This window comes from Ovis aries, chromosome 1 (assembly GCF_016772045.2).
Source record: "Ovis aries strain OAR_USU_Benz2616 breed Rambouillet chromosome 1, ARS-UI_Ramb_v3.0, whole genome shotgun sequence".
NCBI lineage: Eukaryota > Metazoa > Chordata > Mammalia > Artiodactyla > Bovidae > Ovis > Ovis aries.
Genome location: NC_056054.1, coordinates 73,477,018 through 73,621,196, shown reverse-complemented (window position 1 = coordinate 73,621,196; position 144,179 = coordinate 73,477,018). Strand labels below are relative to the sequence as shown.

The following is a 144,179-nucleotide window of genomic DNA, read 5'->3' as shown; positions in this document are numbered from 1 at the left end:
CCTGTAGCTTACTTATCCAAGAGGCTCGGCCCAACCACCTTAGGTTGGACTGCCTGCCTTCGAAATCTTGCAGCTATTGGGATCCTGATAGAAGATGCTTTAAAACTCTCTTTTGGGGGCAAACTAACTATTTTCACCAGCCACCAAGTGAAATAACTCCTAAATGGGAGAGGCCATTTATGGATGTCTGATCAAAGAATCTTCAGATATCAAGTAGTGCTGATGGAAAATCCAGGCCTCACTATATCTCCTTGTGAGGTTCTTAACCCAGCCACCCTCCTGCCTACCCCCAAGGGCTCTCTCCTCTTTCACTCTTGCCTAGAAACTTTGGACCACTGGACAAAACCCTAAGAAGGATTGTCAGAAGATCCTCTGACCAATCCTGAGGAAATCTGGTACACTGATGGAAGCAGCTTTGTCTTGGATGGAAAAAGAAGAGCTGGATATGCAGTAGTCTCCAATTTTGAGACCATAGAGGCTAAACCTTTGCCCCCAGGTACTTCAGCCCAATTAGCTGAGCTTACAGCCCTGACTCAAGCTTTAGAGCTGGGAAAAGGAAAAAGAGTAGCCATTTACACTGACTCCAAGTATGCCTTTCTGGTGCTACATATACATGCGGCTATTTGGAAAGAAAGAGGCCACTTGACTACCCGAGGGTCCCCAGTCAAACATGGTGATCAAAGCCTTAGGTTCTTGGAGGCACTTCATCTGCCCACTGAGATTTTAGTCTCCCATTGTAAAGGACACAAAAAGGGAGCACGGAAGTGGCACAAGGGAACCAAACAGCCCATCAGGCAGCTAAGAGATAGCATTACAGTACAATGATCTAATAGGGGTTGCCATAGACTAATTTGCCAGAAACTCCTTCATATACTGAAGGTGAGACTCTTAAACCTAAGAGTGAGGGCTTTCAAGATCATATGGGGTGGTTCCATGAGAGGGACTCCTTTTTCGCCTGGGAATCTCCAATGGAAGTTGGTTAACTCCTTACATGCCACCACTCATTTAAGGGGAAAGGCCCTCCAAAGATTACTAGAAAGATCCTTCAGAGGAACAGGTCTTCAAACGACTATAAGGCAAGTGGTCACCTCTTGTCCCACTTGCCAATTAAACAACCCCTAAGGACCTCGAAGACCTGAGCTGGCCCAGCCTGTCCAATGATGTGGGACCTACCCAGGAGAGGACTGGCAGATGAACTTCACCCAGATGTCAGTTTCTCAAGGGTATAAATACCTATTAGTCATGATAGATACAGTCACAGGATGGATTGAAGGTTTTCCCACCTGGACTGAGAAGGCTGAGGAGGTGGTAAAAAACAAACAAACAAACAAAAAAAACCAAACTGTTCCATGAAATCATTCCAAGATTTGGTCTGCCCAGGTCAAAGTGACAATGGAACATCATTTACTTCTAATGGCACCCAAGGGGTCTCTAAAGCATTGGTCATTACTTATTATCTCCATTGTGCCTGGAGGTCTTAGTCTTCAGGAAAAGTAGAAAGTGCCAACCAATTCTTAAAATCAACAATAACAAAGATAACCCAGGAGATCTCCCTGGGATGGAAGGAGGCTTTACCAATATCCCTCCTCTGCACCCATATTGCCCCTAAGGAACAGGTTGGTCTTAGTCCTTATGAGATGCTATGGGAGACCTTTGTTTTTTTTTTTTAATGCCAATGACCTCTTCCTAGAACCAGAGGCTCAGACCCTCCAGTCTTATACCATGGCCATTGGGCAATTCCAACAGGATATACACTTGTGGAGTGTCAGCCAGGACCCAAAAGATTCTAAAGTCATCACTATTTGCTCCAGGGGCACAAGTCCTAATTAAAGTCTGGAAAGATGGGTCCCCAAAGGCTTAACTCCATCCCACATGGAAGGTCCCCTGCCCTGTAATACTTTCTACCCTCACAGGAGTCAGTGTACCAGGACATGACTCCTGGATTCACTACTCATGAGTCAAGCCTTGGAAGAAAACAGAAGAGGACACTCAATACACCTGTGAGCCCCTGGGAGCTCTCAGATACCTATTCAGGACTACAAATGAGTGCCATTCTAATGAACACCCCCAAAATTAAGTTTCTGTGGGTAAGATTTTCCAGGACAGCTCTAAAGAGCCAACACAGCTTGGCAGGGTTTGTACTCCAAAACAGACAAGAGGTAGATCTCCTGATCCCTGAACAAGGAGGGACTTGAGCCATCTTGAGTGAGACATGTTGTTTCTGGGTAAATACATCTAGCTAAGTTAAAGAAAATCTCACAGTCCTAAAGAAAAACATTCAGACCCCACAGGCTCTCAAAGAACAAGCTGGAGAGTTCTCCAGGTGGCTACAATCTCTCTTTGGGGGATCCTCCTGGTGATGGGAAATTTGGAGTTGGCTAATGCCCCTACTAGTCCTTGTCGTCACCATATTGATGCTGCTTGTGATTGCTCCATGTATTATCAATTGTCTAATACATTTTGTCTCTGCCCAGGTCAGCAAGCTACAACATGTAGTGCCAGTTGAACAAGGATATATAAAACTACAGCTGACCACAGAAAAAAAAAATCACTCACCCTTAGCTGGACACTGCTACAAGGACTCTGAGGCTTGAGACTAGCCAGAGGGGGATGCCCAAAGCCCCTTGCCATCCCAGTTCAGCAGGAAGTAGCCAGAGAGACCTCGATGTCCCTATTCCCAAAGATTGGGCCTCCCATCTCTTGAAGAAGTAGGAAAAAGGAGTCCAAAATGGCAGTGGCTAAAATAAAAAGAAGGGAAAATCCACAGAAATAGAACAAAGTAAGGTCTGAGGACCGGAGTGAGGACCTCAGGTAAAACAAACAGCACTCCTGACCAACCTAATTTACATAGGGCAGCCCCGGGGGAGGAGAAAAAACATATAAAAAGAGGAGCCACAATTAGGCTGGGGGCCTCTCTTCTCTTTGCGTCTTTTGGGATGGCATTCCGCCATGCCTCGAGGAAGTATTTTCCTTTACTTTCTAAATAAAATTGAGTTAAAACACGGAGCTGTGGCACTGGTCCATCTGAGAGCTATAACACTGGTCGTCCAAGGGCTGTAACGTTGGTTTGTCCCTCGCTTCAAATTTTTTTGTGATGAGACAGAACCGAGGAAATTACAAACTCCCCTGACAGTATTTCTAATTTTCTTGAAGAGATCTCTAGTCTTCCCAATTCTATTGTTTTCCTCTACTTCTTTGCATTTATCGCTGAGAAAAAGCTTTCTTACCTCTCTTTGCTATTCTTTGGAACTCTACATTCAAATGGGTATATCTTTCCTTTTCTCCTTTTGCTTCCGTTCTTTTCTTAACTATCTGCAAGGCCTCCTCAGACAACCATTTTGCCTCTTGGCATTTCTTTCTCTTGGGGACGGTCTCGATCACTGCCTGCTGTACAATGTCAGGAACTTCCATCCATAGTTCTTCAGGCACTCAGATGAGATCTAATCCCTTGAATCTATTTGTCACTTCCACTGTATAATCATAAGGGATTTGATTAGGTCATACCTGAATGGTCTAGTGGTTTTCCCTACTTTCTTCAATTTAAGCCTGAATTTGGCAATAAGGAGTTCATGATCTGAGCCACAGTCAGCTCCCAGTCTTGTTTTTGCTGACTTTCTAGAGCTTAAAAGAGAGTCAATTTCTAGGTAGTTTGATAAGAAGTCTGGGGTCCCCAAGGAGGAGAGTGGGGTCTGGGGCTTTTCAAGATTAGATAGGGGTCTGGAGTCCTCAAGGAGGAGAAAAGAACAAACTTTTTATTCTACATTTCTTAGTCTTAGTCACATAAAACATTTTTTTTTTCTTTAAGCCCAGAGCTGATGATTACACAACAAAACAGCTCAGCTTAAACTCTGTAGTAAGGATTTCCTGGTGACTCAGATGGTAAAACGTCTGCCTATAATGCTGGAGACCCAGGTTCAATCCCTTGGTCGGGAAGATCTCCTGGAGAAGGAAATGGCAACACACTCCAGTATTCTTGCCTGGAAAACCCTATGGCTGGAGAAGTGGGGTTAGAGTCTACAGACCCCAGTCCATGGGGTCGCAAAGAGTTGGACACGACTGAGTGACTTCACTTTCTTTCAAGGATTATATAACAACAATGTATCCTGCTTGAGGACTATTTCTCCTTGAAAACCTTCTGACTAATTCTGTTATCTTCAAATGTATATTATGAGAGTGGGTCTGGTAAGATCTTTCTATTGTTAGTTATAATCCTGTCATCTTAAAAAGTACATTGTAGGAGTGGATCTGGTAAGATCTTTACAACCCTGAGGCATTCTTTTGTTTTATTGTAATAACCAATTTAAAAAGTATATAGCTCCTTTGCTAAAACTATCGAAGGGGGCACTCTCTGTCCTCCTTCTGATGTCTGTGTTAGGAGCTCTCTCTGTCCCTTTTCATACTTCAATAAAACTCTAATACACATAAACTCTTGAGTGATCAAGCCTGGTCCCTGGTCCTGAAGCTAAATCTTCGTCTGAGATCACAAATCCCACACCATTCACTGTAAGCTATCACTTCTCCATCTTTGGCTGCAAAGAATATAATCAATCTGATTTTGGTATTGACCATCAGGTGATGTCCATGGGTAGGGTCTTCTCTTGTGTTGTTGAAAGAGGGCATTAGCTATGACCAGTGTGCTCTCTTGGGAAAACTCTGTTAGCCTTTGCCCTGCTTCATTTTGCACTCCAAGGCCAAATTTGCCTGTTACTTCAGGTATCCTCTTGACTTCCTGCTTTTGCATTCCAGTCCCGTGTGATGTAAAGGGCATCTTTTTTGGGTGTTAGCCATCTTTTCTGGGTGAGGCTGATTAGCCAGATGGTGATTGCAGCCTTGTGAAAAGATGCTTACTCCTTGGAAAGAAAGTTATGACCAACCTAGATAGCATATTCAAAAGAAGAGATATTACTTTGCCAACAAAGGTCCGTCTAGTCAAGGCTATGGTTTTTCCAGTAGTCATGTATGGATGTGAGAGTTGGACTGTGAAGAAAGCTGAGCACTGAAGAATTGATGTTTTTGAACTGTGGTGTTAGAGAAGACTCTTGAGAGTCCCTTGGACTGCAAGGAGATCCAACCAGTCCATTCTAACGGAGATCAGTCCTGGGTTTTCTTTGGAAGGAATGATGCTGAAATTCCAGTACTTTGGCCATTTCATGCGAGGAGTTGACTCATTGGAAAAGACTCTGATGCTGGGAGGGATTGGGGGCAGGAGGAGAAGGGGAGGACAGAGGATGAGATGGCTGGATGGCATCACTGACTCAATGGACGTGAGTCTGAGTGAACTCCAGGAGATGGTGATGGACAGGGAGGCCTGGTGTGCTGCAGTTCATGGGTTCTCAAAGAGTTGGACACGACTGAGCGACTGAACTGAACTGAACTGAACTGAATTAGCCAGTATGGTCTAAAATATTGACAAACTGACTTTTATGGATAAAGTTTGCTGATGCCTACTGTACAGGAAAGGCTTACCAAAGTAGAAATGAGCAGACTTTCTGAAAGGCTTTTAAATTGCTTCAAGTCACCTTGATTTTTATTTTTTGAGGAAATAAAAATTATAAAGACATTGGACCTCTCCAGTTTACATAACAGAAGTGTTATGTTTTGTTGTTGTTGTTTGATCATATCTTTAACTGGAAGATAATTGCTTTACAATATTGGTTTCTGCCATGCATCACCATGAATCAGTCATAGGTGTAACTATGTCTCCTCCCTTTTGAACCTCCCTCACACCCCCCAACCCATTCACACCCCTCTAGGCTGTCACAGAGCACTGGGTTTGAACTCCATGTCATATAGCAAATTCCCACTGGCTATCTACTTTATGGATGGTAGTGTATATATTTCAATGCTAAAAGCTATTTTCTTAAAAAGCAAAGACATAATTGTGAGCTATCTTCTATGGGGTAGTGCTGAGTAACAGTGAATTGCTCATTTACCAGTGGACCTTAAAGCTATTTAAGCAGGTAATATATGCCTAAACCCAGTGAAAATCATTGACAAGTCTAGAGCAGACAGATTTGGGACTTGAGTAGGTATGTAGGAATGATGAAAGTAGTGGTCAACAGACACGAACTTGGTTCTGGAGAATCTGGGAATGAACTGGGAACTTCCAAACACTAAATGAATGGGGAAATAAAGATGTCTGCACCAGAAACAGCTTAAGAAGCTCCTGAATGGGGCATTACAGTTATCAATTTTTTGTTACTTATAGGGTTAAACCCCATCCTTCTACAATGTGAGATATGACTGTCAGAAAAAGTTGTGGGAGCTTTTTTTTTTTTAGAGTATCCTTGAGGAGTGCTATGGGCTAAGTTGCTTCAGTTGTGTCCCACTCTTTGGGACCCTATGGACTGTAGCCTTCCAGGATCCTCTGTCCAGGGCACTCTCCAAGCAAGAACTAGAGTGGGTTGCCATCCCCTTCTTCAGGGAATCTCCCTGACTCGGGGATTGAACTCATGTCTCTTACGTCTCCTGCATTGTCAGGGGGGTTCCTTAACATTAGCACCACCTTGGAAGCCCCACCTGAGCAGACCATTTTGTCTCACTATAAGAGAAAACAATAGTATCTATACAGGGACATAGTATTATTCACATCTGTAAATACAATAACAAGACAACAGGCCAAAATGAAATCACTTACATTAAGCACAAGATCACCAGACTGAGACTTATTTACAGTTTCAGCTCTCCCCAAAATGGAACCTTAAAATAGTCATTATCAATAAGGAATCACATAATAAGCAATAGTTAGGTAATCTACTTGAGATCCTTGTCATCCCCTAAAGGAAAATGACCTTGTAATAACTCACGTTTTTTTTGGTCTAGAATAACTTCCTTGTTCCTGCTCTCTTCTGTCTATAAAAGTCTTTCATTTTGTACAGCTCCTCAGAACTCCTTTCTATTTGTTAAATTGGATGCTGCCCAATTCATGACTCTTTGAATAAAGCCAGAAATGCGTTTAAAATGTACTCAGTTGAATTTTGTTTTTTAACAACCTCAAATGCTCTGGATGGTTTCAAACCAGATATAAAGATTCTTCACGTAACATCTGAAAAAGAGGATTAAAAACCATAGATAAGTATGTTCCAACATGAGAGGGGAGAAGAGTGGTGGAAATTTGCTTTAGAGAGGAGGGAACAAGTTCCCAAAAGGGAACTTTTGAGGATCCAGGTAAAGTGGGAGAATTGCTATAATGGCAAATTATACTGATATAAAGAGCAAAGACAAAATTACAGTCCAGAGAGAAGAGAGGGTAGGAAAACAAGAAGGACTAGTGAAGTGAGAAAAGGGTTAAAATATGAAAGCTAGAGGATAAAGAGAATGGAATGAGGAGTGAAGAACAGATAAGATGGTGTTACCTCATATGATAGAGCACTGCCTCCACTTTTAAAGACCTGATTTGCCAGGGTTACAAAGGGACATGATAGATTACAATATACAGTGCTTTTCTTTCAAGGAACTGGCAATCTGGGATTGGGGGTGGTGGAAGAGAAAACATGTACACATAATATTAACTAATACTCCAAGACGGTATAAAGAATGCAATCCACAGAATCATAGCAGGTGGTTTAGCCCACGCAGATGTGAACTGTAAAACATATTTCTTTTTCATTCCTGAATTCCTTTTTAAAAACCTGATTTCAGTTTAAAAACTGATCACTGATTTCAGTTAACATCAAAAAAAAAAGGTACCTAGGGCAGTAGTTTCCACTAAGGTTATCCTGAGGTTCAAATCCAGGTGGCATAGATAACCAAAAAGACCATGTATATATTTGCATTTAAAGTTGCATGATTTACAAGTTTTTGCATTTCCACACATATTATGCATATAATTATGTTGACTGTAAGATCTGCCCTTACACATGATATTAAACTTTCAGTAGGCCGGGGGGAATCAGTTCTTACTTTTTCTTGCCCTCTTTCTTCTTATCATCCTCTGTCATTGATCTAGCCATCTCGTGGGAGAGGACAGCTAAGGCGCATAGTGACTGGGTGGCTGAGGGCTAAGGGGTGATAGGGATTTCAACCAGACCCTAGGTGGGAGAGCACTGGATCCAGGTGATGAGGGCACCATGTTCTCACAAAATCATAGGAGACTATGTATTTGGCATCAGAGAAAGGCTCAATCAACACCTGTGAAAAAAAACGTGTGAAATAATATTAGTAAAATTAATGATTATTCACATCTATTTTCTTTTTCTGACCTATCTGAAAGACATAATCCCTGAGCCGCAAACATGAATACAAATGGTTACCATTTATTGAAAACTTGTTAGGTACCCAGCATCATGTTACTTTATACACAGCTTTTCATTCTATTTTTAAAAAATAATTATTTACTTTTTTAAGTAGCTACTGCTATTTGTACAGTTGAAACAAAGGAGACTTAGACAGGTAAATGACTTGCCCAAAGTCACACAACTAGTAAATGTCAGCACAGGGATTCACTGATCGATTCAAATAATGCTTACCGAGTGCCTCACGTGCGCCAGACACTGGTGAGGCACTATCAGTTGTATTTTAGAGTCATGCTAAGTACTATACATAATTAGGATAAATATTTTCTGCCTTAAAACTGCTTATTCTTTGGGTGTCTCTCTGGAAAACAGTAGTAGAACCATTCACCCATTCACTGAAGTCATAAATCCAAAGATCCATCTTAGATTATACCTACTGCACCAATTTTCATATTTTCTCATATTATCTTACAGCTTTGTCCTTGGTCTCCAGGCCCTTAGAAAATGAGAGGTAGCCAGACATGGTAGGAATGGCATTCAGTTCAGTTCAGTCGCTCAGTCGTGTCCGACTCTTTGCGACCCCATGGACTGCAGCACGCCAGGCCTCCCTGACCATCACCAACTCCCAGAGTTCACTCAAATTCATGTCCATTGAGCCGATGATGCCGTTCAACCATCTCATAGTCTGTTGGCCGCTTCTCCTCCCGCCTTCAGTCTTTCCCAGCTGAGTGTTTTTCGCATCAGGTGGCCAAAGGTTGACATTAGGAATCTTCATTTCCTAGTGCTTAACACTGAGCTCAGAACAATCAGGATGTAATGTTTGTTGAAGAAATCCTTGAATAAGGTTGTTACAAGTGAAATTTTGAAAACAAATCTGTCCATGAGATAAGAACTTATTTAAATATACATATACCCTGAGAAAGTTTTCCTAGGCATAGACCATACGTATTGACATAGCCACATATGGTATTTGTAGATCTGGACAATTTCAAATGAAGTGCCTTTAGTCAGAAATAGATCTGTACTGTAAAGAGCCAATAGATATAGCTTGCTCTATCATATACGGTAATAATTCTGTATGGATGTGGGGGAGTAACTGTCATGTTCAAATAATCCTAGAAATCAGGCTGAGTCTTCAGACTTGCTAAGAAATGCAGATCTTAGATAGTCCAATAAACCAAATGTTGATTTTTTTTGCAATGAGTTATCATTTTGTCAACCACTTCCTCCTCCAATCCCAATGCAAAATGTACCAGCCATGGTGACCTCCATTCATTTTAATAAACAATTATTTTAGACTGTGTGTCACGTGTGCTCACTCAGTCCTGTCCGACTCTTCACAGCCCCATGGACTGTAGCCTGCCAGACTCCTCTGTCCATGGGATTCTCAAGGCAAGAATTCTGGAGTGGGTTGCCATTTCCTCCTCCAGGGGATCCTCTTGATCCAGGGATCGAACCTGCATCTCCTACGTCTCCTGCACTGGCAGGCGGATTCTTTATCTGAGCCACCTGGGAAGCCCATTAGACTGTGTGTCAGGAGTTTAAATAAAAAATTAGTAATACATAAACAGTGAGGATCAGAAATTACTGAGTAGTGCATAAGTCGAATTTCTGCCTTCAAGGAGATAAATGAACATATCAGTCCTTTAAAGCTTATAATGTGATTTCATATAAACTATCTCTCATGACCTGATTTTCATAAGTATTGTCTCCATTTTACTGAGGAGAAAACTGAAACTCAAAAGTCAATGAATTGCTCAGGATCATACGACTGATGAGGGTTAATATCTAGGACTTCTGATGCCAAATCTTTGCTCCCACATCATGCTGCCAAGTTGCTGTGGAAATTCATTAATTAAGTTTTCAGTAACTCATTAATTAAGAAAATACTTATTGAACATGTAGGCTGTTCTAAACATTTGGGATATGTCACTGAACACAATGAACAAAGATGTCTGCGCTCAAGGTGCTTATTCTCTCAGCTTTCCCTTCATGAGCGGAAAATCTGCCTTTGGATGGGAAGACTCTGTCTGCTGCACACTAGGCTTTCAGATTCTTTCCCCTTAAGAACGGTAGCTTACTCTGTGGCTTCTTGGACTGCAAGCATTTGGGTTAGCTAGTTTTCATTACATGCTATCAATTTGGCTGCTGCACATATCAGTCACCACAAAGTTATTCAAGAACACAAGACTGTTTGCCTTTAATTAATTTAAATATAAACACACAATCTGAGGAAAATTAAGTAGACAAAAACATTTTCATGCATCATCGGCATTTTGCAAACATATACAGTGTAACCTGTTAATTACATTTTCTTTCACAAACCGTTTATCTTTTCAAAGCCTTGCCTAATAACTTGATGCTTCTCACTTACATTTTTAACTGCCTGTGATTCATTTTTCCAGGCTGTTTTCGGAGGGATTGCTATGTCCCAGATGAAAAGGAATATTAGAATAATGCGGTGCAAATAGCATATAGTGTCTCATTTTAGCCCAAAGACCATGTGGGATTGTTAGACTAGGCATAGGACTTAGATAAAATGATGCAATGAATTCTTTCCTAATCAGTGCTCTTTCTTTAGTTTGAAAGAATTAAGAGATCTATAGTAGAAATTTCTGAATTTGATATATACCCCTTATATGTATCAAATGGAATCACCATTCATGCAACTAGTGAGATGATAGAAAATACATATATTGCTTTTTGTCTCTGGCACCTGGCACAGAGTTCCTAAAACCCTTGTAAATTCTTAAGTGATAAGAGAGCACTAGGAGCAATTTTTGTTCTAATGAGATGATTCTGGGTGTGCTCCTGGATGGGGGCTGTCACCACAAAGACCATGCCGTGGTTGGAAGCTTGGAATTTACAGCTTCTACCCACCCCATACTCTAGAGAGGAGCTGGAAATGGAGTTGATAATTATGTGCACATGAAGATATCTGCATTAAAATCCCAATAATATGGGGTTTGGGGAGATTCCAGGTAGGTGAACACACTCACGAACTAGGAAGGTGACTCATCCCAACTCACCAGGGACAGAAGTTCTTGTGCTCGAGCCCCATCCCAGACCTTGGACTATTTGGCTGCTCACCTTTGTCCTTTATCATATCCTTTAATATCTGCTAAACATAAGCAAATGTTCCTTTGAGTTCTGTGAGCCACTCTAGCAAATAATCAAATTTAAGGGGAAGAGGTCATGGGAAACTCCAATTTGTAGCCAAGTTGGACAAAAGCTGTGGGTAACCCATAGGTCTAATACTTGTGGTTGGCATCTGAAGCAAGGGGCAGCCTTGTGAGACTTCACTTGTGGGATCTGACACTATCTCTGGGTAGTTAGTGTCATAACTGAGTTAAATTGTAGGATATCCAGCCACATCAGAGAAAGGCTTGGTGGTGGAAAATCTCCCACACATTTGGTAGAAATGGCAGAAGTGAAGTGTTCAAGAAGAGAAATGTAGGATTTTTCAATACACACCCCAAAACTGTATCCAGGAATCGCTGTCACTGTGTCTTTTTCCCTCACCCCCAGTACCATCAGTGACGAACAGTGGCTCAGTTCTGGTCATTAGTCATTTAAATGTACTGCCATCTCTCCATTCCATTCAAACTTTCATCTTCTGTTTCAATGATTACATTAGAGTGCAAGCTCTAAGATCCACCACAGAAAATAGGTGTGTAGTAAGGAGTTCACCCAAAGCTCCAGGCATATCAAGTTAATTGCAGTTTCCTATGGGTCCCATTTCTTCAGATCTACATGGCTTTGCTTATCCTGCTTTCTCTTTCCATAAAGCTCTTTCCTTTTAATCTTCTTAAAATTCTTTGTTTTTCACACTCTGATCAGACTTCCTTTCTCTGCCAAAAGAACATTTCTCCTTCTCACATTCTCCTTTCTCTCTTCACTTGGTTTAGGTAGAAATGGCTTCTCTCCTTTGTCCCCTCTGTACCCAGTGCAGCAACTAATGCTCTAATAGTCATCTTTCCCTGCAGGCCTGTCTCTCTCCTACACTGTTTGTGCTCTGATAGTAGGCCCGAGGCATGTGTTTCTCTAGCCCCTAGTAGAGTGACAGTCTATGAACTCAGGGAATCCTACTCGATGAATAAATAGACATCTTCAAACTTCATGCTCACCTGTGGTGTAGCCCTGAAGCAGCACCCTTAAAAGAGTTTGTAGGGTTCTGTTCCTGGAAAGTGGTTAGATGGGCTAACTTTTTTTGCTTATTCTTTTCCATTATATTGCTCTCCTTCCTCCCCAAATAGGTATAAAATTTCTATCCAAATAACGTTTGTCATGCATGCATGCTATGTTGCTTCAGTCCTGTCTGACTCTTTGTGACCCCATGGACTGTAGCCCACCAGGCTCCTCTGTCCATGGGATTCTCTGGGCAAGAATACTGGAGTGGGTTGTCATGCCTTCCTCCAGGGGATCTTCCCGACCCAGGGTGTCTCAAATATCTCCTGCTTTGGCAGACAGGTTCTTTGCTACTAGTGCCACCTGGGAAGCCTGACATTTGCTATATCTTAGCCAAATAAGTACTCTAGAACTTTCAGCAGTGGGAGTGCTTCTGCTACTCCTGGATGTTTTCTTGCAACTAGTTACACTGGTATCAGCTAGTGGTAAATGTCTTGGTCACAGTGTCAAAACCATAAGCCATATGCTGTGCCTGCAAACCACATGGGGTTGCTTAATCACTTCTCTTGTATACTTTCAAGAATAAAGTTTCTTAAATGATTTTGTGTGTGTGCATTATTTACGCTCTCATGTATCCCATAAAAAGTCAGAGGACTTGAACTTGCTAGCATTACTGATATGTACAGTAAGTTCACTTTTGTTGTGTCATGTATGTTGGTCTAAGGCACATTGTAAAGTTTTGAAACATAAAATATAAATCTGATCAGAATGGGTGAATCTGATAATTCTTAACAGGCAAAGTCCACTTGTTCACCCAGCAGAGCCCCTGAAAACTATGATGTTTGGCAATAACATGGAAATTGATTTATATTAATTCTTTAATAGAAAAAAATCTAGGGATAATTTTACTATTCAAATCTATGACTCAAACCAGGCACAAACATCTGCTTTTAGATATTTCTAAATAGCTGACAAAAGCAGTTACCAACAGGTTGAAGAAAAAAGTATAAGAAAAATCAAATGTATAATGGAGAGATTCTGTCATTTTTATATAAGAGCCGTCTTCTTTGGGAGCATCCTTTGAGAAGGATGAAAATTAACCACCCTTTTGGTGCAAACACTTAAATATCAAAAAATTTGATATACCGTACTACAACCTGAGAAAAATGAAGATTAGGTTGTGTCTCTCTCGGCTCTTCCGGTTTTCTCTGCCCGGTTGCTCTCCAGCACCAATCCCTTCCCATGAATGCTCTGACTGTTGTCTTTTCTTCATTACTTCATCCTACTCCTTTATAACCACAGCGGCTTTTACATTCTATTAGAGTCATATTTTTATAAATGATTCCCCAACTAGACTATGAGCTCACTGTGGACAGTACTCACAATGAGTACATTTGCACCTAGCACAGGATCTGAGCTAGATCTGGTATTTTAGAAAAAATGGTAGTGACAAGCCTATTTGCAGGGCAGAAATAGAGATGCAGACATAGAGAAAGGACTTTTGGACACAGTGAGGGGAAGAGAGGGTGGGATGAACTGAGAGGGTAGCATTGATGTGTATTTATAAAGTATCAGGTGTAAAGTAGATGGCTAGTGGGAATTTGCTATATAACACAGAGAGCCCAGCTTGACTGGTCTGTGATGACTTAGAGGGGTAGAATGGTGGGGGTGGTTGGGAGGGAGGCTCGAAAGGAAGGGGATATATATACACACACACACACACTTATGGCTGATTTGCACCGTTGTATGGTAGAAACCAACACAACATTCTAAAGCAATTATCCTCCAGTTAAAAATAAAAATTTAAAAAAAGACTTCATCAATAAATAAATAAATCCTAACATCCTTGTCATTAATTATAGAAAATCTGTGGTCCCTGTTTATGAACTTGATTAATGTTCTCTCTTATTACAGTTTTTATCATAGAATTTAGCACATTGAGTTACTTCAATTTTAGAGAGCTGCCTTTTCTCTACAGCTGCTACCTTACCTGGGAAGGGAGCACTTTCCGCTTGCTGGCCTCTGAAATTTCTTTGCCCTTCAGTCTCTTGGACCGCTGCCTTTGCTCTCTATGAGATGAGCACAGGCAGATATGTAGCTTCATAGTTAGGCATGCATACTGTGATGTCAGGTAGGATTGCATCCCAGCTCTGCCTCTTCCTAACTGAGTGATCCCAGTGACCTACCAGATCTTTGGGGTAGATCCTGCCATTGACCAGAGACTTAAAGGTGTTAATTTTGCTCTCATGCTTGCTTGTGTTTTCTCATCTTCAAAACAGTATAATGATTGGATTTTCCTTATAGGACTGTTGGAAACACTAGATGATAGGATGTGTAGGTTTTGTAGAATAGGATCTGACTTATGGCAAGTGTTTCCTAAATATTATTGCTGTGATTCCATATTTAAATGGTAGAAAGGGTTTTATAAGCCAGGTCTTGCTGATAGGAAGAACATCTTACAAATTAGGGAGTGAGATGAAAGCAGTTCTCTAATTAAATAAACATAAATTCTCTGAAACTTCCTATAATGCTGTTAAAGATACCTCTAGCTGCTGCAGCTTAAGGTCTTTCTGTTTTATCATTTCATATCATTTCGCCATGTTATATAGACCCTTCCTACTTTAATTATGTTCCCTGGACTAGCAGTACCAATATCACCCAGGGGCTTGTTAGACATGTAGAATTTCAGGATCCACAGAAATCCTACTAAATTAGAATCTGAATTTTAATAAAAACCCTATATGATTTTTATGCATAATAAAGCTTGAGAAGGACTGACATAGACTATACTGCAGTCTCCTTATTTAAAAAAATGAGAATAATCAAAGTACCTATCTCATAGGTTTGCTGTGAGATTAAATGTGCTAATCTATGTACAGCATGTTGAACGGTGTCTAACAGAGCAAATGCTAAATACGTCTTCATATATATGGAATGTTGAGAAAAATGGTATGGCGTTTATTGCTCTCTTTCAAATGGTCACAGAAAACACAAGCCAAATATTGTGTTCAGTTTTGAAGTGAAATGAAATGAAGTTGCTCAGTTGTGTCTGACTTTGTGGCTCCATGGACTATACCTGCCAAGCTCCTCTGTCCATGGGATTTTCCAGGCAAGAATAGTGGAGTGGGTTGCCATTTTCTTCCCCAAGGTATCATAATTTATATAAACATTGAAAAACCACAGTATATTCAAAAGGGAGTGATCAGAGTGTTGAGGAGAACAAAACTCTGTTACTAGGAGAATGGTTAGAGAAACTAGGACTAGTTAGGCTAGAGAAGAACACACCTGTGGGAGAGAATATCTGCCTTTAACTGCCTTTAGAAGATTCAGATTTATCTTTGTGACTCCAGATGGTAAAATAAGAACATATGCATAGAAATGATAGAGAGAGATCTGATTCAAAATAAGGAACAGATCTAATTTCTTTAGAGTCAGATCTGTTCAAAGTAGGATGGAATTTCTTGCCAGAGAGTGGGTTCTCTACACTGTGATGTCTGTACAGAGACTGATGTTCATTTTTCTGGGACAGCAACAGAGATTCATACAAGGGGTGTTTTCTGAGGTGACTTCCAAATCTAACATACCTGGTTTTATGAACACTATCACTGAAGAGGCACTTAGCCTTCATCAAAATTTTAGAAACTTCCAACACTTTCGGTGTTTAGGAAAGTTACAGCAATTGACTTTGACAATCTGTTATGTAGCTAAATTCCTGTACATTCTTTCTTTCTTTCTAAATTATTCCTTGCCCTTCTTTTTCACATTTCAAAAGCAAGAGAAAAGGACAGTAAATTTAAGTCTTTCTATAACCAGTGTGCAAACTGTCTTCCACTAAGTCGAACCTCTTGAATGAAGAAATGATAATCTACTTAACTCTTAAAGGAGAATATAGCTACAGCATCTCCCTTTAGTCTTCTAGGCATTTCTTCTTAAAATTGTGGTACACTGAATAGGATTTCCTTTGCCAAAGGCATAGGAAATTTGTATGCAAGAATTACATATTTCTACAGTAAGAATTTAGAAGGAGTATTCTAAGATCCTGTACCTACTTGAAACAATCTGTTTTAAAACCAGTGTAAACAAATGTTAGAATTGGAAGTTCCCTGATCAACTAAGTAAGACGTTCAAAACCCATCAAGGCTCATTGCATCACCATATTATTGTACCACTGCTTCCACCAAAAGGAGTAAACACTAGAAGCACCAAGGCAAGACCATAGAGATAATACAAGTTGGACTAGCTCAAATGATAAAATCAAATTCCTTAATCTAACCTATACTAGGGTGAAGAACTATAACAGAATGATTGACTAGTTTTTCACAAGCAACAGTTTGTCTTGAGAAGCGGTAGAGGAAAGGGCAAACTGGGATGTTAAATGAAAACTTACTGGCAATCCACCATATCCCAGATACTCATGCACACTTTTTCACTGAAGTCTCACACTTACACTAGGAGGAAGGCTGAGGGATTCTCATTTTCTAGATGAGGCTAAGAGAGGTTGAGCTACTTACTCAGTCACAGACTAAATAATGGCTGAACTGATATTTTATATTCTATGCTTTGATTTCCAAAGTAGCTACACTTTGCTAATTATACCCGGAATGATGGAATTTACTTTATTTCTGAGATTCATCAGCAAACAGAAAGGTGGAATCTCTTCTAAGAAAGTGCTCCCTGTCAATTACTTCAATAACTTGACAGGCAGTGTTCCAGGTACATAATGACAAACATGAAATTTTTGCGTGGGAAGAAGGCAGCTTTTTAAATGCATATGTCTCAGAGCACTTTCAATGCTTCCAGTCAGACTTACCCATACAGATTTACCTTTGCTCTTTGAAGTAATACAGAAAGGGAAGGCAATCTGAAGACTACATTTTGCTGAGGAAACCAGCTAACCAACATCTGTGTATTCTTTATGCGGGGCAAAGTATGTGGGACAGGGGTTCAAGATTCAGAGATTGCAATGTTGGAATGATTACCGTTTCTTGTCAGCAGAAGGCAAAGGAATTGAGGTTGGCTCTGATAGAAGTGTCAATAGTTAAAACTATAATCACAGCTTCAGGAGAGATCAATGCCTACTGTACAAGAGGATTTAAAAATCCAATAAATAAAGCTAAATAGAGCTGCTGTATGGAACGGTGGCATAAAGCCATGGTTTACTGGCAACATGGAACATCATTGCATAATATGCTGTATCAGGCATTGTGAGGCCCAGCCTGCGATAGCCAGAGAGAGGTTGTGACGTGATTGACCAAGTTATATGATTTACAGGTGTTTTTGTGTACCCTTTCACTGGTCGGTAACTTATTCAGGAGGTAGCAAAGGCTGAAACCCAGATTGGCAATTATGTTACTGATTTTGAGTTTGGAAAGAAGCAAGGAAGGGGGTCAAAATATGGTCTGGAATCCACAGGTGGCTTCCAATTTGTCTATAAGGAGGGAATTGAAAGGAAAGCTCAGAAGACATCTTAAATCACATTTGTGTAATCATATTTAATGGACAGGTGGCACATTGTAGAATTTATTTAAAGCGAGGCTCTATGTGTGCATATGTGTGTGTATTTCCTCAAAAACACACAGGCATTATTGAAAATGATGGCATGCAGTCATTCTGGGCTCTAGCTGGCATGCAAGAAATAACAACGGCAGAGCTGTTGCCTTCTTCGTTGCCTCCAAAGAGGAAGAAATGAGTTTCTGTTGTTAAAGCCACTCCTGTCGTCACAATTTGTTTCTTTCTCTTCCTTTCTCTTTCTTTTTTTCTTGCTGCCCATTATAGAAAGCTAGGTTTTAATTTTAAAAAAGCAAAATAAAAGAGAGTTATTTTAGGACAAAATATTAAATATGAGAGTGATTTGGAGCTCTGAGTTTGTTTTTAAAATTAAATAGAGAGTCAGCGTGTGGTTATTGTAAATAGGCGAAGCTTTAGCTCTCCCTACAGGCTTTTGTTACAGTAGCTGTCTAAAAGCAAGTGAAGATCAGAGCTGAAAATCATCCCGAAGTATTCATCAAAGAGAGTGATTTCCTTTGTGCAAGACGAAGTCACCAGCTGTTACCTGGGTCGGCAGCGAGATCGTGCAAATTCCTGCTGCCAGTGACACTTCATCACATTAGTGAGGCTACTGAATTTTTCTTTCTTTCTTTCTATTTTTTTACTTTTTAGTGGTTCTCAGCTTTTTGCTGGAAAAAAAGAGTTGGAGAGTAATAATAAAAATAACAACCAGAACAATAACAGAACAATCACAGAAAAGGCAGGCAGAAAAGCCGATTGGGCCTCTCAGCGTGTCACATTCTTTCTGGAGCATGGCTTTGGAGAGCAAGGTTTGCACTAGAGCTGCTGGTTCTGGATTTGCACTCAATATTAACGCCAGATGGGAACAATTATCTATTAGCATAAGCCCTGGTTAAAAAACAAACAGGCAGCAAAATTTCCTAATACCACAAAATAAAAACCAGTTTATATATATACTTTAGGTCATACCCCCAAACCCAAAGGGGAAATAACCCTACATGTTCTTAAGTGTTGCACCAAATCAGTCACCACCATCATCATTAATAATCAATAATTATTATTGTAGTAGACTCTCCTTTATTCATTAACTGCTGTTTAGCTATGCATTCTGCTGAATTATATTATTTAATCCTCACAATGCTGCAAACATGGAGGTGTGCTTATTCTTTTTTCATGGAGAAACAAACAGATTCAGAAGGTAGACTTGGCCAAGGTCACCCAGATAACCCACTGTAGTTCGGTTCAATTCAGTTGCTCAGTTGTGTCTGACTCTTTGAGACCCCATGGACTGCAGCATGCCAGGCTTCCCTGTCCATCACCAACTCCCAGTGCTTGCTCAAATTCATGTTCATCGAGTTGGTGATGCCATCTACCCATTTCATCCTCGGTCATCCCCTTCCCCTCTTGCCTTCAATCTTTCTCAGCATCAGGGTCTTTTCGAATGAGTCAGTTCTTTGCATCCAAAGACAAAATCATTGGCCAAAGTATTGGAGCTTCAGCTTCCACATCAGTCCTTCCAGTGAATATTCAGGACTGAATTCCTTTAGGATTGACTGGTTTGATCTCCTTGCAGGCCAGGCAGGGCTCAAACCCAGGACTGTCTGATCACAGAACCAAGACAACTCTGCTCTACTGGGCTGCCTTTGTTAACCACAATGTTATACTGCATTGGTTTTGTTTTTAAAGGCAATACTTCTAGATATGGCCTAACAGCAAAAATCCATTCAAACAACATTATCACTTTTTAACAAGCATACTTAGTATTTATGACATGCTAGAAATGGGCAATGGAGAAGGCAATGGCAACCCACTCCAGTGTTCTTGCCTGGAGAATCCCAGGGACGGGGGAGTCTGGTGGGCTGCCGTCTATGGGGTCGCACAGAGTCGGACACGACTGAAGCGACTTAGCAGTAGCAGCAGCAGCAGAAATGGGCAAAGTATTTAACAGACACATAAAAATTGCCAAGAGGAATCTGGCAAGGAGAAAGTTAAGATGTAGGACAACAAAATATGGGTAAATTAGATAAAGAAAGAAGTCTAAAGAAGGTGAAGTAAGTTATTGAATCACACAGGCTGTCCTGGCTAACAAGCCCACTAAGTAAGCCAAGAAAAACAAAAGATATCATTATACAGGAGTGGATACGGGGTTAGATTGAAATGATGAATAACAGGAAAGAGGCAAGGATGGATTTTTTTCACCTTTTTAAGAGCTAGAAATTAGGGAGAGGACCCAACATTCCAGCATTCACTTGTTTCATAAACATGGCTTGAGTGCCATGGATAAAATTAATAAATGTTTCATGCCTCCTGGTGCTAAAGATTGAGGAAGGAAAACAGACCTATAAGCAATAAAATGTCATGAGCATTCTGATAGAATTTGTGCAAGACACAGTATAGCCAAGAGGAAAGAGTAGTTAAAATTCTGGAGAAGAGAATGTGAATTGAGGTTTCATAAAAGAGGAAAAAATTTAGTAGACTCTTGAAAGATAAAGAAAATTTTGCCAAGTGAACTGGGGTAGTGAAGGGGGTGGGGGGAGAGAAAAATATTTAGGGGAAGAAACAAGACATGTGAGATCATAAAGACATGAGTCCTTGGGGAATCTGTGAGTAGTTTTGAATGGTTGGAAGAAGTTTTAGGATTCAAGGGGCCTGTGCAGAAATGTAAGCCTACAGAAGTAAGCAAGGTCATAGGGGTTTCATATGGGGAGGTAAGAAGTTTGGACTCTATTCTCCTGGTACTGAGTAGTCACAAAGAATACTACAGCAGTGCTAAGTGCTCAGTCATGTCCAACTCTTTGTGACCCCGTGGACTGTAGCCCACCAGGATCCTTTGCCTATGGGATTTTCCAGGCAAGAATACTGAAGTGGATTGCCATTTCCTACTCCAGGGGATCTTCCCGACCCAGGGATCAAAAGAATGAAAGATATTAATTTTTTGGAAATCACTCTTGTAGCTGTGTGATAGGTAAATAGGGGGCTAAAGCTGGAGGCAGGGAGACAAGGCAATGGATGGATAATGAATGGTTGCAACAGGGAGAGAAACAAGTGGATTCATGCAAGAGACAGAGCAAATAGCATCTATGCCTGATGAGATGCTGGAAGTGACTACACTGCATTCTGAAACAGAACAATGGATTTTGGAATTGTGCATGAAAGAATGACCCTGCTACTGCCTTGTGGAAAAATAACTGGGTGATTTTACACACATGCTATTTTTCAACTTCTGCACTTTCAGCAGTTAATACAGCTCTTGACTTAAAATATTCCTATTTCTTCAAATCTATCACGTCATATTATCAGAATTTTAATGCTTAAACAAACTTTAGCAATTCTGTAGTTCTAAGCAGTCCCTTTCTTCTCACTGTCCCATCAGGTAGATAAATAATTGAAAGACAAAATAGTGAATTAGAAGCAGGGCTGTGGCTAGAACCAGACAACACCTAGGCCATTGCATTCAGTGCTCCTGAACCAAGGACAATTTTGGGTTCAATTCCAGGAAAGATTATGTCTATTCAGATAATTTTTATCTTTCCACTTTACCTATCCTGCCAGAAACTGTACATCCAAACTTACTATCCAAGTATTGTAATTTGCTCAACTCAAATGACTTAAAGCCCCTCTTCTTCCTTCTTATATGAGAAGAGCTTTGTTCTGTTTTAGCCCTGAATACCTTATCTTGTATTACATTTTAAACTGCCTTCATGTCTGCCTTTATGTCCTTTCGGATACTGGTGAGAATGTATACATGTAAACAGATTTATCAACAGTTAGTTTCCTTCTAAGCAGGGATACAACTGTAATTCCTATCAATGATCAATGTTGGAGTCATTATGAGATTTTTGTAAACTTGGAATATAAAGATTTCAGGGGACTTTTCCATGAGCAGTAGAGAATGTCTATTTAGGATAAAGAACTGGAAGCATCCTTGGAATTTTCGACGTAAAAGCTGTCTCTGTGCTGTGTTTGCCTTTGTTTGAAACACCACCAGGCTAGCCTCTTCATACTAATGGCACTTGCTACATATTTTGTTATCCCAGCTTCTGTAGTCTCCTGCAGAGCCTTTACTTAAAGATTACTTTGATAATTCAGTCATGCTTCCTTCTCTCCACCTCCAGTTCAAATATTTTTACTTGGATTAAATTAAAAAATCAGAGGAAAGTGTGTGAAAGCATATAAATCTAGTCTTTAAATTATACAAACTTAAAAAGGTCTAACAATACAAGTAGAGGAAAAGCATAGGGATCCTAGCTAGAATGAAGGCAAAGGGAAATCTTTCTTACCATGATGGGATAAATATGTATCTTCTCTGCTGGAGGCACGCGGGAACTTTCTTGTAATGTATTAGTTATATGGCTAAGCTCTACAGTTAAGATTGCGGCATGCCTGCGTGCTAAGTCACTTCAGTCATGTCTGACTCTTTACCACCCCACGGACTGTAGCCCTCCAGGCGCCTCTGTCCTTGGGATTCTCCAGGCAAGAATACGGGAGTGGGCTGCCATGTCCTCCTGCAGGGGATCTTCCCCACCCAGGGACAGAACTCGTGTCTCCTACATCTGCTGCACTGGCTGTGGGTTCTTTATCACTAATGCTACCTGGGACGCCCTAAGATTGGTAAGCTGTCTCTTTGTTGGCAGATGGGATGGGTGGGTGGGAAGTGAGTTCCACTGCAGGTTTAACAAGGTATGCATTAGAAGGGATGGGCTATTTCAGTGAATGTCATCAAAACGGTGTATGAAGAAACAGGCCTATGACACCCACAGAAAATATAGAATGAATGAACAGCTTTATAAATGATATCATAAGGTGAGAGTTTTTAATATGCCAACAGTCAGGACCTGGGGTCTAACATGCCTGGGTGTATTTATGGTGGCAATGGAAAGGGATGTTTGAAATTAGGACTAATTCTGGGACATAAGATGATCGTAACCATAACAAACATTAGTAGATTTTTGAAGTACAATGAATAACTGGAAATTGAGCTCACTGTCTGGCATGCTTACTGTTTGAGCGGTAGTGTGGGTGAGTCATTCAGTCATGAACGACTCTGCGACCCCATGGACTGTGAACTTCAAATTAAGTGGAAAGTTTAACTTCATACCTTTAGTACTTTTTCAACTTTTTCTGACTATGAAGAATAGCACTAAAGACTTTTAATTTTAACCACTCACTAAACACACACACACATATATACATGTACAAAAGCGAAACAAAAGTTTCAGGAAAAAAATACTCATAAAATGTAATATATTTGGATTCTTTTTTATTCTATGCTTTCACATTCTATCATTTTTATTAGGATCCTGGTGTGAGTCTCTAAACAGATTCCAAGACCCACTAATGGGCTGCCACTAGCAGTTTGAAAATCACTGCTTAAGATGACTACTGTAAAGTCAGTAAACTCGACCTAAACCGAAGGATCCATTGATCTGGAAGGTAGAAAACTAAACAGAAGCAGGATGACTTCACTGGATCGTATGAAAGCAGAAACAAATAAATGTTCTATGTTGAGAAACTGCAGAGAATAAATTCTTAGTGGGAGATTTATTAGCTTTATGGTCCAAGAACCATCACTCTTAGAGTCAGTATTCTACTTGGTGGTAGAAAACCCAGAGAGAGGAGAAATACAATGTTATTTTTCTAATAAGATATTGAATCTCTATTAATACGATTTTCTCTTGCAATTATAATCTGTTGTAAGCCAGCACTGCAGGGACAGAGTAAAATCCTCTCTTGTGCAATGCCTGGCATCCTGTTGGCAGCCAGCATATGTTTATTATCGGTAATAACAATAATAACACTAATAATGATAACGATGATTAGAATCCTTTGCAGTCACATCCAAGGCTAGGATTATAAGAACTCTTTTTCTTTAGCTTCTGTTTTTATTCCCCATGGTTTATACTTCTTCCAATCTTGAAAATACACTCCCTACTCCCCTTCTGATTGAGTCTATTTGGCAAATGTTAATGATTCTGTGTGTTTTTTTTTCCTCATGGACCCCCAGATTAAATGCCTTTGCATTTATCTCCTTGTTAGCCTTACCAGAATCACCGAAGAGGTCAACATAGCTGGGGCAGGGAGATTTAATTGTTAACTATTGCTTCAGAAGCCATGGAGAGAGCACAGACTCATGTAGACTATCATTTTATAGACATATTTGTGCACATATGTATGTTTCTATAACAACAGCACACTTCACCTTAATTTTCCTAAATTCTCAGTGATGAGTTTAATTTTAAAATTAACAAATAGAAGCAAACTCCAAAAGATTTTTTTTTTTTTAATCAGTGTGTGCTTTCTTACCAGACTCAATCAAATTTTGTAATTTCAAATTGAGGCTCTAACTCTACAGTGATGTAAATACAAGTGAGACTGAGAGAAGTAACTACCTACCAGCTGGAGGGCAGGGATGCCCAAGGATGCTTGTGACAGCAAGACAGGTTAGAGAAACCATGGTGATAAGGTGAGAGAGAGTCATGGGAAGCAGAAGACAGAAGGAGGCAGATTCCAATGTAGCCACAGCGATAGGGAGATGATTCAAGTTTAACCCAGGGAGAAGGTAGAGAATAGAAGTGGACAAGAATGGGCTCTGGTAATGTGAAGGGGAATTACATGTAGGGAGAAAACAAAAGAGAAAGAAGAGAAAGGGGGCTTTCTAGCCTTGCCAGTCTAGAGAGGAATTTTAAGCTGACATCATCTTTCATAACCGGAGCACTGAATTAACAAATATTTACTTGCTTTAATTCAACTTTTTTCCTCTTGCATTAATCATACATATAAAATAATTTCCATTTCCTTACCTAAGTAAATATGTCTTTAAGAAATTTCTCACAGTCTAGCATTAGGCTCAATGCTGCCATGCGCTGCCAAGTAGTACTGAAAAATAAACCTTATTCTTAATTATTTTTATTAACTATGGCTTCACCTCTTAGTTGGTATCACATTCAATTGAGAGTCAGTTATTGATGGAAGGAACACACTTCTTATTTATACTTGTATAACCTGGGAGTTATGATTCAAGCCGCTACATGAGTTGGAGGCAGTTAGGACAACATGGTTCCCACATTGCCTTGATCACTGGTTAGTTATAGTACTTTCAACAGTTCCCTCATTTGAACAATGAAAGTAATAATATGTGCCTTATAGGGTTACTTTGGAGATTAAAATGCAATAGTGAATGAAAAGCACTTAATACAACTTAGCACCTTTTACAGGGCTAGCAAAATGCTATTGTTATTATATATTCCTTAGAAGATTGTGTTGTTGTTCAGTCACCAAACTGTGTCTGACTCTTCAAGACCCCAGTGGACTGCAGCATTCCAGGCTTCTCTGTCCCTCACTATCTCCCAGAATGTGGCTAAGCTCATCTCCGTTGCATCAGTGATGCCATCCAACCATTTGTCGCTCTCTTCTCCTTCTGCCTTCAATCTTTCACAGCATCAGGATCTTTTCAAATGAGTCTGCTCTTCACATCAGGCAGCCAAAGTATTGGAACTTGAGCTTCAGCATCAGTCCTTCCAACGATTATTCAGGATTGATTTCCTGGGTTTCATGTTTATATAGAAAAATGCAGGTAGGAGATTATGATTAATTTTACTTTTTGTGTCAAGTAGCATCATATACGTGTGCATGTCATGGACCTGTCTCGGGTACCCAATAAAGAGGGTTGAAGGGGATACAGGAAGAGAGCAGTCACTGATCACAGGCAGCATCTACATCCTCTGCTTTCTTAGACCCATGGATATGAAAAGCAGTGTTAAACACCGTGACATCTACAGCTCTTTATGTTAAATAAACCAAGGCCTCCCATAAATTAAAATGATTTTCTTATGCAGAATGACACAGGGTTATCCAATTTGCCAGAGAGGTGCAACTGAGACTCTTTTATAAGGGGAAAGTGCAGGTAGTCTGTGTTTAAAGCGGCAAGTACCACGTTAAGAAAATAAAGGCCCCTCGCAGTTTAGTCAATGCATTTGCTTAGGCCCTAACAAACTAAGAATGGAAAAAGGTTAATTGACAAAATGATACTTGTCTAACACTGTCCTGGGTGTTGCGCTCAGGCAGATGTGTGAGACAGGGATCCTGCTGTGCTGACAAGGATGATTACTGTAACTGACTTGTCGCCCTCAAGGGTGCATAGCTTCTAGAAGGTTTTCACCCGGGAATCTCGCTGTTGTGCTAGAGCCTATCCAAGGAGTGTTGTAAAACCAGAAAGCCAAAGGACAGCATAGTTTACACTTAATTTAAGTGTGTTGAGGCAACGCCACAGACTGACACTGGCCCATTAAATGCTGTGGTGGAAATTCTGGGTTTTTTTTGCAACTTATACTTATTGAGGGCTTAGCCATGTTCAAGGCAATGTGTTAAGAACTCTATAGACTCTGTATCTCATTCTATTCCCACAGTGATTCATTGAGGTAGATATCAACCTCCTACAGATACAAACAGAGAAACTGAGGCATCCCAGCAATGTCATTACCCTACACTTTCAGTTTTCCAAAGCATTTAATATCAATATATTAATCCAACATCTCTCTGCCATGGAAGGTTGAGTCATCTACTGACAGAACAATGGACATAGACTGTGACACAGCTCAGAAAGCAGAAAATGATTTCTTAAACTTGTTTTGATTGTGTGTGTGTGTGTGTGTGTGTGTGTGTGTGTGTGTGTGTATATGATGTCCCTGGTGGCTCAGATGGTAAAGAATCTACCTGCAATGCAGGAGCCCTAGGTTCGATCCCTGGTTCGGGAAGATTCCCTGGAGAAGGGAATGGCAACCTGCTTCAGTATTCTTGCCTGGGAATTCTATGGACAGAGGTGCCTGGAGGGCTACAGTCCATGGGGTCACAAAGAGTTGGACATGACTGACAGGGACTAACACTTTCACTTCACACACACACATCATACATTGGGACTACCCGGGAAGGGCAACTGTGTGGGCTTTCAAGTTGAAGAGGATGGGGAATTCCAAACTTTTGTTTTCTGAACTCTTGAGAGTACAACCAACATTCACGGGAAATATCAACACACTTGATTTGGAGCTTGGAAGAGATGGTAGGCTTGCTGTCTGAATTCTGATAGTTTGAATGAGAAGAGCAAACCAAATAGCAAGTTGCACATGAACATGTACACTGAAGTGACACGCATTACCTTTCATAAATATATCTTCCCATTTGCAGATCAACCCTTGAACATCCTTATTCGGAAAAGTTTGGGTCCTATGGAAAACAGGGAATAATTGTGATTGTTTCAAAGCCAATAGGACTGTGAGCTATGCCTTAAGCTAAACATAATCACAAAAACTCTTTCTAAGTGGGAACTAGTTCTGTTATCCTGGTCATCAGAACAAGACTCTTAAAACCAAAATATCTCATAAGTGCCTTCTAATGGATTTATTGCTTTATTTATTCTGCTTAGAGGAAGTTGTGGAGAAGGCAATGGCACCCCACTCCAGTACTCTTGCCTGGAAAATTCCGTGGACAGAGGAGCCTGGTAGGCTGCAGTCCATGGGGTCGCTAAGAGTCAGATACGACTGAGCGACCTCACTTTCACTTTTCACTTTCATGCATTGGAGAAGGAAATGGCAACCCACTCCAGTGTTCTTGCCTGGAGAATCCCAGGGACAGGGGAGCCTGGTAGGCTGCCATCTATGGGGTCACACAGAGTCGGATACGACTGAAGTGACTTATCAACAGTAGCAAAGGAATTTGGGGGCAATTTGGATTTGCATCATTAAAATATTTTTGAAAGTGTGCTGGCATTTCAATTGCTAGTTTTGAAGCTCTTAACATGTGGGCAGTGATCATCCATCCATATGTTAGACACACAAGCCCTCGTGCACATTCCAACAGGTTGTCGCATGTACGAATACATCTGCCTCTATTAATATGCATGCTTTCCTCCAAAGCTCACTTGTTGTGGTTGTTTCGATCTCTTTCACCCAGTCATATCTAGATTCTATTTTCGGTCACATAAAATATAACTAAATCTTCTAATCAGTATACGGATATTTATTCTGCAATACGTGAACCGTGAACTCCCTGATGTTCAAGCTGGTTTTAGAAAAGGCAGAGGAACCAGAGATCAAATTGCCAACATCTGCTGGATCATGGAAAAAGCAAGAGAGTTCCAGAAAACATCTATTTCTGCTTTATTGACTATGCCAAAGCCTTTGACTGTGTGGATCACAATAAACTGTGGAAAATTCTGAAAGAAATGGGAATACCAGACCACCTGACCTGCCTCCTGAGAAACCTGTATGCTGGTCAGGAAGCAACAGTTAGAACTGGACATGGAACAACAGACTGGTTCCAAATAGGGAAAGGAGTACATCAAGGCTGTATATTGTCACCCTGCTTATTGAACTTCTATGCAGAGTACATCATGAGAAACACTGGACTGGAAGAAACACAAGCTGGATTCAAGATTGCCGGAAGAAATATCAATAACCTCACATATGCAGATAACACCACCATTATGGCAGAAAGTGAAAAGGAGCTAAAAATCCTCTTGATGAAAGTGAAAGAGGAGAGTGAAAAAGTTGGCTTAAAGCTCAACATTCAGAAAACGAAGATCATGGCATCTGGTCCCATCACTTCATGGGAAATAGATGGGGAAACAGTGGAAACAGTATGAGAGGTTATTTTTCTGGGCTCCAAAATCACTGCAGATGGTGATTTCAGCCATGAAATTAAAAGATGCTTACTCCTTGGAAGAAAAGTTATGACCAACCTAGATAGTATATTCAAAAGCAGGGACATTACTTTGCTGACTAAGGTCCGCCTAGTCAAGGCTATGATTTTTCCAGTGGTCATGTATGGATGTGAGAGTTGGACTGTGAAGAAGGCTGAGCGCCAAAGAATTGATGCTTTTGAACTGTGGTGTTGGAGAAGACTCTTAAGGGTCCCTTGGACTGCAAAGAGATCCAACCAGCCCATTCTGAAGGAGATCAACCCTGGGATTTCTTTGGAAGGACTGATGCTAAAGCTGAAACTCCAGTACTTTGGCCACCTCATGTGAAGAGTTGACTCATTGGAAAAAACTCTGATGCTGGGAGGGATTGGGGGCAGGAGAAGAAGGGGACGACAGAGGATGAGATGGCTAGATGGCATCACGGACTCGATGGTGAATCTGAGTGAACTCCAGGAGATGGTGATGAACAGGGAGGTGTGGCGTGCTGTGATTCATGGGGTCTCAAAGAGTCAGACATGACTGAGCAACTGCACTGAACTGAACTGATTCCTCTGTTAAGTCAACATCTTTTTTTTTTTTCTCCTCTCATTTGTCTAACACACCAACCCTGAACTCAACGTTTCCTTGTACAACTGGATATGTCTCCCCCAGTGTTCACCCTCCTTAGGTACCCTTTTAAGAATCATTTTCTGAATTCTCTTTAGACAAACTAACAGGTTCCTCCATACAAAGGATTATTAGGGACACAGGTAAAAAGCAAATGCATACAAATGTGCATTAAACAGTAACTGGTGAAAAGAGGATTGAGAATGGTGATGGCAGTTTCACTGTCTCTCAATTTAAATATGAGTCTTATGCTGTATATATTATCTTATGCTGTATATATTGTTCATATTTTGTTGTATATATTGTTCATATTTTAATATAAAATCCTTGGAGTATATATTAAGAGTTACACTCTTTTTCATTAAGTCTTCATCACTGAATAGTAGAGACAGTAATCAGGCTACTTTATCCTCAGGTCTTTGGGAACAACCAAACCAAGGAGTAAAACAATATTTAATGGAAAATCTACCACCAAATCCCTAAGAAGTTTAACAGTCAAGGAAGACTTTCTGTTCAGGGCTGCAGCAGTAAGAGAGAGAGGCCAGAATATAATCTGAACTCAGCTCTGCTGAAACAAAAAGGTGGGAGAGATTTGCGAGTTAGGGTGAGGGTCATCATAGGCCTCTGTTTGCTTATTGGCTTTATCAAATGAAATAATAAACTTCCTTTTATCTTTATGACAGGAGGTAATTTCACAACCTGGAGAAAGACACCCCCAAAAGTTAGGCTCCTTCTCTACCATAGAAACTGGGAAAGAAGGGAGCTGTTCTCCTTGATGCTTTTCAAAGAGATGGCTCCCAGGTCCTTAAGAAACACATTTTTGTTTTGTAAGATTGGGAAGAGTCTTTTTAAAAGATTTATGTCTCCAAGGAGTAGAGAAAGAATTTCCAGGGACAAGTTTCCTAGAGCAAATGTTCTAAGGAAAGCAACATCAAGGCCTAGACTCTAGAAGCCTGTCTAAAGTTTAGTCACCCTGAGGGACACTGTGTCCCTGGGATCAGGTGTGTTATAAGGGTGGGAGGAGGAAGCTGTGGGCAACAGAGGCTTTTTTCCTTTCTGAGTTTTGATTTCAGTAAGTCCCTTGTGTGTTGGGAAAGAGTGTGACCAAAAGCAGAAATGATGTGTCCCTTAGTGCAAACTGTGGCAAAGAGCAGCCCCTGGGGGCAGGCGTCCATGGAGCCCTCTCCTCGTCTGCCTGAGTTATTCCCACCTCTCCACCCCATACCCAGTACTGCATGTGACTTAGAAAGGAGTAAGGCTGGAAACGCTGAGGCAAAATGGCACCTAGCTGCTTTGAGTTCAGTATTAGCATCTCCTGAGAAAATTGTTGGGGCTTCCCAGCTGACTGTGACACCTAGCATTAAGAGGGGAAAACAAAGAAATCAGTGGTATGCCCATACCCAAGGTGGCATGAGGCAAGAGTTATTAACTTGAGAAACAAGCCATCTTCCTCAGGTTAAGAATTTTGAACCATTTTGAAAACTTTAGTATCCTTGTCAAAGATAACTGACAATTTTCCCTTTCTGGTCCCCGAGGCCCCTCATTAGATCTTTCTCCACACCCTGCCCCCTTGACACCCAGAATTCTTAGACGTTTGCTGCCCTCAGAGGCTGCGAAGGCCCTTGCTCCCCACATTAGCCTTTGCTCATTAGGGACATGGCCTGGTCTTGACATCTGGACTCCGCATACACTATTTGTTATTCAGATCCAGCCACTCTTGCATCTAGCAGCCTGAAGTTTCCAAAGAGCATAAATGTATGACAGTATTAGGAAGAACTGGATGCGTTTATTGCGATGCTACGGAGGTTGGTAGACACATCCTGGGACGCGAGAAATGCTAATTGCAGCTGTGCTGTGAAAGATGAGGCTCGGCTTTAGCCCAGAGATATTTGCGATGAAGAGCAAGTCACTGAGCAGACAGCGCTGGCTCCCTCCGCTCGCTGCACCCTGTGGCTCAGCCCTCCTTTTTATTTCTATTTTCTCCCTTCACTAAATTCACCTTCCCTGGTGCCCAGCTCCTGCTCAAGGCCAACACCCTGACAGACAAGCAATCTCACAGTACCTGGGGGGAAAAAGCTGTTTTAACTAAAATAGATCAGCCGGGATATTTTCTTTGACAATGCTCTCTTCATGCAGTTTATACTTCTCCTACACACTGCCCAAGGGGATGAAAATGGAAGCCAGCAGGGAATTCACGTCTGAGTCATCTCTCACCTGCTTCACTCCCAGGGATCACCGAGGCTGTGTCTAAATGCAAAAGCATCTCTCCTTTTTCCTTGAATTCATTGTTCAGGAGAGCCTGGCCATGGGACTCAGAAGGCGGGTAGTCACTCCCCTCCCTTTGACAAGTCCCACCCTTTTGGCTTTGAGCTTTAACTTACTCTTTCCCTACCTCAGTTTCTTTATCTGTTAAAGTGGACCTTGGTTGGAAACCAGTGGTTCTTAGCCATGGCTGCCTGTGAGAATAATCTGGGAATCTTGAAAAAACAAAACAAAACAAAACAACAAACAATGAATGCTGGGGTTCCAGCCCCAGAAATAGATCAAAATCTGTGCCCAGGGTTCTGGCACTGGGATGCATTTTTTTTTTTTAACTTAAACAAATTTTTTATTCACATATTCTAGTCACTTTAAACATTATTATTTCTGCTTGACATATAAATATAAAAAATACATGTAAATAAATAACTAGACATTACATTTTCTGGGTAACTAACAATCCCCATATTTTAGTCTCTATAGACCTAGGATAATAGGGTTTTTATTTTTATTTTTAACTGGAGGATAATTGCTTTACAATATTGTGTTGATTTCTGCCATCAACATGAATCAGCCATGGGTATACATATATCCCCTCCATCACTTTTTTTTTTAATTAAAAAATTATTTTGTAATGTTGTGTGTGCTGGGTTTGTCATTACACATACACACACACACACACACACACACACACACACACAGGAATAGTACTCAGCCATAAAAAAGAACAAATCTGAGTCAGTTTTAGTGAGGTGGATGAACCTAGAACCATTATACATTGTGAAGTAAGTCAGAAAAAGAGAAACAAAAATAATATAATAATGCATGTATATAATCTCTAGAAAAATGATACTGGAATACATTTTTAAATCTTTCAAGATGCTTTGTAACATGCAGGTAGATTTAGAACCACTCAATTTGAATCTTCACTAAGTATGTGCCTGAGGACCAGCTGTGTTGACATCACCTGGGAACGAAATGCAAAATCTAGGGCCTCATACACATAGCTGAATCTGCATTTTAGCAGCATTTCCAAGTGATCTGTATAGGAATTTGATGACTAAAAAAACCATTTTCTTGTCCACAAATTCAAGCCTGAAAGAGAGGTCTGCACACTTTCTTTCAGCTCTGCCCCATAATATATGGATTGTGATTTCATTTAAATCATATGTATAGCTTTTGCTGGCACTTTGTTTAATAATTATTTTGTGAGTATCTACTTTGTGGCACAAACCATATGAGAGGCTGAGAATGAAAAGCAAGCAGGAAAGAGATGGTATCTACCACCACAGAACGTCAATCACTGGGGGAAGCCAGAGCCTAACTAAGTTATCACATAAGTGTTGTATGTGGGGATAGAGAAAATATCAGAAATTATGAAAATACCCAGTAGTCAACAATGAGATTGGCTAGGCCAAGAAGACCTTTCTGAAAAATTAAGTTTAAGCTTTATAACTACTGCTTCTTGTGAAAATATTGAGCTGTTTTCATATTTATAAATACTGATCATTTATGGAAGAGAACAGGCTGATTGAGCCCTCTCTGCCTTTATATTTTCAGACAACTTTGAGACTTAACTCAATCCACGTGCAATTTAGCAATTACCCTCTGAAACCGTTCTCACCAAGTCTACCAATGACTTCCTTATTGCAAAGGAGGTCTATTGTCTTTCTAAGTCACAATTTGCTTGTTGATCTGTATGTAGTGTTTAGTAGTTAAGGCTATTCCCATCCTGATGTTCATTGTCTTACCTAGAAAGTGAAAGAGACAGTGAAGTCGCTCAGTCGTGTCCAACTCTTTGCGACCCTATGGACTGTAGCTTACCAGGCTCCTCTGTCCGTGGGATTCTCCAGGCAAGAATACTGGAGTGGGTTGCCATTTCCTTCTCCAGGAGATCTTCCCAACCCAGGGATTGAACCCGGATCTCCCGCATTGCAGGCAGATGCTTTACCATCTAAGCCACCAGGGAAGTTTCCTCAAATGGAGAGCTTGAAATATCAGCATGCTTGTGGCTTGTGGTTAGTTTTGGAAGTGTGGTAGACTGAATAATTGTCCTCCCACCTTCTCACCAAATGTCCTAATCCCCAGAATCTGTTATCTTACATGACAAAGGAACGTTGCAATTATGAATCAATTAAAAATCTTGAGATGGGTAGATTATCTTACATTATTTGGGTGGGCCTTGAACACCATCACAAAATCACAGGGTTATTTATGAGGGAGGCAAGAAGGTCAAAGGAAGAAGTTCAGCTCAGTCACTCAGTCGTGTCCGACTCTTTGCGACCCCATGAACTGCAGCACACCAGGCCTCCCTGTCCATCACCATCTCCCGGATATCACTCAGACTCATGTCCCTCGAGTCAGTGATGCCATCCAGCCATCTCATCCTCGGTTGTCCCCTTCTCCTCCTGCCCCCAATCCCTCCCAGCATCAGAGACTTTTCCAATGAGTCAACTCTTCGCATGAGGTGGCCAAAGTACTGGAGTTTCAGCTTTAGCATCATTCCTTCCAAAGAAATCCCAGGGCTGATCTCCTTCAGAATGGACTGGTTGGATCTCCTTGCAGTCCAAGGGACTCTCAAGAGTCTTCTCCAACACCACCGTTCAAAAGCATCAATTCTTTGGCGCTCAGCCTTCTTCACAGTCCAACTCTCACATCCATACATGACCACTGGAAAAACCATAGCCTTGGAGATATGTTAGTGGAAGCAAGAAATTGAAGCAATGTAAGGAAGAGTCATGGGTCAAGGAACACAGGTGGCCTCCAGAAGCTAGAAAATACATTCGCCCGTAGCGTCTCCTGGAATTTGCTGGTGGCTCAGATGATAAGGAATCCGCATATAAGGCAGGAGACCTGGGTTCAATCCCTGGGTTGGGAAGATCCCCTGAAGGGAATGGCTACTCACTCTAGTATTCTTGCCTGGAGAATTCCATGGACAGAGGACCTGGCAGGCTATAGTCCATGGAGTTTCAAAGAGTTGGACATGACTGAGCATGCACACATACACACACACACACACAAACACACACAGGAGATGTGATAGCAGAAGCAAGAATTTGGAGTCATGCGAAGAAGGGTCATGAGCCAAGGAATGCAGGTGGCCTCCAGAAACTAGAAAATACATTCTCCGTTAAATGTCTCCTGAAGAAACCAAGCCTGCTGACACTTTGGCTCTAGTTCAGTAAAATGGATTTACAATTTTTGATCTCTAGAGTGATAAGAAAATAAATTAGTGTTGTTTTAAACTGTTAAATTTGTGGCAGCTTGTTATAGCAGCAATTAAAAAAAGAATGGAAAAGGAACTGGTGATTGGGAAGAATAAAACAAGAGTCAGAAAATTAAGGCATATTATTAAACTGGTTACCCCTGTGGGCATGTGGGACTCAGTCCAAGTGGGGACCCTCTGAGGAGTCACTTACAATGCTAAGTCTGCCCAAGACATGGAATAAAAAGCAATCATCCACCAGCTTCCATCCTCACTGTTTAAGCCTTGAAGGTAGTATTAACTTCCTTGTAGTTTTTACTGACTTGGGTTCTTGACTGTTAATCAATAGAAATTGATAAGAAGCCAGATAAGAAATTCAAGTAGGGTCTTATGGGGACTGGTGCCATAGTATGAGAGAGTGAAAACAAGGTTGCAATCCCCTTGCTTTCTTCCTGGGGTGGGCTAAGCTGATCCCTTAAATGGAGTGAGGGTAGGAGCAGATTCATGACTTGGGCCCAAGGGGTGTATTAGGTGGTCTACCTGACACGCTTCATGGTGCTACGTGCAGACATCATGTGCAGACCCTACTTTTGCTGCCGGTACCTCAGAAGTGTCAGCTGCATTTCAGTCTTTTTCTCTCTTGTTTGTAGTTTGTTGCAATTGTGCACTCCTGCAGTTACTTTTAGTCCCTTATTGCTTCTTTGTCTTCTGTTGCTTGAGAAGACATTTGTCCAGGTGCATGCAGTAAAGGGTCCCAGATCCATTCTGTCTCACTTTCAAGAGAAGGATTTTAAAAAATACATTTGTAGACTCCGTTGAGGGACAGAATTTAGTGGGAGACATAGTCAAGAAATTCCATAATTAAAATCCAGGGTGATAAGTGGTAATGCTAGAGGTAAGCTTGTAATGTAAAGAAAATATAAGACAGTTTGCATAAGGACATGGGGAAAGCTTCATGGAGAAATTGGTTATTGAATTGATGAGCATGAGTCTCTTAAGAGACTAGGGGAAAAAAAAAAGTCATTCCAAGAATAAAGACAAACATATACTCAGACAAGAAAGTAGAATGGCTTATTGGAATGGCAACCCACTCCAGTGTTCCTGCCTGGAGAATCCCAGGGACAGGGGAGCCTGGTGGGCTGCCGTCTATGGGGTCGCACAGAGTCGGACATGACTTTAGTGACTTAGCAGCAGCAGCAGCAGCAGCGGCAGACATGTTGTACAAGTGAGTATTATGTTTTTATGGTCCATGAAGGGATGGTGAAAGGGTGAACTGAAAAGCAGATGCAGAAAGGCTTTTGTGCTGTTGCTATTTGCTTAGTACCTTAGCATAAGAAGGAACAGCTACCCACTCCAGTATTCTGGCCTGGAGAATTCCATGGACTGTATAGTCCATGGGGTCACAAAAAGTCGGACACAACTGAGTGATTTCACACACAATTTTAACACAGGAGAATGAGGCCTTGGGTCAACCAGCAGTAAGCTCCTGACAAAAGTCTCTTGAAGAAAGCTCACTTGGTTCCAAGAAAGGGTATGGGAAAAAAACACCAATTATAGTAATATGATTCTTTAAACCTCCCTTCAGTGAATTTATAATTATAAAAATGTCTTCAGTTATCAGCATCCACTTTACAGTTTCCCTCAACATTGTTTCAAGGAATTCCACAAAATAGAGGAAAAAAGTTAATTAGAACATAAAGTAGGAAAAGTTTAATTCCTTTCTTCAAAAAGAAGCTGGCTTCAGTTTATACAGGCTTAATGATAATTCTATTTTGTGACTAACAATAATTATTCATGAACAATTACATAATATAAATGTGAAAAATGTCTAATTAAGAAATAAACAAATCCCCCAAATTAGGTATTTATTATTGCAATTAGGTATTATTAGAACCAATAATGGCATGATGGCAACACAAGATATTAATGAATACATGATCAGCCATTGAATGTATTTTGTTACGTCAGGAATAAATTTGACATTTTGATGAAGACGTGTAGTTGAAACTTATTGCAAACGTAAACAACCTAGAGCAATAATTCCGCAATACTATATTACTCTTGTAGCCAATTAAAAGCAGAATTTCTTGCTGTGATGAACCTAGATCTGTCTTGGTTAGTTGAAAGGTGAAATTGTGATGATGTGTGAGGTCACATTTCTATGTCTTGAATTTATAGGAAAAGTGTCCTGAATATTTTATTAGCATGTAGAAACAAAGGAGGCTACTAATTTTCTTTGAGGAAAGGCTTAATTAAGAAGAGAGATTTAATAAACCTTTAAGAAAGGCATTTTAAAACTTTGTGGTTGCCATGATGGTATGGAGTTATATCATGCATAATTCTCAGATAGTCCTGGTTTAAGGGTTAGTGTGTGATTTTTAGATTACATTTTTGGCAAGCTAAAAATCCAGGAGGGAGGCTTGCACTGTCAACTGCCTTACAGGCTTTGTGAAATTTCCTTAGTACATTTTTCGATTTCAGTGATATGGGGCAGATCAGCCCTCCATTGAAATACACACTCAGTACTTGGTGAGACCTGGCTTGCGCAGTGAAGGCAAGGCATACTGAACATCCCCCAGGAGTCTTTTCAAGACTGAGACTAGGTTGGAATTCCTGGTGAGTTTTGAGACCCTGTTGGTTCCTGCTTGAACTTCCACAATGACTCATACTCTCCTGGACTCTTGAAATCAGTTCCGTGCTGACTAGGGCCAGAATGACCTGAAATGCATGGCATTGACTGATCCATAATAAAACTAGACTTTCAGACAGCTAGGAAATCTTGCTGAGGTGATCAGGATTCAGGATTTATGGATTTTGTTCAGTATGAGATTTAGTTCTACATTGGAAAAACTAAAATCAGCTAAAATGGGACAGGTACATTGAGAAAAAATACCACTGGAATTTATATCTCCTGGTGAGGTTATTTTTTACACGAACATCTTACTGTTAAGAATCACATAGGTGAGGCCCTTTGGCTGGGCACATGATACCACTTGACAGTGAAAGTCTACATTTTGAACCTGGTTCTGAATCCTATAGGAATCCTAACATCATCTTTGGAGACTAATTTTGGATTGAAAAAAATGAATTTGAGACCTGTGGCTATTTGAAAGTTTGTGGGCACGACTGTGAAGAGTGCAAAGTAGTCCTGTGCTTAGGCCCGGGTCAGCTTCTATTAACAGCAAAGTGAGAAAGAGAAGTCACTCTTGCTCATACCATTATGTGCCAGCCACTGGGATGATCTCATTCACTTTTCACAGCTCTAAAAATTATCTTTGTTTCAGAGATTAAGAATTTAAGGGGCTTCCCTGGTGGATCAGACAGTAAAGAATCGGCCTGCAATGCAGGAGACTTGGGTAAGATCGTTGGGTCCAGATGATCCCCTGGAGAAGGGAATGGCTACCCACTCCAGTATTCTTGCTCAGAGAATTCCATGAATAGAGGAGCCTGGTAGGCTATTGTCCATGGGGTCACAAAGAGTTGGACTTGACTGAAGCGACTAACACTTTCACATTTTTACTTCTTAAGAAGTGGACTACTATGGAAGAAAGCATAGATTTACTGACTCAGATGAAAATGCATCTCCTATGCTTGGACCTAGGTCAGCTTCTAGGAAAGTGATAAAAGAGAAGTAACAATTGCTGTGTACCATTATGTGCCAGTCACTGAGATGATCTCATTTACTTCTCAGTTCCACAAATTAGGTATAGTCTCTGTTTTAGATGAAGAATTTAAAGAAAGACACCTGTTGAAAATCATACAATTAGTTATCACCAAAGATGATACATAGAGCAGTTTTTATCTGAGTCAGTAAATCTGCTCTTTCATCCATAGCAGACCACTAGGCAATGGCACCTCACTCCAGTACTCTTGCCTGGAAAATCCCATGGACAGAGGAGCATGGAAGGCTGCAGTCCATGGGGTCACTGAGGGTCGGACACGACTGAACGGCTTCACTTTCACTTTTCACTTTCATGTATTGGAGAAGGAAATGGCAACCCACTCCAGTGTTCTTGCCTGGAGAATCCCAGGGACTGGCGAGCCTGGTGGGCTGCTGTCTCTGGGGTCGCACAGTCGGACACGACTGAAGCGACTTAGTAGCAGCAGCAGCAGGAAGTAGATTTACTGGGATCCACCTGAATTTCTTAACACCTAGAAAGGCCTCAGACCTATTATATATATTTAATAGTCACAGTATGATGGAAACAGTTTAGGCTCAGACTATTCATTTGTAGCAACCCAATGAGGAACTGATTTTTATTTTATCAATGTTGGATATGCTTTAGACTTCAAATCTGCTGGTGCTTGCTTAGGCCTTGTTTGTTAGTATTCTGAGAAAAGAGTTAAGAACCTGGGTTCTGGAATCAGATAAACCTTGATTAGTATCTAGTCTCTACTCACAGAGCTCTGTTACCCTGAGGAAGTTACTTAATCTCTCTGAGTCTCAGTTTCATAAACTGTAAAATGGAGATAAAATAAAATAATGAATGCAAAGTATACATGGCAATTGCTCAACAAATGCATAGAAATGAAAAATAGGAGAAAATGCCTTTACAACATTATTTGTCCAAGCAAAAAAAGATGAAATATGAGCCTTTTAAAACTCACAATTAGATTTTTTGACCTGTGTTTTATTAGCCTAGAAACAACTTTAGCAGATTACCTGCAGTAATCTGGGAGCTACAAAAGGACAGCAGAGTAATTAGAATCTATTCACCAGCAAAACAGAACAAATTGCTGCATATGGATATCACCTCATCTATCATTTCCTTAATCCAAACTGGTTCAAATTCAACAACATTTCACATTTTCCATTCCATTTCCAGTTGCATTTTGAGGTGCATAGTTAGTTAAAATTGCCTTTTAACTGGTGAAAAAAAAAAAAAGATTGTGAGTTTTCATTTTGTGTCTTAACGCCTTATAAACAAATATCACTACTACTCATATACTACTGTATGGTCAAACTTGACCTGTCAACTTAAGTATGAATACCTCAGTGCACAGGGAAGAGAGTGAAAACATACTTGTTTTGTTAACCCATCTAAAGAAATGGGAACACTTGTTCTCCATTCAGACTTCTGTTTCCAACCATGACAGTCAACACACACAAAGGACCCTTTACTTCCCTCAGAGTTGACTACTCAGTCTACCCTAGGAAACTCTTGGGAAGTCAAAGGCAAGAGAAGCATGAGAAAGCACCTATGGGAGCCCCTCTTTAGTGACTGGCTCACCTAGTTTTGCTTGTGTTGTTGAAGGTGAAAGTGTTAGTGGCTTAGCTGTGCCCAGCTGTTTATGGTCCCATGAACTGTAGACCGTCCAGGCTCCTCTGTCCATGGTATTCTCCAGGCAAGAATACTGGAGTGGATTGCTATTCCCTTCTCCAGGGGATCTTCCTGATCCAGGGATTGAACCTAGATCTCCTGCATTTTAGGCAGATTCTTTACTGTTTGAGCCACCAGGGAAACCCCTAGTATACTTTGCTGCTAAGTCACTTCAGTTGTGTCCGACTCTGTGTGACCCCATAGACAGCAGCCCACCAGGCTCCCCCATCCTTGGGATTCTCCAGGCAAGAACATTGGAGTGGGTTGCCATTTCCTTCTCCAATGCATGAAAGTGAAAAGTGAAAGTGAAGTTGCTCAGTCGTTTCCGACTCTTCACAACCCCATGGACTGCAGCCTACCAGGCTCCTCCATCCATGGGATTTTCCAGGAAGAATACTGGAGTGGGGGTGCCATTGCCTTCTTCACTAGTATACTTTACCATACAATAAATGACCTTTCATTTTTCTTCACAGAGACATGGCTTAGGAGGCCCACATTTCTCACTCTGGCCTTTTGGCCTAAAGAAAAAGCTACTTTTCTGGGTAAATGACTCTGAGACTTGGATGAACACTCAACCATAGTTAGAGAGCCAATGTGTGCATCTCTGTGTGTCTGTATGCACATGAATACAGGAGGGCACGTATTGAAAATGAAGGAAAGTTACATGGCTCAAAATAACCTGGAGTTAAAACTCCCCTCCAGGTCCTGCCCACCATTCTATGCAAAACGAAGAACTCTCTCACCCGAAGGGAAAAAAATGGACATTAAAAAAAAATGGACATTAAGGTTGATTACGCCCAGTTCCCAGCTGGTCCAGCCTCTGGCCAATCTCCAGAATTCCTTGCCCCAGCCTTTTAAGAGATTACTCCGAACAACCTTGGAGAAGAATAGGCCCCTAAGACAGTAGCTTTCGACATATATGCACTACTACCTATATACACTTACTCTTTTCTTGGGTTAGTGCAGCGATTCACTAATCTGACTGCGGCCCCTTCTCGCCTCTTTAAAGGTGATCTGTTCCTGTAAAATGCTGGTCTCGTTCTTTCGGAACCTTGTCTTCTCTAACTCCCTTACCCAACAGAAAGGTGAAGTGGTCTCTTTCAATTCCACATTAGAATATTCTCTGGGGTATGGAAAAAAGAAAAAAATCCAGTGTCTTCTTCCAGAAAAATCTATTAGATATTCTTTTCCAGTTTCTTTAGCTTTGAAACAAGTCACTGTGTAGAAAGAAGGCCTGCAACTAGGGGCATTGTGTAATCTGTCCACTGAGCAGAATGTGGGAAATAGGCCATGAGGGAACTGGAGCTTAAGTGTAGTGAACTCCAGAGAGTAGCTGCAAAGAATCGCAGGGCCCACAAGTAAGCTACACAGAGAACCAAAAACAGGTCATTGGCTTCTGCCCTGCAATTCACAGTAACCGCCAGCAATATTTCTACATAGGGGAACACGCTTTACACGACAGCTCTCCTTGCAGGAAATCTCCATCCTGGGGAGTTGAAATTGCATTAGGATTACTTCTCTGCAAGCGCACTGACACCAATATGCAATATGTGGTATGAGAAACCAAAAAACCATTAATCTAAGGCAGGAATTTAAACAACTGTGTCTAACTCTGGAAGAATTCCATTAAATTAAAATGCCTTTCTGAACTGAAACTGCTTTGACTAAACTCAACATTACAAATAAAGATTTAGTTTAGTAAGACACTCAGAGTTAAATGTAAACGACCCCCTTCTCCGCTTTTATTCCAAATTTTTAATTGGAGTCTTTGGAATTGAATAAATTCATTAATTCATTCATCCATCCACTCAGTCAAATATTTATTGAGCACCTAGTCAGGGCCAGGCATTGTGCTAGGGATTAGGGTAATAGATATAAATAATGATCTGTGACTTCAAGGAGTATACAGGCTAGTGTTCCAGATAGATGAAGAATCAGATAATGATGACTGTTGGGTAAGTCTTGGACAAAGACTTTGAGAGTAAAAAGATACTAGTTCACTTGGGTTCTCAGTTAATTAAATTTGGTTTCTGTATAGCAAGTGTCTCTAAGTGAGGGTGCCTGCCTCAGTTGATCCACAGTTCAGATTCAAAAAGGACAGGAGAGTGCCAATCAATATTGTACCACCTTTCCTCGAAGAAAACATGCTTTCAGGAATATTTCAACAGGACTTGACCTAGAATTCCTAGTTATATTAATAACCAGCTCTGGAGTAGATGTCACATTTCAGCCCCTGCCCACCTTCTATGAGAAAGCGACTTGCTCGTGACTTTACATTCATAAATATGCTCACAATGCCAAGGGATGTTTTTTTTTTCTTCCATCAATTCATTAGATCTGCTCACATGAATTATTTATATGCAGTGCTAAAAATGATTCTGAAACATTACAAGAATTCAATATCAGTTTTCACAGTGGGATTTCATCATTTTAGCATTGCAGCATGGTAGCCTAATGCAATACTAATAGGATATGGTGCTAATAGGGTACAACGAGAATTCTCTCTAATATGCAAACATTTCCATGTTGTCTTATTATTTCTTTTAAGTTAATATGCTATGGTGATAATATGATGAAATGAATTAGCTTCATATCATTGTCTGCATGAGTTGTGCATATTAATGGCATCTTTCTTCCCCCACCCCTTTGAATTCACTTGGAATGAGCTCGAAAACTTACCCTGTAGTTATGCTTATGTTAATGAGGCTGTTTAGTAGGAAACATCCCTGCCTTTGCTTAGCCAGCTGGAGAAACAATAGATGCGTATCCTCTCTCTTTGGAATGAAATGTTTTCTGGCCTCCTTTCAAAGGGTCTATCTCCAACAGGCTGCTTTAGTATTCTCTACTTGTTCACAATCTCAATCCACCCATGTGTTAGACATTTTACCAGCAACATTTAACCAGATTGTATATTTCTATTAGATATGAAGTAAATCTTTTCCAAGAGAAACTAGATGCATGGCCAACTGGCCCAATGTTTTGGAATATTTAAACACACACACACTCACACACGTACACACACGCAAGCCTACATGCATATATACATGAAATGCGTAGAAATATACACATATTTGTGTGTGTGGGTTATGTATAGACATGTTTACATATGTATACAGACATCTACATATGTGCTTCTTTGTTTTTGTGTGTAAATTGATTTAAAAGTTGGTGGAATCCTTGCCATAACCAGCATTTCTTTTCTGGCTGTTAAATTCTGGGTGGATTAGGTCCAGTGAGTAAGAATCCTCCAGATTTCAGTGTTTATTCATTTTCAGATGTATAACCAAAAGCCAGATGCTTATCCAAATCTTAGCTGACATTTACAAATCATGAATTTCTCACCCAAACCTGTGTGACCTTTCCTCTTGAGTTGCTATTAGGTTCAACTAATTCAGTTTCAGAAATCCCAGATGTCAACACTCTCAGGAGATTTCTAAAGCCCCCTCTTACCCTTTCCATCAAATAACTCCAAAAGGTGCCTTAATTATGATCAGGGCCACTGCCCAACTATGTGGTGAAAAGTGAAAAGTGTTAGTCACTCAGTCATGTCTGACTCTTTGCAACTCCATGGACTGGAATTCGCAAGGCTCCTCTGTCCATGGAATTCTCCAGGCAAGAATACTGGAGTGAGTAACTCTTCCCTTCTCCAGGGGATCTTCCCAACTCAGGATGATCGAACCCAGGTCTCCTGCATTACAGGCAGACTCTTTACCATCTGAGCCACTAGGAAAGCCCAACTGTATGGTACCTTTTGGTGCAAGTTAGCAAAAGTGCCTGTTTGGAACAATATAACCTCTTAGGAACTGGTATGGCAAGTGATACTGGGTTGGATTTCTTTCTCTTGCTCCTGTAGTGGTTCCTCCAGATTGCAGTTCCAGTGATGTTTTCACCTTCTCTTTTGAGAACACCTCTGAGTGGGAAAGTTCGTATTTAGATGGTGGTCTGAAGTTATACAATAAGCAGTCCAAGTTCTGACACTAACTGTGTGGCTTAACATGTCTGTGGCTCAGTTTCTTCTTTTGCGAAATGAAAGAATAAATGCTCTGATGATCTTTAACTCCAACTATCGTCTGTGACTAAATAATGAGAAATCTTACCATTTTCATGCATTTGATTGGCAAGAGAGGATAGTATAAGAGAAAAAAAAAAGATATAACTCCAAAAGGAAAGTAATGTGGGTAATTTAAATATTAGGGCTTAGATTCTAGGCTTTTAATTGGATTATGTATATATTATGTTTCTTTAACAAAGAAAGTTACAAAGAAAAATGTAGATGTATTATACACGTTACACATAGATCTATTATTAAGCTGAAGTCAAATGTGCAACATTTGAAAGACCTAGGCAAAATGTATATTTCAAGAACATTTAATATAGTCCCTGGTTATTGGAATTAAATACCATGATTAGACTGGTAAGAGGACAAAGAGGGATCCTTTTAGCCTAATACTTAGAAAGTATTCCTAAGTCCTCTGATAAAGGGAAAATGATGACAAAATCTCCCTTACCCCGAATCAGACGTGAACATATATTTTGGTTACTTTACATTCACCCAAGGAAGAATCAGATTTGTCTTATGAAAGACTTCCTGTTTGTACATCATTTGAAAATGGAGACTAAAATAATAAAATTTGAAGAGGGTCAATCAAGTCACATTTGAACTAGTTCCGTTTCTTTAGCAGACCATTATTTCCTTGAAAGTTCGAGTTACTCCTTTATGATTTTGTACTTACCTTCCTTTCCTTACTGAGACCTGATCAAAGCAGATGGCCTTTGTGCAGTTCTGTAGGTTCTAGTAGTGAAAGGCTTCATTTGTCTGGTGTGATTGTGCATCTTTGCCTTTCTTCACAGTTTCTTCTTAAGGTAGCTAGCTTTAATTGGAGTTAGAAATGTACTCAGTGTGTAAAACGCTATTTGAAAAATGAAATTTGACTGTAGCGTTGATAAAAACTTTCTAAGCTTAAAAATGTCATCAACAAAGAGTCTGGTACTTCTTTAATTATCCGATTTCCAAAGCTATATAGTACATAATTCCTTGTATAATCAGAGCTTAAATTCTGAAGAAACTCATATGGGTGACATTTCCTCTCAATTTCAAATGGGGATTATTTTAAGAGGATACAGAACTTAGAAATATTTCAATGGAGCTGATATTTAAAGCATATTTAGTGGCCTTTATGTTTTAATCTGCTTATTGACTAGGCATTAAAGAGAGCACTTAGTATTTTACCAGTGATGAAAAGGACCATACATTGTTTGATATAATGAATTAGTCAGTATTTCTAGAATGTGGGGTTAATAATTTTTCTTTAACTTAGAAAATGATGTAGCCTCTTCCTAGGGAAACATTGCTATCTGAAGGACTTTTCTTATTTGGATTTTCCTCTGCCACTGGGACAAGGAACTCCATTTAGAGACAGATTCTCCCAAATTACATAAATATGTAGAGATTTGATGAATTCCATTGTTGTGCTACTTTCCTATTTTACAATGATTAATGGTAATAAAAAGCAATTATGAGAGCAATAATATTAAATCTTTGTGCACATGCTAAGTCACTTCAGTCATGTCTGACTCTTTGCGACCCTATGGACTGTAGTCTGCCAGGCTCCTTTGTCCATGGGATTCTCCAGACAAAAATATTGGAGTGCGTTGCCATTTCCTCCTCCAGGGGATCTTCCCAACAGAGACTGGATGAGCGCCTTGTCTCCTGTATTGGCAGGCAGGTTCTTTACAACAAGCACCACCTGGGAAGCCCATGGTAAATCTTTAACCATTGCCAGGATAACGTTAAGAACAGAGTACCAGGAATATCAAGGTGGAAAAAAGTTTCTTCTCTCAAGGAACTTTCATACCAAATTGCCACAAGGCCTGGTATACCTAGGCACTTAACATTTGTTAAATAAATAAATGGTGAATGATTTGGGCCCTAGTCATCAGGATAGTTTGTTAAAAAAACTAGTCTAGATCTCATAAGAATACCTTATTAAATGATTAAGAAGTTGACAATCAGCTATTACAATCTACTCTATGTGGGTTATTTTTGTCTAATGACAAAACATCCATCAGATCAGTCACATTAGAGAAACACTCAAACTATTTTTTGTGATATAATAGATTATTTAATAAGCTGCTCTATTTTCATTTTTTTTTGTTGCGACATTAAATGAATATAGCAAAGAATAAACAGCAGTTCCCGAAAACAAAAAGCAGAGATTTAACATGAAAAGCAATGGGTTCTCATGAGCTGTGATGTGTGGATACTGGTCAGTGCCTACAAATATATGTAGGGCTCCTTCTTTTAATTTTCTATCAGTTCTGCTGACTCCAAACAATGATGTGAGTTTCTGAAAGTAATATCTATTTAAGTTTGGCGTGTTTTTCAACTGTAAGTCATTTGATTCAGTTTTACCTCAAATCCTTAGTGGCACCAAAGTAGATTTCATTTAATTTTCTTAGCTATTTTTTTCAAATGTTGCATATTCGTGGGGAAAATTTATTCCTTTGTATGTGAATCAATTTCTTTTAAATACAGAAAGCATCCCCTGACTATTTCTTTTCTACAGAACATCAGCAAAATCTAAAATGAACACTTATAAGTAATTTGGATATGAATCTAAAGGAACAATAGCTGTGAATATCATTATAAGGTAAAAGTAAGTAAATTGATGCAAGAAGTGAATGAGATAACACAGAATAAATCAAATGAGCATTGCACCTCTACATCTCCTCCAGGATACTTCCTCTTTCATCTCACCCAATCTTTGTTCTAAATATAGTGAGGTTATACCACCTATGGTCTCATGAAACTGGCATTTCTTGGACATTGGACTCTGTTTAGACATCAATAGATATGGACACAAAGTAGAGTTATAACACTGTGAAATGATGAGATGCTAATGTCACATAGAGGCAGGTTGGGTTAAGCCTGAAAGCTCTTACTTTGTTCTTTCATTCTGTCTCTTTTTGCCTCCACGAGAAATTGTCAACAAATAATTAGAACTCACATGAGCTTTCAAAACCATGGAAGGGAATAAAGATGAAAAACAGCTGAAACATATCTGCATTTCTTTTTCATAAATTGTGAGCATTATCAAGAAAGTCCCTTTTTCATCTGGTCTAGGGTTTCTCACAGATGTTGTCTAGTAAGCTGTATTTTAATGTCATGTTCCGGATACGCAATTTTTTATCAATTACTTGTGTTTTGGAAGAGGATCCTTGAGCTTGGTCTTAACTCTTTATATAGAATTAATTTATTCATGATTAGTCTCAGGAAAGAAACATTTATTAACATTTCAAGTATCTGAAGATAAATTTTCTAATCTCATGAATAGCTTCCATTTATTTAGTATTTCTTACATTTTGGATACTTTGCTAAAAGCTTTTTACACCTAATATTGTGAATTTCTCATAACAACTTTTAAAGTAGTTGTTATTCCCATTTAGCATATAAAACATTGAGTCTTTGAGATGCTGAGTAGTTTACACAAAAGTAAAAAGTGAAAGTGAAAGGTAAAAGTGAAAGTCACTGCGACTTTTTGAGACTCCATAGGTATAGTCTGTGGAATTATCTAGGCAAGAATACTGGACTGGGTAGCCTACTCCTTCTCCAGTGGATCTTCTTGTCTAAGGAACTGATGGCTGCAATCACCACCTGCAGTGATTTTAGAGTGCAAAAAAATAAAGTCTGACACTGTTACCAATTACTATAGGTTCTCCTTTTTCTAAGCTAATTTTATCTACATGGTGATCAATCAATTCATGTGTCTATTTAATACACAGTTTTACAGAAGTATTACATACATACAGTAAAGTGAGTGAATCCTGAATTCACGGATTAATGGCTTTTTATAAAGTGAACAAATTCACAAAACTACCGATATCAGGAAATAATCCATGACTACTCACAAAGGTGATTGCAGCCATGAAATTAAAAGACACTTACTCCTTGGAAGGAAAGTTATGACCAACCTAGACAGCATGTTAAAAAGCAGAGACATTACTTTGCCAACAAAGGTCCATCTAGTCAGGGCTATGGTTTTTCCTGTGGTCATGTATGGAAGTGAGAGTTGGACTATAAAGAAAGCTGAGAGCACTGAAGAATTGATGCTTTTGAAATGAGGTGTTGGAAAAGACTCTTGAGACTCCCTTGGACTGCAAGGAAATACAACCAGTCCATCCTAAAGGAAATCAGTCCTGGATGTTCATTGCAAGGACTGATGTTGAAGCTGAAACTCCAATATTTGGGCACCTGATGCGAAGAGCTGATTCATTTGAAAAGACTCTGATGCTGGGAGGGATTGGGGGCAGGAGGAGAAGGGGACGACAGAGGATGAGATGGCTGGATGGCATCACCGACTCAATGGACATGAGTTTGGGTGAACTCTGGGAATTGGTGATGGACAGGGAGGCCTGGCATGCTATGATTCATGGGGTCGCAAAACAGTCGGACATGACTGAGCGACTAAACTGAACTGAACTCAGAAAGGAAGGACTCCTTGCATCCTCTTCTAAATACTGCTCCAAAAGAAACTACTATCCTGACTTTAATCACCATAGATTAGTTTTGCCTATTTTTTGGACTTTATATAGTGGAATAATGCAATGTTCTCTTTGCTGTCTAGCTTTTTTGATCAGTTTTATGTTTGTGAAATTTGTCTACATTGGTACATGAGGGAATATTTCATTTATTTTCATTGCTTTCTACTGTTCCATTGTAAGAATATGTCACAATTTATTTATCCACCTGTAAACAAAGAAGAACAAAGAGAACTGCTCACCACCCAGTTCTATAAGGATTCAGTCATAACCCACTACAGTCACTGCCTGACAGCGTACTCTGAGAGGAAATTAGACAATTACAGAATGAAGCTCTCTGTGCTTTGGAAAAACAGGCCCCCTTAGATAGTTAGATGTTTATCTCAGGAAGAATTTGAATGAAAACAAATTCTTGCATCTTCCAATACATTAAAAAGCAATAAAATCATTAACGTGATATATATTCTTTGTGACTGGAAGCAATCTTTCAGCAAGAAAACACTTGACTGCAGCTTTTCCCCAGCCAAAAATCATATATATAATATATAAAATTTGAATTATCTTTTTATTAATTAACTCTCTGGAAATATTCACCAGTAAAAGCTATCTTGACTTGAAGATTTCCCTGTGGGAAAATCTTCAAATATGAAATCAATTTCTTAGAATGAGGCTATTGAAAATTTCGATTTCTTCTTGTAGCATTTTTGTAAATTGTGTTTATCAAGTACTTTGTTTACTTCATACAAATCATCAAAGTTATTGGATAGAGATTTTAATAATATCTTCTTTGATCTTTTTAATATCTATGGAGGAGTTTTAGTTTTGTCTCCTTTTTCATTGCTGATATTGATAATTTGTTTTAATCTCATTTTTCTATTGGTTCATTTCCAGATGCTTACCAACTTATTTGGTCCTTTCAAATAGCTTACTCTGGACTTCCTTCGTGGCACAGTAGATAGGAATCTGCCTGCCGGTCTGCCTGACAGCCAAACATGCCGTGAAGCAACTAAGCCTGTGTGCTACAGCTACAGAACCCAAGCTCTAGAGCCTGCATGCCACACTACTGAGCCCACGTGAAGCCCCTACATCTAAAACCTGTGCTCCAGACAAGGAAGCCACCACAATGAGAAGCCTGTGCCCCACATGAAGGGTAGCCCCCGCTCACTGCAATTAGAGAAAGCCCATGTGCAGCAAGGAAGACCTAGCACAGCCGGCAAGGGTGGTGGGGGGCGGGCAGGGAAAGCACAACTTACTTTGATTTTGACTTGGTATAGGCTAGAAGACTTTAATTAGGTTTCCAATTGTTTTCTTGGTTCTCATATACTCCCCCCTGAAATTATATTTCTTAAAAACAGATTTAGTCACATCACTCTTCTGTTAATTATAACCTCACAGGCTCATCATTATCTAAAGAATAAACTCCAAATCCATTTGAAGGCTTTCTTAAGCTGTGAAGGTTTGGCAGGAACTTTATTATTTCACCAGCTCTGAGCTTTCTAGTCTCATTCCTAGACATTTTCCCTCTTGAACCTTGCTGCTGCTGCTGCTGCTTAGTTGCTAAGTTGTGTTGGACTCTTTGTTGACCCCCATGGTCTGTAGCCTGCCAGGCTCCTCTGTCCATGGAATTCTCCAGACAAGAATACTGGAGTGGGTTGCTTTTCCCTTCTCCGGGGGATCTTCCCGATCCAGGGATCAAACCTGTCTCCCACACTGCAGGCAGATTCTGTACCACTGAGCCACCAGGGAAGCCCTTCTTGGACCTTACGCACTACTAAATTTTCACTGCTGAAACCCCTATCATTTTTGTGTAACACGCTACTCACAATTCTTGTACATTTCAGTTATTTTATTATGCCTCATTGCCTTGACCCTGCTCTTCTTCTGTCTATAATTTCCATTCTTTACTTCTACCTGTCGGGATCCCTCTAGATTTCCCTTCATTGTTTCCCTTTCTGTGAGGCTATTTAAAATGACTTTTACTACTCAATCTTTTTCTCTCTCTCTCTCTCTCTCTCTCTCTCTCTCTCTCTCTCTCTCTCTTTTATACCCTATAGCAATCTGTCTCTCTTATTGGGCTGCAAGATACCTGAAGGAAGAAACTGAAGTACCTAATACATTGCCCTACACCCCATAGAGATTAAAAAAATGATATATTTTAAAGAGCTTCTATTATACATCTTTTTCCTTTCTCTCTCTTTCTAAGAAAGTGTACCTTAAACATCAAGCAGAAGGAATGTGATAAGAATTTATAGAATTTTTAGGTGGGTATGCTACCACATTAACCACAATTAATAAGATTTATAGGAAAAATAAAAATAATTCATACTTTGTCAGTATCTAAATTCCTATTGTTATTCAGCAGGACCTGGACAGTCTTATTTGGCCAAGGGCCTCTGAGTCCACCCAGCCACATTCTAGTACCTCAAATACTGTTGATTAATTACTCATTTGGGGAATTTCCACATTCCTTACAACTAAGAATTCTATTATTCCTGTAGACTTCTAGAAGGTAAGGGGATGTGCATGAGTGGGGATACATGGTGTTACAAATCCAAGCTGTGTCCATTTTACTAGCCAAGAACAGAGGAATAGGGAGTAGTAGTGGTTGCTCAGTTGTGTTCCACTGTTTGCAACCCCATGGACTGGAGCCCAGCAGACTCCACTGTCCATGGAATTCTCCAGGCAAGAACACTGGAGTAGGTTGCCATACCCTTTTCCAGGGGATCTTCCTGACCCAGGGATTGAACCCAAGTGTCTCGCATTGGATGCAGATTTAAGGGGGTTTGACTGGGGCTATTAACACAGTTTTGGTAGGGTGTAGGGCAACCACAGTAGATAATATAGTTTTTAAAGGATGTGAAAGTGAAGTCGCTCAGTCGTGTTCGACTCTTTGTGACCCCTTGGACTATAGCCTGCCAGGCTCCTCTGTCCATGGGGTTTTCCAGGCAAGAATAATGGAGTGGGCTGCCATTTCCTTCTCCAGGGGATCTTCCCACCCCAGGGATCGAACCCGGGTCTCCCGCATTGCAGGCAGACGCTGTTACTGTCTGAGCCACCAGGACAAGTATAACAGTGTTCTACTTTTATAACTGTTTCCAATGTCAGAGATAAGTATTAAGAGGAAAGAGTGATTACAGGTGTCCACAGACAGATCGCTATTTGAAAACTATTTATAGGCCTGTTCGTAGACTTTTGACGTAGGGTTAGGATACAGTCTGCCTGAGATAACTGCAAGGAAGGAGCCAGGGGAATAAATATTGAGACATCATTCTCCTCCTGCTCTCCTATCCACCTGTCCTTCCCTCCTTCATCCCTCCCATCCTTTCTCCTTCTACATGTCTCCTAGGGTTTCTTGTCGGCCAAACCTAATGGATTTCAAAGGATGTTGATGTCATCCAATGGGGCACAGAGCTGAGTCCAGAAGATGAGAGTGGATCTGGAGGCGAGAAACTAGCACACGGACTTCAAAGAGAAAAGACTTCACTCCATTTTCCAAAAGTAAAGGAATAATTTCTTTTACTTGACAGGATGATAAAGGAACCCATATGTCAGCATCTAGGCTTTAGATTGGGGCAGAGGTTAGGGAGATTGTGTTCATCCTGAGGCAAAACAGAAGGTCAAAAGGAATCCCAGTGTTTCATGTCCTTTCGTTTCACTTTCCGAGGTCTGGCCTGTTTCTTCTGCCTGTCCTTCAGTTACTCTCACGTGAAAATCAAAGGTTAGTGTTACTATTAGCATTGCCCCAGTTACAAGCAGAAAACAGTCCTAACCACAAGGAAATAATTAGAAACAAAGCCCAGTTAATTATACAAGACATTCTTGGCTGCTCTAATTAAGGCACAGTTCAATACTACTAGCTGGGTAATTTTTTTTTTTTTAATTGTGAATAGATTTAGTGGGAGCTTGTCTAGTGAACAAATAATGAAATCAGTTTCTCAGAAAGAATCTGATTAAAAAAAAAATTGTTCACCAATCATTTGCTTTCTGCTATTTTATAGGACTCCTTCCCACTACGACACAGAGAAGTATGTGGATTTAGTCTCCAAGGAGTCAAGCCCAAATTACAGGAAACTAGGGATGTTTATTTCATCAGGTGGGAAGGGCAAGAGGAATGGAGGATGATCCCACCAGGACTTGTGCGCTTGTGTATTACGGGTGCTTGTGATGGCCTTTGTGACTGGTTTCTTCCTCAGGGATGTTTCTGGGTTTCGCAGACTCAGTTCCCATGTGGATACAGTGTGACAATGTGAGAAGTTCTTACCCACAATCTATATTTTGTTGTTGTTGTTCACATACGCACTAAAGAGGTACAGAATAGTCAAATACATAGTTGTAGAATCTTCATAGTTTGGATATCTAGGATATTGTAATATAAAACAAAGCTAGTGACATTTATGTCAGATGAAAATAGATTCAAATCCTGGCAAATAAATACCTTTTCAGGCAGGTAGCTTAACTTTACTGAGACCTTTTTCTGTAAAATAGAAATGATATGTTCCTCATGGTACATGAAAAGTGAAACTGTTAGTGACTCAGTCGTGTTTGACTCCTTGCGACCGTTTGGATCGCAGTCCACCAGGCACCTCTGTCCATGGGATTCTCCAGGCAAGAATACGGAGTGGGTTACCATGTACTTCTTCAGGAGATCTTCCTGACCCGGGGATCCAACCTGGGTCTCTTGCATTGCAGGCAGAGTCTTTATCATCTGAGCCACCAGGAAGCTACATATATAAGTCATGGGGTTTATTTTAATTATTTATTTATTTATTTGGTTTCACTTTGAGAACTGAGACAACATGTGAAGAACATCCTTGTTGTTTGGCACTTAGTAGATGTATAGTGATTCTTGGTTTTACTCCTCCTCAGTTATTTCCACTCTTATCTTCCAAATGCTATCATTGTCTGTTCAGGATACCTTGGGGATGAGATTTTTTAAAAAGGAGAGAAAAGTATTACTGGAAAGAGATGTGTGAAAAGAATAGTAATGAGGATTAAAATATACTATTCTTAGAGCTTTCCTTGTATTCTGTTTTCTCAGATAGAACTTTTGGTTAATTGGAATTTCCTGTTTTTTAGCTGTCATGCATGTTCTGTAAGTAAACAAATGAGTTGGCCGTTATTCAGTGAGTATGGTTTATACTAAACTTGGATAAGCACTAATTTAGTTGTTGAGTTTTTAAAATGCAGGTTCAATCTGGAAAAAAAAAGGAAACAGAGGATCTTAAACTAACATTTAATTTACTCACAAAAGCAAATTTATCCAATTTATATAATTTGTGATAGACATTTCTAGTAAGATGTCTATCAATTATCCTAATCAGTTTCCAATTCCTACCAATCCTATCTCTGAATATTTCTCATCCTTGATCTTTTCCTTTCTATCTACAACACAGGAGTCAAAGATGGCAAAATTTCTATTTTAGAGAAATTACTTCGTTAAGGAGAGCAAATTCATGGAGATGAGTATGGAAGCAGAGTATCCAATCACAACAGCTAACATTATGGTGCTCTTACTCCATGCCAGGCTGTTTTAAGGTCCCTCTGTACCTAATTTCCTTCATTGATTATAACAGCCCCATTTGGAAAGTACTATTAGTATCTCTTACTTCACAGATGGGAAGAAATGGGTTTAAATCGATAGTTAATTTCCCCAGATCAGACAGCTGAGAAATAGTTGCAGAGTTGAGACTTTAGCAAAGATCTGCCTAATTCCAAAGTCCATGTGCTTAGCCACTGTGTTCTGGCATGGCCTACATGAAAAATAGTGGGACCTTGAGCCAGGACAGTGTTATTTAGGGTGGGGATGACAGGATTGATTCCCTAAGTACTTAGTTGGAATTTGCTGGACTTCATAATGAGCCAGATATGGAAAATGAGGAGAACAGAGGTGTCTGGGATAATTTGCAGGGCTTTTTTCTGAGATAAGGCTGGTGCCATTTACTGAGAGAGAGAATGTAGTAAGGGAGGTGCTCTAGGGATAGGAAAAGGAAGGGAGGAAAATGTTGATCCCAGTTTCAGACAAATTAAGTTTGACATGTCAGTGGAACACCCAGGAAGAGAAGTTTCAGAGGTGTTTGACCATGCCAGGCTAAAAATTAGGCTAGAGGTAAAATTTAGAAATCAACAATATGCCCTAAAGGTATAATAACATTGCCTGGGGCAGGGGTGGGGCAAACACAAGCAGTGGGCTTAGAATGCCAGCTTTAAAAGGTACAGATGGAGAAAAAGGATTCAGGATTGTTGGATGATCAAGGAGAAGATGGAATTACTACAGGCAGCGGCAAATATCAAGATATACACCATTGCCCATGTAAAATGTGGTTGATTTAATAAGTTAGGGTAATGTAAAGTGCCATAACAAACAAATACTCAGACTTTAATAACCTAACACAATAAGTTAATACCTATTCATTCATATTGGATAATCCTAGTTATCAGGCAACTTTCTTCCACTTGGTGATTCAGAAATGCAAACTTGATATATGGCATGGCCATTCCCTAGCATCTTGAAGTCCTAGGTATCTATCTAACAGGTAGACAAAAGAAGATGACATGCACTTGTTTCTTAATTACATTTGCCCAGATACATCACACATCATTTCCGCTCAAATTACACAGAAAAGAGCTAATCATATGGGTTCACTTAGATACAAGGGAGGCTGATCTATGTAGTTGTTGACTCCTCCCAAAGCACTCTAAACTCTGGAAGAGAGGGAACACACTTTTCAGTGGACAGTCATCTTTACTAGAGTAAGATTCAAACTGAAGTGTCTATTCAAATGGGAAATGTGAAGGTTATTGGTGGTCCCAAACATGTGTTGGGAATGAGAACTTCTTCTATGGGTAGATCTATTTTTAAAATAATCCCTAAAACACTGGACTAGAAGAAACACAAGCTGGAATCAAGATTGCTGGGAGAAATAACAATAACCTCAGATATGCAGATGACACCACCCTTATGGCAGAAAGTGAAGAGGAACTAAAAGCCTCTTGATGAAAGTAAAAGAGGAGAGTGAAAAAGTTGGCTTAAAGCTCAACATTCGGAAAACGAAGATCATGGCATCTGGTCCCATCACTTCATGGGAAATAGATGGGGAAACAGTGGAAACAGTGTCAGACTTTATTTTTTGGGCTCCAAAATCACTGCAGGTGGTGACTGCAGCCATGAAATTAAAAGACTCTTACTCCTTGGAAGGAAAGTTATGACCAGCGTAGATAGCATATTCAAAAGCAGAGACATTACCTTGCTGACTAAGGTCCGTCTAGTCAAGGCTATGGTTTTTCCAGTAGCCATGTATGGATGTGAGAGTTGGACTGTGAAGAAGGCTGAGCGCCGAAGAATTGATGCTTTTGAAGTGTGGTGTTGGAGAAGACTCTTGAGAGTCCCTTGGACTGTAAGGAGATCCAACCAGTCCATTCTGAAGGAGATCAGCCCTGGGATTTCTTTGGAAGGAATGATGCTAAAGCTGAAGCTCCAGTACTTTGGCCACCTCATGCGAAGAGTTGACTCATTGGAAAAGACTTTGATGCTGGGAGAGATTGGGGGCAGGAGGAGAAGGGGGCGACCGAGGATGAGATGGCTGGATGGGTTCACTGACTCGATGGACGCGAGTCTGAGTGAACTCCGGGAGTTGGTGATGGACAGGGAGGCCTGGCGTGCTGCGATTCATGGGGTCTCAAAGAGTCGGACATGACTGAGCGACTGAACTGAACTGAACTGAACTGACCTTTGCTTCAGTCTGCCCATATGTGGGCCCAGTTTATTGTCCCAGCTAAGCTGCATGCTGCACATTCTGTAGGTTCCCAAATTAGATTCAGTAACCAAATTGCAGAGCCTGATTTCAGTATTCCTGTTCAGTGTCAGACTGTCTAAGTAAACGTATCAGCAATATAAGATGAGTGATGGAAAACTAATATTTGTGGTTGCTTTTTTATTTAAATAAAGTAGTTGAGGGTGGTCATTGGTGCTACATATACACACTCATCTTTTTAGGTACTTCTGTTAACCTATCCAGAAAAATTGAATACTGTAGCCTTTTTAGTGTAGAGCAAAGTAAAAAGTCTATTGAGAAGGTGGTAATTGTGCTGCTGGTATTGGATGTCCTATAGGCTATTATTACTGCTCCAAGCACTTGATGTATTTTATTGCAAATATATTATTGCTGCTTTAGTTTAGTGAGGCTCAATTGTCTGTAACATATATAACATATACAATTGTAGATATAAATCTTCAACTTATAATTAGACAAAGCTATGCCATATATTTTAAAACTTAATCTTGTTTATAAATGTATGTATAAACTCATACTCAAAAAACAGTAGGAGGAAGGGGAGTACAGGATGAGAAAAAAAATTCAGTTCAATAAGTATTCATCAGTACATTGTACCTGATATTGTTGTGGGGTAGGTGGTAGACAGAGCAGAAAAAGGAGAAGATGGATTTCCTGACCTCAAAGAAATTAACATATTTTCAGAAAGAGAAGATATATAGTCATGTAAAATGAAGGGCTATTGCTATCAGGCAGTGCCTGATGCTGTGCCCAAAGGTGATGTGCAAATAAGACAATCTACTAAGCACGAAGAAGGGAAAGGCCCTATGACGTGGAGGGGCAGAAAGGCTTTTTGGAGATGAATATAATAGAAAGTGTCTACTTTATACCATACATTTTTAAGCTTTTGTTTGTTAGAGGTAAATATTATATCCAACTTAGAAAACTAGAGCAAACAAGGTTAAAGAGTCTATACTCATTAAATGCCAGAGCCAGGATTCAGAGGCAAGTCTCCTGGCATCCAGTCCAGTGACATTTTGGCCACACCATGTGGTATTCTGTAGACATCCTAGAGCTTATTATATCCTTGGGGCAATTTAACCTACCCATTTGCTCAAGCTTCTTGGATTCAAAGTGGTTCAGACAGTAAAGAATCTGCTTGCAATGCAGGAGACCTAGGTTTGATACTTGGGTTGAGAAGTTGCCCTTGAGAAGGGCATGGCATCCTACTCCAGTATTCTTGCCTGGAAAATTCCCATGGACAGAGGAGCCTGGCGGGCTATAGTCCATTGGGTTGCAAAGAATTGGACATGACTGAGTGACTAAGTACAGCCCTACAGAACATAGTCTATCTGATACCTTTATTAGAGGATGGTAGGAATTGGCAAAGCTCAGAATCACACTTTGCATTCCACTTTTGGGGAAAAAAAAGTATTTACTATAAAGAGTTTCATGTTGAATATTAGGTTCTTTCACTCTTCCATCTCTTTCCAAATTTCTCTGTTTTGAGCACCTTAAGCTGGGAAATCTGAGTAGGCAGGGTGTGGATTTTCTTACTCTCAATAGTTGTTTCTTTCATGGCAGTTGGAAGTCCGGACAGACGGACAGTTATAAGAATTAATTACTGAGTTTCTCATACTTTCCTGGTTGTTAAGCAGGTGATAACTTGCACTTTGGTAAACAGCAGCATGATGAAGAATATAGATACATTGGAGCCATTGAAATATGCTCACTAGCTTTCTGATACAGGAAAATGAATCATACAGCAACAGTTGTAAACATCAAATTGGAAGAAACAATCTATTCACCATTGAGAACTAGTGACTTTATCATATACCCTAGCACAATCCATAGGAAGGTTGCCCTGGGAATTAATTAGGTTGATTAGCATAAATTGTGACAATATTTCACAGTCATAAAACAGTTGAGTTTGAAATCTTCAAGTGACAGAATAGATTGAAAGTAATTAAGACGAGAGAGAGAGAGAAACTAATTACATTCAAAACTGAGCTGAGACTGTCCTATCTGAGATTTCCTTTGAAACTCCCAAACAGTAACCAAGAGAAAATCTAAGATGTATATTTTTGAATGAGCTCTAGTATTTGTAGATATTTCTAAAGGTAGTTTTTTGAGACTGGTTTTTAACAGCTGTCTGGAAGACTTTACTGTATAAACAGACTTAAGACTGCCTAGAAACGTACACAAATACAGACAATTTGGCAAATGCAGCTAAATGATTTGAAGTTGGACTGGTTCTTGACTTGGTTCTTTTGAAGTAATGAATGATAAGTAATTCACTTTCAGATTATTATTTTGTCAGAGTATAGAAATAACATTAGACTAAAGGAAACCTAGTTATGAATGCTGAGGTCACTTCCTTACATTCAAGAAATTATTTTGTTAAGCCCTCAAACCAACCAAGAGAATTTATTCCCCCAATGAACAGAACTATTAAATCCAGCTAGGAGTGAAGTGCTTATACCTGTGAATGGTTAATCTAACCACTAATTCAAAGAGTCCTAGGCTGCTACCAAACAGTATTAAATTTTTGATTATTTTATGGCTTGTCCAAATGCCCAATCCCCCAAGCAATTGCTGTAATTTACACACAAAAAGAAAAAAGCACAGGAAAAGAATATCCATCTTTTAACATTATCCACAAGGGTCTGGTTCTGACTGCACACATAAAACAAAATAAAAGTACCTAGCCTAAGCAATTAAAATGCTCTTGTTTTCTATTAAAATAAAATGTGTTCATTTGTGAATGACTCCAAAAGGAAGGCCTAGGGTCATGTTTTGCTTTGATAACAACTGTAGATTTAGTAATGATATTCAAATGACTTTAAACAAGAAATCTTCTACAATTTTCCTTCTTCCAGTACATTAACAATCAAATATTCAGAAAATGTAACTAGCAGAGTATAACAATACCAGCAGGTAAATTTTGCTTTTTATTTTATTGACAGATGAAATTGGTAAAATAGAACCACAGAAACTAGCAGAAATAGTAGAACCGGGAAGGGTCATGGAAGCCCTTATGAGAACTCTGTGGCCCAAAGATGTTAAGTGCTGTCGATTAGGGTACACTGAATTACAAACAGAACCAAAGTCAGCATCCGTGACTTCTGACTTTCTGTCTGCTGCTCTTTGTCCTAGACTGAGCTTCATTAGCTCAAATAGATTGATGGTCAGATCTTGTGAGTTTAGAATTTAGGAAGCAACTGAAAGGTTCTACAGGGAAAGAGGGAAATGACTATGATATAAAGGTGGCTATCTCAATAAATAAATGCTATACCTTGGCTAAACATCCATATTCTGAATGTTCCATGACTAGTTTCTCAAAAAATTTGAAGTCTCAGAGTCACCCCTTAAACTCAACATTTTCCTCTCAATAAATAAACCAGCACAAAAGTTCACCAGGCCACTAAACTCCACCAGCAATCCTAATGAAAACCTGCACCGCATGCCTGCCCCACCCATGCTGTACCCTCAGAAATCCCTGACTTTTTGCCCCGTCTCCTCGCCTGTCTAGTTTTATCTGCTGTTTGGCGTCCCTCTTGAGCATCCCAGCATGAGACTTTTCACAGCCCTTTCTACGTCAATGGAGTCCTGTTCAGCAAGTCATTCATCTCCTGATGCATCAACGAATTCTGCCGCTGGCCCATATGCACTGTCGAGTTCTCATAATGAACACCAGTGACCTTCACAGCGTGGAGGAACATCTGCCATAGAAGTAGCATCGGAAAGGTCAAGAGTTAATCTTGAGAGATCAGTTCCTTTTACTTTTTAACTTTCATTTATTTTTTTTTTTTAAATAGTTGACTCTTGTTGTTTTGAAGCAAGTGTGAGCTTCCTATAGACAGTGGTATTTTGAAAGTCTTTTGCCAAACACTGAATGACAGAGCTAATATCATGCAAAATTATTTATTAACAAATATTAAGGAGATATGAGTAATGAAATGAAGCAATTGTCCAGAATCCTGGATGATGAGGCATCTTTGGGAATGTTGAGCATAAATTTCACTTTCTCTTTCCCATCAGATTTTTGGCACCCTATTGCAAGAGCCTCTATGGTAAGTCTGAATATCTGTAGCAGAGCCTGGCCAGCAACAGGAATTTCTTACTTGGGGGGGGGGGGGAAACCTATACCTGCTTCAACCTACTGTTTGCTATTTAAAATTTCAAAATTTGTTTCCTTTTGTTTAGGTAGCAATAAGTCTCCCTGGTGCCACCACTTCATGACAAATAAAACGGGGAAAATGTGGAATCAGTGACAGATTTTAATTACTTGGGCTCCAAAATCACTGTAGACCATGACTGCAGCCGTAAAACTGAGATGCTTGTTCCCTGGAAGGAAACCTATGACAAACCTTGTTGTTGTTGTTCAGTTGCTCAGACGTATCTGACTCTGCAACCCATGGGCTGCAGCATGCCAGGCAACATTGTCCTCCACCATCTCCCAGAGCTTGATCAACTTCATGTCCACTGGTTGGTGATGCCCTCCAACCATCTCGTTCTCTGTCATTCCCTTCTTCTCTGGCCTTCAATCTTTCCCAGCATCAGAGTCTTTTCTAATGAATCAGCTCTACACATCGGGTGGCCAAAGTATTGGAGCTTCAGCTTCAGCATCAATCCTTCCAATGATATTCAGGGTTGATTTCCTTTAGGATTAACTGGTTTGAGTTCCTTGTAGTCCAATGGACTCTTAAGAGTCTTCTCCAACACCACAGTGCAAAAGCATCAATTCTTTGGTGCTCAGTTTTCTTTATGGTCCAGCTCTCACATCCATACATGACTACTGGAAAAACCATAGCTTTGACTATGTGGACCTTTGTCAGCAAAGTAATGTCTCTGCTTTTTAAAACATTGTCTAGGTCTGACATAGCTGTTCTTCCAAGGAGCAAGTATCTTTAAATTTCATGGCTGTGATCACCATCCACATTGGTTTTGGAGCCCAAGAAAATTAAATCTGACACTTTCCACATTTTCCTCATCTACTTCCCATGAAGTGATAGGACCAGATGCCATGATCTTAGTTTTCTGAATGTTGAATTTTAAGCCAGCTTTTTCACTCACCCTTTCACTTTCATCAAGAGGCTCTTTAGTTCCTCTTCACTCTCTGCCATTAAAGTGGTATCATCTGTATACCTGAGGCTGTTGATATTTCTCTCAGCAATCTTGATTCCAGCTAGTAATTCATCTAGCCTGACATTTTACCTGATGTACTCTGCATATAAGTTAAATAAGCAGGGTGACAATATACAGCCTTGACGTATACTTTTCCAATTTTGAACCAGTCCATTGTTCCATGTCCAGCTCTAACTGTTACTTCTTTTTCTGCATACAACTTTCTCAGGAGGCAGGTAAGGTTGTCTGGTATTCCCATTTCTTTAAGCATTTCCCACAGTTCACTGGGATCCATGCAATCAAAGGCTTTAGCATACTCAATGAAAAAACAGATATTTTTCTGGAATTTTCTTGTTTTTTCTATGATCCAATGGGATGTTGGCGATTTGATCTCATATTGATCTTTGTAATGCAGGAGACCCCAGTTTGATTCCTGGGTCATGAAGATCCACTGAAGAAGGGACAGGTTACCCACGCCAGTATTCTTGGGCTTCCCTTGTGGCTCAGCTGGTAAAGAATCCATCTGCAATGTGGGAGACCTGGGTTTGATCCATAGGTTGCGAAGATTCCCTGGAGAAGGGAAAGGCTACCCACTTCAGTATTCTAGCATGGGGAATTCCATGGACTATATAGTCCATAAGGTTGCAAGAGTCAGACAGGACTTTCACTTTCACTTCACTTTTCACTTTCCTCTGCCTTTCCTAAATCCAGCTTGAACATCTGGAAGTTATCCATTCACATACTGTTGAAGCCTAGCTTGGAGAATTTTGAGCATTACTTTGCTAACATGTGAAATGAGTGCAACTCTGCAGTAGTTTGCACAGTCTTTGGCATTGCCTTTCTTTGGAATTAGAATGAAAACTGACCTTTTCCAGTCCTCTGGCCACTGCTGAGATTTCCAAATTTGCTGGCATATTGAGTGCAGCACTGTAACAGCATCATCTTTTAGGATTTGAAATAGCTCAGCTCCATCACCTCCACTAGCTTTGTTCCTAAGGCCCTCTTGACTTCACATTCCAGAATGTTTGGCTCTAGGTGAATGACCACACCATCATAGTTATCTAGGTCATTAAGATTTTTTGGTATAGTTCTGTGTATTCTTGCCACTTCTTCTTAATATCTTCTGCTTCTGTTAGGTCCATACTGATTCTGTCCTTTATTGTGCCCATATTTGCATGAAATGTTCCCTTGGTGTCTCTAATTTTCTTGAAGAGATCTCTAGTCTTTCCCATTCTGTTGTTTTCCTCTATTTCTTGGCATTGTTCACTTATGAAGGCTTTCTTATTTCTCCTTGCTATTTTTTGGAACTCTGCATTCAAACGGGTGTATCTTTCCTTTTCTCCTTTGTCTTTCACTTCTCTTCTTTTCTCAGCTATTTGTAGGGCCTCTTCAGACAGCCATTTTGCCTTTTTGCATTTCTTTTTCTTGGGGATGGTTTTGATCACTGCCTCCTGTACAATGTTATGAACCTCCGTCCATAGTTCTTCCGGCACTCTGTCTATCAAATCTAATCTTTTGAATCCATTTGTCACTTCCACTATATAACCATAAGGGATTTGATTTAGGTCATACCTGAATGATCTAGTGTTTTTCCCTACTTTCTTCAACTTAAGTCTGAATTTTACAATAAGGCGTTCATGATCTGAGCCATAGTCAGCTCCTGGTCTTGTTTGTGCTGGCTGTATAAAGCTTCTCCATCTTTGGCTGCAAAGAATATAATCATTCTGATTTCAGTGTTGACCATCTGGTGATGTTCATGTGTAGAGTCATCTCTTGTGTTGTTGGAAGAGGATGCTTGCTATGATCAGTGCATTCTCTTGGCAAAACCCTGTTAGCCTTTGCCCTGCTTCATTTTTGTACTCCAAGGCCAAACTTACTTGTTACTCCAGGTATTTCTTGACTTCCTATTTTTGCATTCCAATCCCCTATGATAAAAAGGACATCTTCTTTTGGTGTTAGTTCTAGAAGGTCTTGTAGGTCTTCATAGAACTGTTCAACTTCAGCTTCTTTGGCAGAAGAAGTAGTTGGGATATAGACTTGGATTATTGTGATATTGAATGGTTTGCCTTGGAAACAAACAGAGATCATTCTGTCATTTTTGAGACTGCACCCAAGTACTTACTACATTTTGGATTCTTTTGTTAACTATGAGGACTACTCCATCTCCTCTGAAGGATTCTTGCCTACAATAGTGATATAATGGTCATCTGAATTATTAAATTCACCTATTCCAGTCCATTTTAGTTCACTGATTCCTAAAATGTCGATGCTCACTCTTGCCATATCCTGTTTGACCACTTCCAATTTACCTTGATTCGTGGACCTAACATTCCAGGTTACTATTCAATATCGTTCCTACAGCACTGGACTTTACTTTCACAGTCAGACATGTCCACAAATGGGCCTTGTTTCTGCTTTGGCTCAGCCTCTTTATTCCTTCTGGAACTATTTCTCCACTCTTCTCCTACCAACCTGGGGAGTTCATCTTTCAGTGTCATATCTTTTTTCCTTTTCATACTTCTCATGGGGTTCTCAAGGCAAGAAGGCTGAAGTGGTTTGCCGTTCCTTTCTCCAGTGGACCATGTTTTATCAGAACTCTCCACCATGACCATCTTGGGTGGCCTTGTACTATATGTTTCATTGAGCTGACAAACCTAGACAGTGTATTAAAAAGCAGAGACATCACTTTTCTGACAAAGGTCCATATAGTCAAAGCTATGGTTTTTCTGGTAGTCATGTATGGATGTGAGAGTTGTATCGTAAAGAAGGCTGAGTGCTGAAGAATTAATGCTTTTGTACTGTGGTGTTGGAAAAGACTCTTGAGAGTCCCTTGGACTGCAAGAAGTTCCAACCAGTCAATCCTAAAGGAAATCAGCCCAGAATATTCACTGGAAGGACTGATGCTGAAGCTGAAGCTCCAGTACTTTGGCCACCTGATGCAAAGAGCCAACTCATTGGGAGAAATTCTGACGCTGGAAAAGATTGAAGGCAAAAGGAGAAGGGGACTATAGAGGATAAGATGACTAAATACCATCACTGACCTAATGGAGATGAATTTGAACAAACTCTGGGAGATAATGCAGAACAGAGGAGCCTGCCATGCTATAGTCCACGGGGTTGCAAACAGTCAGGACTTAGTGACTGAACAACAAAAACAAGAGAAACACAATCATAAATTTTTGAATAAATCTTATCATGAATGCTACACCTGCCTCTCTGACATTAAAATGTATCAAATGGTTATAAAAGGTTTTTTTTTTTTTAAATTACACAAGATAATATAGTAAGATACATGACGGACTGCGGAAGCTGAGATCAGCCTGGGGTACAATTTTTAAATGTAAAGTTGGAGAAATATTAAAAATGAAAGTACTCCTTATGATTATTTGAATAAATCATGTAGAATTATCAATTTCCAATTTCTTGATCTGAAATATTAAGGTATTTCTAATATGAAGACAGAAAAAATAATGGCAGTTCTTTATGATGTATCAATCTGTATACAATTATGACCCTAACAAACACTGTCTAAGGATTTGCCTTCATAGGGTTCAGTTCAGTGTTTAGTCTCTGAGTCATGTCTGACCCTTTGCGACCCCATGCATTGCAGCATGCCAGGCCTCCCTGTCCATCACCAACTCCTGGAGTTCACTCAAACTCACGTCCATCAAGTCCATGGTGCCATCCAGCCATCTCATCCTGTCATCCCCTTCTCCTCCTGCCCCCAATCCCTCCCAGCATCAGAGTCTTTTCCAATGAGTCAACTCTTCACATCAGGTGGCCAAAGTACTGGAGCTTCAGCTTTAGCATCAGTCCTTCCAATGAACACCCAGGGCTGATCTCCTTCAGAATGGACTGGTTGGATCTCCTTGCAGTCCAAGGGGCTCTCAAGAGTCTTCTCCACCACCACAGTTCAAAAGCATCAGTTCTTCTGCACTCAGCCTTCTTCACAGTCCAACTGTCACATCCATACATGACCACTGGAAAAACCATAGCCTTGACTAGATGGACCTATGTTGGCAAAGTAATGTCTCTGCTTTTGAATATGCTGTCTAGGTTGGTCATAACTGTTCTTTCAAGGAGTAAGCGTCTTTTAATTTCATGGCTGCAATCTCCATCTGCAGTGATTTTGGAGCCCCAAAAATAAAGTCTGACACTGTTTCCACTGTTTCCCATCTATTTCCCATGAAGTGATGGAACCAGATGCCATGATCTTCATTTTCTGAATGTTGAGCTTTAAGCCAACTTTTTCACTCTCCTCTTTCAAGAAGCTTTCGAGTTCCTCTTCACTTTCTGCCATAAGGGTGGTGTCATCTGCATATCTGAGGTTATTGCTATTTCTCCCAGCAATCTTGATTCCAGCTTGTGCTTCTTCCAGCTGAGCATTTATGGTAAAGCATCTGCCCGCAATGCGGGAGACCTGGGTTCAGTCCCTGGGTTGGGAAGATCTCCTGGAGAAGGAAATGGCACCCCACTCCAGTACCCTTGCCTGGAGAATCCCATGGATGGAGGAGCCTGGTAGGCTACAGTCCATGGGGTCGCAAAGAGTCAGACACGACTGAGCGACTTCACTTTCACTTTACTTTTCACTCTGCATATAAGTTAAATAAGCAGGGTGACAATATACAGCCTTGACGTACTCCTTTTCCTATTTGGAACCAGTCTGTTGTTCCATGTCCAGTTCTAACTGTTACTTCCTGACCTGCATACAGGTTTCTCAAGAGGCAGGTCAGGTGGTCTGGTATTCTCATCTCTTTCAGAATTTTCCAGTTTATTGTGATCTCAGTGATTGACTTCTGTGGCTGCACAGGAGTCAAAGTTAATGAGAATAAAGGATGGAAGAGAGCTATTTTGATATTAACAGCAATACATTTAACATGTTTAGTTGGGGAAAGCCTGTGACATTTAGTCTTTGGATAATGTAGTGTGGAGGTAGGCAGAGCCCTTTCACGTGTATTTGATTTCAGGGATTTTCACAATAGTGAGGAGCCTCTTAAAAGAAAAAGGAAAGGAGTATTGCTCCTTTTTTTTTCTTCTGCCAGACTCACTGATGCTGGAGGCATGGAAGGGTGATAGGGAGTCCTGAGAAGGAACTCATCATAAGGGAGGGGGGATTTATGGGCTGAACTCTAAATCATAGGTCTTTGGAGGGGGCAGGAATCTTCTACAAGCCAAGTCATCCTGTGAATTGACCTGAAAGAGCTTTATTTCCCAAGAATGATAATAAATAGGCTGCTGTAGAAAACCCTTTCTAAGTGATTCTGAGAGAGGGATGATACTCTCTTATATCTAGAGGAACAAATGGGACCTTGGTCAGTGGCTTGAGGTCAACAGAGATGATGGCAAGAGAAGACAAGAAAAGGACTGGGAGTGGCCCAGTCAGATCCCATTTTTGCACACTGCTGAGTTTCAGCAGTGTTATCAGATACTGATGATCCATCACTGGCATGGAGGAAGCAGTACTTGAGACAATGGCCACTGACTGGGAGCTTTCAGAACTGTAATTCTTATATTAAAGCAAATTAGGCTATTACTTTGTAGTGATTCTATGGAACCAGATATGTCCCTGAACAGTTCTTCAGACCTGTGCTCCAGGAAACACAATTAGAAGAGGAGTCTCCATCAGTTTGAGTCCCCAAGAGACTATGGAGAACAGAGACCCCTACTGACCTGAGCAGTACTATGAGCATACAATATACATGTAGTGTAAATAAGAAACAAAGCATTGTATTAAATCAATGAGATTTTAGGTTAATTTGTTATTGTGGCATAACTTAACCTATACTGACAGGTAGTTTTAAAACCAAATACATTCTGATTTACTTCTGTGCATTTTCCAAAATACTGCGAACATTGTCCAATCTCATGAAACATTGATATAAATCATTCTGAGATTCAGACAGCCACAGAATAGCTTAGATTAGCACGGTAGAAATATGTAGCAATATGTGCTGTAATATGTTGAATTACGGCACGTATTTTTACTTATGTTTTTTGTTTTGTGCAGTATTCAAATCTTTGTCACTGTGAGTTAGATGAATCTAGTTCAAGAACATCAGCTTGTAGAAGTTTGAATTTTATAATGTGTGAGAACTTAAAAGATGATAAATCTTAATTTCTCTTGCAGAGATTTTCCAGTAGTACATAAAGTTGAAAAAAATACATAGATTTTTAACTCAACTAGTCTGAATTGCCCATAAATGGTCAGGGGGAAAAGTTTAAAGATGTCCAATTTTTGTTTTGTTCTAGTCAAAATATTGGAGACTACTTAAATGCCTTTTGATAGAGGAATGTTTTAGTTATGTTCATACATCTGTTTAGTAGCCAATAGTAACATGATTTAGATGAATGTACTGAAATGGAAGGTTGCTGATGGTACATGTGATGGTCATTTTTATGTGTCAACTTTAGTGGGACACTGAATGGTCAGATTAACATTGTTTTGGGGTGTGTCTTAAGGCTGTTTATAGATGAGGTTTGCATTTGAATTGGTGGACTCAGTAAACCATCTTGCCTGTCCCGGTTGGGTGGGCATTTGATTCGCTGGGGGCATGAATAGAACAAAAAGGTGGAGGAAGGTTGAATTCCTTCTCTCTGCCTGACTGCTGAGTGGAAATATCAGTCTTTTCCTGTCCTTAAACTAGGGCTTACACCACTGGTATTCCTGGTTCATAGACCTTTGAACTCGGGCTTGAATTTATACCACTGACTTTCCTGAGTCTCCAACTTGTGCAGACTGTGGAGACTTCTCAACTTCCATAATTGCATGAGCCAATTTCTTATAATAAATCTCATGATAAATATATTATTTTCTTCTGGAGAATCCTAATTAACACAATGTTTTATGAATAAAGGAAACAAGTTGTAGGACAACATATATAGTATAATCTTGTTTTTCTGTTAAAATTATAGTGTTTTGGCATGCATGCATAAAAATGGTTTAAAACATACACATCAACCTTAAAAGTAGTTATACTTGGTGAGAGGAAATGAGGACTTGATAAGGAGACTGATTTTTTCTTTTCTTTTACTTCAAATGATTCTATGTTGTCTCATTTCTATTTTACAATGAACATATATATTCTTTACCTGAGACAACAAATAACAGCTAAAACAATTATAATAGAGACTGAAGTAATACTTGATGGATAACTACAGTGAAATACTCTTTGACATACATAGCCAATCTAAATATAAAAGACATTATTCTAAAGAGAAGACTAGACTATTCTTTAAAAAAGAAAACAGTATCAGATAAGGTCATTAAGAATTTGAAAGAGGTCACAGAAGTTGGAGCTATGTCTCCAAAGGGTCACCAAGGTGTGTCAGTGATGGCAAAGTTTACATGCTCTGATAGTAGCTAGTGTTCTCTGCCTAAAGTCCTTCTAAGAAATTTCTCTTTCTAAGATTTAAGGCCAACAGAGAAAGTGGAAGATAAAAACTGAGGATTCTTAGAACAGATTTGCCAGTTTTTCCTTCTCTAAACTTAACCAAGTATACAAATGACAGTCTTTTTTGTTAAAGCATTGATTTAGAAAATACATAAAGGGAGTCTTGGGTAAAATAAATTTGGAACTATAGCTCTAAATGAAATAATATAGGAAGCAGTTCTCTAAGTCTGGCTTATTACATGGTGATGTGAAATAGAATTCTTAAAATAACTAAAATCTCTGATACCATTAAATAACGAATACATTCTGCCAACCTGGGTTTCCTAACGTCCTCTTGGGGCCCAGAATCATCTACATGTGTAAAGTCACATAGCTATCCAGCTCTGTTCTAGAAGTGCCGAAGCTTCATTTTCTTTTGTGCTGTTTACACATGGCCACTGAATAGTGCTACCTTTTGAAAAATTAAGATTTTCGTGGACATCTTGTTCTTTATAATTTCAAAGAACAAGTAAATATTCTATAGGAGCTTTATTTAAAATATTGCACAGAAGGAAAAAGATTTGGTCATAAGTGACGCTATTTTAAATTTTCATTTTGAATTTTTCTGGTTGCAGTGTTGTAGAAAGGTGTGGTTAAGTACCCAGAATGGAGCACTTGCTTAAACCAAGGGGGATTTCCTAATCAGAAGAAAAAGCCTCCTGATATCAGCTGCAGGCTTGAGATACGGCAGGCCTGCCCTGAGTGTGTCTGTTAAATTCAAAGTCATTTCTCCATCCTTGTCAAGTGAATTGAACCCTCTGATTGTCTCTGCCTGGGACAGTGATCCATTTCTAATGTCTGAGGCTAGAGTTTTTGAACTCATAAACTGTAAACTGTATTAAATAAACTGCCTTCTGATTGATGAGTGCTGCTCTCATAGGCTAATTTCTCATCTAAACAGTGATATGAAAATTCTTGCTAAAGGGTTGGTGACAGGACTAAACGGGGGTAATAGCAGACTTAATCAAGAAAGACAAATGGGATTCATTAACAACTGGCACTCAGCAGACAATCTTCAGAGACTTCTTGGTACAATCTCATTGGTCCAATCGAAAATAATTGTGTGCTACTTTTATCACCGAATGCAGAACAAGCCCAGTGAAAAATTGTATTGGTGATATTAAGTAGAATTCACTTTTGGATTGAATTTTGTGCTCGGCAGCCCATCTTTGGATGAGAAGAAGGAAGGAAAAAGAAATCCTGGGTTTCATGCTGGAGTTTGTTCTCTGATTAGTTTTTCCACATTGTTCATTCTTCCCTGGTACTTATTTTGTCAACTGGGTCATACCCTGATTGGCAAGGATATTTATACCAGAGGCATTTGGTTTCTGGTGGGTTTCAGGACTGGCACATGGTTCATTTTTCCCAAGTTCATTGAATTCCACTTTCAGCGATGCCTTATCTTATTGAGCTGTTTTTGTTTGGCTTATCTGGCAAGGTTGACTAACTCTCTAAGAAGAGGCATGCTCCCCTTCTATAATGTAGACAACTTGCTAGGAAATTCTGTCTAAATCAGGAGCTATTTTTTCCCAGTTCCCTTGCATTTTACTGGGAGACATGTGACCAAGTTCTTGACAATTGTTTCTGAGCCAAATTAATGCAGGCCATTCTCAGGCTTATCCCATAATACTCTCCCACTCAGCTTTTCACTCTCTGTTTTCTTGATCTGTGAGCAAGAGTCAGAGGATGCAGCAGGTCCAAGGTCATCATAAAGGGTGGAGCCACAGAAGGAGCAACAAGAGTCAAGCTTGAAAAGCACAGTGGATTTTACACTATACAAGGAGAAATGGTTCTCACTTGTTTGAAGCCACTGGGAATTGGGGGTTTGCTGGGGACAGCATCTAGCTTCACTTTGATGGAGGCAGATCGTTTTATGGCTGCCATTTGGCCTATTAGCTGTAGTGACCTTACTTCTTAACTGATCACCTTAGCTTTTGATTTTGTGTATAATTGGGCTTTAAAGAAACTACCCTTCCACCTTGAACTTGCAAGCACTAAACCCCAGGTCTAGATGGATAAATATTTGTCACTGGCTTTTTCTTGTACCCTCCCCTATCCTCATTGGCCAACCAGGTTTAACATGTGACTGACCTTCCAGCCAGCTTTGCAGAGAGGAAATGAGATCAGACACACATAAAGCCAACTGACATCTTATTTTCAACTTTTCCCATCTTCAGCATAAAGTTGGTCCAGAGGCTAGGACTCTGCGCTCCCAATGCAACACGCCGGGGTTCCATCCTTGGTCAGAGAACTAGATCCCACATGCCCCACTAAGACTTCACATGCTGCGACTACAGATCCTGCATACTGCAGCTAAGAAAAAAATCTTGCATGCTTCAACAAAGATTGAAAACCCCACATGCTGCGACTAAGAACTGGCACAGCCAAATAAATAAATAACCAAATATTTTAAAAAAGATTTTATGTAAGAATTTTGAGAAGATAACTTGTCCCAAGCTACCTGTCTGGCCAGATTGAGGGGAAGCAGAGATTGTGGCCCAGATGTTTAAGTGCTATTTAAGCTTCTGTCCTCTGGGCTCCACTTCTGGGGATACTGTGGGATGACAATAGTTGGACCACTCTGAGACCCCAACTACGGTGGATGTTTTTGTGGCCCCATCTGCTCTCCTTCAGCTCTCACCATTCTTGGTACTGGTCAGTGGTGTGTAGTCTAAGCTTCTGCTGCTCTCCTTATGAGGCTTTCATCTTAGCAGGTCTGAATTGCCTTCAGGGGCAGACTTCAGACTGTGAGAGAAGGTACTCGGGGCATAAATAACCCAGCATCTTGCCTCCCACCCCCAACAAGGAGATAACTCTGTGGTATTCCCTACATCATCTCCTACATTTCCTTGTTGGGACCATATTCCAGTTGCCACTCAGCTATAATGCACACTTCATGGTTTTCTGCCTCTTCACATCTCCATCCTCTTAAAACGGTCTCCTAGGATTAACACTCAAATTAACCACTTGCATTCAACTCGTTTCTAGACAATACCATGTTTCATTTTGCAGATGCTTATGTCAGCTGTTTTTGAGAATCAGTAAATCAATAATGTGGTGTTTCTGTGGTGCAGTCAGTTAGAATGTTCAGCTTTAATCCCTGATGCTGGGAAAGATTGAAAGGCAGGAGGAGAAGGGGGCAACAGAGGTTAAGATGGTTGGATGGTATCACCAACTCAATGGACATGAGTTTCAGCAAGCTCTGGGAGTTGGTGGACAGGGAAGCTTGGCTTGCTACAGTCCATGGAGACACAAAGAGTTAGACACGACTGAGCAACTGAACTGAACTGAACTGAAATCAGTATTAGTGGCTGACCTCTGATGTAGTGAATAATGCTTTGTTAAGTAGCAGATGTCAAATAACATTTTTTCTTCAAACAACTTTTAATTGAATTAAAGCCAGCTAAATTTGCAAATCATAAAATAATTTTTTTTGGAGTACTAGAACACTGCAAAACTGCTGCTGCTGCTGCTGCTGCTGCTGAGTCGCTTCAGTCGTGTCCGACTCTGTGTGACCCCATAGACGGCAGCCCATCAGGCTCCCCCGTCCCTGGGATTCTCCAGGCAAGAACACTGGAGTGGGTTGCCATTTCCTTCTCCAATGCATGAAAGTGAAAAGTGAAAGTGAAGTCACTTAGTCGTGTCCGACTGTTAGCGACCCCATGGACTGAAGCCCACCAGACTCCTCCATCCATGGGATTTTCCAGGCAAGAGTGCTGGAGTGGGGTGCCATTGCCTTCTCCGCCAAACTAATCGCCAATGCATTTTATCCAGTTGAAGCAAACTTCCAGAAAATATGGTGAGTCCATCCCTCTCCTCTCCTCTCATTCTTTTTCAAGGGTTCCATTGCACTCTTTCAGGTATGCTACTAATACCAGAAGGACATTATACCACTCTGTAGTAGGGGTTGAAAATTTCCATTCAAAATTACCTGCACCCAATTCAAGTTACCTGTACCTAGCAGGTGCGATGACCTGGCAGCTGCCCCAGAAATGGCATCACACTTCCACCCCTGCTCTAATATGTTCCTATTTATTTATGTAAACTTTACTGCCCAGTGGATATGCCAGTGTGACTGAGCAGGAGTTTTGTCTTTCCTAAAAACTCTAGCAACTGCCTTATCACCCCTAAACAAGCATGGGATCTTAGTAATCTTAATAACAACTGTGAGCTTGCTAGGATAATACATCTTCAAGTCATTTGACAGAAACACAAAATAAAGATTAAGTAAAAACATCAGCCTTACTCTACACTGCAGTGTCAGCCCAAGTTCTCCTCTCCATCCACTTTCTATCAAATTGCTGCCACCACAGCCTTCCTAATTAGAGATTTTGGAGCTGCTTCAGCTCTAGCAACAAACAGAGTGAGTGGCATGAGTATGTCTTACCTTGACTTCATGCCCTTTCCAAGATCTCTGTGCTTTCAACTGCCTCTTCCCCTTCACTTGACTGCCTCACTCTATGGCTTTATGGCAGCCACATTTCCCATGCCTTTCTTTGTCACTAGACAATTGTCAGAGTGAAAAACCAGCCCCATAGGATTCAGGCCAGGAGAAGATAATGTAATCCTTTACATTTTCAGCAGAAGCAGGTGATAGCATATCTTTGTCCTTCAGATACATAAGGCAGTACAGCCCTCACCTCTCAGCTCACCTTCTCCAGGACCCATGATAATGAGTAAGTTGAGTGGAGATCACAATTTTGAGGGTAAACTGCCAAACATCCGTCAACACCTACTGATGTCTGTGTTATTGCCCTGAAGTATTTCTTCAGGTTTTGAAGAGTGATGTGAGAGGGCTCTCCTGCACCGACTCTGGCCGCTGAGCTGTTGGAAGGGACACTTCTCAATATGCCAAAGTATTTCATTCCCTGCAGCTAAGGCTTAGCAGATCTCTTCTGATGAAAACCACTAAGCAAAGGCTTGAAAACTCACCCAAAGCTATCGAAACAAAGGACAGGTGCTAACTGAAGCAGGAGAACCTGTCTTTCTAGCAAAAGTCTGAAGTTAAAAAAAAATCCTCAGAATGTGATTACAGAAATTTTACTAGCTGCTACTGAAGAAATTATATATGTAGCACACATTAAATGTATCTGCATTCTTTTAAATAAATGGTTGCCCACTATACAGGGATTACCCCATGTTTTGAAAGTTCACTTTACACCACTTCGCTTTTAAGAAAGACCTACATTAGTTTAACTGTTCCTTGGTATTGGAAGAGGATTGATTCCAGGACCCCTAAGGAAATCGAAACCCATGGATGCTCAAGACCCTTAAGTAAAGTGGTGTATTATTAGCTTATATTCTATGCACAACTTCATACAGTCTTTAAGTCATCTCTAGATAGATTCTAATACCTAATGGAAAAGAAATGCTACATAAATAGTTGTAAATACAATGTATATGCTATGTACATAGCTGCTGGTATGCATCAAATTCACATTTTGCTTTTGAAATTTTCTGGATTATTTAAAGAAAATATTTTTGATCATAGTTGAATATGTGGATGTACACTTGCAGATACGAAGGGCAGACTGTACCTGTTTTTTTGCTAATGAAAAGAATCCAGAGAGGATTTTTCACTTTTACGGAAAAAACAAAAGGCACAGTAGCCTTCAGCACTAGTTTTGCAGCCAGTCACTTCAGAGGCAGAGCTCACCTGGAGCAGCAAGAGTGGCATCGCCAGGTTCCTTTCCCGGGAACTGCACTCAGCATCTTAGCATCAAGACCCATGGCTCTGAACTGTGTCTGTAAGCATCTATCAGTGCTTTATCTCCATTTATTTTCCGTACAGTTAGCAAGATGTGCCCTTGGGTAATTGCTTCTTCAGTTTACAAAAGGTTTCATAGAAATGTTGTCTCTTTGGATAGCAGGGGAAACCTATACACAGTTACCTACATCACTGAATCACTTAATATTAATCTTAGGGTTGTTCCATATCTCCCTTTATTAAAAAAATCCTTGGTTTATATAATGTATTTATAAACATTCTCATTACTGTTATATAAAAAGTTACATCATGTACTGGATTTGATCTCTGCAAGAAAATTATTCCTGCAGTTAAATAGAGTGCATCTTCAATTCACCCTGATAATGTTCAAGGAGACATGTTTTCTGAAACACCAAAACATTTAAATATGAGAATTTTAGTGGTTAAACTATAGTGTAAAGACTAATGAATTACAGTGACTCTTGCAAAGAGATGTTCAGGACTCAAATTGCCACGGCCATGAATAACATGGTTTACAAAACATTTAGAATTGGTCATTAGCAAGCAATCACAAGTGAGATAACATAATTAAATAGATTTCTCTGTAGTTTATTAATAAAGTCTTTGTGTTTGCTTAATGTGACTAAGGAGTTTGCATTAGAGATGGGTATTATTTACTTGAGAAGACAAATATAAACTGCCATGTTGAACTTGGATAGCTTTTCCTCCTTGACAGTTTTTTCTATCATAGTCTATCTTGCTGTAGGAAAATAAGAATTATCAAAAGTGGAGAGTGTGTCACTTGCGCACTTTTACCATAATTATCTCATAGGTAAATTGATATCTTATTGTGGAGCAACTTGCCAAAGATAACTTCTAATCGTATATATGAATATATATTTTTTCTAATATAGCCTCAGCTGCAATAAGCCAAAGCAGTGTGTGTTCTTGTCCTCTGTGGATTTGGCCCAGCATCAAACACTAGATCTTGCATCTCACAGACACAGAGAAAAAATAGAGGCTGAGTTGAACCCTGCTAAATTAGACACTAAAAATCATTTTTTATTTATGTCTTACTCCCTGCTTCCAGGTAACAACAACAAAAGAAATATTCGAAGAAGTTTTTCTTGCTTTGAGGTCACAATCCATGATACTGCTGGGAACTGAGTGAAACATAGTGTAAAAATAGAAAACTGTCTAATAGTGATTGCCAAATAGAAGTGCCACTTTTTACATGATTTCTAGGTCTGATTCATTGCTTTTGGAAAGCTGGCAACCTTATTTAAAAGTCTGATTTTTCCAGCTCCACGGAAACTTCTTGGGAAATAGGCAGCTACGGTTTCTGAGATAAGTTTGGCGCTAGTAGCAGGAATGAGCGAACTTACTGGAGTCAGGGACCAGGAATGCAAGCCCCAGGGATGGTGGCTGAGGCTTCAAAGGGGCAAAGACTATGTGGAAAGCATCTTTTTGTCTCCTAGACAGAAAAGGATACTTTGTGGGAAGTATAACCGAGACTATAAGAACAGATAACGAGTTACGTTAGGTCCTGATTCCCTCACTTTCTTGCGAGGGAAAATTATTTAGCTGTTTGTTTCTTTAAGTATGAGTGAGGGATAATGATAACATCTACTTAGTAATTTAATTGTGAGGATTAAATGGGATAATCCATGTAAACCATCCAGCCAATCTAGTGTATAGTAGGTGTTCATTAATATTATATACTGTTATTAACAATCCTATAAATTGCATCCTATAAAGGGGAGTGGGGGAATTGTTCTTTTGAGTATATTCTCAGCTAGACTCTAATAGGATCTTTTTCTAACCAGCGTTCCAACTGTAGATAAAGAATATAGTTGCTCAAACACAAGCCTTAGGGCAGAAAAAGATGAATGATGGCCTTTCTGAAGAGAAATTGGATCCTCCCCCTACTGATACCACTGAAGCCCAATAAATAATGCCAAGAGGGTCTCCAATGCCACCAATGAAAACAAGAGGTATATAATGACAGGTTTGAGATGAATGATTTTAAAGCATGACAAAAAAGAGTCATTAGGACCTCTAAAATGAATCTGGAGGCTTCCCAGGGCACTATGCTGACCTTCTCTGGGAGATCTAGTTCTTACGAGCGAACACCAACATCTGTTCTACCCTTGTAGAATGACAGTAAGCAATCACATAAAAGTGATAAAGAACAGCTGTAGCTACAACGAGTTAAAGCATTTCCTCCTCTATTCATGTGAATATGTTTTTGCAGCCTGAAAAGCCTGCTGACATGTGGATAGGAAGGAACGTGCTTTAGGAAAGGGATTGGCTAGAGTCCTCTGGATCTCAAGAGGGGCTTGTACCCTGGGTTGTATGATGCCCAGAAGGGAAACCTATGAGAGTGCTTCATGAAAATAGAGGTTCCAAGGCACCCAAATTAGGGGTCATTTACTACTGATGGAACCTATGAATTAGAGCTGGGTGGCGATAAACATAAGCTGAGATGTGGAAGCAGTAGGAGTGTTAATAACAGAGGACTCTGGCAATGAGAACAGGTAAGAGCTGAGGCCATGCATACCGATACTCTCAAACCTGCTTAGGGAAAGGCAGATCCTCAAAGAAATGTGCCACATTGGGCAGAGACAGACTGTCCAAATAAGGCCCCCCTACCCCCAAGTCTGGTTACTATGCAGGAGGATTAGAGCATAGATGGACATTCGTTCTCCCTGGAGACTCTGCTAGAACTTGCCCCTGGTATTGAGCACTTATTCATTCAGACATTTCCCACTTGGTGAATGAATGACAAGCATTACACCCTCTCAGCTTTGCCTGGGCTGATATCTGGCATGTATCATTTCCCTCTTTCCTCAATTTTCCATTGTCAAATCATCCATTAAATTGGATTGAACCCGCCTAAGCCAGCCTGTCATGGAGCACTCAGGAGAGATTACTTTGAAAGGAACAAGACCTTGGCTGTCAGGCAGGTTAGCACAAGCTCTCACCACTCAGCTTCTCACCTCCCAGAAGCCCTGTGACATCCTGGGGGGCTTAGGCTACCTAGCATGCTCCCCCTTCTCAGCACCCTCTCTCCCTGGTGTGGAAACTGTAATTACCCTGTTCTAGCCTCTAGACATTTTTTATTTTTCAAGGAAAGAACAGAGGATGAGGTAGAAAACTGGACATGTGAGCTGTCCTATGATATTTTATATTCAAGTTTCACTGTGTAACCTTCTGAGATAATTTCCCCAACAAGTGTGAGAAAATTTGGGGAAGAATCTTAACTGTGAAACCTTAACTGATGTTTCCGTCAAAAACCATTTGTTTAAACATTAGACAAGGAAAGGGCCATGAAAGCAAGCTGAATTAGCTCCTAGTTCTTTAGAGAGAACTGAAACACATTTTTCTTGTACTGATCACTTTCCAGGGAAAGGTGTCTCCTCACCCAAGGCGTAATGGCAGCACCATTGTCAGGAAGGATGAAAAGCATGCTGACTTCAGGTGAAATGGGCAGCTGGCAGCTTTCAGGCTCTGTCCTGGGTGACACTTCATGTGGGTGACAGAGCTGCTGTGCTTCAAACAGGAGCCCGTAATCATCAGAAACTGACTATTGGAGAGAGCTGGAAGGAAAGCTTAGGGGAGAAAGTCTCAAACTAAATATATGTTCCCCAGTATCCTATGCCTGATCCAGGTCTTTGAAAAATCTTATTTGTGAATTCATCTATAGTCAATTCTTTTATTTATTTATTTTTATATAAACAGATTGTCATTGTAGTTCCACAAGGCTGAAGAGGTGATGGTTAGCTTCTCTTGTTTCAAGTCTAAATTCAGGACTAATAGGAGGAGGCATAATTGCCCTATACTTTCTTACATTTGCTTTACTTTTCTAAAAGGAGTATCTGTAATTTCCTCTGCAAATGAAACCTCAATATTGTTGTTATTCAGTCGCTAAGTCATTGTTGTTCAGTCACTAATGCCATCTTTCTCTGACTCTTTGCAACCCCATGGACTGCTGCATGCCAGGCCTCCCTGTCCCAGAGTTTGCCCAAGTTCATGTCTGTTGAATCAGTGACACCATTCAAATGTGTGCTGGATTATATTTGCTTTAGTCTGTTCTCTTTTCCCCCTCCTTATTGCCTTGGTTAAGAATGTTACTAACTTTCATTGGGTTTTTGACAGGTCTCTTAACTAGTTTCTCTACCAATAGTCTTGCCCCTTCAAACCACCTTTCATAATGCTGAAAATGCTGTCCAAAACAAAGCTGATTATGTAATTTTTCTTTTTAAAATCCTTCAGTATCTCCCTACTGCTTATTGTTCACTATATACTGTCCTTTTAAATGAAATATGCCAGTCAAGCTAGCTCAGGGATTCCATGAAAAGTTACTATGAGTTGTTCTATTGTACCTGTGAATCTTTTTTAAGTATCTCCTTGCACCTACCTTTTTGGATTTTCTCAGCTCCTTGCTTGACCCTCACACTGACTTGATATTTGGGTTGACAGCTCACTTTTAGATACATTGATCTGGCTTCATTGTTGGCCTTTTCTTGGACATAATTTCCTATATTCCAAGTGGCTTCATGTACTACAAAGTTATATTAATTTGCACTGCAAAGTTGCATTCATTCATCTATCCATCTGTTCACTTAAAAATGGTGTCATGCACTATATTAATTATTGAGAACAGGACAGTGAATGAGTTGCCTTGCTTAAAATTGAATTACTTACACTATAGTAGAGAATAGCAACAGTTAGAACCAGACATGGAACAATGGGCTGGTTACAAATTGGGAAAGGAGTACATCAAGGCTGTATATTGTCACCCTGATTATTTAACTTATATGCAGAGCAAATCATGTGAAATGCCAGGCTGGATGAAGCACAAGCTGGAATCAAGTTTGCCAGGAGAAATACCAATAACCTCAGATATGCAGATGACACCACCCTTATGGCAGAAAGTGAAGAACTAAAGAGTCTCTTGATGAAAGTGAAGCAAGTGAGTGAAAAAGCTGGCTTAGAACTCAATATTCAGGAAATGAAGATCATGGCATCTTGTCCTATCACTTCATTGCAAATAGATGGGGAAACAACAGAAACAGTGACAGACTTTATTTTCTTGGGATCCAAAATCTTTTCAGATGGTAACTGCAGCTATGAAATTAAAAGACTCTTGCTCCTTGGAAGAATAAGTTCAGTTCAGTTGCTCAGTAGTGTCCTACTCTTTGTAACCCCATGGACTTCAGCACACCAGGCTTCCCTGTTCATCACCAACTCCCGGAGCTTGCTCAAACTCATACCCATCAAGTTGATGATGTCATCCAACCATCACATCCTCTGTCATCCCCTTCTCCTCCTGCCTTCAATCTTTCCCAGCATCAGGGTCTTTTCCAGTGAATCAGTTCTTCGCATCAGGTGGCCAAAGTACTGGAGTTTCAACTTCAGCATCAGTCCTTCCAATGAATATTCAGGACTGATTTCTTTTAGGATTGACTGGTTGGATCTCCTTGCAGTACAAGGGACTCTCAAGAATCTTTTCCAACACCACGATTCAAAAGCATCGATTTTTTGGCACTCAGCTTTCTTTACAGTCCAACTCTCATATCCATACACGACTCCTGAAGAAACCATAGCTTTGACTAGATGAAACTTTGTTGGCAAAGTAATGTCTCTGCTTTTTAATATGCTGTCTAGGTTAGTCATAGCTTTTCTTCCAAAGAGCAAGTGTCTTTTAATTTCATGGCTGCAGTCATCATCTGCAGTGATTTTGGAGCCCAAGAAAATAAAGTCTGTCACTATTTCCATTGTTTCCCTATCTATTTGCCATAAAGTGATGGGACCTTGGAAGAATGGGACCTTGAGAGGAATGCAAGGAGATCCAACCAGTCAATCCTAAAGGAAATCAGTCCTGAATATTCATTGGAAGGACTGATGCTGAAGCTGAAACTTCAATACTTTGGCCACCTGATGTGAAGAACTGATTCACTGGAAAAGACTCTGATGCTGGGAAAGATTGAAGGCAGGAGGAGAAGGGGATGACAGAGGATGTGATGGTTGGATGACATCACCAGTTCGATGGACATGAGTTTGAGCAAGCTCTGGGAAGTAGTGAGGGACAGGGAAGCCTGGTGTGCTGCAGTCCACAGGGTTGCAAAGAGTCACACATGACTGAACAGCAGAACTGAACTGAGAGAATACAGATAAATTTTATAGAATCAAAGGATAGTCTCACAAGAAGAAATGTCCAAACTGACAACTGGAGGATAAGCAGAAGGTAGTGTGAAAAAAGAGGGAAGAATATATTATTTCAGTGCCCAAAAGAGAAATTTCCAAAGGCAGAAACGAGATTGGGGAAGGTAAATGACAAGAGATGGGGCTGTACAGCTAAGCATCAGTGACATCATGGTGGGCTTTATACACCAGGAAGGCATAAGATTTCATCCTGAGGCCAATAAGAGGACTCATTGAGACTATTAAGCAGGGGAGAGGTTAACTGATTCAAACTGCAGTATAATGATTTTAGTTTTGTATATAGATGAATTTGAAGTGGTAAGTCTGGAGCCAAGGATAAGTATAACCATTGTGAGAAGTGCTGACAGTAACATGGGTTAGTACGGCTGAGTAATACTCCATTGTGTATATAAATCACAATTTGCCTATCCATTCATCTGTCAATGGACACTTAGGTTGCTTCCGTATTTTGCCTATTGTGAACAGTGCTGCTATGAACTTTGGGGTTCATTTTCAAATTATAGTTTTCTTCCAGATATATATATATATTCAGGAGTGGAGGTAGACCATATGGTAACTTTATTTTTCATTCTTAAAGGGAATTTCATACTGTTCTCTATAGTGGCTCTACTAATTTAATCTGCAAAATTTTCCTTTTTTCTTCCTCTTCATTGGACAGCTTCTACTTAGCCTTTGAAATTTCATTCATGCTTGACTTTCTTAGGAAAACTTTCTTGCTGGTCTTCCTTTGAGAACAACACCCCTACAGGTCACCCTTGCCACATCCCGCATGATGTTAAGTCTAGAAAGTTTTAGCAAAGATATTCCCACATGAATATGAAGTGGACTTCTTCATCTTATTATTCTGGTAAGAGCTTCAAATAACTAAAACAAAAATTTTCTTATTGAAAGCACAACCACAGGTATTACTGATAAGAGGTGTATGTTAAAGTTTGATGTGCCCTCAGCGTTACCTAGTTCACCTCTTTTAGTTTATAAGTGAGGAAACTCAGGGAGGTTCAATGACACTTCTAAGAACATACAAAGCACAATATCAAAACTGGAACTATTTTTGCTCTCCCAGTTCACTGTCCTTTCTACTACAACAGAGCTATCCCAAATGCCCTTTTACCTATGAACTCTTCACTTACCTCCCCTCCAACCACCAGTCTTTGTCAGTGATCTTATAGCTTTTCCTTTTATTATGGGTTCTGGCATTAGGCCTCAGAATGGGAAGGTTAGTACTCTTTTTGTAACTCTCTATGAGATTGCGAGCTCTTGACAGCTGGCACCATATGCTCAGTTACCCGCGGTTCCCTAGCATGGTAACAAGTATAGAGCAGGCTTCTGTAAAGGTTGACTGAATAGAACAAAGAATGTTAACAACTGAAAGTATATGCTAGTGTTGAATTCATAGGTAATATGTATGTGTGTGACCAGTGCAAATTCAATGATCTCTATTTAGAACTCAAGTGCTATGTTACCTTGATGAGCATCACAGTTACTTATCAAAACTCAAAGAGTGCAAAGATAGAACTGCTTTTTGTTATTATCATGCTAATAATCCTTACCATTAGAGTCTTTTGACATTTATTGTCTGCTCTTTATAACATATTTTAGCATAATGCTTATCATTATTTCAACCAAGTAGAGTTTCAGGTTGAGAAAAATCTGTTAGTGGTCACTCCACAGTCTTTCCTTCTCCTGACCCCTGACAATTCCTCATCTTATTCATATGGATTTTCCAATTCTTCCCATTTAATGTAAATGGAATCATATAATACACCATCTTTTGTGACTTGCTTCATTCACTTAGCATAATGTTTTTAAGGTGTTTCATTGTTTTGATAGGTACTGGTACTTCATTTCTTTTTATGGTTAAGTAATAGAACTGATTTTTTAAAAATACTTTTAAGAATTAATTTGTCCATATTTTTAAGGATTTTCATTGGTAAAAGAGCATCGGCAATTCCAGATAAATATTCAGTCCTTAATGTGCTGGTTGGGCTTCCCCAGCGGCTCAGCAGTAAAGAATCCACTTGCAGGGCAGGAGACGCAGGTTCGATCCCTGGGTAGAGAAGATCCCTTGGAGAAGTAAATGGCATAAATGGCAACCCATTCTAGTATTCTTGCCTAGGAAATGCTATGGACAGAGGACCCTGGCAGGCTACAGTCCGTGGAGTCATGAAAGAATCTGACATAACTTAGTAACTAAACAACAAAAATGCTTCCAGAATGTGCTGGTTAAGTATTTAAAATTGGATTTTTAAATGTTAGAATGCAACAGGGCATTTGAAAGAGTGACTTGGAGCTTCTCAGGAAAAAAAGTACACTTTCGGTAATTTTCTCTATCTCTTACAAGTCTTTCTTGATGTATTCTCCCCTTTTTTAACAGGAAAAGTAGGTAAGAGAACACGTCTAATGACTAACTAATCCCAGTATGCCCCTTCAGGGCCCTATGTATGTAATAGACCATCTTGTCACAGTAAAGTGGCTCCTTCCGAACATATTGCAAAAGCATCAAGCCCTTTTATTGGATTACACAGATCCAGACTGTGTAAAAAGCTCAGCTTGAAAGTAGTTCTTCTCTGCTCATATCCCACCTTCCTCTCTTGGTAGCAGAAATTGTGTTCATGACATTGGTTGAAACGTCTGATATTCTATGGGAAATTTCCCTCTTATTGGTAGTTTCTTATCATCAAGATTGTCTCTGATGATTGTCACTGCATTTTTCTGTTCCAGCCTTAGGGCAATGGGAAGTTCTGTCCGTATCCAACAAACACCAGTCAGGAATGTTCCAGGTGTGTGTACTGACCCTGTGTTGTCCTCTGTCACCAAGGCAGTGCCCCTCTCAGCTGGCCTCAGGAGAAAGGGGTGTACCAATAGAACCAGGGACCCCATGCCATGATTTGTGATTACTTTCTCATTGTATCATCAGGCCACTCAAGATGGCTGCTGTCTGTACATCCCCTGCCTGACCAGTGCCTGCTTTACCCACACCCTACACACATGATAGACCTTCCTATATATTTGTTCAGGCCCCAGTTAGTGATTGTTCTCATCAAAAAGCGTGGTGAGGGATGTACCCCTCTGCTGATTTCCCTGGTAACTCCCCCTATAAACTGACAATCTCCTCACATCAAGAGTGAAGACTGCTATTAATTCTGCCCACCACTGCTGCACACGGTAGGGTTTTGTCTCTCCAGGACCTTGTTTCAGATGTGTAAGCCCCCACATTCATTAAACCATTGATGTCTTTGTTGCTGACTATGGGCTCTTTCTTGAGTCCTAAAACTGGGCAAGTTTTAGGACTTGTAATCCTGCAGTTTCAGTCTAACACTCATCCGTTTTTTTCTCAGTGACTTTATCAGCACCCAGAGCTTCATAAATTGAACTAATATGAAATAGTAATAAGTAATATTTATTATTGAGTGACAACTTACCATGTTTGACCTCTATGAAATATTTTTAAACATTTATGGAGAAATAATTTACATATCACAAAATTTAGCCTTTAAAGTACAGAAAGCAGTGGATTTTTACTTAGTATATTCACAGAGTTACAGAGCCATCACCACCATGTAATTTCTGAATAGTTTCATTATCCCCAAAAGAAACCCTGCATCTATTAGTAGTTACTCCATAGCCTCTCCTTCTCCTGAGCCCTGACAATTCTTAATCTTATTCCTACGGATTTTCCAATTTTTTCCATTTCATGTGAATGGAATCATATAATACACCCTCTTTTATGACTTGCTTCATTCACTTAGCATAATGCTTTTAAAGGTGTGTCATTGTTTTGATATGTACTGGTACTTCCTTTTTATGATCAAGTAATAATCCATGGTATGGTTTACCATATTTTGTTTATCTATTCATTAATTGGTGAACATGTGAGTTGTTTCTACTTTTTGACTGCTATGAATAATGTTCCTATAAACATTCATATACAGGTTTTTGTATGTGGACATAGATTTCTTGTTTACTTGGACATCTCTATGTATCTATATCTATATCTATCTATAAGGACTTCAAAACACTCTTCTACAGTATCTTAAGTTGAGGAAACAGACTTGTCAAAGTAAAATAACTAACTCAGGGTCAAATGGCAAACCAGTGCTTTTGGATAATCATCTTCACAGTCAGGAAACTTCAGTCATCTTTGCTCCCTTTCTTTGTCACTCTATAACAAGTAAGCCTCCACATGCTATGAGTCTTTCTTTGGCTAACCGACTTCCATTCTTAAGGCTTTATATAATGTGATGGATAGTACTAATTGATTACCAAGTATGCATTTTCTCCTTCTTCCCATGACTTGATTATTGGTTTCAAGGTGCATAGCTGAAAATTTCATTCCTTAGTTTCATTTCCATAAATGAGTGGCCATATGTACCATTCCTGGTCAATTAGAAATAAATATAATGTTGTTAGGTGGATAGTAAAAATGAGGCTTTCAAAACATGAACATTTTGGTTAGGATGAGCCATTTTATCCTCCCCATGCCCTCACTTTCCTGTGATATGACTAATAGCTACAGCTAGATGTTCAAGCTGGTTTTAGAAAGGCAGAGGAACCAGAGATCAAATTGCCAACATCTGCTGGATCATGGAAAAAGCAAGAGAGTTCCAGAAAAACATCTATTTCTGCTTTATTGACTATGCCAAAGCCTTTGACTGTGTGGATCACAATAAACTGTGGAAAATCCTGAAAGAGATGGGAATACAGAGCACCTGACCTGCCTCTTGAGAAACCTATATGCAGGCCAGGAAGCAACAGTTAGAACTGGACATAGAACAACAGACTGGTTCCAAATAGGAAAAGGAGTACGTCAAGGCTATATATTGTCACCCTGCTTATTTAACTTATATGCAGAGTACATCATGAGAAATGCTGGGCTAGAGGAAGCACAAGATGGAATCAAGATTGCTGGGAGAAATATCAATAACCTCAGATATGCAGATGACACCACCCTTATGGGAGAAAGTGAATAAGAACTAAACAGCCTCTTGAAGAAAGTGAAAGAGGAGGGTGAAAAAGTTGGCTTCAAGCTCAACATTCAGAAAACGAAGATCATGGCATCTGGTCCAATCACTTCATGGCAAATAGATGGGAAAACAGTGGAAACAGTGGCTGACTTTATTTTTCTGGGCTCCAAAATCACTGCAGACGGTGATTACAGCCATGAAATTAAAGATGCTTACTCCTTGGAAGGAAAGTTGTGACCAACCTAGACAGCATATTAAGAAGCAGAGACATTACTTTGTCAACAAAAGTCCATCTAGTCAAGGCTATGGTTTTTCCAGTGGTCATGTATGGATGTGAGAGTTGGACTATAAAGAAAGCTGAGCACCGTAGAATTGATGCTTTTGAACTGTGGTGTTGGAGAAGACTCTTGCGAATCCCTTGGACAGCAAGGAGATCCAACCAGTGCATCCTAAAGGAGATCAGTCCTGGGTATTCGTTGGAAGGACTGATGTTGAAACTGAAACTCCAATACTTTGACCACCTGATGTGAAGAGCTGATTCATTGGAAAAGACCCTGATGCTGGGAAAGATTGAGGGCAGGAGGAGAAGGGGACGACATAAGATGAGATGGTTGGATGGCATCACCGACTCAGTGGACATGGGTTTGGGTGGACTCAGGGAGTTGGTGATGGACAGGGAGGCCTGTGTTCACGTGATCGCAAAAAGTCAGACATGACTGAGCAACTGAACTGCACTGAACTGAACTGATAGTCACCATCTTTTCACTCTGAAGAAAAGGCCAGGATAATTGCAGATATTGTGACCCTTCATTCTTGAACTACTCAAACAATTCCAGAAGCTGTCTACTTGCAAACATCTCTAGCACATACGAGGGCCTTGTGCTTCAAAGGCACCAAAAGAAACTTGAGCCTTATTAGATGCCACGTGCATGTGGCTAGTTGCTCAAAAATGTCCGAGTGTTTGCGATATTTTGGACTGTAGCCCACCAGGCTCTTCTGTCCATGGGATTTTCCAGGCAAGAATAATGGATTGGGTTGCCATTTGTTTCTCCGGGGAATCTTCCTGACCCAGGGATCAAACCTGTGTCTCCTACGTTGCAGGTTGATTCTTTACCTGCTGAACCATTGGGGAAGCAAACTTAATAAGAATTATATATTGCTTTGTCGTTAAGAGATGCCATTTTGCTTTTCTTATGTTGCTGAATGCAAATTTCTAATTTTAATGAGCCTTCAGGTCAATGGAATTAACCTTACATTTCCATTGTCAAAAATCATATTCAGACTGTAAGGTACAACTTTCTAAAGACAATTTCCCCAAAACCTTATGGAAAGTGACCTCTTTCTGAATTCGCTTTAGTACTCAATTTGTATCTCTCACTTGGAATTTGTAACATATTTGCAATATGGATATTTGTGCAGATCTCCTTTCCCAATTTTAGCCTTAGAGAATCTGGAGGAAAATTTAAGGTATTGACATTTTATCTGGGTGGTGCAAGCCTAAGGCAATAAAGAAGAAAAAGAAGAGAACCAAGATATGCGACATTAATTCAAGTCTATTATAGTTGATCAGGGCTTCCCTTGTGGCTCAACTGGTAAAGAATCTGCCTGCAATGCGAGAGACTTAGGTTCGATCTCTAGGTTTGGAAGATCCCATGGGGAAGGGAATGGCTACCCACTCTAGCATTCTGGCCTGGAGAATTCCTTGGACTGTATAGTTCATGGGGTAGCAAAGAGTGGACACGAGAGTGACTTTCATTTTACTTTGCTTTACATTTGTATCCAAGCTTTCACATCTGTACAGTCAACCAATCTTGAATCAAAAATATTTTTAAAAACTCCAGAAAATTCCAAAAATACCTTGAATTTACCTCACACCAGCAACTATTTGCATAGCATTTACACTGTATTTGCAGCTATTTGCATTATATTTACATTATACTAGATATAAATAATCTGGAGATAATTTAAAGCACCAATACAGTATACTAACACATATATATGGAATTTAGGAAGATGGCAATGACGACCCTGTATGCAAGACAGGGAAAGAGACACAGATGTGTATAACGGACCTTTGGACTCAGAGGGAGAGGGAGGGGGTGGGATGATTTGGAAGAATGACATTCTAATTTGTATACTATCATGTAAGAATTGAATCGCCAGTCTATGTCTGACGCAGGATGCAGCATGCTTGGGGCTGGTGCATGGGGATGACCCAGAGAGATGTTATGGGGAGGGAGGTGGGAGGGGGTTCATGTTTGGGAACGCATGTAAGAATTAAAGATATTAAAATTTAAAAAATAAAAATAAAATAAAATAAAATAAAATAAAATAAAGTGTATGGGAGAATCTGTGTAGGTTACATGCAAATACAACAGCATTTTACGTAAGGGACTTGAAAGAAAGAGAAGAAATTGTAGTTGTGTCTGACTCTTTGCCACCCCATGGACTGTAGCCTGCCAGGAACCTCTGTTCATGGAATTCTCCAGGCAAGAATACTGGAGTTGGTTGCCATTCCCTTCTCCAGGGGATTTCCAGATCCAGGGATCGAACCAGGGTCACCTGCATTGAAGGCAGTTTTTTTTTTTTTTTTTTGGCCATCTGAGCCACTGGGGAAGCCCCTGGCATCTCCATTTGTGGTGGGGTCCTGGAACCAATGCCCTTGAGACGCTGATGTTTCTCAGCTCACTTGTGCACTCAGTGCGTGAGACTTCACCCGAAGATTCACATCTCAGTAATGTACAAATGAGAGAAAGAAGGGGAAATTAACCTGACTTTCTCTCATCTCCTGTTTCTTAGTGGGCAAGGTCTGCCTTATGGGAAATTAATTTTTCATCTGGCTCCACAGGAGCTTCTGAGGAAGCCAAATCCCACACTCCCACGCTGCATCAGAGTATAAGAGTAGAAGGGTATTTGAAGAAGGCAGGTAGTCAACTGAGAGAGAAAGGAGACAGTCAATGGAATCTGAGAAAGCGAGCAAGGACTATGTCTAAGCCTTAAAGGTGGTTGCTGCTGCTGCTGCTGCTGCTAAGTCGCTTTAGTCGTGTCCGACTCTGTGAGACCCCATAGACGGCAGCCCACCAGGCTCCCCTGTCCCTGGGATTCTCCAGGCAAGAACACTGGAGTGGGTTGCCATTTAATTACCAGTTAATTTTTAACAGAAGAAATGCCACATGCTCAGTATTTAAAAATTTAAATAATAGAAAGAAATAACAAGAAGAAAATTCCCTCTAATCTTATTTTTCTATTAAAACAAGTCAAACTCTTTTGCATGTATTTATCATTTGTGTATATAGCTTTTTACAATATATACACATGACTTATTTACAATGGCATCCTGCTGAACTCAATTTTTAAATTTTATCTTTCACTAATTATATCATAAAATTCTTGATATTATTTAGTATTATTTTACTGTTTAAGTCTTACTAGCAATATCGTTTTATAAAAATGTGCCATATTTTTGACAAATCTTCCATTTCATGGTACATTGGTTGTTAAAATTTATTTTGAGCTATTAAAACTACTAAAAATTGTGTGATGAACATTCTCATTGCTCCATTTATGAGAACTTCAATCATTTATTTTCTCAGTTGAAATTCTTGGATGTGGATTTGTACCATACTATGTGAATAATTTTAATTCTTTTGATACATGTTGTGAGATTATATTCCAGAAAGATTTTCTAATTTATGTTCAACTAATAATTAAAGCAGAGACATTACTTTGCTGACTAAGGTCCGTCTAGTCAAGGCTATGGTTTTTCCTGTGGTCATGTATGGATGTGAGAGTTGGACTGTGAAGAAGGCTGAATGCTGAAGAATTGATGCGTTTGAACTGTGGTGTTGGAGAAGACTCTTGAGGGTCCCTTGGACTGCAAGGAGATCCAACCAGTCCATTCTGAAGGAGATTAACTCTGGGATTTCTTTGGAAGCAATGATGCTAAAGCTGAAGCTCCAGTACTCTGGCCACCTCATGCGAAGAGTTGTCACATTGGAAAAGACTCTGATGCTGGGAGGGATTGGGGGCAGGAGGAGAAGGGGACGACTGAGGATGAGATGGCTGGATGGCATCATGGACTTGATGGACGTGAGTCTGAATGAACTCTGGGAGATGGTGATGGACAGGGAGGCCTGGCGTGCTGCAATTCATGGGGTCGCAAAGAGTCGGACACGACTGAGCGACTGAACTGAACTGAACTGAACTGAATAATTAATTGGCTTCCTTGATGACTCAGTGGTAAAGACTCCACCTGCCAATGCAAGAGACATAGGTTTAATCTCTGGATTAAAGAAAGTGGCAACCCACTTTAGTACTTTTGCCTGGAATATCCCATGGATAGAGGGGCTCCATTGGGTCACATAAGAGTCAGACACAACTTAGAGACTAAACAACATCAAAAACAATAATTACTTAGAGGTCCTAATTTTATGTATCAATCATGTATTATTCTTAGACATTCTTTTCTAAATTGTTGATGAAAAACAATATAGTATTGCTATTTCAAAGTTGCATTGCTTGATTACCGTTAAAGATGAATATTTTATGTATGTTTCTAGACAATTAGCTTTTCTCCTCTTTGTGAATTGCCTATTTGTGCCCTTCATCATGATTTTAATTCATAAAGATTATAAGATTCTTTGAGGGCAGAGACTACATCTTATTCCTACTGGAGTCCATCTCTGTCAGTGAATGCCAGGCTGGGACTTCTATCTGTTTGCAGAATGAAAGAAAGACAATTTTCTATTATGTTTTTACTGAGTTACCAATAAAAGAATTAAATTAATTTTGCACATTTGCATTTAGAGAGCAACAAATGACATTTTTTCTCCACAAAAGGTTTTTTTTTTTTTTTTTCTTGAAGAAAATTTCTTAACTTCTTTTCGACAATAACACCATTTTTAGCCTGAATGGATAAGTACAAGATTGGACAGATTCAGCTATTTTCACTTTTTTTTTCTTTTTTTCCTCAGCAACTGTCAGATTTTTCTATTCTTACTAGCTATTTTGGGATATTCAGACACAAATAGAGATTTATTATCTCATTTCATTATAGAAAATGAAAGCACTAAAATAAAACATCTCAGAACCTCATCTTGGAGAACATTCTACAAACTTGTGCTTTTTCTGGATTATATTACACAACTAAGCCCACCAGGAAGATAATACTCAAACTTTTTTTGAGCCTAATTGTTCCTAAGCTGACCTGCTTCTTCTTTTTTCAGACCATTTTATTTTCAGCAGAACTCCTGTTTTCATTAAATCTGGGAATATGCAAATAGCATAGATGCAAAGATTAAAGAAAATTCTAATACAACAGATATTGCCCTTGAAAATGTATGCATAGATGTACATATATAGAGACATACACACATTTATACCTTCCTTCTGCATGAACGCTAAGTCGCTTCAGTTGTGTCTGACTCTTTGCAACCTTATGGAATATTGCCCACCAGGCTCCGCTGGCCATGGGATTCTCCAGGCAAGAATACTGGAGTGGATTGCCATGCCCTTCTCCAGGGTATCTTCCCAAGCCAAAGACTGAACCTGCATCTCTTACCTCTCCTGTGTTGGCAGGCGGGTTCGTAGGGCCATCTGAGAACACCACATTCCTTTTAGGCAGATCATTTTTCATATTCACTTTTCTCAAGGATTCCATGTTATGCAGAGGAAGTGGAAGTCACCATTTTTTAAGGAAGCTATGAGGTCTCATGAACACAAGTAGGCACACAGCTTTGTATAAGACTGAGATTCTGGGGTCACGATAGTTACACCACTTTGTTTTCCAAATTAAGTTATAAATGATTAAGGAGTGGGTGCCACAGACAAACATTCAAGTAAACCCTTGTATCCCTAATAAACCTGTAAGAATCCAAGTGTTTCTGGGATTGTTTATAAAATAGTCCCACTTCTCTCAAGATGGCATCTCAGCAGAACATTGCACTGTCTCCTTCTACTCAGGCCCATCCACATGGAATCTTTGGATTGATAGTTAGTCCCACAAAGATCATGGCACTGGTTTTGGACATCATCTTTCCAGGAATCCTGTAGCCCACTCCCAATCCTAGCTGGTGGGCAGTTTTGTTTTGTTTTGTTTTCCCTCCTCCAGAAATGCTCTTGACCATGGCTCTCTAACACTCAAAGTAGAATGCTGACTTACTGTATATATTGTATTCTAGTTCTATCATTTTGGGGGAGGGGTTCCACTTGTATTTCTTTCTTTCCTTTTTTTTTTTTTTCTTTAATTGGAGTGCAGTTGCTTTGCAATGTTGTATTATTTTATCTGTATAACAAAGTGAACCAGCTATTTGTATACATATATCCCCTCTGGAACCTCCCCCCCGCCACCACTCCAGGTCACCACAGCACTGAGCAGAGCTGCCTGTGCTGCAGAGGAGTTTCCCACTAGCTACCTGTTTTATGTACCTGTTGCAGTGTATATATGTCAATCCTAATCTCCCAGTTTGTCCCACCCTTTCCTTCCCAACCCCCTCTGTGTTCACATGTCCTCTACATCTGTGTCTCTATTCTGCCCTGCCAATAGGTTAATCAGTACCATTCTTCTAGATTCCACATATACGCGGTAATTTACAATTTTTCTCTTTCTGACTTACTTCAAATGACCATTGATTTTTTGATAGAATTTCATCATTTGGTTTCTCTAGAGATATATATACACTATGTATGTGTATTTATTTCACAAGAAGACTGTAATAACAGTCAAAAATAATATATATTGACATTTTTTTAAATTTAAAAATTATATATTCTCACTATGTAAAATGTGTTAGCAACCAAATATCATATGCTATTTCCAATTATTTAATATTTAGGTTTTAAAACTTTTTGCCATTATTATAAACAATAGAGACAGATTGTTCTGTCCATGGATATTTAACCTTATTTATTTCCTACACATTGTCAAGTGTATTGTATTGGATCTGTCATTTATCCATTAACTTGAAATACCACCTTTATCATGTACTAAATTCATATTTGTGTCTAGGATTTTTATCATATTACTGTTGCTATAAATTCATAGTCACTGACTTCAGTCAGGTTCTCATTACTCATTTTTATATCTTCCATCTTCATGCTTGGCTACCATTCCCATTCCCTTCGGCGATTAGTTTTGAACTTCACTACAGCTCAACACTCCCTTCTAAACCATTCTGCTACTTTCTGAACCCCTTCTTCATCTATAAGATAAGGCTACCAGTGTGGTTTTCCACAACATCCTTCCATTAGTGTTTTAAGGCTGCCGTAACAAAGTACCAGAAACTTAGTGGCTTATGACAACAAAAATTTATTATCTCAGTCCTGGAGACTAGAAGTCTGAAATCAGAACAGAAGCAGGACTATGTTCCCTGTGAAATCTGTAGAGCATTCTTCTTTGCTCCTTCCTAGCTTCTGGGAGTTTGCAGCAATCCTTGGTATTCCGTGACTTGTAGATGGATCAGTGGAGTTTTTGTTTTGATTGTCATATGGCTATCATCCCTCATGTGTCTTAACATTGTCTTCCTTCTCTGAGTGTCTGTCTCTAAATTTCCCAGTTTTATAAGGACTCAGCTATATAGGATTAGGGGTCTGATTATTCTACTCCAGTGTGATCCCTTGTTAGCTGATTACATATGCAGCGGCTCTATTTCTAAATAAGGTCACACTCTTCGGTAGTGGGGTAAGGACTTCTACATATATTTTTGTGACACAAGTCAATTCACATTAATCCCTTCTACATCCACCTGCATATTATTCCCCTCCTTTTGAATCAGAGGATAAGGCTTTATTTCTGTTCAGTTTAATGTGATGTACTTTATTCCAACTCCTCCTTTCTCTTCTGAGACTTTGCTCCATCAGCTAACTCTTCTTTTCAGCACATTCATCTTCTGCGTTTCCACTGACAACTCCCCTGCTATCTGCAAACATGCTCATGCCTTTCATCCTCTTGAAGGTGTCTGTCTTCTTAACCTGAAGCCTCTTTCCCTTTAGTTATAATTAAATATTTCCCCTCTTCTTTCCACATCAGTTCTGTCCATTCTATCAGCAGTGTTGACTGTTAATTTACAGTTTTCACAAAGAATTGATATGTGTCCTTTGACATATGTCATTGTGTATACAAGGATAATTAAAGAAAGTCAAAATTGAGATGCCAGTGCTAGCTGGTTAACTTAGCTCTCTTTCTTGTTAAGGAACCCAGTTTTTCCTAAGAGCCTGACAGTGTGTAGGCCAATATTCTTGATTCAGGAAAATTATGAATGGCCTCAATATTTGGAATTGTCCTTTGGAATGTTAGATATATTACATTATAATGAATTATTTTGTCACACTTGGTTTAAGATAACTGAGACTTGCACACATGATTAAATTATCTTTGTATCCCCAGAATTTGGCAGAGAGCTTGTAATTGATTGGGTGGCAAATAAATATTTTTAGGATCAATGGACTCATGGATAAATCTGTAATGTCTTTTCTAAGATAGCTTATCTTATAAGGTGAAATCAATTTGTTCATATGAAGACCAGTTTTCATGCCTTGATCTCATTAATTCAGTACTTTAGCCAGCAAAACAGACTGGTAATTATAAAAGTTTTTTTATAACAAGAAATAAAACTTCATTACCCAAACAGATATCCAATGGAACATTGTTTTGTGGAATTTTATATCAAATGAAGTAAAAATAAATAGTTGTACAATCTTTAAACTATTTATTTTTACAAATAAATTTAGGAAAGATAGATTTCTTTACGCAGAGATTCTTAGAGCCCACATTATTTAGATTTGCATTTGGCAGCATGTGACAGAAACCTGATTGTGTAGATATAAACAAGTAGGGGTTATGTTTCTCATGTAGGTAAAGCAAATGCTGAAATAAACAGCCCTGTTACTGAACCAAAGTTGGGGCTGCTAGCCCTCACACAGTAAAGCCAATCTACTGACACCAGGTTGTGGTGACCGAAAGTACAGCATTTACTGTAAGGCGCCAGACAAGGAATCTGGGACAGCTGGTGCTCAAAAAGTCTGGACTCTCCGACGAATTTTAGAAAAATATTTTTTTAAATATACTTTTTTTTTAATATAGATTTTTTTTTTCAATTGCAACATTTTATTGCAGCATCAGCAAAGGTCATATTTCTGAAACTTGTGAACATTGGGCAATTTTTAAGTTGTAACATTTCAGGTGGAAATATATAGATGTTTAAAAGACCTATTTATTTTTTGGTTGTGTTGAGTCTTCATTGCTTTCTCAGGGCTTTCTCTAGTTGTGGCAAGCAGGGGCTACTCTTTGTTGCGGTGCACGACCTTCTCACTGTGACGTCTTCACTTGCTGTGGAGCACCGGCTCTAGGTGCTCTGTGTTCAGTAGTTGTGGCCTGAGGACTTAGTTGCTCCACAGCATTTGGGATCTTCCAAGACTAGGGATCCAACCTGTGTCCCCTGCATTGGCAGGCAGACTCTGATTCACTATATCACCAAGGAAGTCCTAGCAAAGCATTTTCTAAAGGCAAGGTGAGGGGCTTCCCTGGTGGTCCAGTGGTTAAGGCACTGCCTTCCAATGCAAGGGATACAGGTTCAATAACTGATCAGGGAGCTAAGATTCCATATGCCTCACAGCCAAAAACACAAAACATAAAACAGAAGTAATATTGTTACAAATTCAATAAAGACTTAAAAAAAAAGACAAGGCAAGGGAGGGGTGTCCGAGGGTATGTGATCAGCTCATACACAGTTCTCTGGTTAGTTGATGATGAAGCAATGGGGTGGTGTCACAGCGGTTAACATTATCAATCCTTAGGAGCAGGTAGATCTGGGGGCTACTGCACACGGTCATCAAGAAGTTAATTTCTTTCATTTGTTGATGGGGTTAGCATCTGTAAGACAACTCAGGAAATGTGCATCAGATACTATTATCGAGATACTTCAGAGAAGAACCACTGCAGAGAATAAGTGGAGGGTCTGTCCCAGAAGGCCCCATTTATTTTAACTAGTTACTCACTTTTTTACTGCTCAAATTTTGTTTTATATTCCAACTTAAGAACATTCCTCATTTTATTTATGCATTTCCTATTTTGCACTTTTGAATGGTAGGTAATGTTCTCATGTTATCAGCAATGCTGGTATGTGCATCCTTACACTTGCCTCCTTGGGTACCTGTGTTTAGATATTCTGGGTCCTAATGTGGTACACCAAATTTTAAGATGACTCCTAAATTTTTTGTCCCCTAATGTAGGCAGCATAAATAAATCTATCCTTTTGAGTATAGACAAGGACATGAATATGATGAATTTTATTCCCACAATTAGGATACATTACATGACAAAGATGAGATGGTTTTCAATATCCAAAATCAGTTGAAGCTGAGTCAGAAGAGATTATCCTGGGTGGATTTAATCCAATCAGGTGAATCCTTCAAAGGGGCTGGGCCCTTTCTGCAAAAAAAGATATGTGAGCATGAGAAAGATCCTCTCACTAGTCTTAAAGAAGCAAATTCTCCATTGTGAAGTGCTCATGGAGGAAGTCATGGAGGAAGAAACTGGGAACAACTCCTAGAAAGCAATGGCAGTTTCTGACCAATAATCATTGAGAATATGCGGCTTCAGACACAAGCACAAGATATTCAGTGCTGCCAACAACAGTCATCTTGAACCTCAGATCAAGACTGTAGCCCCAGTGACGTTTTGATCTTAGCCTGGTGAGACCTTGAGCAGACGACCCAGCTGACCCATACCTAGATTTTTGATCCATAGAAAGTAAGAGATGATACATTTGTGTTATTTAAAGGTGGTAAATTTGTGTTAATACATTACACAGCACTAGGAAACTAATACACAGGTTATATACATTTTATATTTTATAAGATGACTTTTGGGGCTTCCCAGGTGGCACGAGTGGTAAAGAACCTGTCTGCCAACACAGGAGATATGGTTTCAGTCCCCGGGTTGGGAAGGTCCTGTGGAGGAGGGCATGGCAACCCACTCCATTATTCTTGCCTGGAGAATCCCATGGACAGACAAGCCTAGCAGGCTACAGTCCATAGGGTCACAAAGAGTCAGACATGATGGAAGCAACCTTAGCATACATGCATGCACACTCAAGATGACTTTTAAAAGATAATGAAAGTAATTATGAGTGTGTATTCCAACCAGAAGAAAATGAGAGAAATGAGAATTCTAGTGTTCTCACATCATTACTGCTATTTTCTGGCTTTTTATTTTTTAAAAATTTGCCTAACAGGTAATGTTTAAATTAAAATTGTTCTAGTTACTCTTTAGAAATAATACTTTCACGTTATTAGTTCCTAAAACTATGAAGGATATAAGATGTTACACTTTAAAGCTAAGAAACTTTCCTATCATAGCTTCATTCATGAATATGTATACATATTCACATATGTATGCATATAATATTTCTCTGTGTGTGTGTGTGTATGGGTGTTCTTTCATCCAGAGATCTGAATACAAAGACTATTATCCACGGAGATGGCTATCCATACCTCAGTTTCCCACAAGGCAACTCAGTGAGGCCCATATCAATTTTTAAGCAGTCTTCATAAGATGCAAATGGCATACAATAATTTGCATGTGAAGTGTATAATTTGATAAACTTTGACATATGTTGTTGACATAAGCCTATAAACTTTGGCCACAGTAAAGACAGTTCAGTTCAGTTCAGTTCTGTTCAGTCGTGTCCAACTTTTTGCGACCCCATGAATTGTAGCATGCCAGGCCTCCCTGTCCATCACTGCCCCCCGGAGTTCACCCAAACTCATGCCCATCGAGTTGGTGATGCCATCCAGCCATCTTATCCTCTGTTTTCCCCTTCTCCTTCTGCCCTCAATCCCTCCCAGCATCAGAGTCTTTTCCAATGAGTCAACTCTTCGCATGAAGTGGCCAAAGTAAAGACAATGAACATTATAATACATCTACCACAAGGACTGCTTGGGTCTCCTTTTAATCCCTTTCTTCTTCCCATTTTTACCTTTCCCCTTTCTCAGGAGACCACTAATCTGCTTTCTGTCAGTTTGGATCAGATTTTGTTTTCTAGGATTCATACAAATAGAATCTTAGGATCTATTCTTCTGTCTGCTTTTTGTCGCTCAGCATAAATAGTTTGTGACTCATCCATGTTGCATGTGTTAATAGTTCATTCCTTTTGTTGTGGAGAAATGTTTCAGTTTCTCAATGTCCTAAATATTTTCATCAGTCTTTTAAACTATAATTGTTCCTACAGATTTGTAGTGGTATCACTGATCTGCATTTTCTTAATGATTAATGAGGTTGAGCATATTTTCATGTGCTTATTTGTTATCCATACATATTTGCTGGTGAACTATCTATGTTAAATTCTTTACCCATTAACATGTTTTATTATGGGCTTCCCTGGTAACTCAGCTGGTAAAGAACCCACCTGCAATGCAGCAGACCCCAGTTCAGTTCCTGGGTCAGGAAGATCCACTGGAGAAGGAATAGGCTACCCACTCCAGTATTCTTGGGCTTTCCTGGTGGCTCAGCTGATAAAGAATTTGCCTGTAATGCAGGAGACCTGGGCTTGATCCCTGGGTTGGGAAGATCCCGTGGAGAAGGGAATGGCTACCCACTCCAGTATTCTGGCCTGGAGGATTCCATGGTCCATGGGGTCACAAAGAGTCAGATATGACTGAGTGACTTTCACTTTCACTTTTATTATAGAGTTTTAGGAGCTATTTGTATAATGTGGATACAGGTTCTTTATCAGATAAGTGATTTGCAAACACCATTTTATTTGTGATTTGCAAGGATAATTTTTCAGTCAGTGTCTTGTCTTTTTACTGTGAAGAGTTCTTAATTTTGGAAAACCCCACTGTACCAACTTTTACTGTTTTTGGATTGTGGGTTTACTATAAATCTAAAAATTCTTATCTTAAAGCAAGATCACAAAAATTTTCCTCTATCTTTTCTTCTAGAAATTGTAAAGCTTTTAGCTTAACATTGGTTTTATTACCCATTTTTATTTGTTTTTGAATTTGGTAAAGAGAAGCCCTTTTTTTTCTTTATGTGGATATCCAATTGTTCAAGCACCATTTATTGAACAGACTATTTATTCACCAATGAATTCACTTCACCTTTGTTCAAAATTAATTTCTTACATATAATGTTTTTTATTTCTTGACTCATCATTCTTTTCCATTGATCTATTAATCTATCCTTTTTTGTGTCAATATCATCTTGTCTTAATTATTTTTATAGTAAATCTTCAACTTAGATATTTTAAGTCCCCTTTGTACTTTGGCATTCTCTTTGGAATTCTCTTATTTGGCTGTTGCTTGCTTTCGTTTGACTCACCCTGGTCCAAAGGTGAGATGGGTACAACCCATAATATTTTGAAGATTCTGATATCAGAGTGACAGACCAAAAGATCGATGGTCATTATATAGTAGTTTTCACTGAATGTGGCCTGTGAACCGCCCACATTAGGATCAGCTTTGAAGCATGCGTATTTGCGCGTGTGTGTGTGCACTTGTGCTACTAATGCTTACACTTCTGTGCTTGTGCCTGATCTACTGACTCAGAATCTCTAGGTGCAAAGGCCCAAAATCTGAATATTTAATATGTTTTCTGTGATTCTTTTTTTTAATATAAATTTATTTTTATCGACACTAAAGTTTGATAATGACTGAGACAATACCTGAAGAAAAAAAAAAAAACCCTTTCCAGTCTATTTTTTCACACATGATCGAAACCCATTTAATTATTTAGGTGGAAAGGAAGAAAACACTTTAATTTACCTGGCTATTCATTTATTCACTCACTTTCTCATTCACTCATTCATTTACTATAAACAGGCAGTAAAGACTAAAACATAATGACCCAACTTGAAGAATCTGTGAAATCTATTTTTACAGACAGAATATGTTCTCCAGGTATTTGTGGCTTTCAGGTGATAAATTGGCTGCGGATGCTCCCAGCAGTTGGCAAACAGAGCAACGCTGTGATGGAAGGGATGCCTACAGGCATCTCCAACCCCAGGCTTTTTGCAGATGTCTTTAAACAATCGCAAACTAAAAGAAAGCTAACTTAGTTTTAAGCCTGTTCAGGAAAGGGGATTTTGCATAAAGCCTCCTTCATGCATTAGTTCTAGTGTTCAGTACCACTTTTTTCCACTACAGGTTCCTGAGTGTCAACAATAGACACGAATTCTTATCACAGAAAAAGCAGGGATGACCTGGGGCCATGGTACCCACCAGAGAAATATTAAGAAACTAATGATGATGGTTCCCGTGTTTACTCTGATGTCTTTCGTTGGTATCTTCACATCAGTATCGTAATGTTTGCTTTTTTTTTTTTTTCCATTCCTGTCTAACTCAAAACTTGTGCCAAGGAAATGATCTTATATAAACTCATTAATATCGATGCCAAATGATTAATATATGCATGGTGCCTTACACTGTAGAAATAAAATGGGGGAACTCCAGATATTAGAGCTATGATAGATATATTGGTGGAACCTCTCTTGTGCTGAAATTATTGCATTGAGGCAGTTTATTAATTTGTCTTCTCATCAGGCAGTTTTGGAAACTGTATAATTAAAACTTTCAAAGAGAAGGGTTAATATTGTGAGTAGTCATAGAAAATAACTCTTAGTGTTACAGAATAACATCATATCAATTTGACTTTCAAGACAGAGTACCTAGACATCAAGAATAACTTTACTGCCATAGAATAGAGCATGTTAAAGTTGGAAGGGGCTTTGATATACTGGCCTCATTTTATAGGCAAGGAGGCTGGGGTCCAGGGAGGCGAACTGACATATAGTAAGTCACACAGATAACAAGTGACTATAATGTGACAGGGGCTTCCCAGGTGGCACAGAGGTAAAGAATCCACCTGCCAATGCTGAAGACATAAGAGACACTGGTTTGAACTGTGGGTCAGGAAGATCCCTTGAAGGAGGAAACGGAAACCCACTTCAGTATTCTTGCTTGGAAAATTCCATGGACAGAAGAACCTGGTGGGCTACCATCCATGGCGTCATGAAGAATCAGACATGACTGAGCGTGCATGCCCACACACAAACCACATGATGCGGCGATCAGATATAGCAGCCTCTGAATAACACTACTGAAATAATTATCATGGGTTGACAACCCAGAGGAAGTAAGGAAGATGCCAAATCCCTACTTGTCTCATAAACATGGCAAAAGCTCTGTAGTAAAAATGCAAGACAAGGTCCTGAGTCCAATCCTTTGTGTAAATAAATAAATAAGTAAACAAGCAACCTCCAACTTTATCTCCTAATAATGAAGAGTTTTAATTTATTCTTAATGAGTGTATCCCTAGGGATATAGATGTGTATTACCTTATGTTATATACTGACTAGAAAATAATTCACAGTCCCTCAGAAGACCCATTCCCTTGATTAGTGGTAAGTTAGGTTAGTTAATTAAGGTTACTTTAACAGTAATTAGTCAAGGCTTTAATTATGCTTTCAAGGTTGGAACATAGGAATACTTTGGTTCTTAGTGACCCAGTTAACCAAAATGATGGGATTTCTCGTTTTCCATCTGACAGTGATTAGTAATAAGGAATAGAGGGAGAAAAGCTGATCCAAAGGGATTATAGGAACATTCTTAAACCAGAGTAAATCCAAGAGCAACAGTGGGCTTAAGATAAAAAAGCACCCTCTGTAGCTTCTGGACTAGCCCTGCAGGGAGAAAGGCCAAGGGGCTGAGGCCTGGCTGACTTTGTCATGGATAGCTCCAAGGATATTGGCCTACCAGACCAAGAAGCAAATGAATCAGAGTATAAGAAATAAGCAAGGGCCTCAAGTTATAGAGGGAGTCATGACAAATAAGCTGAAGTGGGAAAGTCCTTCCACAGCCATGGGAGTATGATTTACTTACTGAATGTGCTCTGTATGCTGAGCTTTTAGTGTAAGTGGACAGGAAGTAGTAGTCTGGTAGGGCAGACAGATTTGCAGACAGATAAAATATGCAGCAACTCACTAACTGTGCTAGTTGCAAATCTGTCTCTCTTATCAGACTGCTTGCAGACTAGAAAGCACTCTGTTATTCATCAAATTCACAGCTTCCCAGGTGGCACAGCGGTAAAGAATCTGCCTGTCAATGCAGGAGACTCAAGAGACATGGGTTTGATCCCTGGATCAGAAAGATCCCCTGGAGCATGGTATGGTGACCCACTCTAAGAGAGATTCTTGCCTGGAAATATCCCAAGGACGTAGGAGTCTGGTGGGCTACAGTCCATTGGGTCTCAAAGAGTCAGACATGACTGAATGAGCATGAAGCAAGTTCAGTAATATGCAAATTCAATATTTGGTCCTGAACCAGACACATATTCTCAGCAGCCTCATTTCTGTGTCTTACGATTCTTGACAGCTTACTATATGAAGCTCCTCCCCATCATTACTGGAAAAATCTCCTTTATTGTCTGAATATCTGACCACAAAGACTCTTAAGCCAGGACTAGATAACGTGGAATCATTTCATACATCCTTTGAACATTTATGAGTTTAATCCTACCTCTGCTATTTTGGGCTACACTGTACAGCTTCATCTGGTATAACCATATCAGTCTGTTAGTGTTAGAGGAAAAGTATTCTGCTTTGGACTTTAAGGGAATCTGTACAGTATTGGTATCTAAAACCATTTATTCTGTTTCATATGGGCAGTTTAGGAGATTTTCAAGAATAATTTTTGGTTATTGAAATTTTGCCTTTTTTGGCTTTAGAAAGTAATACCTTAACAAGAAATTTTACTGTATCCTATATGTATCCTTCTTGAGTCACAAGTTGCTAATTAAATAACTGCTGAACTTTTTCCAATTCTGCCTAGATAGTGTTACTGTAATCACAAAAGGAGATGCCACAGAAGTTCAAAGACTGAACAAAATGTTACATCTTCAAGGAAAAGCAGGTGGAATATTCGGGAGCTATAAAGTCACAAGTTAGGGAAGCAAAAATAAAACAGATTTGATAACATTTTCTGGCTTTGGTCCTCTGTTCTTTATGGCTTGGTACCACTTACATCTCCTCCAGTTCTTAATGAGAATTCCCTGCTAAGTGTCTCTAGGAAACATTAGGGCTCCCTTGTGGCTCACCTGGTAAAGAAGCTGCCTGCAATGTGGAAGACCTGGGTTTGATCCCTGGGTTGGGAAGATCCCCTGGATAAGGGAAAGGCTACCCATTCTAGTATTCTGGCCTAGAGAATTCCATGGACTACAGCTCATGGGGTGGCAAAGAGATGGACACAACTGAGCGACTTTCACTTCAAGAACCATTAATGTTATCTGACAAATAACTCCCATATGTGGTTGTGGAACCTGTTTACTTCCCCAATTCTCCCTTACTTTGTTCTGGAACTATTCTCACTAAATACTCATGATCGTCTGATGGCTCCTAAACTTTGCACCCATGAAACTTTATCCTGTTCCTTCAGATTTTTTTTTTTTTAATCCAATTGCCTACCTGAAAAGTCCTCTGGATTTCTAATAGGTCACAAAATTAACAGCCCAATTTTCCTCCTCTTCCAATACACTGTTGCTTCCAGCTCTTCTTTTTCCAACAGTCATTTCTCTCAGAGTTTCTCCAGCCATAAACCATGCTATGTTTTATTATTCTGCAGCCTTTTCCACCCTGACATCCAGTGTACCTGCCAGTCCTGTCTATCGTATCTGCAGTATATGTTTCAAGTCCACCATGTTTTTCTCCCTTCCCCACTGCTGTCTCTATCTGAACACACACCATTGTTTGCTTGAAATACTGCAGTAGCCTCTACACATTTTCTCTGCTTCCCCTTCTGCTGCCTCTTCCCTCCACATTCCATTCTCTGCTGAAATGTTATAGTGAATCTTTAAAAACAAAATTCAGATCATGTCCATTCCCTGCTAAAACCTCCAATAGCTTCCTGTTATACCCAGAATGCAGTCCAAGGTCCTGAACATGCTCTGGAAGTTCCTACATGACTCAACATCTGTTTATCTCCATGAATCATCCCATACAACTCTCACTTGACCACTGGTTTCTACAATGACCTTCTTTCGAGTCTATGAAATGCCAAGCTTATTATTATCTTAAGGTCTTTGAACTTAACTGTTCTCTATACTTGGAATGTTCTTCTCCCAAGTTAGTCACATGGTTGATTTTTTTTTTTTTTTTTTACTTTTTTCAGGTTTGAGCTCAAATGACCTCTCCTCAACAAGACACATTCTGTTCCTGTCCTCTGTTACAGCAGGCCCTTTGTTTTTTCATTGCACCCACTGACATCAGAAATGGAATTTTTCTCTCCTTGTGGAGTTATTACTTATCTTCACCTTTTGTGCTCTGCCATGTCCTTGGCATCTGGAATGGTGAATGCACAGAGCAGACACATGATCAAGTGTTAAAGTAAGGGATGAAATTGCCTAAGGTGTATCTTATTTAGGTTTCTTGGTAGTCTTTTGGAACTTAACTCTGGCAGTCCTCACTTTTTTCTTGCTTCAGTACCCTTGGAGGGGTAATTTCAGCTGAAACCTCTTGTCCTACAGCCCCATGGGATGGGTTTTCGAGTTCTATCTTTCTCTTCCTCTGCTCCCATTGCTACCACAGGGAGACAGGAAATGGACACTTTTAGCACTGCAACTTCTAAAGCTGCTTCTAGCTTCTAGAGTCAAATAAGTGAACCATATAGCTGCTTCTATACAATTCTAAGGAAAATGACTTTGCTTTTGGTGGTTAAGATCAAACCATCTGTGAGCCATGATTTTGGTGGCCCACATAACTGTCAATGAGATAACTTTGTATTTTTCTATGCAACTGCTTCCAATGCGGGAAACCCGGGTTCGATCCCTGGGTTGGGAAGATCCCCTAGAGAAGGAAATGGTAACCCACTCCAGTATTCTTGCTTGGAGAATCCCATGGACGGAGAAGCCTGGTAGGCTACAGTCCATGGGTTCGCAAAGAGTTGGACACGACTGAGCGACTTCACCTCACCTCACTTCACCTCATGCAACCTTAATTCTCAAAGATTTAGATAGCAGTTTAAAGTAGTGATGAACCAGGGGAAGCCTGAAAAACACAACAATGCTGTGTTCACATCAATGCCTACCCCCGACCCTCAGATTGGATCTGGTCAGAGTCTGGGTTTGACACTTGTAAGGCACCTGGTCTTACATGCAAACAGCTTCCATAGATTTTCCTCTCCAGGCTGCCAGGCTTGCCCAGATATAGCTGGATCCCACCATAAACATGGGTTAAATTCCAGCTATTACCCATAGTTGCATGCCAAAGTACTGCTATAATCCTGACACAGGACTGACTAACACACTTACAGAGTCAGAAAATTTCACCAGGGAGATGATATTGCAACTTGTTTCAAAGAAAATTTTGGAGAATTTAGGCAGAGAAAAAAGTGAAGGCAGAGTGAATGGCATGTGCAAAAACACAGAATTATGCAATCAGGGACTTAAGGGAAGTTATTAGGATGAGAATATAAGCAGAGGACAGAGGATGGGAAGAGATAGGGCTGGTAATGGAAGTTGGCATCAGATTGTGAAGGGCTTGTGGGCTCTTCCCAGGAACCTAGGTTTTAACAAATAGATGAATATCACTGAACACATTTTTAATCAAGGAAGTTGATGTCATCAAAATTTTGTTTTATGAAAGTAACTCTGGTAGGAGCATATATAATAAATTAGAGTGGGACTTAGGTAAAGAGAACAAACAGAGTCAGCCAAGGTCAAGTGAGAGAAGATCTCATATTGGATTGTGCATGCATGCTAAGTAGCTTTGGTCATGTCAGACTCTTTGTGATGCTATGAATAGTAGCCCACCAGGCTCCTCTTGATTCTCTAAGCAAGAATACTAGAGCGGGTTGCCATGCCCTCCTCCAGGGGATCTTCCCAATCCAGAGAATGAACCCACGTTTTCTTCAGCTCCTGTATTGGACAGGCAGGTTCTTTATCACTAGTGCCACCTACAATGATGATGGTGGGAAAAGGATAGAAGGGTCTGATTTAATGGTCATTTCAAAAATAGACTAGAGCTGACAATGGCTCTCAGGGGTCATGGAAAATAAGTTTCAAGGGTGACTACTCAAATTTTCTTCTTGGGAAACTGAGGGATTAACAATGGCATCAATTAAGATGAGTAACCCAAGAAGAGGCAGATCAGAGAAGGTGAAAAGAGAAGGGTCTTCAGGCTGTAATAATACAGACCAGAAGAAAAGTCTTATGTTACAGATGTAGCATTTAAGGTGGGAATTGTGGTCCTAGTAGGAACTAGAAATCTTGCCATTCCTTCACTTTGTTGATGGAATTGAGCAGTGTTATGACAGACATGGCATAATAGAAGTTTGTACTAAGGATTTGGATCCATATTGAAAAGGCAAGTGATCCTCAAAGTCACTGATCCTTGTCTGACATTTGCCCATTCTCTAGTGTCCATTAGCAGTGTGTTGGCATTCTCACACTGATACATACAGAGCTCTTTGCCTTTTCAGTCTCATTACACAAACACTGAATCACTGTCTATGCTCTAGAAATAAGAAACCAATGTTTTGGTTTGTGATTTAAAAAATTATTGTGTGTAAAGCAAAGAAAGGTTGGAATACTGAACTAGGAGTTGAAGAGTTTTTTGGCCCTTGTCCTGGTTCCTTAAGTTAGGTAACTTTTCTTTTTACCTTCTTTCTTTCTGTTTTTCTTTAAAATTTGGTTTTCTTGTCTAGAAAATGGTAATGGGGAGTGGTGGTGGCAGTTTTGGCTATGTTGCAGAAATCAAATATAAGTATCAGCTGGGGTGACCCAGGGATGGTGGCTATAAACTCTGTTATGTTGCTATTTATTTAAAGCAGCAAATATCAGTAGCAGCAAATACTATCCAATGGAATTATGAGGTGTGTTGTGCAGAGTGCTCTGTGTTGCCTGGAGAAGAAACCCCTATCCAAGTCAATTCTGAGTAAAATAGGAAAGTGATTGAGAGCAGAGACCCTGGAGCACATTGTCCCAAGTACAAGTCCCATGATCATAGCCAAATTGTGGGAACTCTTTAAACATACTTTCATTATTGATAAAAAGAGAGATAGCAATTCTTCCTTCACAAAGTTGACATGATAAAGCAAATGATCTAAGTATTGAGGATATGGATTTATTCCCTCACACTTGGGTATAAGAAATGTCATATTATTTTTCTAAATAAAAATTAATCTCAGTCTACTAACAGTCATCCTCTAGAATACTGAGGCAGTCATTTTCCTTCTTATTTGTTCTTCTCTGCCTCTGGTCACAGATAAATGTTACCCAAGAGTCTGAGTCTAATTTTGTGGCTGGAAAGAAGGAAAACCTTAACTCCCAAACTCACTGTAGTGTTATTTAGATGCTCAATGTTTAAGTCCACATGATCCATTCAAACATGAGCAGCCCTGCCATTTCTATGTCAGGCTTGGGTCTAGGAGTCTTTGCGATGGCTGGGAGCTTAAGCATTAACAACCCAAGGTACAGCATGCAACATTCCCCTCCTTCATCCTGAGACAGAGCTAATAAATGTATAATACATTTCCTGACAGAGTTAAAACTGGTTTGGGTGTGGATCTTTATAATTTGCAAAAACAAATGAAACCTCCACCCCCTTCACAGGTGTGGGGAATCTCTCCTTTCCTTGAATTCACAGTATTTGACCACTATTACTCCATGCTTCCTCCACTCAATCTTGGGCATTTCTCATATCATTTTACCTCACAGAATATTTACAAACAGTACTGCTATCTCTTTCTGGGTTTGTAATTGAAAATATGTTCATTCCGTTGTTGCCATACTGAGTCCCTGTTCGATTCATGCCAATTGCTTATCATACTGCTTGGAACAGGATAGGTGCTCAGTTAACAAGAGTTGTGATATTCAGCAGTGTGTTTTTCAGCCTCAGTATGTTGGAATTTTTAATAGTTTTTCTCCTGTAATTGACATCTAATCTTACTGCATTGTGATCAGAAAAGATGCTTGGAATGATTTCAATTTTTTTGAATTTACCAAGGCTAGATTTATGGCCCAGGATGTGATCTATCTTGGAGAAGGATCCATGTGCACTTGAGAAAAAGTTGAAATTCATTGTTTTGGGGTGAAATGATCTATAGATATCAATTAGGTCTAACTTGTCTATTGTATCACTTAAAGTTTGTGTATCCTTGTTAATTTTCTGTTTAGTTTATCTATCCACAGATGTGAGTGGGGTATTAAAGTCCCTTGCTATTATTGTGTTATTGTTAATTTCCCATTTCATACTTGTTATCATTTGCCTTACATATTGTGGTGCTCCCATGTTGGGTGCATATATATTAATAGTTATATCTTCTTCTTCAATTGAAAACACAACAACCCAAAACCTATGGGACACTGTAAAAGCAGTGCTAAGGGGAAGATTCATAGCAATACAGGTTTACCTCAAGAAACAAGAAAAAATTCAAATAAATAACCTAACCCTACACCTAAAGCACTAGAAAAGGAAGAAATGAAGAACCCCAGGGTTAGTAGAAGGAAAGAAATCTTAAAAACTAGGGCAGAAATAAATGCAAAAGAAACAAAAGGGACCATAGCAAAAATTAACAAAGCCAAAAGCTGGTTCTTTGAGAAGTTAAATAAAATTGACAAACCATTAGCCAGACTCATCAAGAAACAAAGGAAGAAGAATCAAATCAACAAAATTAGAAATGACAATGGAGAAATCACAACAGACAACATAGAAATACAAAGGATCATAAGAGACTACTATCAGCAACTATATGCAATAAAATGGACAACTTGGAAGAAATGGACAAATTCTTAGAAAAGTACAGCTTTCCAAAACTGAACCAGGAAGAAATAGAAAATCTTAACAGACCCATCACAAACACAGAAATTGAAACTGTGACCATAAATCTTCCAGCAAACAAAAGCCCAGGACCAGACAGCTTCACAGTTGAATTCTTCCAAAAATTTAGAGAAGAGCTAACACCTATCCTACTCAAGCTCTTCCAGAAAATTGCAGATGAAGGTAAACTTCCAAACTCATTCTATGAGGCCACCATCACCCTAACACCAAAACCATACAAAGATGCCATTAAAAAAACAAGAAATCTGCAGGCCAATATCACTGATGAACATAGATGCAAAAATCCTTAACAAAACTCTAGCAAACAGAATCCAACAACATATTAAAAAGATCATACATCATAACAAAGTGGGCTTTATCCCAGGGATGCAAAGATTCTTCAATATTCACAAATCAATCAATATAATACATCACATTAACAAATTGAAAGATAAAAACCATATGATTATTTCAATAGATACAGAGAAAGCCTTTGACAAAATTCAGCATCCATTTATGACAAAAACCCCACCAGAAAGCAGGAATAGAAGGAACATACCTCAACATAATAAAAACTATATATGGCAAATACACAGCAAACATTATCCAAAATGGCAAAAGATTGAAAGCATTTCCCCTAAAGTAAAGAACAAGATAAAGGGGTCCACTCTCACCACTACTATTCAACATAGTTTTGGAAGTTTTGGCCACAGCAATCAGAACAGAAAATAAATAAATAAACAAACAAATAAATAAAAGGAATCCAGATTGGAAAAGAAGAAGTAAAACTCTCACTGTTTGCAGATGACATGATCCTCTGCATAGAAAACCCTAAAGACTCCACCAGAAAATTACTAGAGCTAATCAATGAATATAGTAAAGTTGCAGGATATAAAATTAACACACAGAAATCCCTTGCATTCCTATACGCTAACAATGAAAAAACAGAAAGAGAAATTAAGGAAACAATCTCATTCACCATTGCAACGAAAAGAATAAAATACTTAGGAATATATCTATCTAAAGAAACAAAAGACCTATATATAGAAAACTATAAAACACTGATGAAAGAAATCAAAGAGGACACAAATAGATGGAGAAATATACCATGTTCATGGATCTGAAGAATCAATATAGTGAAAATGAGTATACTACCGAAAGCAATCTATAGATTCAGTGCAATCCCTATCAAGCTACCAACGGTATTTTTCAGAGAACTAGAACAAATAATTTCACAATTTGTATGGAAATACAAAAAACAAAACAAAAAAAAACCGAATAGCCAAAGCAATCTTGAAAAAGAAGAATGGAATTGGAGGAATCAACCTACCTGATTTCAGGCTCTACTACAAAGCTACAGTCATCAAGACAGTATGGTACTGGCACAAAGACAGAAATATAGATCAATGGAACAAAATAGAAAGCCCAGAGATAAATCCACACACCTATGGACACCTTATCTTTGACAAAGGAGGCAAGAATATACAATGGAGAAAAGACAATCTCTTTAACAAGTGGTGCTGGGAAAACTGGTCAACCACTTGTAAAAGAATGAAACTAGGACACTTTCTAACACAATACACGAAATAAACTCAAAATAGATTAAAGATCTAAATGTAAGACCAGAAACTATAAAACCCCTAGAGGAAAATATAGGCAAAACACTCTCCGACATAAATCACAGCAGGATCCTCTATGACCCATCTCCCAGAGTATTGGAAATAAAAGCAAAAATAAACAAATGGGACCTAATTAAACTTAAAAGCTTCTGCACAACAAAGGAAACTATAAGCAAGGAGAAAAGACAGCCTTCAGAATGGGAGAAAATAATAGCAAATGAAGCAACTGACAAATAATTAATCTCAAAAATATACAAGCAACTCCTGCAGCTCAATTCCAGAAAAACAAACGACCCAATCAAAAAATGGGCCAAAGAACTAAACAGACATTTCTCCAAAGAAGACATACAGATGGCTAACAAACACATGAAAATACACTCAACATCACTCATTATCAGAGAAATGCAAATCAAAACCACAATGAGGTACAATTTCACGCCAGTCAGAATGGCTGCGATCCAAAAGTCTACAAGCAATAAATGCTGGAGAGGGTATGGAGAAAAGGGAACCCTCTTACACTGTTGGTGGGAATGCAAACTAGTACAGCCACAATGGAAAACAGTGTGGAGATTCCTTTAAAAACTGGAAATAGAACTGCTATATGATCCAGCAATCCCACTGCTGGGAAACCAGAATTGAAAGAGACACGTGTACCCCAATGTTCATCGCAGCACTGTTTATAATAGCCAGGACATGGAAGCAACCTAGATGTCCATCAGTAGATGAACGGATAAGAAAACTGTGGTACATATACACAATGGAATATTACTCAGCCATTAAAAAGAATACATTTGAATCAGTTCTAAGGAGGTGGATGAAACTGGAGCCTATTACATAGAGTGAAGTAAGCCAGAAAGAAAAACACCAATACAGTATACTAATGCATATATATGGAATTTAGAAAGATAGTAACGATAACCCCATATGTGAGACAGCAAAAGAGACACAGATGTATAGAACAGTCTTTTGGACTCTGTGGGAGAGGGCGAGGGAGGGATGATTTGGGAGAATGGCATTGAAACATGTATATTATCATATGTGAAATGGATCACCAATCCAGGTTTGATGTACGAGATAGGGTGCTTAAGGCTGGTACACTGGGATGACCCAGAGGGATGGGATGGGGAGGAAGGTGGGAAGGGGGTTCAGGGTGGGGAACACATGTACACCCATGGTGGATTCATGTCAATGTACGGCAAAACAACTACAATATTGTAAAGTAATTCGCCTCCAATTAAAATAAATAAATTCATATTTAAAGAAAAAACAAAACAACAACAACAAAAAAAAGCAAGAGTTTTGATAGATGACTGTCTTCCTCAAACTCTACACTCCTACTCTGTGTCTCTGGAGGCAGATGCACTGAATGAGTTATTGGGTTCCATGCTCTGTCTCCTGGGTGGGTTCTGTCAATAGAGGAGACTAGAGAGAAGAAGGGGAGTTAGGCTGAGGGATTTATTTCCCTGGCTCCTCCCCACAGAATTGTAGTGGACTGGCTACCTCGCTGTATGAAAGGGAACAACGCCTAACAGGTAGCCCAGGCTATAGAGCCTTTTCTCTCTGCCCTTGACTCTTCACCGTAGGCATGGTAACAGCTCCTACTCTTCCTAGCCTTACTGCCCCTATCTTTTTATGCATTTCCTCAATATGATCCACACTGTTGGTAAATAGCTCCCACCTTCATTCTTCCTGATAGAATCCTGATTTTTTTGATCTTTAGGTCCTCAAGTGCTTCATGGCTTATTTTCTAAACTTAGAGGAATGTTGAAGCTAATCATGATAATTTCATCCCCATGTTAGCAAAAGACATGAACATGTGATAATATGCCAGTCAATGAAATAGAAGATGAAGTCTTCTGAGATCACCTTGGAAAGTTTTTCTTGACTTTAAAAAGGGATGCCTGATAAAAACGCAGCATTTTTACCTATGAATATTGTTTTGTATGCTATTAATACTTGGTTTCATTGCAGCCATATAGTGATCATGAACAAAATCCAAGAGAACAGCAAAGAAAACTGACATCATTGAGTTGCTGAATTAAGTCCAGAACAGCCTATTGCCAAACACTTGATCTGTGATGCAACTTATTTTTTTATAATTTAAATAACTTCTGTTGGAGTCTTATGTTACTAATAGCCAAAATTCTCAATTGATTAGTCCCTATCAGTGTGCACACTTGTTTACCATTAGTAAAAAGAATCTTGTTGAGAGAAAAATAATTATTCCAAGTGTTCAGTAGCTGCTATTTTTTTGCGTTTCACTTACTGTAAAGGTAAGACCAAATAATAAGAGAAAACAAATCTGTATAAGATAAATATGTCTAGCAATATAAAGTTCTGTATCATCTGGGAATGGCACACTTTTGAAATGAAAGGAGTAGGAAGTGGGAAAATTTAAATTTTAACATATATTGAGAACAAACAGTAAAGTAGCATCTATAAGATTAAAGGAAAATATGCCATTATACTTTCTTAAATTTTCAATTTTACTGTGCAAATTCTATAGCCTGAAAAGGAAAAACTATTTCCTTAGAAGTTAAATAAAGAATGGACAATTTTGAAGACTCAGGTAACCTGCAATAAAAGTCATTCTACCAATGACTAACTTGTAATTTTCCAAGTGCTTGAGAAAATTCCAGGCTCATTTTTATCATGATATAAATATTTGTTTAATATATTTTCTGCATGAAAAGGGAGGTAGAAGCTGAAAGTGATAAGTTTTCATTCTCAGATACAGGCAGAAATAATAAAGTCATACAGTTGGGTTTTCCAGGAAAGATCCTATTTCTAACATGGATTGATTGATTCATTCAGTTCTATGTCAGTGACTCAAGTATTACAGAGTGTAAAGACCATAAGTCATATGGCTCATCCTTTCCATGGTTTATTTCCAGAAACTCTATTGGTTGCCCAGAAAGAAGTATAGTTTTAAATCTCTTACTCTTCCCAAAGTTCTTTATGATTGATTTCCTTCTTTTCCTTCAGTGCATTTTCCTTGAAGAGAGAAAGCTTAGAACAGATACTGAGAGATAGCAAAGTTCTGCTACTGAAAACATTTATGTTTTGGTTGCCTTCTGTTTCCCTCCTCTTCACCCCTTATTTTCACTTTCAGGTGTCAACTCAGGTTCTGTCCTCCCACAAGCCTAGACCAAAGAGGAGAGCAAAGTACGTTGACTCTAAGAAATAGCCACCTTTTCTACTATGACTCTGGTGCAAGATTGTTACTGATACTAAAGCAAAAACAAAGGATTACACATATTATCCAATGTTCCTGTGTAAATCCAAAAAGACATTATTATTGACTGGGTTCTATATCAAGTCAGGAAAGTTATCCACAAATGGACTGAAGATAATAAACTTTTGGGGGCATCAGTATACCATACAACAATCTCACCTTTCCCTACAGCCACGGAGAAATTCATTTACTTCACATAGGTGAACCTTTCTCTTCCCTAGAGACCGTTTTGTTCATCTTAGCTCAATACAAGATCAGATCCATTGTCAGCAGTAACAATTTGTACTATGTTCTTTTCCATTGGGCTCAAACTTAAAGCATCCCTGAGCGGAAAATAAATAGCAATAGCTATATCTCAGTTTTTACATGGGCATGGAGGGAGAGGGGAAGAATGAACTTAGAGAGAGTAAAACCTTTACCTGAAGTCATAAGTCCATCCAATCAATAAAAAGACAAGAAACTGAAGTCTGCCCTCAAAAACAAAACAAAACAAAAAAACCCTAAGTCACTTATTTCCTAACAATTCTGTTTTTTCATTATGTGGTAGGTAGATGATAATCTTTCCCTCCCTATAACTCACGCAAAGAGTGAAGAGCCTTATTTTTGCTAAATTTTGAGATTGGCCTTGCCTGGCTCTCTATTCATGTTAGAGAAAAAGTCAAAGAACATTATTTTTCTATTAAAGCAAAGGTTTATACATTAACTCTGAACTTCAGGACACCACACAGAGCTGAAGATAGAAGTTGGAGTGACAGTGACACAGAAATGAAATGAATTGAAATTGCCAGTGACAATAAAGCAGGAAGCAGTGGTAGGCAGTAAAGTCTTGTCCCTGAAAATCTTACAGCATTGCTGATGGTGGAAGGAACAGTAATTTAAGACAGTTATGGGCCTTAAAAAAAAAAAAAAAAAAAAGCAATAATGGTGAAGTCAGACCCAGTCTGTATGGGGTGGATATTATTTGGTTTAAGACTGTGCAGAATGCATTTATGACTTTGGTTTAAAGAGAGAGAGAGAGAGAGAGAGAGAGAGAGAGAGAGAGAGACTGACCCTGATGCAGTGAAAATTTGAAATGGGATTAGAGGTCTTTGTTCTTGGATTGTTGCTAAGGACAGGGGAGCAACAGTAAAAGAATGTCCTGGCACTAAATAGGCATATGTGTGTGCAATTCCATCCACTCAAAGCTTAGAATCAGCAGACGCTCGCATTTTAGGGCTATATTTGAAAAGCTCTAAAAAGAAATGGCACTCTGAGAGAATATATACATATGTTCCTGGTCTCACTGAGGGAGGTGACCTCTTCCATCTGGGAAAACCTTGCATTATACAGGAATCTGGTTGTAGAATTAAGAACCTGGATAGACCTAGAGGGTTTTATGCTAAGTGAAATAAATTAGAGAAAGACAAATAATGTATGTCTTTTACATACAGAAAGACAAAAATTTGCTTATGTATGGAATCTGAAAAAAAAAAACAAAAATGAGCAAACATAGCAAAACAGAAGCAGTTATGGATACGGAGAATAGACAGGTGGTTGACAGAAGGGAGGGGATGGGTGGAGGTGAAAACAGATGAGTGAGAGTAAGAGGTAACACCTTTAAGTTGCAAAATAAATGCTGCAGGTATGAAATGCACAATGTAGGGAATACAGTCAGTAACTATGGTGACATATCTTATTAGACTTATCATGGTAATCATTTTGAAGTGTATTTGCTGTGCCCTGCTTAGTCATTCAGTCATGTCTGACTCTTTGCGACCCTGTGGAATGCAGCCCACCAGGCTCCTCTGTCAATGGGGATTCTCCAGGCAAGAATATTGAAGTGGGATGCCATGCCCTCCTCCAGGGGATCTTCCCAACCCAGGGATCGAACCCAGGTTTCCTGCACTGCAGACAGATTCTTTACCATCTGAGCCACCAGGGAAGCCCTTGAAGTGTATAAATACATTGAATCACTATGTCGTGTAGCAGGAACTAACATAGTTTTGTAGGTCAGTTATACTTCAAAAACAATCTCACAGGAAGAGATCAGATTTGTAGTTAGAAGAGGGGGAGTGTGGGTGGGAGGGAGAGTTGGATGAAGGAGTCAAAAGGTACAAACTTCCAGTTATAAGATAAATAAGTACTAGAGGTGTAATGTACATGATAAATAAAATTAACCCTGCTGTATGTTACATATGAAAGTTAAGAGAGTAAATCCTAAGTGTTATCAAAAGGAATATTTTTCTATTTCTTTAATTTGATATCTGTATGAGATGATGAATGTTCACTAATCTTATTGTGATAGTCATTTCATGATGTATGTGAGTCAAATCATTATGCTGCACACCTTTAACTTGCACATTATTGTGTGCTAAGTCACTTCAGTCATGTCTGACTCCTTTGGGACCCTGTGGACTCTAGCCCACCAGGTTCCTCTGTCCATGGGATTCTCCAGATAAGAATACTGGAATGGGTTGCCATGCCCTTCTCCAGGGGATCTTCCTAACCTAGAGATTGAACCCAGGTCTCCCACATTGCAGGCAGATTCTTTACTGTCTGAGCCACAAGGAAAGCCTTGCAGCTCAGATGGTACAATAGTATATATCAATTATATCTCAATAAACCTGAAAGAAAAAAAATTAAGATATCAAGACATCATGCGCATCCAGGTCTTGCCTCTGTCCCTTACTGTCTGTGTTATTCTGGGCATGTTATATTCTTTCTCTGATTTTTAATTTGCCATTTATGATATGGGATTATAATTATATTTAGTTTATAAGATTAGGGGGCTTGAATGAAATAATTTTAAGATGTTTTGTCAATATCAAGCACTATATAAATGCCTCAAATTGTACTTACTATGTTGAAGTTAATAAAGGGAACATAGTTTTCCCCCTTCTAAATATACATGGATAGTCTCACAGGCATTTTATATCAGCTGCTATCAGGGTCAGAGAAGGCAATGGCAACCCACTCCAGTACTCTTGCCTGGAAAATCCCATGGGCAGAGGAGCCTGGTAGGCTGCAGTCCATGGGGTCACTAAGAGTCGGACACGACTGAGCGACTTCACTTTCACTTTTCACTTTTCACTTTCATGCATTGGAGAAGGAAATGGCAACCCACTCCAGTGTTCTTGCCTGGAGAATCCCAGGGACGGGGGAGCCTGATGGGTTGCCGTCTATGGGGTCACACAGGATTGGACACAACTGAAGCGACTTAGCAGCAGCAGCAGCAGCCAACAGGGTCTTGGACAAAATTGCAAAGGAGGCAAAATTTGCATCTTCCTAGTTTCCATGTGAAAACCTTATCCACTTGATTCTTCTTTCCTGTGTTATCCAGAGAACCAGATCAGAACAGAGGTGAAATGAGAGGATGGGGAAGTGAATGGGGCAAAGATTATGGCATGTATGCTCAAGGTCTTGGGTGTATAGAATTGCAAGAACTATTGTATAGTTTGAGACATGAAAAAATAATTTTGGTCTAACTTCAGCTCAGCCCAGCTTAACTGGAGTTACTATATCACGCATTTATTGTGAAGTGAGCATATTTTAACATGTTTGTATTATGTCCATTATATGCCTAGAATCTTAGAAGATCTTAAAAGGGTCTGGTGAGGATGGTAAAGAAAGACTTATTCAGTACAGTTTAACCAGCATTTGGGAGCTAAGTTAGCAAAGAGAACAGACACAAATGTTCAGCTAGAACAAGATGTGTGTGTGTGTGTGTGTGTGTGTGTGTGTGTGTGTGTGTGTGTGTGTGATGAGGGATGAAGTTAGCAAGCATGACTCAGCAGTAGCTGGAGGACATTTTCAAAATTCACATATTTCTGTCTTTTTGCAGAACATATAGTGAAATGTGGGACATAACATTCCAGGATATGACAGTTTCTGCTTCTCGGTGTATTCCCAGCTTCAGCAAAGGTCCTAGCTAGGTTCCTCTGTCCATGGAATTCTCCAGGCAAGAATACTGGAGCGGGTTGCAGTTTCCTTCTCCAATGGATCTTCTTGACCCAGGGATCGAATCTGGATCTCCTGCATTGCAGGCAGATTCTTTACCATCTGAGCCACAAAGGAAGCTCCAGCCTATATTAGGCACTCAATAAATAGCAAATAAATGAAAGAGTTATTTAAGTCAGAGAGTACCCACTGATGCCAGATGAAGACAAGGGGAGAATAGTGTTGGAGTGTCTTGAATCAGGTATTAGACAGTGACTGGACTGAAAGTTACCCTGACTTAGGTGATGTAGCAGAAGAAATTAAATTTCCACAAGGGATGCTAAATAATAATAATATCATCAGTAATGAAATGAGTTTACTGTCTTCCAAGTGTTATAGAACGTGGATGTTCATTATCACATTAGCGTTCCACTGTAGCCACTATCTCCATTGCTCTTTTATGGACAGAGACAGAGAAGTTACTTTTTTTTTTTTTTTTTACCTAATCCCAGTATTTGGCCAGATTGAGACTGAAACTCAAGGTGTTCAAGCTTCAGAACCTAGAACTCTTAATGACTACACTGTAGGAATCCTCAAGGGACCCAGCAAGAGGAAAACAGCCCCAATATGAAGGAGCTCAGGTGGAGTCCTGATAATTAAGGCAGGAAATTGATCTGAAGAGATGATAACAGAAACCAGTTTCCTTGAATAAAAGGCTAAGGTGGAGGTTAAGGTATGGGAGAAAGAAAGGAGCCTGGTTTCTTGACCTGGGACATGGGACCTAGGTTGGGCTAGAGCAGGACTGGGATTGTTTCAAAGCTCAGACTGGAGGTCCTAGCTTGGAGAATAGAGTCACCAGCTAGAGAGAGAAAGGAGCACTGGATCCCACAGTCCATGGAATGTAGCCTGCCAGGCTTCTTTGTCAATGGAATTTTCCAGGCAAGAATACTGGAGTGGGTTGCCATGTCCTCTTCCAGGAGATCTTCCCCACCCAAGGACTGAACTCACGCCTTTTATGTCTCCTGCATTGGCAGGTGGGTTCTTTACCAGTAGCACCAGTTACAGGCAGTCAGAGAGAGGGAAAAACTAGAGTAGATTTCTCAAGAGCCGAAAAAGACAGAAGTATACTGTTTTCAAAATGCTTGGAGAACTTGCTAGTGGCCTAAAATTGAATTATCAGTTGAACTATTATTAAAAAAATAATCAGGATGTTTTCAGACGAACAAAAATGAGTTTATCACCAACAGAGTTGGTATACTGCACCAAAGACATTTCTAAAAGACTCCAAGAAGATGGAAATAGACCCCAGAATGAAGGTTTTTTTAAACCAAAGATTAAGAAATTTAAAGCCTGCCATCTAAACACAGCCTGTAGCCTGATTTTATAAGTTCTGAGAGCTAAGAATTTTTTTTGAAAACAGTTCAAAAAATAATTTTATATATTTATTCATCTACACTCAGCTGTGCTGAGTCTTTGTTAGTGCTCAGGCTTCTTTCTGGTCGTATTGAGTAGGGACTACTTTCTAGTCGTGGCTCTCGGCCTCTCACTGCAGCGGCTTCTCCTGTGCAGCACTGGCTCCAGGGTGCTTGGGCTTCAGTAGTCGCGGCACGTGGGCCCGGCTGGTTCTGCTCCTGGGCCCTAGAGCATGGGCTCAGTATCCTGGTGAGCATGAGCGCAGGTTGCTCATGGCTTGTGGGCTCTTCCTGAATCAGGGACTGGACCCGTGTCTTCTGCATTGGCGGATGGATTCTTTACCACTGAGCAGTCAAGCAAGCCCCATTTTTTTTTTTTAAATAGATTTATAACAGTTTTAGATTTACAGAAAAATTGAGCAGAGAGTACACAGGTCCCATGTACACTACTCTTCCCCACTTTCATTCCAGTTTCCTTTACTACTAACATCTTGCAATAGTAGGTTACATATGTCAAGACTGATAAATAAATATTGATGTATTATGTATGCATACATACATATAAACATAAGTACACACACACATATTAGTAGGTGCACACCTTCGCAGTACACGCACGCCCACATTACTGATTGTTATGTCTTCTTCGAAAATAGATCCCTGTTTATTCCTGGTATGGTAGTTTCCTTTGAGGACAGGGTTTTGTTATTCAGAACAGAAGGCTCCAAGTATACTTCAACATTGCTACTTTTCTCTTCTTCCTTTCCAGAACAAGAGGGAATTTCTCCTCAGATATGAGCTCTTGGAACTGGAACTCATGAAAGTACAGGGAACTCCCTATGATGGGCCCTTTAGGAGTTTTAAGCCTCAAGCTAGTCCACACTCAGCCTTCAGCAACTGATCGATTGTTCCTACCAATTACTGGCTCCAGCTCCTGGTAAGTTTTGCATGCGTGCTTGTTAATTCACTTTAGTCATGCCTGAATCTTTGCGACCCTGTGGCCTGTAACCCTCCATGCTCCTCTGTCCATGGGATTTTCCAGGCAAGAATAATGGAGTGGGTTGCCGTATGCTATTCCAGGGAATCTTCCCCACCCAGGGATTGAATCTGCATCTCTTATATTTCCTGTATTGGCAGGCATATTTTTTACCACTATCACCACCTGGGAAGCCCACAAGCAGTGTAGTATAAAGCCACTAATATTATACATGAGGACTAGTTACAAAAGATAGTTTTATCTTACCTAAATGCTTACAATTTTCTCACCATTGGTGGAGGAAAATAGTATGTAAAAATTCCTGATGGATTCAAAAGCAAACAGGAAAGGTAAAAAATAAAATGAAGCAAAGAAAAAGCAGAATAAATACAAAGTAGAAGAACTAATTCAAAATATACTAGTGATCACAATAAATGTCAGTAGAGTAAACGTGCAAGTCAAAATAAGAATGTTTTCAAATTAGGATAAATAACAAAATCTCTCTATATATATACTTCTTGCCAAACACAACCTTAAACATTTTAGACATATAATAATGAAAAGTTAAAGGATAAATATTAGGCAAATACTGAACAAAGTAATCTGGCATATCTTTGTAAATATATCCACCTCTCTATATATATTAGACAAAATTGACTTCAAAGTAAAAATATGTTTGGGAGATAAAGAATATTAATGTTTAATAATAGGTAAGATTCTTGCAGAAAGATAAATCTAAATTTATAAGCACCCAATTCTATAATCTTTATATATATTTTAATGCATATATAGCAAAACTGACAGAATTTTAAAGAGAAATTCATCCATGAACATTGATAATAGGAAATTTTAAACTCATTTATAATGCTTGATAGAGACAGCAGACAGAACCATTGAGGATTTTAACAACATAATTAGCAAGTCTGGCATAATGAGAATATCTACAACTCTGTAATAGGGAGGAACAAGTCTGACTCCATATTAAATTTGTTTCTTTTACCTTAACTTTTGTATTCTATTGCTTTGCTACAAATTAATCACTAAAGGGATGTTGCTTATAACAAAGTATACACACAAGCCCATCTCTAGGAACCCTGCCTCCCATGCCTGAACTAAAATACCTCTGTTCAGCTCACAGGAAACATCCTGACCAGGCCCACCTATGAATGGCTATAGGAAAGAATCAATTACATATCTCTTCCAGTGTCTGGGCAAAACCAGGAAATGTTTGCAATGACTTATTGCCTTTTTTACTTTACATCCTCATCTCCCCGCTCTTTGTTCTATGAAAGAAACTAGCATACAAACTTCAGGAAGATAGTTCTTTGGGACACCAATCTACCATCTTCTTGATTTGCTGGGTTTCTGATTAAGGTTGTTATTTCTTGACCCAACAACTCATCTCTCCATTTATTGACCTGTTATTTGGCGAGCAGTCCAAGCTTGGACTGAGTATCCAACAATTAGAGAGTGTACATTCTTCACAAATATGCACAGAACATATATAAGAAATTTCTGCATTCTTCATAATTAAGCAGGTTCTTGCAAAAAAAAAAAAAAGAAAATACAAAGAATTGTTGTCAAACAGGTGATCTTTTCTGTATGAAATGTATTTACTTTAGAAATTGTTAAAATGCTAATTTGAATGGAGGTTCATGACATTGTACAGGAGACAGGAATCAAGACCATCCCCAAGAAAAAGAAATGTGGAAAAGCAAAATCGCTGTCTGAGGAGGCATTACAAATAGCTGTGAAAAGAAGGGAAGTGAAAAGCAAAGGAGAAAAGGAAAGATATACCCATTTGGTGCAGAGTTCCAAAGAATAGCAAGGAGAGAAAATGAAGCCTTCCTCAGCAATCAATGCAAAGAAATAGAGGAAAACAATAGAATGGGAAAGACTAGGGTTCTCATCAAGAAAATTAGAGATACCAAGGGAACATTTCATGTAAAGGTAGGCTCAATAAAGGGCAGAGATGATAGGGACCTAACTGAAGCAGAAGATATTCAGAAGAGGTGGCAAGAATACACAGAAGAACTGTACAAAAAAGATCTTAATGACCTTTTTATCTTCACAAAAAGGATAATCACGATGGTGTGATCACTCACCTAGAGCCAGATATCCTAGAATGTGAAGTCAAGTGGGCCTTAGGAAGCATCACTGCAAACAAAGCTAGTGGAGGTGATGGAATGCCAGTTGAGCTATTTCAAATCCTGAAAGATAATGCTGTGAAAGTGCTGCACTCAATATGCCAGCAAATTTGGAAAACTCAGCAGTGGCCACAGGACTGGAAAAGGTCAGTTTTCATTCCAATCCCAAGTAAAGGCAATGCCAAAGAATGGTCAAACTACCTCACAATTGTACTCATCTCACACACTACTAAAGTAATGCTCAAAATTCTCCAAGCCAGGCTTCAGCAATACGTGAACTGTGAACTTCCAGATGTTCAAGCTGGATTCAGAAAAGGCAGAGGAACCAGAGATCAAATTGCCAACATCCACTGGATCATGGAAAAAGCAAGAGAGTTCCAGAAAAACATCTATTTCTGCTTTATTGACTATGCCAAAGCCTTTGACTGTGTGGATCATAATAAACTGTGGAAAATTCTGAAACAGATGGGCATACCAGACCACCTAACCTGCCTCTTGAGAAACCTATATGCAGGTCAGGAAGCAACAGTTAGAACTGGACATGGAACAACAGACTGGTTTCAAATAGGAAAAGGGGTACATCAAGGCTGTATACTGTTACCCTGCTTATTTAACTTACATGCAGAATACATCATGAGAAACACTGGGCTGGAAGAAACACAAGCTGGAATCAAGATTGCCGGGAGAAATATCAGTAACCTCAGATATGCAGATGACACCACCCTTATGGCAGAAGGTGAAGATGAACTAAAGAGCCTCTTGTTGAAAATGAAAGTGAGAGTGAAAACGTTGGCCTAAAACTCAACATTCAGAAAATGAAGATCATGGCATCTGGTCCCATCACTTCATGGCAAATAGATGGGGAAAGAGTGACTGACTATTTTTCTGGGCTCCAAAATCACTGCAGACGATGACTGCAGCCATGAAAGTAAAAGATGCTTACTCCTTGGAAGGAAAGTTGTGACCAACCTAGACAGCATATTAAAAAGCAGAGACATTACTTTGTCAACAAAGGTCCATCTAGTCAAGGCTATGGTTTTTCCAGTTGTCATGTATGGATGTGAAAGTTGGAGTATAAAGAAAGCCTTGCGCTGAAGAATTGGTGCTTTTGAACTGTGGTGTTGGAGAAGACTCTTGAGAATCCCTTGGACTGCAAAGTGACCTAACCAGTCCATCCTAAAGATCAGTCCTGGGTGTTCATTGGTAGGACTGATGTTGAAGCTGAAACTCCAATACTTTGACCACCTGATGTGAAAAGTTGACTCATTTGAAAAGACCCTGATGCTGGGAAAGATTGAGGACAGGAGGAGAAGGGATGACAGAGGCTGAGATGGTTGGATGGCATCACCGACTCAATGGACATGGATTTGGGTAGACTCCAGCAGTTGGTGATGGACAGGGAGGCCTGGCATGCTGTGGTTCATGGGGTCGCAAAGAGTTGGACACAACTGAGTGACTGAACTGAACTGAACTTGGAAATTATAATAAAAGACCCTTTAAAATAATGTTTGTTTCTAAACAGGAATAATGATGAACATTAGAAAATATCTAGGATTGAAAATTGATGAAATATCCATTACTTAAAATAATTTTAACATTCTTATTTGTTGTTGTTGTTCAGTGGTAAGTTGTGTCCAACTCTTTGTGACCCCATGAACTGAAGCACACCAGGCTTCCCTGTCCTGCACCATCTCTTGGAATTTGCTCAGACTCATGTCCATTGAATCAGCAATGCCATTCAACCATCTCATCCTCTGCTGCTCCTTTCTCCTCCTGCCTTTTACACTCTTATTACTTATAAAGTTTGAAAAGTGATGACCTAAGTATTCAACTCAAAGCAGTTAGAAAAAGAACAGCACAATAAAATGAAAGGAAGTTGGAAGAATGAAATAATAAGAGGATAAATTAATTGAATATAAAAAAATAAAATAGAGAGGATCCAGAGCCAAACACTCATTTTTTGAAAAATCTAATAAAATAGACACCTTCTGGCAAGACTGAGCAAGAAAGAAAGAGAGAGAATCCATCCAAGAAGCACATGAATAGAGAAAAAGTCCTAACCATGTAAATAGAAAGAAAATATATTTTTAAAAAGATCTTATGTTATTAAGTTTGAAAACTTGAGATAAACTGTTCAGTTTTCTAGAGAAATGTAACTAGCCAATAGTGATTCAAAAGAATTAAAATCCTGACTAATCCTCAGTGATAAAAAAAAAGAATCAATAATTAATATCTAAGCCTCACCCTCTCCACTGCTACCAAAACTGGATATCTGAGCCAGTGAAATAAAAAATTCCAATCAAAATCTTGTTTTGCTTTTTTTTAACCTACATGGAACTTGACAGGATGATTATAAAGCATGTATATGGAAATCTCAAAGATGAAAATATCCACAATAATTTGGAAGAAGCACAATACAAGGAGATCTCCTTCCATATAAAAATACTTAATATAAGCTATAAAACTATGAACAATAATGGCAGTATGCATTGTTCTGGGAAAGATAAATACACCAATGGAATTGAACAGAGACTTGAAATAGATCAGTGTTTGAATGGAAAGCTTATATATGGCAGAGGAACCAATGCCTACCAGTGGAGGATAGGCTATTGATTAAATAATATTCAGACATTTTATTATTAATATAGCAAAAGGAAAAGGTCTCTAACAAAAGACCATTATTAATTTTGTGTGGATTAAAAATCAAAATATGATGATAGCAACAGATTAAAATGTATGGAGGAACTGTAAGACACTATCTTTATAATTTCAAAAGAGGAAGTTGGGAGGGCTATAGTAAACAAAGAGTCTTTGATTTTTAGTGGCTGAGTCCTTTCCAGGAAATAAGAGAAGTCTAATTTTTGTATCTGGCTAGGATCCTAAGTCAAGAGATCACTTTTCTGGTCTCCCAACTCTATTTAATTGAAGTTTCTGTTTATTAGTTTTTTTATATATGATTTCTGACCTTGTTTAAACTATGCTAGGCTAAGGACACACAGAACAACTGTACAAAAAAGATCTTCATGACCCAGACAATCACGATGGTTTGATCACTCACCTAGAGCCAGATATCCTGGAATGTGAAGTCAAGTGGGCCTTAGAAAGCATTGCTATGAACAAAGCTAGTGGAGGTGATGGAATGCCAGTTGAGCTATTTCAAATCTTGAAAGATGATGCTGTGAAAGTGCTGCCCTCAATATGCCAGCAAATTTGGAAAACTCAGCAGTGGCCACAGGACTGGAAAAGGTGAGTTTTCATTCCAATCCCAAGGAAAGGCAATGCCAAAGAATGCTCAAACCACCACACAATTGCACTCATCTCACAAGCTTGTAAAGTAATGCTCAAAATTCTCCAAGCCAGGCTTCAGCAATACGTGAACTGTGAACTTCCAGATGTTCAAGCTGGATTTAGAAAAGGCAGAGGAACCAGAGACCAAATTGCCAACATCCGCTGGATCATGGAAAAAGCAAGAAAGTTCCAGAAAAACATCTATTTCTGCTTTATTGACTATGCCAAAGCCTTTGACTGTGTGGATCATAATAAGCTGTGAAAAATTCTGAAAGAGATGGGAATACCAGACCACCTAACCTGCCTCTTGAGAAACCTATACGCGGGTCAGGAAGAAACATAAGCTGGAATCAAGATTGCCGGGAGAAATATCAATAACTTCAGATATGCAGATGACACCACCCTTATGGCAGAAAGTGAAGAGGAACTAAAAAACTTCTTGATGAAAGTGAAAAAGGATAATGAAAAAGTTGGCTTAAAGCTCAACATTCAGAAAATGAAGATCATGGCATCTGGTCCCATCACTTCATGGCAAATAGATGGGGAAACAGTGGAAACAGTGTCAGACTTTCTTTTTGGGGGTTCCAAAATCAGTGGAGATGATGATTGCAGCCATGAAATTAAAAACACTTACTCCTTGGAAGGAAAGTTATGACCAACCTAGATAGCATATTAAAAAGCAGAGACATTTCTTTGCCAACAAAGGTCCATCTAGTCAAGGCTATGGTTTTTCCTGTGGTCATGTATGGATGTGAGAGTTGGACTGTGAAGAAAGCTGAGCACTGAAGAATTGATGCTTTTGAAGTGTGGTGTTGAAGAAGACTCTTGAGAGTCCCTTGGACTGCAAGGACATCCAACCAGTCCATTGTAAAGGAGATCAATCCTGGGTGTTCATTGGAAGGACTGATGCTAAGCTGAAACTCCAATACTTTGGCCACCTCATGCAAACAGTTGACTCATTGGAAAAGACTCTGACGCCGGTAGGGATTGGGGGCAAAAGAAGAAAGGGACGACAGAGGATGAGATGGCTCAGTGGCATCACTGACTTAATGGACATGAGCTTGAGTGAACTCTGGGAGTTGGTGATGGACAGGGCGGCATGGCGTGCTGCGATTCATTGGGTCACAAACAGTCGGAGAAGACTGAGCGACTGAACTGAACTGAAGCTAAGATATGATTTTTCTTATACTAGGTGTATTAAATGCATTTCAATATTAAATGCATTTTGATATTGTCAATGTATGATGCATGAGATATAATCCCATTACAAAATAAGGAATATTTGTTAATCTTGTCACAGGGATTGAAATAGTGTTGTTTAGTTAGTAAGTTATGTTTGACTCTTTTGCGACCCCAATCACTAAAGCTCACTGATTACCCAGACAAGAATACTGGAGTTGGTTGCCATTTCCTTCTCCAGAAGAGCTTCCTGACCCAGGGATTGAACATACATATCCGACATTGTCAAGCAGGTTCTTTGTCATCTAGCCACCAGGGAAACCAATACATGTTCAGGCCAGTGAAAGGAAACTGATGTATAACAGCTACTGTAAGAGGATTGTCACTTCCCTGAGGATGAAGAACTGCTGCAAACATTCTGCTGAAACTGTCAGAAGAACCTCGAACTCCCAGAGGGCTACCAGGGCAGAGCAGGGATACGGCCACCAGAGGGCCAGAGTAGAGAGGAGACGAGAAAGAAGATCCTTGGAGAGTTCATCTGAGGTGTGAGAGCGAGACTTATTCTGACTTTTCAGTTACTTAAGTCAGTAATCCTCTTTGTTGTTTAAATAATTCTGAGTTTAGAGGCTTTTATTTTATTTTCACCTGTTACTGAAACATTTCTACCACAAATACTGCATAGATATTTTGACCTGAGAGTCTGAAGAGGGAAAGATATCGTGACTATTATTCAAAGGTTCTTTGATTTCAAGGAACAGAAAGATACAATTGCAGAATGAGAATTAGCAGACAGATCTGTAGAAATGGAACCAAACTACTAGGAAAAAAACAAGACCTTTTCACCTTACTCCGTAGGACCTCCAGTTTCTGTCGTCTCTGTTTCTTGCTTGCACATAAACTCATCTCCTGTCTCTTGACAGGTCTATTTCATCTCTGGTACTTAAATTCAATAGATTTAGTTGTATACTGTGATCTATCTTTCTCCAAACCCTCCTCTACAAACAGTTTCTTCTCCAGTGTTCTCTTTCTTGTTGTTGAATCAACTATCCATCTTGTTTACTAATCAGAAAACATAAAATCATTTTTCTCACCTTCCCCTTATCTTTAAGTAACTGACATTCAATACATTATGAAGCTGCCTCCAAAATAATTGTCAAATTAATTTGTTTCTATGTCATTACTAGCAGTACTTCAGTCCAGCACTTATCATCTGGAGTCTTATCTGTTTCAATTGCTTCCTTTCCATTCTAATCTCCTCTCTTTGTACTCTCCAATCCATTTTCCACATTGTTGTGGTTCTTCAGTCGCTCAGTCATATCCAACTCTGCAATTCCACAGACTGCAACATGCCAGGCTTCCCTGTCCTTTACTATCTCCTGGAGTTTGCTCAGACTCATGTCCATTGAGTTGATGATGCCCTCCAAACATTTCATCTTCTGTTGTCCCTTCTCCTGCCCTCAGTCTTTCCCAACATCAGGGTCTTTTCCTGTGAGTCAGGTCTTCTCATCAGATTGCCAAAATATAGGAGCTTCAGCTTCAGCATCAGTCTTTCCAATGAATATTCAGGATTAACTTCATTTAGGATTGATTGGTCTGATCTCTTTGCAGTCCAAGGGACTCTCAAGAGTCTTCTCCAGCGCCACAGCTCAAAGCATCAATTCTTCAGTCCTCAGCCTTTATGGTCCAACTCTCACATCCGTACATGGCTACTGGAAAAACCATGGTTTGACTATAGAGACCTTTGTTGACAAAGCGATGTCTCTGCTTTTTAATATGCTGTCTAGGTTTGTCATAGCTTTTCTTCCAAGGAGCAAGCATCTTTTAATTTTGTGGATGCAGTCCAGTGATTTTTGGAGCCCAAGAAAACAAAGTGTGTCACTGTTTCCATTTTCTCCCATCTATTTGCCATGAAGAGATGGATCAAGATACTATGATCTTAGTTTGAATTTTAAGCCAGCTTTCTCACTTTCCTTTCTCCTTCATATAGAGGCTCTTTGGTTCCTCTTCACTTTCTGACATTAGGGTGGTAGCATCTGCATCTGCATATCTGAAGTTCTTGATATTTCTCCTGTCAATCTTGATTCCAGTTTGAGCTTCATCCAGCTCAGCATTTTCCATGATGTACCCTGCACAGAAGTTAAATAAGCAGGGTGATAATATACAGCCTTGATGTACTTCTTGCCCAGTTCTGACCCATTCTGTTGTTCAAATTTCCACTTTGTTGTGATCCACACAAAGTCTTTAGTGTAGTCAGTGAAGCAGAAGTAGATGTTTTTCAGGAATTCCCTGGCTTTTTCCATGATCCAGAGGAAGCTGGCAATTAGATCTTTGGTTCCTCTGCCTTTTCTAAATCCAACTTGTCATTTGGAAGTTTTTGGTTCATGTACTATTGAAGCCTAGCTTGAAGGATTTTTAGTACTGCTTTGCTAGCTTGTGAAATGAGTGCAACTGTGCAGTAGTTCAAACATTCTTTGGCATTGCCCTTCATTAGGACTGGGGTGAAAACTGAACTTTTCCAGTCCTGTGGCCACTGCTGAGTTTCCCAAGTTTGCTGGCATATTGAGTGCAGCACTTTCACAGCATCATCTTTTAGAATTTGAAATAGCTCAACTGGAATTCCATCACCTCCACTAGTAGTTTTGTTTGAGTAATGCTTCCTAAAGCCCACTTAGCTTCACACTCCAGCAAGTCTGGCTCTAGGTGAGTGACATGGTTATCTATCATGGTTATCTGGGTCATTAAGATCTTTTTTGTATAGTTCTTCTGTGTATTCTTGCAACCTTTTGCTTGTTAGGTCCTTGCTACTTCTGTCCATTATTGTGCCCATCTTTGCATAAAATATTTCCTTGGTATCTCTACTTCTCTTGAAGAGATCTCTAGTCTTTCCCATTCTATTGTTTTCTTCTATTTCTTTGCATTGTTCACTTAAGAAGGCTTTCTTATCTCTCCTTGCCATTCTTTGGAACACTGCATTCAGTTGGGTTTATCTTTCCCTTTCTCCTTTACCTTTAGCTTCTCTTCTTTTCTTACCTATTTGTAAGGCCTCCTCAGACAACCATTTCACCTTGCATTTCTTTTTCTTGCTACAATTGCTATAGTGAGTTGGCTTTTAAAGACCCATCCCTGTTTTCTGGATGAGATATGCCAGCAGTCTCATTCAAAATTATAAACATTGACTCTTGAAACCATCAGTGTTCTGCAATGCTCAGTTCAGTTCAGTTCAGTCACTCAGTCATGTCTGACTCTTTGCGACCCCATGAATTGCAGCACACCAGGCCTCCTCGTCCGTCACCAACTCCCAGAGTTCACTCAAACTCACGTCCATTGAGTCTGTGATGCCATCCAGCCATCTCATCCTCTGTCGTCCCCTTCTCCTCCTGCCCCCAATCCCTCCCAGCATCAGAGTCTTTTCCAACGAGTCAACTCTTCGCATGAGGTGGCCAGAGTACTGGAGTTTCAGCTGTAGCATCATTCCTTCTAAAGAACACCCAGGACCGATCTCCTTTAGAATGGACTGGTTGGATCTCCTTGCAGTCCAAGGGACTCTCAAGAGTCTTCTCCAACACCACAGTTCAAAAACATCAATTCTTCAGTGCTCAGCTTTCTTCATAGTCCAACTCTCACATTCATACACGACTACTGGAAAACGATAGCCTTGACTAGACAGACCTTTGTTGGCAAAGTAATGTCTCTGCTTTTGAATATGCTATCTAGGTTGGTCATAACTTTTCTTCCAAGGATTAAGTGTCTTTTAATTTCATGGCTGCAATCACCATCTGCAGTGATTTTGGAGCCCAAAAAATAAAGTCTGACACTGTTTCCACTGTTTCCCCATCTATTTGCCGTAAAGTGATGGGACCAGATGCCATGATCTTCATTTTCTGAATGTTGAGCTTTAAGCCAACTTTTTCACTCTCCACTTTCACTTTCATCAAGAGGCTTTTTAGTTCCTCTTCACTTTCTGCCATAAGGGTGGTGTCATCTGCATATCTGAAGTTATTGATATTTCTCCCGGCAATCTTGATTCCAGACTGCAGAATAGAATCTGCAGTGCTATTGGACCACATCTGGTCCAGCATGCTTGATAGAAGATGGTCACCACTGCTGTTTCGGAATTCATGACTTTTTCCTCCAGCAGTTCAGCTTGCTGCTTCATGTGCCACATCAAAGGAACATTATTATCTTTTTGTCCAGTCACCAACAGGGTGAAGAAGAAAGACAGGGAACCTGTAGGCCCTCTCTAGAATTTGCTTTTGAGTATCCCGCATTAAAAGAGCATGTCCATTGTACACTAGGTTTTGTAATTAAATACAAATACAGCATTAGCATTCATGTCTTTAAACATCTGCTTTAGCTCAGTAAGAGTGAAATACTGACAAAGATCATTCATTCCAATAAATTTGATCAAAGACTTGAAAGTCTCCTATCAGCCAATCTCCTTTCTGTAAAACAGTCTTGATGTAGGGGTGGTCCTGAATGCTGTTCCTTCCTGTCTAACACGGTGCTCTTTCTTCCTGTGTTAAAAAAAAAAAAAAAAGCTCAGTATTGTAAAGAAGAGCCAAACAGTGACCCTTTTACATCAGGGAAAATGCTGTCCAGATGTCCAGCATTTATCTTTTTGAGTAGCCTGTCAGAACTACAGGCACTGACAAATTAAAATGACACCCCCATCCAGAAGACAATCAAAATGAAGGTATTGCAAATTCTGCCTCTCTCTCATAAAACCATTCAATGGGCTGGGCAAAACTTCTGCCAAAACCTGTAGGTCACTGCATATCCACTTTATTAATTTTTAATGCTGTAATTTTTCTCCATCTGTTTTTGCCAAATGAAGTTTATTTTCTGGCACACACAGGATGTCACAGGTACAACACCCTGTTCCCAGAGAAGTTCCATAACTCTTACTGCATACAGTCATTTCTATCACAAGTCTATTTTCAGCATCAGTTCAGGGGTCTTTGGTTTTTTATATTCAGAACTGATTCAAATGAAATCTTTAATTCTCTAGCCTGTGGTTTTTGTTAGAGTCCTTTAATAGCTCTGTTCACAAACATACAGGGAAGCATCAACAAATACTTCAAAAAAAAGAGGCAAACACACCCTGAGGAATTTGCCATGCAATATGGTGATCTTGAAAAAGAACACCTTCCCTGGTGGCTCAGATTGTAAAGCGTCTGCCTACAATGCGGGAGACCCAGGTTCAATCCCTGGGTCCGGATGATCCCCTGGAGAAGGAAATGGCAACCCACTCCAGTACTCTTGCCTGGGAAATTCCATAGACAGAGGAGCCTGGTAGGCTACAGTCCATAGGGTTACAAAGAATTGGACATGACTGAGCAACTGCACTTTCTTTCTTTCTAGCCAGGGTGTGGCCCACCTGTTTCTTGTTGGTGGAAATGGTGACAGCTGCCTCCAGCTAGTCTGTGGTGGCCCAGATCGACTGGTTAGAAGGGAACCCCAGCAGCCGGCACCAAGCAGCCTTAGGAGTCCAGGGGCCCTGCAGCTGAGAGGGTCCTCACTTCCCTGGTGATTTTCCCAGGGCAGGACCCAGGACAAGATGCTCCCTCCAGCCAAAAATCCACCTTTGGATTCTGACCTTGACAGCTCAAGCCAACACAGGACGCCCCTACCGAGGTTGACTTCCCTGGTGGCTAAGGCAGTAAAGCATCTGCCTACAATGCAGGAGACCAGGGTTCAGTCCCTGGGTTGGAAAGATCTCCTGGAGAAGGAAATGGCAACCCACTCCAGTATTCTTGCCTGGAAAATCCCATGGATGGAGAGCCTGGTAGACTACAGTACATGGGTCACAAAGAGTTGGACACGACTGAGCGACTTCACTTGTGGTGATCTTGAGTATTGTTGCTGTTGTTGTTCAGTTGCTAAGTTGTGTCTGACTCTTTGCTATCTCATGGACTGTAGCTCACCAGGTTCCCCTGTCCCACTATCTCTTGAAGTCCGCCCAAATCCATGTCCATTGAGTTGGTAGTGCTATATAACCATCTAATCTGCCGCCATCCCCTTCTCCTTTTGCCTTCAGTCTTTCCCAGGGTCTTTCCAGTGAGTCAGCTCTTGGCATCAGGTGGTCCAAGTACTGGAGCTTCAGCTTCAGCATCAGTCCTTCCAGTGAACGTTCAGGGTTGATTTCCTTTAGGATTGGCTTACTTGATCTTCTTCTTGTCCAAGGGACTCTGGCATCCTCTCGAGCACTACAATTGGAAAGCATCAATTCTTCAGCGCTTAGCCTTCCGTATGGTCCAACTGTCACATTGATACATGGCTACTGGAAAACCATAGCTTTGACAACACAGATCTTTGTTGGCAAAGTGATGTCTCTACTTTTTAATATACTGTCTAGGTTTGTCATAGCTTTCCTTCCAAGGGGACTGCAGTGGTTCACCATCTGCAGTGATTTTGGAGCCCAAGATCTCGAGTATAAGGTAGTATAAAATCTGTGATGCACACTAAGCCAGCACCTGTGAACAGCTTAGTAACTTCTGCAACTCATCAAAATTCTCATCTCTGTTCAAGACTAAAGCCAAGGTTTTTATTGAGAGCTTGATGAATGTTGTCACCATCCAAAGTGTAGCGTGGTATCCTGGCAAGCCAAGTACTCCTCCAAAACCATGCTCACTGTGGTCTTTCCTGCTCCAGATAAGCCTGTCAGTGAAACTCTGCAACCACAAAAGCTTCCTCTGGTTTCTACCACCTGGCCCTTGTTTCTGTCAACTAGTGAACTTGATAGGTGCCTTTATTTGCCCTCTGCCCCTCCCAGTTCTGCATGTGATTGCTCAATATGGCTTTCTTATATAGCTTCCCAAGGTAGGGAGGTTCTCCATGGCTGTAGAGGGTACACAGGGTGCCAGGGTTCTCAGCCCCTGGACTGTAGAAGGATGAGGGGAAGTCTGTTGGGGCAGGGCAGAGCCAGAGAGTATGCTCTGACTTATGCACTTTGTGCTCTAGATTCTGGTTGTGGGACCTGTTGGCTGCACTTCTGATGTGGATCAGGGAAGTATATGGGACATGGGACTTTTCTTCTGATATCTTTGACTGATTTTGGTATCTGGGTAATACTGACTCAATAGAATGAGTTCCTTCTCCCTCTGTTTTTTGGAAAAGTTTGTGAAGGGTTGCTATTAATTCCTTTAAATGTTTGATAAAATTCACCTGTCATGTTATCAAATTCTGAGCTTTGCTTTGTGGGAAGTCTTTAAATTACTATTTCATTCTTTTTGTTATAGGTCTACTCAAATTTTCTATTTTGTTTCTTGAGTCAGTTTTGGTAACTTGTATTTCTAGGAATTTGGTCATTTCCTCTAAATTATCTAATTTGTTGGCATGCAATTGTTTACAGTATTTCCATGTGATACTTTTATTTTTGCAAGTTTGGTAACAGTTGCTGCTACTGCTAAGTTGCTTCAGTCGTGTCCGACTCTGTGCTACCCCATAGACGGCAGCCCACCAGGCTCCCGTCCCTGGGATTCTCCAGGCAAGAACACTGGAGTGGGTTGCCATTTACTACCTTTTAATTACTATCCCAAAAAGGTAATCATTATCATGCCTTGTACGGTAAACACTTCCTTAAACTTGTATTCTTAAACACTATAGTTTTAAGTGTCTTCTGAATTTCACACGAATGAAATCATACAGAACATGTTCTTGGCTTCTGTTGCTCAATTTTATGTTTGTAAATTTATCCATGTACTTACAATTTGTTAATCTCATTGCTGTGTACTATTCCATTAAATGAATACAGACACACCTTGTTTCACTGTATTACAGTTTTTAGATATTAATGGTCTGTGACAACCCTGTGTCTAGCAAGTCTATGGGTGTTGTTTTTCCAAAAGCATTTGCTCACTTCATGTCTCTGTCACATTTTGGTAATTCTCACAATATTTCAAATCCTCCGGCAAAAATATTTTCAACTTGCTGAAGGCTCATGATGGTTTTCATGTTTTAGCAATAAGTCATTTTTAAATTAAGGTCTCTCTCTCTCTCTCTCTCTCTCTCTCTCTCTCTATATATATATATATATATATATATATATATATATATATATATATTTTTTAAGACAGATGCTATCATATGCTTAATAGACTATGCACGTGTACATGCCAAATCACTTCAGTCATGTCCTACTCTTTGCGACGCTATGGACTGCAACCCACCAGGCTCCTCTCTCCGTGGGATTTCCCAGGCAAGAGCACTGGAGCAGGTTGCCAGTCCCTTCTCCAGGGGATCTTCCCAACCCAGGGACTGACCCAAGTCTCTTACATCTCCTGCACTGGCAAGTGGGTTCTTTACCACTATTGCCACCTAGGAAGCCCCATGTTTACACTATCCTATAGTCTGTTAGGGCTTCCCAGGTGGTGCTATTGGTGAAGAACCCACTTGCCAATGCAAGAGACATAAGAGATATGAGTCCAATTCCTGGAGAAGAGAATGGCAACCCACTCCAGTATTCTTGCCTGGGAAATCTCATGGGCACAAGAGCCTGGCAGGCTACAGTCTATGGGGTCTCAAAGAATCAGACACGACTGAGTACATACACACCTTACACATAATATGCTGTACATATCAAGTGATTTTGAGTCACTTAATAAGCAATTGCACTATGTATTAATCCCTTTAGTATTTCTTTTTCTTTTCACTGCAATAAAAACAGTATTCCATTATTATCTGTCATATAGATTCAATGCTGTTACCTCTAGGAGGTCAAAGTGTGACACAGGAGATATTGATCTAGTGAAAATAGATAAGAGGCATATAGTTATTTAGCAACAACTCACCCAAGAGCTATGGATGATACACAAAGCTAAGATATACAGGCCATTAATATATAGATATGTACTATGTAGAAAACTCACTAGCTCTACTTTCTGTGTCAGGAAATGTATAATTTTCCTTACTATAACCTCATTACATGAATTAGAGTATATGAGGGCAATTACCACACCTTTGATATTTCTATTTATCTCCATGATATATGTATGTGGTAATGTCCTTTGGTATTTTTATCAGGTGTTTGGATGCAGCTGGGTTCAAATGAACAAATGAAAAATTCTGAATAAGTTATTTTAAATATCACTGTTGTAAATATATATGTATATATGTACATACATATATTATACTATATACATATATAGTCATACATATAGTCTCATACATATAATGCTACTCATACATTTAAAAAATTGGTTGCTAAAAATTTTATGAAGTAGTATAAAATATCAACAAATAAAATATTAATAAATAAATGCAGACAATATCAAAATAAAATAATATTAGATATAAACAAATCTTAATTCCAAAGGCCATCTTCATATTGTCTCAAGATTTAGCTGCTTAATTTTAGTAGTTCTATGTTTTTATGAGCTCAAATTGTTAGTATGTGTACATGACAATAAAAATAGTGATTTCATTCATAGATATAAACTGGATCATTCATCTATCTGTTTTGAAATTATTCAGGCCTAATATATTCATAGCAACAATATATTAGGTACTTAATCAGGGAAGACAAGAGTTGGATTTACTAAAAGGATACAAATAAAAGTCTCACTCTGAAAAATTATAACAAATTCAACATTGATTAAACATTAAGACAAATGCAAGGTAATATGAGAAGTAATAAGACACACACACACAAATCCATTAGCAACAATAATCATTGAATAGGGACTTTTTATCTCAGGAACTCTAGATGTTTCATCTGTATCATCTCTAATCCTCAGACAGACACTCTAAGGTAAGAGTTCTTTCAATTTCAGTTACAAGGAAATGAAGTAACTAACACAGTGTTACACAGGATTACTGATTCTGGACTTACTCTCTAATCACCCAAGCTTCAAAGTCTGCAGAGGTCTTCCCTGGGTGATGCTGCCTACCTAGTGCAAGGCGACAAACACATCAGTAACAACAACACAACTAAGACGGGAATGGATCACTTTCCAGAAGTCGATTTAGGATTAAGTTGTTCTTTGTTTCTAAGATGAGAGTTGCCTTTCTGGAAGAGGTAGTATTTGAACTGCACTTTAAAGACAGTTTTGAATGTGGAATGGAGTTAATGAAGGAAGACATTCCCAGAACAGGTCATAAAGACACTAAGCAATGTGAGAAATGGGATGTTACAGGCCAGGACCTGTCATAGTGTCCGTATCCAGATGGTTGAATCAAAAATGGAGAGGAACGTGGAGCAAGTAAGGATAGACAGAGTGTGGAAGAACTTCTAGAGTATATGTCCTGGAAATGAGGGAGTCTGGGGTGGGGTAGGGAGGGGAGGGGATCATGGCTATAGAGCAAGTATGTGAGGCCTAGAGTCAGGAACCAAGAATCAGTAATGGAGGACTGTCCTGGGCCAAAATCAGGGACGTTAATGCAAGTCACTGAGTTTTCACAGGAAATCATGAATTAAGTATAAACAAGAATCATAAAGGGAAGAAAAGAATAGAACTAATATTTATTCAATATCATCAATCTTAAGCATTATATTAAGAGATAATAAAGCATTATAACACAATTGTCACATTATTTACTCCTTGCAACAAAACTTCAACCTATATATTATTATTCAAAAATGAAGGAAATCAACCTCAGAATGCTTAAGGAACTTGCAAATATGGATATGTCTAGTGCTGACTGAGGTCAGGGTAGGTATTCAAGTCTGTATGCTTATAATGTCCATATTTTTCCCCAAATACCAAATGTGTATTTATCATGGAATACTGGCAAGGGACTTTCTGAGCAGGGAATAAAAAATATGTCAGTTCCTGCCCTTAGAGGATATGCGCACCAGTCATACAACTCAACAAAAAGATGCCAAAAGCTTACTTTTGTATTTCTCTATCAAGAACTGAGTCACAACCTTTGTCCTTGAGTAAGAGACTGCTGACAAATATTGACTTGATCCAGTCATTCAAGTATTCCTACACAAAAGATTTCCTTTTACACACATATTCTTTAAGATGTAGTTGCATCCATTTTGGTAGATGGCTTTATTTTCCTCTTTGTAACTTCAGTGTAATCTCGTCTGGGGAGGTGATCAATTTCTGCTCTGTGACGTTGTTCCAGAGGCCTCTCCCTACATCCCACTGCCCCACTATCTCCCAGCATTTAGTAATAGGCCTGGGTGGGGAAGATCCCTTGGACTGGGAAATGGTAACCTACTCCAGTAATCTTGCCTGGAGAATACAACAGAGAGAGGAGTCTGGCGGATTGCAGTCCATGGGGTCATAGAGATTTGGACACGACTGAGTGACTAAGACACGTACTTGACTCCCATGTTATTTTCATTACTCTGTCTTTGGGTGTTATGTTTTTCACTGCAGTCCATTGAGTGAGCAGCATAACTGGATCCCTGCTAAAATGTTCAGTAGAAGAAACAGCTCAAAATCAACAGCAAATATAGTGTCACCACATTTGGAGTAAGATTGTTGTTCACAGAACTGAAAGAAAGTAGAATGATTCTAATACATCATAAAATAAATGAAGTAACTCATCAGTGTAACTCTATGTGAGTTATATTTCCACTAAAGCACATGTCATATAGATATACTTCTAAAATAAAAAGGGGAAAGTGTAAAGTAAATTGCTTACATGTGATACTTTGATACTATAGAAGTAAGTCATGTCTCTTTGTGGTATGGTGAATGATCTGTAAAACTTCACAATTTTACTTCAAACACAAATTCCTTTTACTTTCATGTCTATGCATTCATTTTAGAAAATGTCATTAATTCTGTATTCATAAATTTTGAGTGTTTGTCATATTAACATAAAATTATTGAATTTTAAAACCATCTCCAATCACATAAAGAAAACAAACTTGAAACCATTGTAGTGTGATAGCAATGTTTTGCCAAAATTTGTTGGATCCTAGACTACTGGGAATTAAACAAAAACAATAATTTCAATTTTCTCCTGTATGGAATTAACTTTAAAATAAAACATAAGCTTCCTTCTCTTTACTTGGCAACAGTTGTCACATCTTAAGACTCTTTCTACTCAGCATTGACTTGCAGCTTCACTTTGCTACTCAAGGGGGTTACGTTTCATAAGCTCACAGTGCAAAGTCTTCAAAATGTTTACACTTCTGATTTACATTCATGCCTGAACAGACACACATATAATATACTCATTCAGAAGTGGTTCAGTTCAGAAAAAGTGGTCAGAGAAAATTGTTACTGAGCCACAAATCCATTACCTTATTTTCCATTATTTTGTTTAACCCCTACTGTTATTTTTTCCTGTCTATAATCCTCTTTCTTTCCCTTTAGCACCAAACTTCTTGAAGTGATGTTCATACTTGCTATGCTCACATTTTCAGTCTAGTTAGCTGTTGTGCCTTAGGACCCAGATCACCTTTAATTTTCTCAAACCATGTGACAACTTTTTCCTCAAACCTTTGGGTTTATTTAACACTTTAAAGTAACATTCTCTAGTGAAACCCCACACTCTAATTTTCTATGTTAGCACTTTCTCAGAGTTTGCTATTGCCTCTGGCTTCTTAGTCTTGTTTCAGTCTGCACTTTGACTATGTGTCCTGTAAAATGTTGGCATTCTCAAGACCTATAATAGACTTCTGCTATCTTCTGTATGTGATTCCTGCATGAGCTCACTCTTACTCCCATATTCAGTCACAGGCATTCAGTCACAATTTACATGTCACAGACCCAAATGAATATCCCTATGCCAGGGTCGCTCGGCTGAGACATACAGCCACATGACACAATTGCCATTACTGGTCTACTTAGGCACTCTGTAACAATTCCGAGGTCACCAGGACCAAAACTCACTCCAGTAACTGTTTTTGATATAATCTCCATCATTGCTAATGTACCACATCTTAGCGTAGATGACCTTGGGAAAATCATTTTTCATCTCTAAATTTCCCTATATTTAAAATGAAAATAATAGTAACGTCAATGGATTTTTATAAGGATTTAAAATCAGTTATTATGCAATCCACAATAATGAATGCTAACCACCCAGAAATTACAATAGAATGAAGCAAAAATAATGCTGTCCTCATTTTATAGCAGAGGAACACAAAATACAATAAGGCTAAGTAAACTGCCCAGAGTTATCTAGCCAGTTTGTGCTCAGGCAGGATTTGAATGGAATCTGGGTCCAGAGCCTGACCTCTTAATTGCTCCACTACCCTGTATGATGTTATATATAAAGAATGTAAGGTACAATCCTTAGCACTTGCTAGATGTGTCAAAATCACAGTGATGAGGAGGAAGACTTTAAATGTTCTGGAAATCTGCATTTTAAAGAGCTCTCTCGTGAATCTAATATTCAAATGGGGTTAAGAACCAACATAGTAGATTCTCAAAAATGTTTGTTCCTTTTATCCAAACGAAAATAATTGAATCAATTTGACCCTCTGAACACTTTCAGAAATGCTGTAGCCATTAAGCCTAAAGTACCTTTTAGAAGGGCTGTCTTAGAAATTCATTTTTTGAAATGACAATAGAAGAGCAATAATAAAGACACACACATACATTAAAAAAAGCCCTCAGTATTCATATAACCAGAGGCATTTAATTCACACTTTGTGTTTTCATTTGTATTGCATGATTTTATCCTTAGGAACAAGGGCTTTAAAAATATTAGACTTGTGTATAACCCAGAAAAATCACTCTCTTAAGATCATTAGACTGCTGGGCACATACTCCATCTGGCCTAAAAATGTTTCATTTTACCTTTCCCCATCTACCAAATCATGTGCTTTCTCTCCAGCTATCACTTCCTCCCATTGTTTCTCAAACAATTAGAGTAGGATATTTCACCTTTTAGCATATACATGCAAAAAATCAAAATAAACCAAGTATACACACAAGAGAAAGCAATATAGTAAAATTCTGTTCTCTTTTTCATGAGTCCTATTAGCGTGTATGTGTATGTGTGTAAGTTTATATATCTTATATTTACCCCAGTACACAATTTATTATCCAGATATCCCCAGATTTTTGTTGTTGTTTGTAAGTAGCAAGATATGATGCTTCCTAAAACAAACCAAAAGAGAATTCATTGGAATAATTTGGGCTGTTTCAATGAAATAAAGAAACGTGTATATAGATGTATATTTCAAATAGAATGGGAACTGAGGATGTTATGTGTTTGACAGTTCATCAGAAAGGCACAGGCTGAACCACTGCAACTTGGTGTCATTTTGATTTGGTTTCAGTGTATCCAAAGAGAATCTTATTGGTTTACCTTAATTCTCAAGAGCCTCAGTTGAGCAGAGTATCTGTTGATATTTCTACCAAGACTGTACCGGAGGAGGAGAGGTGTATCTTCTGAAGAAAACTGGGCACACAACTAACCAAACAAAAAGAAGTTGGAGAAGTTCAGTTCAGTTCAGTCGCTCAGTCGTGTCCGACTCTTTGCGACCCCATGAATCGCAGCACGCCAGGCCTCCCTGTCCATCACCATCATGTCCATTGAGTCAGTGATGCTATCCAGCCATCTCATCCTCTGTCGTCCCCTTCTTCTCCTGCCCCCAATCCCTCTCAGCATCAGAGTCTTTTCCAATGAGTTAACTCTTTGCATGAGGTGGCCAAAGTACTGGAGTTTCAGCTCTAGCATCATTCCTTCCAAAGAACACCCAGGACCGATCTCCCTTAGAATGGACTGGTTGGATTCCCTTGCAGTCCAAGGGACTCTCAACAGTCTTCTCCAACACCACACTTCAAAAACATCAATTCTTTGGCGCTCAGCTTTCTTCACAGTCCAACTCTTGCATCCATACATGACCATTGGAAAAACCATAGCCTTGACTAAATGGACCTTTGTTGACAAAGTAATGTCTCTGCTTTTGAATATGCTATCTAGGTTGGTCATAGCTTTTCTTCCAAGGAGTAAACATCTCTTAATTTCATGGCTGCAATCACCATCTGCAGTGGTTTATGGCTGCTATCACCATCTGCAGTGATTTTGCAGCCCAAAAAGATAAAGTCTGACACAAGTTGGATAAGGGATGCTCCACACTACAAATGTTCCCCCTCATTCTTATTGCTAGTTAGAAATATCACAAGTAGTGCTAATATAAAAATGTATTATATTAATTTTGTCATCTAATGTCTTCTAATTAAGTTTCTTAAGCCTTCACTGAATATTTTCAAGTAACTTTCAATGGTATGATTATTTGTTCTACTTATTGTGTCAGAAGTACCTCTAAGGTTTTCTCCTTTATAGATAATTCTATTAGTTTTCAGTGTCACTGAATGATCTCAAAACATTCTGATCACTATAGGGAAAGACTTGTTTGCTTCTCAATATCTGTTCTCTTGAACACATGATTTTCATGTCTCTTAGAAGAGTGCATTTCTTAACCCTACAGCCTGCTGTAATTTGAGACTAAGTTCTAGCTAAGGTGATGTGCTGCTTCTGGAATTTCTTTTTGATGAAAGAGATATGATCCTTCCTCTGCCCTTTGTGAGCTGAAGCCATATCTCAGAGCATGAGGTTGAGGGACTTATCTTGGGGATAAAAAAAAAAGCAGAAGGACAGATAATTCTTGGACCCAGAAGACTATGGAGCTGCCATACAAGCCATGAATTAACCACAGCAGGACTTTAAAGTGACAAATACCTAACTTGTTTAAACCATCACTATTTGGGGTGTTTAGAGGGTGAGATGGCTGGATGGCATCACTGACTCGATGGACGCGAGTCTGAGTGAACTCCAGGAGTTGGTGATGGACAGGCAGGCCTGACGTGCTGTGATTCATGGGGTCGCAAAGAGTCAGACATGACCGAGCGACTGAACTGAACTGAGCTGAACTATATCTTTATATCTAACCTATTTTTATATCTACATCTATATCATCTATATCTACATCGACCACTTCCCAGGTGGCTCAGCAGTAAAGAATCTGCCTGCCAATGCAAGAGTCACAGGAGATGCTGATTCGACCTCTGGGTCAGAAAGATCCCCTGGAATACGAAATGGCAACCCACTCCAATATTCTTGCCTGGAGAATCCCAGGCAATGGACAGAGTAGCCTGGCAGGCTACAGTCCATGGGGTCACAAAGAGTTGGACATAACTTACCAACTGAACAACAACAACAACCCATATATACATATTAGGTAGAACACTAAGCAAGTGACATTGATTCCAAGAACCATAACACAAAACTCAATCTACTTTCTTCATTGTCACGTGTGTTGATCTCTCTGTCAGTGTGTTTCCCACATCTGTGTGTGTGTGTCTGTGTATGACCATTTCTCTTCTCTAAGCCTTGGCAAAACTATTTTGGAATCCTTGAGGACAGATTCTAGAGGTTATGTATTAACAATTTGAAAGAGCAGTACTTTTATTGTTTAAGAATTGTATTTTAAAACACATTGTTCCTTTTATATGAAAGATCAGAGAAGGCGATGGCACCCCATTCCAATACTGTTGCCTGGAAAATCCCATGGGCGGAGGAGCCTGGTGGGCTGCAGTCCATGGGATCTCAAAGAGGCGGACATGACTGAGCGACTTCACTTTTACTTTTCACTTTCATGCATTGGAGAAGGAAATGGCAACCCACTCCAGTGTTCTTGCCTGGAGAATCCCAGGGACGGGGGAGCCTGGTGGGCTGCCGTCTATGGGGTCACACAGAGTTGGACACGACTGAAGTGACTTAGCAGCAGCAGCATGAAAGATCATCTGGTTGGATTTTTGTATCTGAGAAGGAAATAAAAATCTTATTTTTTGTTCAAGAGATTTTAAATCACTGAGAGAAAAATTATTCTGTATAGCAATATTGAAGGGGTCTTCAGTTTGGGTTGAGTTACAACCGTTATGTTTCATAGCACAAGTGGTTCCTAAATAAAATGCATGTGTTCCCTAGCTTAATCAGTTACCCTCTGGAGACTGAAGCAGAAATTGAATGATGGGAAGAGAATCATGAAGCTCAATATTCCTATTATGGTGACAGGGAAACTCTAAAGAGGATGAGAGTGAGTTTTAAACTCAACATATTTTGATAAAGACATGCCCTTAGACCAAGGGCTGGCAAATGATGGTTTGCTGGCCAAATCCAGCCCAAGGCCTGTTTTTGCACAGTCCATAAGCTAAAAAATGATTTTTACATTTTTAAATGGTTGAAGAGGAGAAGGAAGAGGCAGGAACAGAGAAAGAGGAGAAGAAGAAAAAACCAACAGCAGCATCTCCAGGAGAGTGCTCTGTGATCTGCAATGTCTAAGATACTTATTTATTTTTTTCTTTTTCTTTCTTTTTTTTGATTGGAGGATAATTGCTTTACAATGTTATGTTGGCTTCTGTCGTATAATAACATGAATCAGCCACATGTATCTGTATATCCATTCCCTCTTGAGCCTCCCTCCCATGCCCCCTCCCACCCCTCTGGGTATCAGAGAGCGTTAGGCTGGGCTCCCTGTGTTGTATAGCAGCTTCCGATTAATTGTTTTACACATGATAGTAGACACATGGCAGTGCTATTCTTTCGATTCCTCCCACCCTCTCCTTCCCCCATTATGTCCACAAGACCATGCTTTACGTCAGCATCTCTATTCCTGTAAATAGGTTCATCAGTACCATTTTTCTAGAATCCATATATATGCATCAACATATGATATTTGTTTTCCTTTTTCTGACTTACTTCATTCTGTATAACTGGCTCTGGTTCATCCACCTCATCTCAACTGATTCAAATTCATTCCTTTTTACAGCTGTAAGATATTTATTTTCTGGTCTTTTATAGATAAAAGTACTGATCCCTGTCTTAGATCCAAAATCTCAACACTGTGTAATATGCTGAATTGGGGTATGGACAGTTTGTTCTTGCATACAATAGAATCAGAATGTTTGTTGAGTGAAAGAATCACTGAATGAATACTATGTTTTCAGTGGCAATAAGGACAATGGATTG

The 144,179-nt window shown here is 39.5% G+C and overlaps 1 pseudogene; it reads right to left on the bottom strand.

Annotated features, from left to right (window-relative positions):
* Positions 1-59,854: 59,854 nt before the first annotated feature.
* LOC101120212 (bifunctional 3'-phosphoadenosine 5'-phosphosulfate synthase 1-like) lies at positions 59,855-132,488 on the bottom strand (annotated as a pseudogene).
* Positions 132,489-144,179: the final 11,691 nt, after the last annotated feature.